A 144,179-nucleotide genomic window follows, 5' to 3' on the forward strand; every position below is an offset into this window, starting at 1 on the left:
TGCTGCTCTAACAGAAACACCACAGGTGGATGGTTTTAACAAAGAGAAGTTTATTTTCTCAGAGTCCAGTAGGCTGCAAGTCCCAATTCAGGGCACCATCTCCAGGGGAAGGCCCTATCTCAGCTCTGAAGGAAGGTCCGTGTCATCAATCGTCCCATGGTACAGGAGCTTCTCTGCGCGGGAACCTCAGGTCCAAAGGACACGCTCTGCTCCCGGCACTGCTTTCTTGGTGGTATGAGGTTCCCATGTGTCTCTGTTAGCTTCTCTCTTTTATATCTCAAAAGAGATTGGATTAAGATACTAATCTTGTAAACCTCATCAGTATAACCTCATCATAGTGATAGAGTTTACAACACATAAGGAAATCGCATCAGATTTACAAAATGGTACACAATCATATAATACTGGGAATCATGACCCAGCCAAGTTGACAGATATTTTAGGGGGACACAATTCAATCCATGACACTAGCTGTGCCTCAAATATGGGGTTTACAACCTCAGCTGGGCCCTAACCTTCAGAATTTTCAGATATAGCCCTCAATGTATACTGAGTACCTATAATATGCCATGTTGTATGCTCCGGATTTTACATTCAGTATCTAGTTCAATGGTTTTGAAACCCTCTGAGATAAAAATTTGGCTGAGGAAACTGAGACTAAAACAAGAAGGTGAGTGAATTGCCTAATTTCACAGAACTAGCAAATGGAAACTGAGATTCAACCTTCGGTCTCTCTGGCACTCAAACCCATGCCTTTAACCAAGCCCTCCATTACTTCCTTCTTCTCTTTGGTGATAAAACACTTGGCAAAGTATGGAGGGTGGAGGGGCTGGAAAGGTTTTTTAAAGTATGTGTTGAAGAATTATGTAATTATTTTAAAACACATAGTTTAATGGAGAAAAATACATAATTTAACATTTATTTTTGTCTACTTTAAAAAATAATGCATAATCGTAGAGAATTTTGAAAATGCATAAATATAAAGAAGAAAATTAAAATCATTCATAATCTCACTACTCAACTGGGACCACTGTTAACATCTGTTATTTGCATGCGCTTTTATATACATTGTTGTTGTTGTTGGGTTTTGTTGAGTTGATTCTGACTCATAGTGACTCCATATGACAGAGTAGAGCTGCCTCAAAGGGTTTTCTAGGCTGTAATCTTTACAGAAGCAGACTGTCAGGTCTTTCTCCTGTGGAGCCACTGAGTGGGTTTGAACCACCAACCTTTAGGTTAGCACTCAAGGGCTTAACCACTGCATCACAAGGGCTTGATATACACATATATATATAATTATAGTTGATGTATTGTATATAAAAGTATCATACATAAAAATTATAACATCAGCATTTTCAAATGTTTTTAACTTTTATCATAAATATTTTTAATCATGACAATCATATATAATATATATATAGTTAACTCAGAAGTTTTTCTATTGTTATAATTTAATTTTCTTTATTCTATTATAATGAAATGTTGATCAATAAACAATCTGACTTCATTTCTATTTATTTCCTTGGGGTAGAATATGAATCAATGGTGAATTGTGATAATTAAAATTTAGTTTTAAATTTACGTTTAATGAATATTGGTTTCCTTATTTCTATTTCCGTTTTGCTTAGGATATCATCTGTTCAATTAATTGAAGACAATTGTTACTTGTGTTTATCACAATTTAACAGCATTACCATCATTAAGCTGCACTGTTCTACAGCTATTAGTGAATAATTTAATGGTTTGCTGAATTATATACAGTTGAAAAAGGATACTGAGAGATCATTTTTTCAGTTGGTATTTTAAAAAATGCCACCAATTTTATGTAATGATTTTTATGCATGTAATGTATTAAATTAATGTAACTCCAATATATACCTCTTACTTTATTGCCCAAGCTAGTCTTCAAGAAATCTAGAATACATTTCTCCTTTGAAGTAGTTCATTTACTATTCTAGTAGAGCTACTAAAACCCAAACTTAACCCATTGCCATTAAGTTGATTCTGACTCAAAGCGACCCTAGAGGACAGAGCAGAACTGCCCCATAGGGTTTCCAAGGAGCAGCTGGTGCATTCGAACTGTGGACCTAGCCACTAACAAAACCTAGCCACTAACAAGTCCTTCTTCAGAAGTTTCCTCAATGAAGATCTTGTTATGTACCATGGGCAAATACCTTACTACCTAGACTCACTAACAACCTCGTATTGCAATGACTTGATAGTAAAATGCCACTTGTGTAAAATTTTAAATCACATAAAACAGCAACATACATTGTCCAAGGACAAAAATATCTCAATAAACATATACAGGTTGGACTGAGAAGATACACATTAGATACTGCAGATGAATGACTTACGGTGGAGAAAAATGGATTGAAAAATAATGAGGTGAGGTAATAGAAATAAAATAAATAAAACGTGGTTCTACACAAAATGATGATAGTTGGCCATGAACTGAATAGCACTGTTAACTCAACTTTTTACAACAAGATCAAAAACAAGAACAACAAAAATAACATCTCCCCCACACCCGTCAAAGATATAACCTGTAACTAACCATCTTGAAGAAAGAATTCTCGCTTCTCTGCCATGGTAACAACTGTATGCTGGCTGAGCTAGCTGTAGAAAATAGGCAACGCTTCATTCCAGCCTTACCTCTAATCAGCCCCAGGGATTCTCACCCTGTTCCATGGGACTCTCCACAACAAGAAAGGGTGAGCGACAATGCCTACAGAGCTTGTAAAGCCTCACAGAATCCCCGAAAGGACAAGAACCCTCATAATAAACCTTTCCAAAAAGCCAAACAATCTAACACTGTGGCATAAAATGTGCTCCACTCATTACTAAATCTGTCTGTGCTTTCATTCTACCTCTCTGTGATCTTCTTTTTGGTGGAAAAAGAAGTATGTATTTCACAATTCAGCTAGTCTGAAAATTTTGTGAATCAAAAGTCTAATTTTGTGGTTAAGTTCAGCTTATGTCAAGGTCATTTTATTTTACATTTTCTATTCCCTAGGCAAAGTTGAATATTTTCCTTAACTAAACAGTGAAGCAATGCAAACTGTAATCTCTTTCTTGCAAACCTTCATTAGCATAGTCTTACTTTGTACCTTCTTCAAAATGGAGAAACGACATTAAAATGTTATTTTGTGGGACTCCCAGAATCTCCCTTTGGGTGGGGACTCCATCACTCCAGTTCCCCAACACACCTACAGCTCTCTCTGACCTCTTCTACTTAATTAACTTGGGAATTCCTCACTCCTCCCACGAATCCAGGAGTTGGGTGTCTTTCTGGAGATAAGTACCTGCAGAAATCTTTCTGAATCCATTTGCTAGAAACATCCTCTCCTGAAGGGATTGATTCCTAGAGGAAAAAGGAAAACTAATGATGGGTTTAGAGCCTCAGTTAATTTTAGGCCTCGTTTTCTTTCAGACTTCCTTCTCTATGGCACAGATTCGAAGTTCCATCTTTTTTTATAACTATTGCTATGAGTCGGAACCAAATGGACAGCAACAGATTAGCGGTGTATCTGAAAGAGCAAGGGCCATCTTCCTTCTCAAAAAGACCTTATCTTTTACATGTGGAATCCATAGAGTGGGTAGTTTAAAAGTGCAGACAGGGAGAGGGCCCCTCAGACTGAGACTGATGAATATGAGATATCCCCAAATTGGCACTTGGGTTTGTGGAAAGTTCTGGAAGGAAGTGAAACAAAGTTTCTAAATCCTGAGCCCCGACCTCAATTCCTCACAGACATGCTTATTTTAAAATTAAATATACAACTTCATCTTGGTATAGGGCCAGACAAAAATGATCTAAAGAAAGAAAGAAAAAAAAATTGTTGTAAACATTCTCCAGGACTTTAATTCCATGATGTATGTTTTGGTCTAATTCTCATGTAAAAGTTTTCTGTTTCCTCAGTTTGACCCATTCTGCGGTGGGGACTGGAAACTCTGGTGGCGTAATGGTTAAGTGCTACCGCTGCTAACCAAAAGGTCCGCAGTTCAAATCCACCAGGTGCTCCTTGGAAACTCTATGGGGCAGTTCTACTCTGTCCTATAGGGTTGCTATGAGTAGGCATTGACTCGCCAGCAACGGTGAGGACGAAATTTCCCTAGGTGTCACCTTTGGGCTCCTTTCCCTAGGAATCTGGCCTTCTCCTGTCCTAAATCTCAATCCTATCCTTCTGCTTCTAACACCAATCCCAAGAAGCAGGCTCCGTGTTCCTTGGTACCTATCCTTGTAAGATGTTTATACTGCCTTATCCTTATCCCCATTATTCAGAATTCCAAAAACTATTCCCTCTTATGTTGCTTCGGGTTCTAAATAAATTGAAACCAAATGCTTTAAGAAAATCAAGACACACCATGTGTTAAAAGAAAAATCATATTAAGCCAATAATAGAAATCGATTGAAGCTTATTTAATACATGATTTGTAAACCAGGGTAACATTTCAACTAGAGAGTCAAAAATGTTCCAAAGATAAAGAACTTGCAAAGATTCTTATACCCTATCTTATCATCATTGCCATGGAAATGGGGCCAGAACAAGTGTGCTTGCATAGTATCAATTTACCCTAAAACACAGCTTCTAGTCTGACCTTGGAGTTTCTGTTTCTGGAAACTGACTAACTAAACCCAAACCAAACCCACTGCCATCGAGTCAATTTTGACTGACTCATAGCAATCCTACAGGACAGAGTAGAACTGTCCCATAGGGTTTCCAAGGAGCAGCTGGTGGATTCAAACTGCTGACCTTTTGGTTAGTAGCTGAGCTTTTAACTACCCTGCCACCAGGGCTCCCAAAACTTACTTCATATAGGTAATTCTTCAAAAGACCCCAATGCCTAAGGCGAAACAGTCTTAGTAAGCTACTTGCCAGACTATTGTGTGACTTAAAGGTGACTTTAGGAAAAGTTTCCTCAAGGCTCAAGATTCAAAAGAACATCTCAGGGCAATGGCCTGGGTGGGTCACCCCAACTTCATGGAGCCCAGAAATCTGCATCCCACAAGAAATAAAACCATTTCTCACATGCATCACCTGATCTGCATCATAGTAACTTGGATATACCTGTGCTTCTTTATCAACAGCACGCAGTCTCAATATTTTTTTAAAAACAAACTCTCTAAATTTCCATATTCCTCTTTATACGTCAAGTGTTGCATTCAGTTCTTTGCTAGTCCTAATTACAGAGCCCTGGTGGCACAGTGTTTAAGAGCTCCACCGCTAACCAAAAGGTCAGCAGTTTGAATCCACCAGCCGCTCCTCGGAAACCCTATGGGAGAGTTCTACTCTGTACTACAGGGTCGCTGTGAGTCGGAATCTACTCAACAGCAACCTTCTTGGTTTGTTTATTTTTAGTGCTAATTACTATGAGGCACCCTGGTGACACAGTGGTAAAAGCACCTGCCTGCTAACCATAAGGTAGGCTGTTCCAACCCAACAGCCGCGAGGAAAGATGTGGCAGTCTGCTTGTGTTTACAGCCTTGGAAACTCCATGCGGCAGGGTTTTTTTTAAATTACTATATAGTTATTTATTCATTATATTGTTTTATAATTAATTTGAAGAGTAAATTTCAGATTCAATGAATCGTTATGGTCTTCAAATACTAAGGGAATCATTTTATTTTAAAGTTTAAAGCCATTGCAATAAAATTCCCTCTTTAAAATCCTCAAATTTGTCATTAATTTTCTGTAGGAGTCAGAAAAAGGAGCCCTGGTGGCTCAGTGGTCAAGTGCTTGGCTGCTAACCCTAAGGTTGGTGGTTCAACCCATCAGCAGCTCAGGAGAAAAGACGTGACAGTCCTCTTCCTTAAAGATTACAGCCTTAGAAGCCCTCTGTCCTAAACGAAAAAAACCAAATCCATTGCCCTCGAGTCAATTCCGAGTCATAGCGACCCTACAGGGTCACTAAAAGTTCGGAATCCACTCCAAGGCACACCACCACAACAAAAACAGCAACAATAACAACGGGTTAGAAAACACTGTTTACAAACATATAAATGTCATCCCAAGACAGGGAATGAGTTCTGTGCTTGTCACCGAGGGGATACAGATTCTGTCACAGATTAACCCCGGAAACTGACGAGTTGAGAACTATTAGTCAAAAGTAAACTTCCTGCAAACCGCGCCTCTGATTCTCCACTCCACCTTACCACTCGGCCGCCTCCTCCCTCTCCGCTCCTGCCCTAGGCGCGCTCGCAGAGGACGGCGGGCTGCGAGCAGGGCTGAGCGCACATCTTCCTTCCAGGCGCTGGGTTGACAGTCCCCTTCCGGGGCCACGGGAGGCGACAGCAGCGGCGACTCTCTCCGCCTCCGGACGAAGGGCGCCCTCGCGGGCCATGTTTTCCAGTCTGTGGAGGTGGAGCAGAAGCGTCTCCTACGAGCGGGTCTCTGGGGGACTCAAGGCGCAGGTAAAGCTCTTTGGCTCTGGAGGGAGAGAAGGGGCTGGTTTTCTGGCCCCTGGTCGGGGGAGACAGGGGCGGGGGTCTCTGACTCTTCAGACCCGGAAAGGCGGACCTTTGTCTTAAGGGGCTTGTTTTCGTAGTAACAACACACACATTGGCACACAGACACGCACACGAGAGCTAAGATAGTCCCTTGTATGGTGTGAAACCTGAGCCGCCACCATCTCAGTCTTGGTGGCAGCAGAGAAGACAAGGAGGCATCCTGGTAAACAGAAGCATTCCTTCCTGGAGGAGAATGAATCAACCTGACATCGCCGAAGGGGTAGAATTTAGCGTAGAATTATACAACCAGCGGGTGAGCCATTAGAACCGCAGGTGCCGTTCTGAATAAATAATATTCTGGGTGTGAACTGACACGGTGCTGGGATACTGAGGTCTGGGGCAGATTGAGAAACTGCGCACACTCCACCGTGCCTTGCGCCTCCCGTGGATAACACGTGCTTCTTCCACAATAGGAGTCATGTGCTAAGGCAGAAATACGGGAAAACGTCCTTGGGGTTGCCCGTTGGGAGCGATTTTCCTAACAAAAGTTCCTTTTGTTTCACTTTTCATCACTGTTCAGGACATGACACGGCTTAGAAGTAGCCCTTAATAAAAGTACTTGTGTAGCTTTAATAAGGAAAACAAGTAAAAAACAAAAACACCGATTTCACACTCCAGGGAACTTGTTCTAATACTGGCTTTTGTTAGTAACTCAAACTGTGAAATGAATTTTACAGCTATTCTTCTGATCACATATAAAATAAAACTGTAAATTTCTTTAAAAAGTAAAACATTGTACGTAAAGGCCTCCTTTAAAAGGCTATAAAATATGAGCTGAATAAGCCTCTTGAAAATGTAAAGCTCCCCACCAGGACCATATGCCTTTTTTCTTTACATTAAAGATGACGGTTTCGGCAAACTGCAAACGTGCCTAAAGGCAGTAAATTACAAACATGTTAGGGTGAAAATTTACAAAACTCTTAAACAGTTTTCTCAGCGAAAATTCTGTCTGCTTTTCCTCTCGGATTTGCCCAACATTTATTTCCTTCATAACTACTATTCAACCTACTTCTTCCCATCCCATCCTTACTCATTACTATCTTCTGGAATGTTTAATACTTTATGCACTGGTTTCTGGTGACTTTGTATATAAGTATTTATTTGTAATCACTGATCTTCTCTATCAAATTTTACTTTTCAGGAGGTGCTGTATTCATATGCACCATGCAGATATTGTAAAATCAACCCCAAGTTATCCACGCTAAAGAATACAGTATTCCAAAGGGTGAAATATCTTGTAATTAATTTGTTTTAAAAATGAATTATGTAATGCTTTTAATACTGATTTGTCATCCTATTTACCTTGACTAATATTTAAGTTAATGGGGCAATTATGGTTCAGTGGTAGAATGCTTGTCTTCCATGCAGGAGACCCGAGTTCCATTCCTGGCCAATACACCTCGTGTGCAGCCACCGCCATCTGTCCGCGGAGGCTTGTGTGTTGCTATAAGGCTCAGCAAGTTTCAGCAAAGCTTCCAAGGACTGACTAGGAAGAAAAACCTGGTGATCTAATTCTTATAACCAGCCAGTGAAAACCCAATGGATCACAACAGTTCAATCCACAACAAATCATAGGGACGGCCAGTACCAGATAGCATTTTGCTCAATTGTGTATGGTATCACCGTGAGTCAGGAAGCAATCGGCAGTAGCTAACGACAACATTATTTAAGTTAGCTGAAATTGTATGAGTATATGATACGTTATACATGGGGTTGCCAACAACAACAACAAGGCTCAGATGGAAAGCAGGTAACCAAGGAGAAAGTTGGATAATTGAGAGTAAATAACTTTAACAATTTACTGAGGTAATCTACAAAACAATGGTCTGAATGCCAAAGAGTAAGCATTGAATTAACTCCCCCAGTCAAAGACTACTTGTACTTGTGTTGCCAGGTAAAAACCCCAGGTTTTGCTCGACGTGACTCGTTAGAGCCAATAAACAAGAGGTCAAGGTGGCAGATCAGAAAGATGCTTTTATTTCGTTGTACAAGGAAAGGGGCAACTGGGCTACTGCCTCCAAGAGTGCTTGCAGGCAGCTTGGTGAGGTGGGCTTTTACAGAGAGCAGACAAGGAAATGCAAATTCGTCATGATTATTCAGGATTGACCTTCAGGCAGGCCCTCAGGGCTTGGGGATGACTCTGCTCAGCTCTTAACCAAAAGGTCAGCAGTTCAAATCTACCAGTCGCTGTTTGGGTACCCTATGGGGCAGTACTACTGTGTCCTATAGGGTTGCGGTGAGTTGGAATCGACTTAACGGCAACGGGTTTTTTTTTGGTTTTAAGTTGGTTTCATGATCTAAGATTGGTCTAACTGAAAATTGAAGGCAGTCTTTGACTTGAATTAAAGGTCGAATTAAAGTCAGTTATAAGCTAAAATGTAGTATTAGTATATTCACTGAATGCCCTGTATATGATCTTGATAGATTCATAGACTAGGACTCCATTTAGAAAGGATTGAAAATAGTGAGTTTTAAATGCATTTTTTATCTGTTGTTTCTATGATGCCAAAAAAAAAAAAAAGTTGAGGACTTCAATTCATGTTGAAAACTTTGTGAATTATATTTCATGGTGGGGACTTTGTATTTTTGATACCATAAAGCTCAGATAAAAATCCCTATCCTGTAAGATAAGAATATGACTTTCTGATTGAATTTTAGGGTTGTCAAGGTGACCTATGGATAGAATGTTTCTAAAAATTTTTGTTGTTGTTGTTGGCAAGGATTAGCATCCATCCCTCCATTAATTTATTTGTGGAAAGCATGTTTATTATGAGGTAGAGCCTCTGTCAGGAGCCCTCGTGGCACAATGGTTAAGTGCTTGGGTGCTAACCAAAAGTTTAACTGTTCAGACCCACCCAGTGGCTCCATGAAAGAAAGACCTAGTAATCTGCTCCTGTAAAGATTACAGCCTAGGAAACCTTGTGGGGCAGTTCTGCTCGGTCCCATGGGGTTAGTATGAGTTGAAAATCAACTCAGTGGCACCTGACAGCAATAACAACAGGGCCTGGGTTAAATCCGCAGATGCAAAGATAAATCAAATCTAGTTTCTGCCCTCTGGAGGCACTGAGTCTAGGAGGAGAGAAGCACCTGTCAGCAAATCATTAGACAGTTGGGTTAAGAGTGAGGATAAATTCCGTGGCTGCAGATCTGAATCAGTCTACCCAGGGGAATATGTTGAGATTGTTATGGTTATACAAAACTGGTAACCCAATCCTTGGGACCTGGGACAGAGGAAGAGGAATCACCAAAAGCTGTAAATCCTACACAGGCTTGAAGCACAAGTAGGAGTTAATCAGATATGATGGAGAAGGACCTGAACAAAAGGAAGTGTCCCCTAAGTAGCAGAAAACAGTATGTAACAAGTACAGATTTATAAGTCTGGAGTTATGTTGGAAACTAAAGAGAGCTAACTGGGTTAGAATCCAGTCTCTTACACTTTTAGTTGGAGGATCTTAGACAAGTTTCTTCAACTGTGCACCTTAGTTTTCTCATCTCTAAAATGAGGATGACAAAAATGGTTCACCGCAAAGGGTATGTTATATTTAGCAAGATAATACACTTAGTACAGAATCTTATGCTTAGTACATCATGCTTGGTAAAGTAGAGGGCCAACGAGAAAGAGGACGACCCTCAACGAGATGGAGTTACCTAGTGGCTGCAACAGTGGACTCAAACCTAGCAGTAATCCTCTGATCAATTCAGTGTAAGATTCCTGGCGTGCATTTAAGGAAGCTATCTATAAGAGAACTCAAAGTTTTCAAAGGGAAAAACAGACCTAGAAGAAGGGTTAAATATTGAGTTTTTCGTGTGCTGAAGCACTTGTATCTAGTGACTTTTGCTATTTAACGATCCATCCCAAAATGTAGGCACTTAAAACAACCATTTTATATAGCTCATAATTACTTGGATTGCCTAGGTCATTTTCCAGTTTAGGTCAGTTTAGCTGTTCTCTGCTAGTCTCTCTTAAACCAGAAAACAATACCCACTGCTGTGGAGTCAATTCTGACTCATAACAACTCTTAAACAAACAAACAAAAAAACCCATTGCCATCAAGTCAATTCCAACCCACAGTGACCCTAGAGGATAGAGTAGAACTGCCCCATAGGGTTTCTAAGGAATAGCTGGTGGATTTGAACTGCCAACCTTTTGGTTAGCAGCCATATTACTTAACCACTCCACCACCAGGGCTCTTAGTGACCCTTATACATCTACAGTTAGCTGGCAGAGGAAGGCAGGAGGCTGGATAATTTAGGACCACCTCATTCCTATGGCTGGTGGTTTTCAAGCTGTTGGCCAAGGTGACAGGCTGTCAGATGAAGCTCCTTGGTTCTCCTCCACGTAGCCTCTTTTCCTCCAGCAGGCTAGCTTGGGTTTACTCACATGATGCAGAGTTCTAATGAATGAGAAGTGAGAGCAGAAGTAGCAAGAAGAGCAGAATTGGTAAGGTCCCTTGAGGCTTAGTATTGTAATGCCTGCTGCATTTTCATGATCAAAGTAATATACCAGGCCAGCCCAGATTCAAGGGGTGGAAAATAGATTCTACTTCTTGATGGGAAGAGCTACAAAGAATTTGTGGACATTTTCAGTCTACCACAGAAATATGTGCTTTGAGCTTGATTAAGATTCTTTGATCGGTAACAAGTTAAAATCTTCTATGTTACCCAGTTGGCAACTCCCTGTGAAATTTGAAGTGATGTTAGAAAATACGTTCTCCAAGTTAGAGATTTTCAGAACATTTTCCAAAATAATTTGTACACGTATTTTCCAAATAACAGGTTTAGTAATGATAGTGATATCATAGCTACTGTCCTTGGGTGCTTGTTTTGTGTCAGTGGTTTGATAAATATTTTACATTTATGATTGTATTTAGTTCTTGCAACAATCTTATGAGGATAGATACTATTTCGGTAAATTATGTATATCTTAAATAATGTATTATCTGCTATAACTCAAAGAACAGATTTGGACTCCAGTGTCATGCTTTCTTTTCCATACTCAAGACTTCTTGCTGTATAGGGTACAATTTTGTTCCACTCTTTTTTTAATTAAGTTTAGAATAAAAAATGTAAAAATTTGAATACGGAATTTGAACAGGGTTTGAGAGGATCATTGAAAAAAGTTGTTATATCTAAGACAATTTGTAAGAATCAAATGTAACTTGGTGCTCAGTTTTACTTTTAAAAATACAGAGAAGTTGATGCTGATTCTAAAAATATAAAATGATTATTTTTCAAGGCCTTTCCTTTCTAAACTCATTTTTTTTCGGTTTAAATCAGCAAGTCAATCAGAAGAGCGTTATGGAAATTCTGTAACCCCCAGAAAATAAAAAGTAATTGTAATGAGTGCGTAATTGTGTATGTAATTGTATACTTGTACAGAAAATATATATTTAAACACATATACAGAAATGAAATATATACCTATTATATTATCTTTTTTCTCAATTTTTTTAAAAAAGACAAAATATTTTCAATTTAGTAATTAAACATACTAAATTATCTATGCATACATACTGTATTTTTATGCAAATAACATGTGCCTTCTACATTTGTTTGTCAACCACTGAAAATATCTCCCCCCTGAGATAGTTTATGCTAATTTTTTTTACAGCAACATGTAAAAAAAATTGGCATAGCGGCACTTCTGAAAATGCCTCGCAGGGGGAGAGAATGGTTGACAAATGTAGAAGGTGCACGTTATTTGCATAAAAATACAGTACACACACTGTCACATAATTGTATTAATTCAGTAAATAATCACTGTGTGCTAGTAAGTTCAAGGAACTGTATTAAGATATATATTTCTTGTTGTTGTTAGTTGCTGCCGAATCTATTACAATGCATGGCGACTCCATATGTGCAGAGTAGAACTGCTCCATAGGGTTTTGAAGGCTGTGACTTTTCAGAAGCAGATCACCAGGCTTGTATTCCAAGGTGCCTCTGGGTGGGTTCAGACTGCCAACTTTTCAGCTAGAAGTTGAGCATATAACCATTTGGGCCACCCAGGGAGTGACTCTCTCTTTTTTGATATGTGTATCTCCTTGATATATATATATATATATATATATATCATATTTTTCCTCAAATAACGCATGTGTTATACGTTTTTTGCCAGTGGCACAATACCCCTCACTATTTTTGTAAGCGAGCTATGCCGTGCATTCTATGTGTGGGTGCGTTATTTGTTGAGAAAAGATGTATATACACACACATACATGTGTATTTATAAATAAACACACACATACACGTATACATATATATGGGAGAAAGATGTGGCAGTCTGCTTCCACAGAGATTTACAGTCTTGGAAACCCTATGAGGTTGCTATGAGCTGGAATCAACTGAATGGCATTGCGTTTGGTTTTTGAGGTTTATATGCATATGTATATATATATAGATATAGGGAGAGACAGAGAACAAGAGAAAGAGTGAAATAGCAGTTTTAGAAATGATTTTCTTCCCAACATAATTCAATACTGTGTAACCCATTGCTGTTGAGTTGATTCAGACCCATAGCAACCCTATAGGACAGAGTAGAACTGCCCCATAGGGTTTCCAAGGCTGTAAATCTTTACAGCAGCAGACTGCCACATCTTTCTCTCTGAGTAGCTGGTGGGTTCAAATTGCCAACCTTTTGGTTAGCGGCCAAGTATTTAACCACTCTGCCACCAGGGCTCCTTAATACTATGTAAACAGAGTCATAATGTTAAAGAAATTGTAAAACTTTTCCAGTCCAACAAGCATGCAAGAATATCTCTACTTGACTGTATTCCTTAAGGATTATGATGTCAACATAATTGTAATTGTTAGTAGAATAAATTGTTTCATGTCTGCTTTCCAGCTGATTGACAGAAATAGTTCAAATGTAAACTAAAGGCATTTCCATCATAAACTGATTGTTATATTTTTCTTTTTAGAAATGCAATCCGGAGAAGAGTGCTTCATTCTTCAGTAAGGTGACATATTCCTGGTTTAGCAGGTAGGAGTTTTATAAATTTGTTCGTAGCACACCAAGCTAAGGAGGATTACAAGGCAAGCAACACCTAAGTGTCATTATTTAATCTAAGTATGGATGTTTTTACCAAGTGACTCTGTCAGAATTTTTTTCTTATATTGTTTATTACAGAGAAATCGCAGTTAATACATGATAAACAGTCCCACAGATAGGAGATGATTAGTACCCCTTTACCATGGCTGCCCCTTTTTGGGATTTTACTCCCAGAAGCTCTACAGAATTGCAGAAAAATGAACACTTTTTTGAGCATCAAGTATGTGTTACCCACTTTGTATATATGTTACCTGGTTTAATTCTCACCGAAGCCCTCTGAAATAGGCAGTAATATCTGCATTTACAGGTAAGAAAATTGAGGCTTGGGGAGAGGAAGTAACTTGTTCATTGATACCCACGTAGGAACACACTGAGTTGGTGTTAGAAGCCTGCTTTTTTCACTGTAGTTCTACCTTTTATTAGGTATATTCTCATATATACCTGTATATTCTGCAAGGGGAGAGGGGGAAGGAAACAGAAGTAGAATACTAATAGCACAATTAACAATTTTTATAAAATATATATTCTGCGTTATCCCTCAGAAGAATAATTCATCCATAATATATGATGAGGTCTCAGAGATACATTAGGGAACATCCAGGGTAACCTCCAGCTTTAACAAAGGAATTAAATCATGTTAAACAAGAAGAGTTGATGTTTCCTAGTTTTATAAATTCAGAAGCTTTCTTTAAAAACGTATTTCTTTTTTTCCCCATAATAGAACATTTTTGATAAAATGAAAGTAAATTTATCTTCTTCAGTTTATGCCTCTTACTCTGTACTTGGTAGAAACTAAGTTGCTCAGTTTAATGTACACCTGTTTTCAAGTGTAGATGAAACCATTAAAAAAAAAAAGGTTGATTGTGTACTAGATGTCCTGCACTAAGATAACTTAAAAATGCAGAGATAAAGGATCAAGTCTATGCCTTCCAGAAATTCATAGGAGAATTAGGAAGACTAAAAAGTAGACTATTAATTACCAAAAATGGTAGATGACATTAGTACAATAGAGATTTAAACACAGATTTTCAAAAGTGTCATATACTCAAGTTTTCACAATTAGGGAATATTTCACAAGTAATTTGCGGAACATTTAAAGATGCAAGGATTGAGTCAGGTGGCCTTCCAAGCTGAGTCACTGTCACATGCAAGCCAGAGGAAAGGAAGAAAAATGATCTCTTCACACATTGTGGAGTGTTGGAAATGCTGGAGATTTAGCCCAAGGGAGAGATCTTGAAGAGTTCTCTATGACATCCTGAAGGCAATGAGAAGCCACTGAAATTTTTAAATAGAGAATTTTAAATAGAATTTTTAATATTTACATTTTAGAAAATTACTTTTGCAGTTGTGGGGCTTTGGTATGTAAGAGGTGAAAATAGAGGCTGGCAGAATGGTTAGGATGCTCTTCCTGTAACCTGGAAGAGATGGTCATAGTCTGAACAATGCAAATGGTAAAAGAGATGAAGAGGAAAGAACAGATTGAAGAAGTACTTAGGAGGTAGAGTTGATTGGATAAGAATATTGATGAAATGGGAAAAAGTCTAGGATAACTCAGTTTCTAGCTCCAGTAACTGTGGGGTTCAAGTCTGGTGTCAGATTATGGGTTCAGTTTGGTGCAGATTGAATTTTCAATGCCTGTGAAGCATCCAGATGAATGATATCTAACAGATGTTTGGATATGTGGCTCTCAGGCTTAGGATAAACCTTTGGCCTTTAGCCTGTGGATTTAGGAGTTATTGAATATAGGTCATCAGTTGAAGCGATAAGTGTAAATTGACATCACCCAGAAAGAGGGCACACTGAGTAGGGTGAACAAATGAAACATTGGGAATACCCGGTTTTTAAAGAACAAGGGGAGGAGGAATCTACAAAGGAAGCGAAGAACAGGCATTAAGAATGTAAGAGGAAAACAAGGAAAGAAAAGGTTGAAACCCAGGGAAAGAGAAGCATTCAAGAAGGGAGACAAAGTGGTCAGTAGAACCAAATACTGAAAAGGGGTGAATTAAGATAAGAACTGATTGTTTTCCGTTAAAGTTGGCCACTTTGAGGGTCATTGGTGATTTTTATGAATGCAGTTTAGGTAGAGAGCTTATATACTTGGGGAGTGTTATTAAATTGTAAAAATATAGGAATTCACTTGAAGATGACAAAAGTTTTATATCAATATGCAACATTGTTACTACGAAAAAGAGATGGTTCGATAGAAATCATGTAAATGTGGGCTATTTACAAATAGTAATTTTGATTAAAAAAATACTTATATGTATATTTGTATTTGATTTTCCATAGCTCGATTCCATTTCACCCACTAGTTGAGAGAAAGTGATGTCAACTCTGGTTTTAAAAAAAAATTCGGAATATCATTTTTAAGGCTCTGGATATCATAGAATTTAAATGATGCAAATAAAATTAATTTTAAATAAATGTCATTTAAATCTATGGTAATAAACTATAGAAGTATATACACATATGTTAGATATTGTAAACACCATGCTAGGAGGCTTCAAGTTAGAAGCAGAAATTAAATTTAATAAGCGAGGTAAAACCGAACCAAACACGTTGCCGTCGAGTCATAGAGATCCTATAGGACAGGGTGGAACTTGCCCTATAGGGTTTCCAAGTGCGGCTGATAGATTTGAATTGCCGACCTTTTGATTAGCAGCTAAGCTCTTAACCATAGCACCGCATAAGGCATAACAAATTTAAACATATGGGAACTCAGTATCTTAAAATCCATATCTTACAGCAAACAAACAAACCCACAAATCATAATTGCTAAATACCACATTTATTTTGTTTTTAAATTTAATGTCTTAGAAGTAGATAGAAAATATTTTCATAGTATGCTGTTACCTGGAACTGTTATTGCTTTTCTGGTGATTGAACAACTGCAGTTGAAACAACTATTGTTTAAGAGATGTCCTTTTGAAGACAGTGGATAATTGTGCCCTCAGATCTGTTCTTCCAGCTTCAGAATAAAGTCAGAAATTATTTCTGAGGCCTAATTCAAGTGTCCATATTCATATAAATAATTCAACTACAGTGTGCTCATATGGTACAGATAATTAGGAAAATAAACTCGTACGAACCTTAATTTCTAAGGCAATAACTGTCTAGATCTTTATGATTATCAAATAATTATCCAGCCTTTATTAGTGTATATAATCACTCATCAGTGTACAATAATCATGGTCATAGAATAATCCCTGTGGCGTACATGAAAAAATCTAGGTAAATTCTTTTATAGGTCACAGTTGAGTCATTATCTTAACCAGGGATACATTTTTTAATAGGTCCTACCTTTTCCTCATACATTCATAAAACTTAACTTAATTTTTTAATTTTATTTATTTTTATTTTTTTATTGTACTTCAGATGAAGGTTTACAGAACAGGTAGTTTCTCATCAAACAGCTTGTGCACACATTGTTTTATGACATTGGTCAACAACCCCACAATATGTCAACACTCTCCCTTCTCGACCCTGGGTTCCCTACTACCAGCTGTCCTGTCACCTCCTACATTCTAGTCCCTGTCCCTGGGCTGTTGTGCCCCATTAGTCTCATTTTGTTTTATGGGGCTGTCTAATCTTTGGCTGAACGGTGAACCTCGGGAGTGACTTCACTACTGAGCTAAAAGGGTGTCCAGGGGCCATACTTTTGGAGTTTCTCCCGTCTCTGTCAGGCCAGCAAGTCTGGTCATTTGTTGTGAGTTAGAATTTTGTTCTACATTTTTCTCCAGCTCTGTCCAAGACCCTCTGTTGTGATTCCTGTCAGAGTAGTCGGTGGTGGTAGCCGGGCACCATCTAGTTGTACTGGACTCAGTCTGGTGGAGGCTGTGGTAGTTGTGGTTTAATTTAATTTTAACCGAATGTGTCCCATCCTGTGATTTTGGGGTAGACAGACTTCATTCATTTTCCGATATCATAATCACTCCCTTCTGGAAATGTTTACAAAGGTGATTAATAATAACAAAATTGACAATGCTGGTATATATCCATAGTTGCCAAGTGTTCAAGAATTTCTTATCTACAAAATTTACATTTGATCCATAATATTTGTATTGCCTTTTCAAGGGCCAGCAGCTTGTCCTCCTAGCCAACTGCCACTTTTTTGCTACTCTCACCACTTCAGTTGGATGATATATTTATGTATTCTTACTACTGTTAAATATACCCGAATTTCTCTCTAAGATAACAAAATTAAAAACAGAGTAGAAGTATTTGATTTAAAGGCCTTTAGTTAAGTTACTACTGGTTTATGTCACATTTTAAAAATGTGACCAGCTACCACCACTGACTGCTCTGACCATGATCACAACAGAGGGTTCTGGACAGAGCTGGAGAAGGATGTAGAACAAAATTATAACACACACAAAAAAGACCAGATTTACTGGCCTAAAAGAGACTGGAGAAACCCCGAGAGTATGGCCCGCAGACACCCTTTTAGCTCAGTGGTGAAGTCACTTCCGAGGTTCATCGTTCAGCCAGGGATTGGACAGCCCCATAAAACAAAACGGGACTAATGAGGCACAGCAGTCCAGGGACAAGGACTAGAAGGCAGAAGGGGACAGAAAAGCTGGTGATAGGGAACCCAAGGTTGACTATGGACAGTGTTGACATGTAGTGGGGTTGTTAACCATTGTCATAGGGCAACGTGTACTAACTGTTCAATGAGAAACTATTTTGTTCTGTAAACCTTCATCTAAAGAGAGAATAGCAGCACAACTGGAAGAGAGTAATTGATGTCACTGAACTGTGCATGTAGAAATTTTTGAAATGGTTTATCTTTGGCTATGTATATTTTCACCAAAAAAAAAAAGGTCGAGAAGGGAGAGGGTTGACATGTCGTGGGGTTGTTAACCAATGTCATAAAACAATATGTGTACTACTGTTTAGTGAGAAACTATTTGTTCTGTAAACCTTCATGTGAAGTACAATAAAAAAAAAAAAAAAAGACCAGTTTCTGGAGTGACTGGCATTTAACCACCTATAAAAACGGGACCCACAATATCCAGAGCAATGGACTCAAACATACCAATGATCATGAAGATGTCTGCGGACCAGGCACTGTTTTGTTCTTTCGTTCATAAGGTCACTATAAGTCACAGCCGACTTGATGGCAACTAACAACAAACAAAAATGGGAAATTGACACCTGCTCTACCTGCCTTGGAGCCCTGGTGGTGCAGTAGTTAAGAGCTCTTGCTGCTAACCAAAAGATCTGCAGTTCAGATCCACCAGCCGCTCCTTGGAAACCTTATGGGGCAGTTCTACTCTGTCCTGTAGGGTTGCTATGAGTTGGAATCAACTCGACGACAATGGGTTTGGTTTTAGTTTTTCTACCTGCCCTAGAGAATTGTGAGGATCAATTTAATATAAGTGAATGTCTTTTGAAAAGAAATATCATTTGAAAAATACAAGATATATTGCTTTAGGAAGAAAGTCCAGAAGTTTATGGGACCTGGTGCATTGCATGCTACACTTCACTCACCGGGAGGGTGAACAATTGCTCCAAGTTGCTTCCCTCAAAAGATTTCTCAACATTTTGTTTAAAGAGGCACCACTTTCTCTTTTTCCAGACTCTTATGTAAAATGGTCTAAGACCAGTCAGTGTGATGGGGAATTTATATTGGCCGGAGAGAGAAAAGATGAGGAGGGAGCACACACCTGGGAAAAGAGAAATCACAGTAGTTGAATACTGAAGCCATGTGAATCACAATCAATTCAGCTTAAGTGTCACTTTCAGACGCGGCATTATTTGGAGACTCAGCATGAAAGCCAGGGGTCACTTCTCTCCGTGAACCAAAACCCCCGAGTTTTGCACAGTTCTAACTTGAAATGCTGAGGTGGTCAATGTTATTAAAAATGCTTTTGTGAAAATCAATGCAATCTTATTTTGGAAATGAATATTTATTTTATGGAATGGATTGGAGAGATTTAATATGACATGAAAGGAGATTATTACTTAATATGTTTTTAAAAGTGCACTGTAGGAAGATGTGCAGCATGATGGAGCCAACAGAAATGTGATTACTGAAGTTCCATCCTTAGTACATTTAAGCCTTTTTGTTCAATATGAATTGAGGTATGGTATGATATAATAAAAGTAAATTGAATCCAGTGGAGACTGGTTATCACAGGGCTTAAATCTATTCCAGAGTCAGCCAGTTGAGATTATTGAGGACCAATGGCAATGACCGGGAAAAAACCAAACCCATTGCCATTGAGTCGGTTATGACTCTTTACAGAAACGGATTGGCATATCTTTCTACCAAGGAGCGAATGAATGGCGGATTTGAACTGCTGACCCTTTGAATAGCAGCCAAGCACTTAACCACTGCACCACCAGCGCTCCTAATGGCAATTAAAGCAGTTCCAATATGGAGCAGTGTAATGCTATGATTTGGTCTCTTGGACTAATACACTTGGTAGTTGTAAGAACTGAGGTTCTAGAGTCGGTAGACCTGGGTTTAAATATGGATTTAATTTCCTACTGAACAAGTCATGTAACCAAGCTCATAAACGAGTATATCTGAACTGTGTCACTTAGTATTGTGTTTGGCTTCATGTAACAGAATAGCCAAATAATAGCGTGAATAAATATGCATTTATTTTCTTATGTATTGGGAAGAAGACTGGAAATAGGTTGGTGAACTGCCTCAAAAATGTGATGAAGGACCCAGGCTTTTTCTGTCTTCCAGTTCCCCATCCTTATTATTTGGCTCCTCACCCACTGAGGCAAAGATGACTTCCATATCTTGAGGTATCATGTCCTCAGTTGACAGCAAGGAGGAAGGGGAAGGAGAAGGGAGGCAAAATGTTTTCTCTTCTTGGAGTTGTATACCTTCATTTGTAAAGGAGTATTCTCCTTAGCAGATATATGTTTAGGTACCATTAGCCAGAACTTAGTTATATTATTAATTCCAAGGAAAGGGAAATGTGATTACCAGGACTGGTTTAGATCAATCAAAATTCATAACTCTGGCTAGGGTAAGGGCTTACCTGCGTGCAGGAGATTTTCAATTGAATAAATCAGATTTCTGTTAGCAGGAAGGGGTGAGGCAGAGGGATGACTGTGGGGTAAGCACAATCCGTTATTTGTTACATTAATTTATCTGGATGAATATGGATGATCATACCTCTTTGTTTGCCTGCACAGTCCCAGTTTAGACCCGTTTCTCTTGCATTCATAGTGTCCCTTGGGGCAAGCTCTTTGAATGGAGGAAAGTGGAAGCTCTGAGAGCTAGCAGAAACTTGCCCCACTGCTTAAGTCATCAGCTTGGAAAAGGCACTGTTACATTGGCTAACATTCTATTGATCACTGTAAGTCATATGGCCAAGGCCAGAGTTTATGGGGCAAGGACAAGTATTCCACATTCAGTGGACAATCTATAAAGTCAAGTGGCAAAGGATATATAAGTCTCATGAAACTGGGGAAAGTTGCAGATGTAGAATGTGGATCATTTCTCTTTTGATACTAGCCTAAAAGCAAACATGTGTTCTTAGGCGGCTGGTGAATACCTTACTGTGAAAGTTAGCTATTTAAATTTCAGTGAGGGAGATAGGGAAGGTGGGTAGTACATACCCCAAATATGATGTGACTAAATGAAGTTAATGTTTCAATAAATGATTGGATGTCTGAATAGCCCTTCTAAGAACTGCAAATGATTATTGGACATTATTGAACTCCAGAGTAAAGTTGGATAATATTTCAAACTCAGAATCTAGTCGTTGTATCCTGATCAAATAATTTATAAATCAAGGAATGAAATAAATGCACGCAAAATTTCTTTGTAATTGGATTATTGGTTTTGCTAAATTGTTTACCTTACTCTTTTATTTTTAGAGTAATTATCTTAGGCTATAATAAACCTTTGGAAACGGAGGATCTTTGTGGACTAAATGAAAGTGATTCCTCCTACATTGTGTGTCCCATTTTTGAAAAACAATGGAGGAAGGAAGTTTTAAGGAATCAAGAGAGGCAAAAGGTAAAGGAATTGATTATTAAAACCCAAGTAGTTAATTACTACCTAATGTTAGATAAAGCTTTTCCAAATATGAGATGTTATTAATATAGAAAATCCCTAAAATATGTGAAATAACAAGCCATTTTTGTAAGCACAATTGGTTGTTAATGCAGCTAATTTCTGAAGTTGAGTTATCCAGCTTCCCTTTCATGTTATATATTGCATCTATATCTATATCTATCTGTCTACCCTTTAGATGTCCCAAAAGGAAAATATAATTTCAAAATATAAACTGTATTTCATCTCGTTTTTATAATAACGAAACAGTTTCAAAACTTATAAAAGTGATAAAATACAGCTATGTCTCTTGCTCTGTTTATGCCATGTGGTATCAATAACACTAAGTAGCCTCGAGATATACCACACCGATAAGGGTATATTTTCAAGTTTAAATGAATTTATTCCTTTGTTGTTACCTTGTATTATGGAGTACATTACTAATTTTATGGTTAGTTTATGTATAAGTTCTTTCATTTTTACTCATCTTATTTCTGTGCACTTTTCTCACTGTTTTTCTTTTCTTTATCATATAGGCTTCCTCTTGGAAAGAGGCACACACCAGGAAACCATCACTACTCTCGGCATTATGGAACAACTTTAAGTTTGTCCTGATTCAAGTTGCTTTATTCAAAGTATTTGCTGATATTTTGTCCTTCACTAGTCCACTCATAATGAAGTAAGCTGAAGTCTTGTATTTTTTGTTTTTCTCCCCATAGGTAAATGAGAAGCAAATGTTCCACTATAAAATTTCTACTAAAAAAGAGTAGGTGATTTTTATTTAGGATATGGACATTTTATCAAGTTTACCTGTGATATAAATGCAAATGATGATAAATGTAGTCAGTATTTACTGAAGCCAACTATGTTCTAAGCACTGTTCTAAAATCTTTATATCTTTGAATGAATATAATGAATATCTTTATATTCATTATCTTATTTAATCTTTACAACAATCCTATAAAGTAGGAAGTATTGTTAAGCTCATTATTACAGTGTAGAAACAGAGAGAGATGAAGTAATTTCAGTAAACAAATGAGTAAGTATAGACCATATTAAGAGATAATAAGTACTAGGGTAAAAAAAAAAAAGCAAGGTAAGAGGATAGGGAATGGCAGTGTGAAGCATGGGGCATTGCTCTTTATGTAAGGTGTTTAGGGAAGACATCAGTGGTAAGGTGACATTTGAGCAAAGTCCTGAAGGAAGTTAGAGAGGAAGCCACAATGATACCTTGCAATTACAGGAGCCAGGAATGGCAAAGGCCATGAATCAGGAATGTGCTTGGTATTTTTGAGGACTCATAAGGAGGCAAGTTGAAGCTGGAGTACAGAGACTGAGAAGGAGAGTGATAAGATTGAGGTCAATGATAAGACTGAGGAGGTGACAAAGATCTTGAAGACCTTATAGAATATGATGAGAACATTGGCTTTTATTCTGGGCCAGAAGGGAAACCTTAGAATTTTGAGCAGAGAATTTTATGATTGGACTTAAGATTTGTAAGGATCACTGTGGCTACTGTATAGAGAATAAAGAGGAATAAGAGTGGAAGAAGAATCACCATTTAGAAGACTATTATGATAATCCAGGCAAAAGTCAGTGGTGGCTTCAACTAGTGGGTAGTGATGAAGGTGATAAAAAGTAGTTAGCTTCTGGGCTATTTTCAAGGTAGAGTTAACAGAGTATACTGATGGATTGAATGTAGATTGAGAAAGGAAGAGAGTAGTCAAGGGTGCCTTCAGAGTTTTTTGCTTCAGTGATAAGGAATAGACTCAAAGACAACTGGTTTGGTTTAACAAGATTACCATTTACTGAGATAGAGAAGGGCTAGAAAGGGTAGAATAGGAAGTGGGGTTTGCTTTTGGACTTGCTAAATTTGAAAGGAGACCTGGTAGTGTAGTAATTGAGAGCTTGACTGCTAACCAAGAGGTCTGCAGTTCGAATCCACCAGCCCCTCCTTGAAACCCTATGGGGCAGTAGTACTCTGTCCTTTAGGGTTGCTATGAGTTGGCTGACTCAATGGCATATAACAACAACGGTGACAAATTTGAAGTATCTATTATCCATTGTGTAGGAAAGAGTTACCTTACCAAGTTGACTGATATCCTCTGAAAGGTCTGCTTACGAGATTGGCTCTTGGCTGGTATCTGGATTTCAGGAGAGTTCCCATCACCCTAACTGATAAGAGTGGCTCACCGTACAAACTGTTGTTAAACTGTTTGCACTGTTCTGGGTATCTATGGCAGTAAAATAAACCACCTCAAAATTTAGTGGCATAAAACAGCCATTTTATCATGCTTACGATTCTGTGGGTCAGAACTTGAGGCAGGACACAGAGAATGTTATTTCTCTGCCTCACAGTGACAGCGGCCTCAGCTGGTGACTTGAACAGCTAGAGATGGGTGCAGCAGCTCAAATGGAGCCGTACGTCTGAGGCCTTGATTGTGGCTGAGTTTCCTTGGCTCTTTTCCACGTGTGCTGAGGTTGGAATGTCCAAGATGTAATGTTATTGACAATGGATGCCAGGAAGTCTGAATTTTAGCCAGTGCTTATAGTTGAGGGACAAGCAGAAGTCAAGGTGGTTATGATTATAACCATCCTCATTGTCTTCCTGTACTCCAGCCTTGACCCTGATCATCATGACCATGCCATCACCAAACTTAAGAGGAAATAAGGAAAGAATGTGGAGAGAGATAGCAGATATGGATAAAAGTAGCAATAAAAAGTGAGGTATAATTTCAGCCTTTAAAAGCACTATATTTGTGTGCCATCCTAAGGTCTCCTACTTAAGTTCTGATTGACATGTTTCCCTATATTTGACAAAATGCATGATTTTGAAAATAAAATATTTTTTAAGTGTCTTTGATTTCAACTTTTCTGATGAAGTTAGACCAGAACAGAGTAAATTATTTGATGAGATTGCCATATGAAAGCTAGAAAATAACCTCTTACCTGCAAGCCTGTGAACATGATTATTGGTTTTATTCACTTTATGATCTAATGCTTGAGTGAAAAAAAGGGAAGGATGCCAATTAGGCAAGTCGAGAAAATGAACAGCTAGGGTTGTGTATGTATGTGTGTGTGTGTGTGTGTGTGTGTGTGAGTGTGTGTGTGTGTGTGTGTATACACACTTTGACACGTAACTCATAAGCATTTAACTGCGTTTGATGTTTAATATTTCTTCCCCTTTCTCATTGTTTTATATGACAATCAGGCAGATGATCATTTTCTGTGAACACCACTCTGATTTTGACTGGAGTGGCTATGGTTATGCAGTGGCACTTCTTCTTGTAGTCTTTTTGCAAACCCTGATACTTCAGCAATATCAACGTTTTAACTTGCTCACCTCAGCAAAAATTAAGACAGCTGTAATTGGACTGATCTACAAAAAGGTAAAAAAATTAAAGAATTCCCAATTTCTAAAATACCTTTTTTTCCTTAGATGCTTTAAAAGTAAGGGGACTAGAAAAATAGGAGAGTATATCAAAACTTTCTTAGAGTGCCCTTTGTATTTTTCTTTAAAAGAACTCTGACTCATCATTGTTGGTTGTCAGCTGGAATATTATTTTTCTATAAGACCCTGTCCCTGTAGTCCCTACAACTTCTGGTTGACCCTAATCCGTAAAATTAAGTGATGATCTCTACCTACAGTTATATCACTTAACTCCTCCTCAGAAAGCGAATGGAATTGTTTTTCTGGATATCTACATTTATGCACCAATAAGATGTCTTCTTTTTACAGTCATTTTCATTTTGCCTGCTACCTTCTTTGTCCTCCTCTGCTCATTCGACTTCATTTTTTCATGTAACAAAGCCATTCTTCTTTATGCCTTTGTCTGCTTCTCTTTCATTCTAAGTCCCAGCCCAAAACTTGGCTGATCCTTATATGTGGAATAACCCTAAAGCTTAATTTACTTTTTCTGGTTTTGAAAATACAATTTTAAATTCTACCTTTTTTCCATCTAGAACCAAATTGTGACCTTTTATTATATCATACTTATAAACAATTAAAGAATTTTCTTCCTCCCATAATTATTAATCAGTTATTCAGTAAACAGGTATATTTTGAGTTCTTACTTTGTGCTCCCCTATGAATTATTGACTTGTCAAGACTTGGACTAGAAGCTTATTTATCTGTTACATCATCATCTAAGACAGTGACATTTACTTATTTGTATGAAAATCGAATGACTGAGTGAATAAATGAATGAATAAATGTACCCCTACCTTCAAGAAGTTGGGAGGAATAATTAACATACATAATGAATGTATGGAACTGAATGCAAATTTTATAACAGATCAGATGAACAGGAAATCCACAAAGGTTATATGCAGTCAAGGAAGGTTTTGCAAAATAAAAGAAGCCTTAAAATGGACTTTGAAAGAACAGTAGAATTTATATCAGTAAAAGCAATTAGTATAATTTGGGCTGACACGGGGCATGAAGCATTACAGGCCATTTGACCATTGGGCCTGTCTTAGTTATCTAGTGCTGCTATAACAGAAATACCACAAGTGGGTGGCTTTAATGAACAGAAATTTATTTCCTCGAAGTTTAGTAGGCTAGAAGTCCAAATTTAGGGTGCTGGCTCTAAGAGAAGGCTCTCTGACTCTCTGTCCACTCTGGGGGGAAGGTTTTTGGCTCTTTTTCAGCTTCTGTTCCTCAGTTCCTTGGTGACCTTCATCTGGCATGACATCTGTCTTCCCCATCTCTGTTTGCTTAATCTACTCTTTTATATCTCAAGAGAGATTGATTTAAGACACAGTCTACATTAATACTGCCTCAGTAACATGACAAAGAAAACCCATTCCCAAATGGGATTATAACCACAGGTATAGGAGTTAGGATTTAAAACACATATTTGGGGGGGACACAATTCAATCCATAACAGGGCCAAAATGGCAGGAAGTGGTTTTAGGGATCCTGGAATGACCCAGGACCAACTGAACAGGGAAATGGTAGCTGAACTTGCAGCAGATCCTGGCTCTGTAGAGCACAGTCCAAATACAGAGTCAGAGAGGCTATCCTAATTCTAATTCTTTTTACCAGTTGCCATCAAGTCGACTCTGACTCATGGCGACCCCATGTGTGTCAGAATATAATTGCTCCACAGGTTTTTCAATGACAATTTTTCAGAATTAGATTGCCAAGCCTTTCTTCCAAGTCGCCTCGAGGTGGAGACTTGAACCTCCAACCTTTTGGTTAGCAGCTGAGCGTGTTAACCGTTTGCATCACACAGGGACTCCAATCCTAACTCTAGAGGCAATAAATTTGGAGTAATCCAAGTATGCAGGGAAAAAAAAAAGTACATATAATCCATAAGGAGCCCTGGTGGCCCAGCGGTTAAGCGCTTGGCTGCTAACCAAAAGATGGATGATTTGAGCCCACCATCTACTCCAAAGGAGAAAGATGTTGCAGTCTGCTTCCAGAAAGATTTACAGCCTTGGAAACCCTATGGGGCAGTTCTACTCTGTCCTGTAGTGTCGCTATGAATTGCAATCGATTTGACAGCAATGGGCAATGAGTTATATGTATATGGTCCATAAGGAGCAGGATTCACTCATGATTAAAGCACTGGGGTAGGGGATTTGGGTGGATTTACAAGCATAAAGGAGTGAACTGTAGTTGAAAGTAGAACAAGCTGTGAGAAATAAGAAGGAAAATCAAATATTGCAGGTGAGTCCATTGCAGGGGCAAAGAGAGCCTGGAGATAATGTAAGACAACAGTGACTACAGGAATGGAACTCTACGATCACTTGGTCACTTGGACATTGTTTAACAACACAGGACACTCAGGGTTAAAGGAGTACAGCCATTAAGCTGACTCAGTGGATCCTGTGGTAGGGGTTATGACTTAATTCCAGGATCCATCAAACAAGCTGCAGAAGACATTAGATCTTGTAGTGTTAGAGTTGACTCATGCACTAGGATAAGTCCTCTAGGCGGGTGCTGATGGAAGGCAGGCCTGTCCTCTGAATCCTTTATCCTAAATCTGCCTTCCAGAGGGAGCCTCACTCTGTGGGGCTAAGAGGGGTTGTTAAATTTCCTTTGTTTTGTCTGCATAGGTTTCAGCATTCATATTTTTATCTATCTAGATACGTTCAAGATCCCAAGGGGTTCTCACAGTGGGTACCGAATTTCCCATGTTAATCCAAAATTGGTCCTACTTCATCAAGGGTTTGTTTATATTAGAGAGGATAGAGCTGGTCTCAAATGGACAATTAGACCTTTTGCGGGGGAAGAGCAGAGGTGTCAGGACTTGTTTGTTCTATATCCATCCACATGACTGTTGATAGTTTGGAACAAGGTTCACAGGTTGTGAATATAATTTTTATGGTTTAGGGGAAGGAAGAGAGGCCTCCCTCCAATGATCATTTTAAGAGTCTGTGGCTGTCAAAACTCAGGTTTTGTTACTCCTTGGCTCATAGTTACAGGCTCCATGAGGATTCTTGAGGACTAAGAAACAGTACATGGTTCAAAAACTGCTTCATTTAATCCCATGCTTAACGTGGGAGGCCTGGGGACATTCTACATGTCAGTCACTGTCTAGTAGAACTTTTTGCGATTTAAAAAATTTTCGGTATCTGCACTGTCAAGTGTAGTAGCCACTAGTCACAGATGACTGTGAAGGCTTTGAAATGTGGTTAGTACATCTGAGGAACTGGAGTTTTAATTTTCTTTAATGAAATTTCACTTCAAATAGCCATATATGGATACTGGCTACCATATTGGACACTCTAGACTGTCTTCATTTATAGTTTAAAGGTAGGATAAACTGCAATAATTATAAAACATAAGGAAAACTTATAAAATTTAGTTAAAATCTTTAAAATAGAGTTACTTAAGGGTAGTGGAGGAGGGAAAGCAGAATCCAAAATCTGTACTTAGAGTCAGAAGGATAAAGCCTGGCATACTTTTCGGCACACAAGGGAACTGAAGAAGAATGAATTCTTGTAGATGTTATGAAGTCCCACCTTGAGAGTTACTGTGTCTCAGGAGAAATATGGTAGACTCTGGTTGAGAATCACTGGGATAGGAATTATTAGGGCACTTCCCACTCTAGGAGTCCCTGAGTGGTATAAAGAGTTAAAACACTCGGCTGTTAACCGAAAGGTTGGAGGTTGGAGTCTCCCCAGAGGTGCCTCAGAAGAAAGGCCTCACATTCTATTTCCAAAGAATCAGCCACTGAAACCCTGTGGAACACCACTGTACTCGGACACACATGGGGTCATTATGAGTCGGAACTGGCTCAACAGCAACTGGCTTCCTGCTCTGTCTTAGTCATCTAGTGCTGCTATAACAGAAATACCACAAGTGGATGGCTTTAACACAAAAGTTTATTCTGTCACAGTCTAGTAGGCAAGAAGTCCAAATTCAAGGCATCAGCTCCAGGGGAAGGCTTTCTCTGTCAGCTCTGGAGGAAGGTCCTTGTCGTCAATCTTCCCTTGGACTAGGAGCTTCTCCGCGTAGGAACCCTGGGTCCAAAGGACACACACTGCTCCCGGGGCTGCTTTCTTGGTGGGATGAGATCCCCATGTCTCTCTACTCCCTTCTTTTATATCTCAAAAGAGATTGGCTTAAGACAGTATCTAATCTTGTAGATCTCATCAATATAACTGCTGCTAATCCATCTCATTAGCATCGCAGTGATAAGATTTACAACACATAGGGAAATCACATCAGATGACAAAATGGTAGACAATCATATAATACTGGGAATCATGACCTAGCCAAGTTGACAGATATTTTGGGGGGGCACAGTTCAATCCGTGACAGCTTCTAAATTATATGGTGTCTATAACTTTCAGCTAGGATGGTCAGGAAAAGCTTCATGGTTCATACCGGATGATGTGGGTCTGATGAATAGCATGGAGCAAAGGCTCTGCTGTTAGAATAACATGAGAAAAAAATACAGAAACGAGTGCAGCTCCTGCTCAGAAACTGGTTTGTAGATAAATTTGGCTAGAGACAATGCTCCATACACTGGATGGTGGGGACAGGTAGCAAAACAGAAGAGTTTGCTTTAAAAAAAAAAAAAAGAACTTTAAAAGATGCATTATAAAATGTATTTTTGTTCTGTCGACAGTTGGGGCTCATTTGAGCCAAAGGGTGGGATACTAGGAGAAAAGGATCGAAGATGAATGGGACTAGAAACAAGGACGACCTTAAACCAAACCAAACCAGTTGACCCACTGCTGTTGAGTCAATTCCAACTCATAGCAAACCTGTAGGACAGAGTAGAACTGCCCCATAGGGTTTCAAGGCTGTAAATGTTTACTGAAGCAGACATGTTTCTCCCTTGGAGCCGCTGGTGGGTTTGAACCACAGACCTTTAGGTTAGCAGCCGAGTGCTTTAACCACTGCACCACCAGGGTTCCTTAGAGCCATTGAAATAGTTCAGGAAATAAAGGTATGAATTAGGACCATGGCAATGAGTCTAGAAAAGAGCAAATGTACAAGAGGGACGGTGTGAAATTGCAAAACAAGTTACATCATTAGATGATAAAATGAAATGTTAGTAAATTGAACTCCATGATTATCAAGACATTTGCAGTCATTCCGAGGGGTTTTTGAGGCTGAGAACTGTATCTGGTTTACCTAGGTCTTCTTAGAGCATAATTCAAAAAATGAGATGGATTGACAAAAAGAGATCAGTTTCACGGTTTTGCTTTTCTTTTTTTGTGGTGTAGGATCCATATTAAGTGGAAATATTGTAGAAAAGAAATCTAAAACTCAGATATAATTTAAAAATAACAGATTTTCTTAGAAAAATGATTTTGATAGTATACCTGGCCAATCTTTATTTTTACTGAAGAGTATTTATGAACCCCCAACTGTTTTACATTTTAGAGATGGAATTCTTTCTTTGTAACCTCAGTCTTACTTTCTCTTTTATAAGTTTAAATATTTCTACCAGACAGTTCTAGAATATGTTGCATTATCCACTGTAATTGTGATGTCATTTTGCAATATTCTTTCAAATCATTTCATGTAATGAAGAGGCAAGTAAGATTGTATAATTTGCAGTAAACAGTAACTAAATTGCCCTTTATAGCTTGTGAATTTTACCCCTTACAGCAATGCAAAGGTTGATTTGGCAGGAAAAAAATACAGAAAGAAAAATCAGTTTTCCTAATGTTAAAAATGCCATGCAGAACAACATCCAACCACACAGTGCCTTTTAGACTTTTAATATTCTGAAAGCAGTTAATTTTTAAAGATGATTTTCTTCTATTTAATGAAGAAAATGTTTCCAATGCATAAAATATGGAAGAGAAAATAACAACCATCCACAGTTCTAGAATCCAAAGATAAACACTGGTGTATTTTATTCCAGTATTTATTTTTCCATGCATGTATACATATTTGGATATATTGTTTTGTACTCTGTTATTTACTTAATGATATGTCGTAAGTAAAAGTATTGAAAAAATACTTTGTAAATATTACTTATTTGCAGTTCATTTTTTGTATTTAATCTCTTTTAGATTTTATTTTTAAGTGTATTTACTCTTAAATACAAATGTAAGTTCACATAAATGCATAGAAGAGATTATTTCATATATTCTGTACTTTTTTCCTTCCCTTGTCATGTTTTCCCTTCCTTCTCCTTACTTACCATCTTGACTCATAGTATATATGGTTTAATTTTTTTAATTTTGTGAAGAGATTCTTTTCTAGAATTTGGACCCTATTGTGAATTTTTTTTTCTATTTTGCCTTGCTTATTCAAAAATTCCACTTGGACATCTCACTGGTACAGCTAACTCTATTCATATTCTTTAATAACTGTATAATATCTTATCTTCTGTCTGTTGTTATTGTTAGGTGCCTTCCAGTTGGCTCTGACTCTTAGCGACCCTATTTATAACAGAACGAAATGCTGCCCGGTCCTGTGCCATCCTCTCAGTGCTTGCTATATTTGAGCCCATTGTTGCAGCCACTGTGTCAATCCATCTTATTGAAGTCTCCCTCTTTTTTGTGGGCCCTCTACCAAGCATGATGTCTTTCTCCAGTGATTGGTCCCTCCTGATGACATATCCAAAGTAAGTGAGACGAAGTCTCCCATTTTTGCTTCTAAGGAGCATCTAGCTGTACTTCTTTCAAGACAGATTTGTTCATTCTTCTGGCAACCCACGGTATATTCAGTGTTCTTCAGCAACAACACAATTTGAATCAATTCTTCTTTGGTCTTTCTTTTTCATTGTCCAGCTTTTGCATGCATATGAGGCAATTGAAAATACCATGGCTCAGGTCAGGCACACCTTAGTCATCAAAGTGACATTTTTGCTTTTTTATACTGTAAAGATGTCTTTTGCAGCAGATTTGCCCAATGCATTGCACAGTTTCTAATACAGCTGCTGCTTCCATGGGCGTTAATTGTTGATCCAAGAAAAATTAAATCCTTGACGACTTCAGTTTCTTCTCCATGTATCATGGTGTTGTTTATTAGTCCAGTTGTAAGGATTTTCGTTTTCTTTATGTTCAGGTGTAATCTGTACTGAAGGATGCACTCTTTTACCTTCATCAGTAAGTGCTTCAACTTGTCTTCGCTTTCGGCAAGCGAGTTTGTGTCATCTGCGTATCGCAGGTTGTTAACGAAACTTCCTCCAACCCTGATGCCGTATTCTTCTTCATATAGCCCAGCTTCTCGGATTATTTGTTCAGCATATAGGTTGAATAAATATGGTGAAGGGATACAACCCTGAAACACACCTTTTCCAATTTTAAACCATGCAGTATTCCCTTGTTCTGTTCAAACAGGTTCCGCATGAGCACAATTAAGTGTTCTGGAATTTCCATTCTTTGGAATATTAACCATAATTTGTTATGATCCACACAGTTGAATGCCTTTATATAGTCAATAAAACACAGGTAAACATGTTTTTGGTATTCTCTGCTTTCTGCTAAGGTTCATCTGACATCTGCAGTCCCTTGTTCCACATCTTCTTCTGAATCCGGCTTGAACTTCTGGCAGTTCCCTGTCAACATACTGCTGCAGCTGTTTTTGAATTGTCTTCAGCAAAATTTTGCTAGCATGTGATATTAATGATATTGTTCTATAATTTCTACATTCTGTTTGTTTGCCTTTTTTTGAAATGGACGTGAATATGGATCTCTTCTATTTGGTTGGCCAGGTAGCTGCCTTCCAAATTTTTTGACATAGATGAAAGAATGTTTCCAGTGTTGTTGAAGCATATCAATTGGTATTCCATCAGTTCCTGGAGACATGTGTTTCACCAATGCCTTCAGTGTGGTTTGTACCTCTTCCTTTAGTACCAGCAGTTTTTAATCATATCCTACCTCTTGAAATGGTTTTCGGTACAGTGACTCTATGTATTCCTTCCATCTTCTTTTGATGCTTTCTTTGTCATTCAGCTTTTTGCCCATAGAATCTTTCAATATTGTGACTTAAAGCTTGAGTTTTCTTTGTAATCCTTAGCATTTACAAATTTCATCAGGATAAGAAGAGGTACTGTTTTCTAATTAATTTGGCTAGTATTTTTGGCTGCTTTTGGTTTGAAATCTTTCACTCAGAGAAATTGTCTTCTGCTTTTTTCTTTAACTGCTTCCTTTTGTTCTTGTAAAACAATAGCTCCCACACAAACAGAGGCACACACACATACACACAGCGCTTTTCTGCCCTGTTTTAAGAACTTTTATTCATATGTTGCTGGGTTGCACAAACAGTTAAGCGCTCAACTATTGCCTGTTAGAACTCTCTCAGAGGCTCCTCAGAAGACAGGCCTGGAAATCTGCTTCTGAAAGGTCACAGCCTTGAAAACCCTCTGGAGCTGTTCTACTCTGCACACGTGGTGTTGGCATGAGTCAAAATCGACTTAACAGCACCTAACAATGACAACAACATGCATATGTATGTGTATACAGATGCTAGGTAAATAGACAATTGTAAGTATAGATAAAATGTAAATATAATACTCATAATATTAAATGAAGAAACTGAAACTCAGAGCAATTGAGTACCTTACCCATAGTCAAAAAGTTATTAAATGGAGGAACTAGGATTGGAACTCCAGCATTCTTCTCTAGAGACTGGGTTTCTTATTACTCTAAATATATAAAGAAATATGTATGTAAATGTATATACATATCTCATATGTATATGTGTGTGATTTTCTGTACCTGTTCTCCATGCCTTAAATCTTATCTTTCATTATTTCATTGTTTTAGGATTGTTTTCTCTAAATTACAGGTAAAGATTTTGAAATTATCCACTGGTTTACAAAATTCATTTTATTATAGTATCCCATTTTGGAATTTTGGTGCCTACATTGTATTTTGAAAATGTTTGACAATTGTGTTTTCAGTTTCAAATAGCTTTCCTATATATGATATCCTTTGTTGATGGATATCGTATTCTCTTAATACAAAGATGAAAAAGAGATATTAAAATATTTCCTCATGTTTTGTTTAATACCTTTTTCCTGTAGGAGGAAAGTCTCCTTGGATAATTCAGTTATTTTAGTATCATCATAAATATTAAATACTGTTTATCTTTTCCTTATCGAAAGGTGGAAAGGTGGGAGGAAAGAGTCCACATCTGTTTATAATTATAGTTTGAATGGAAATTCTATTAGACACCAATGGTTCTCTGTTAAAAATATTAGAGATTAGTGAAATGACAATTGCCTGGATTTTTATTGTTTTACTTTGCCACACTAGATGGTTATTAACTTCTTGGGAGGAGGTGAAGGAGCTACATCTGAAGGAGATAGGGCTGGAAGCTTGCACTGGATAGCACTGTTTCTTTTTTTTTTTTTCTCTGGAGAGGATAATCATCTTGTTTCATCACCACTGCAGCTGTCCCACTCATTAGTCAGTAGAAAAGCGTCTCCAATTTATGCTGCAGAAATGTAAACTAAGACTGGACACTGCAGCACCCATAGAGCCCCATGCGAGGGGTTACTGGCATGCCGTGAACTTCTCAACATTGTGTACTCCTTCCCGCCAGCCTCATGGCTCTCCCAAGCTTTGAAGCCCTCTTGCTGTAAGCTGGCCAACGTTAGAGCTGAGGTCCACTGAGAGCCCTGCCTACTTATTTGCAGATGGCTTTTTCCTTTGCCTGCGCATTACTCGTTTATTGAATAGGTAGGTTTTTGAGTGCCTCCCTTATCCCATTTACTCTTTTTTTAGCCCAACTCTCAATCTCTCTTTAAATTAATTTAGTGGCAGTTCCATAAAATGTTGGCATATGAATGGAACTGATGCCTGGATTCCAGTACAGATACAAATTTCTTCCTCTTTTATAGTTATTTATGCATTTCAGCAGGGATGATACATCAGTGGGGAATTAAATAAATGGATTTCTATCAGCATTCTTAGTAAGAAGTTATTGATTATTATGCTTTGTGGCATATTAGATTCAGTATACAAATATTAAATAATATGTGCAGGTGGAAAGTAAAATTGAACCATGTTGGAAAAGATGCATTCCCATTTGTTCCATAAAGCTTTTCCAATAATCTTAACTTTCTAAATTCCCATGGCCCTTATTAGCTGTTTTTGCACTTATAGTTGGCCTATATGTGAGAGAGTGTGCATGCATGTGTGTGTGTGTGTGTTAAAATGGGAGAACTTTTTGGACACCAACTCAAAGGACAGCCCTGACACCAGCCATCCCCTCCACGGCACTCCTTCTCTATTGGGTTCGATAATTCATTGGAATGGTCACAGAGAACTCATGGAAACAATACAACTGCAATAACAACTTTAGTAACAGAGAAGAATATAAACAGGAATGAAGATAAGCAAAGGGTGAGGTTTGAGAGTGGTCGCAGCATGGGACCTCAGTGTCTACAAAGAGACCCACTTACTTCTCAAATGGGACCTGTTTACCCTTCCCAGAAACCAATGTTCGTTCTCACCCATCAGGAAAATTTCAAACAGGAGACCCAATGACTTCGCTTGGCATGCTCAGCTGTTGGTCGCTTCTCACAGAGGTTCGGTCTTTACATTCTGCTACCAGTGTCTAGGTCTGCTCATTGTCTCCACTTCTTCTGGTGCCATCACAGTTGCCAGCTTACTTGGTCTGAAAGGGTCATAGCACAGGGCCCCTGGTATCCAAGTACATGCTGCTCTCCTGATCTTTGTCTCTTGGTCAGTCAGGAAGCCCCATCTGAGCCTCCCGAGTTCTAGGGTTTTTATCAATCACTGGTGGGTCGCCCAGCCAATCTGTGTAAAGGTCAACTACTGGGTGGGGTTTGGGACCAGGACCAAAAGGCCAAATTGCTTTTCTTAATAATAAAATGATTCTGCATCGTGCAGTGTGTGTGCGTGCGTGTGTGTGTGTGTGTGTGTGTGTGTGTGTGTGTGTGTGTGTGTTTAGCCTGGCTCCACAAATAGATTGTAATCTTGAAAATTGGGATTCTGTCCTTTTTTTAATCTTCCACAGTTTCTAACATAGATACAATGAATTAATCAGTATCCATTAGATATTCATTTATTCATGAACTATGTATTGATAACATTTAGATTGTTTAGCATTGCAGAGGTACCAACAAATGGAGGGGCGCCTCATAGCATCTAGAGTAGATTTCTTCTACAATTAACAAGTTGTAGGGTGTTGTTGGTGAACATATTTGCTTGGAAACCCAAATGTTATTCTCTACTAATACACACTGAAATGTAAAACTATGTACTTTGATCAATAATTGTGTTTTCCTCATCTAAAAATTATGTCCTTTGATATTATATTAATGATACAAATACAAAAATAGCCTTGTAAATTTTCCTAAATATATTAGATGTTAAAAAGTTATCATTGTTTGAATATAAAGATTCCCCATAATCTGCAGAACTCTTTTCAAAATTTTTTTTGCTTCTTTTTGTTCAGGCTTTACTTTTATCTAGTGTTTCTCGAAAAAAGTTTTCCACTGGGGAAATTATTAACTTGATGTCAGCAGATGCCCAGCAGCTCATGGACTTGACAGCAAGCCTCAATCTCCTCTGGTCGGCGCCTTTTCAAATCCTGATGGTCGTATCATTACTTTGGCAAGAACTGGGGCCAGCGGTGTTAGCAGGGGTTGCAGTCCTTGTATTTGTCATACCGATGAATGCTTTAGTTGCTAATAGAGTAAAAAAACTGAAGGTGAGTAAGAAAATGATTTCTTCATGTTGCATGTATCAAACAGAAGTTGAGTTTCCTGACTTGAGTTGACAAGAACCATCTAGCTAATGCTCTATATAGGGAAAATAGAGATTATAAAGGGAAACAACCCAAATTTATTATTAATTTACTTTTTCAACCAGTATTAATTGGACAGCGTTCTGGGCCAGTCACTGTGCCAGGCACACAGAGTACAGCTGTGAGGAGAACTGACATGTTCCTGATCTTATGGGGCTAGTGGGAGAGACAGACACCTAGAAAGTAAATAAATAGATACATAATGTAATGCCTGGTGGTAATACATTTATGAATATGTGTAGGAAAATAAATTAGGATAAGGGAATAGCATAAGAGAAGGTACATTTTACATACAGAAACAGGAAAGTCCTCTCTAAGGATGTGATATATAAGTGAACATGATAAGGGAACAATCCATGTGGATGCCTGAGGGCGAGTTTCTCAAGCAAAGGGGATAGTATGTGCACAGCCTGAAAGTGAGGATGTGCTTGGTTGTTGGAAGAGCGACGAGGAGGCTGGTGGGTTGCTGTGAGCAAGGAGTGACTGCATGCTGCAAGTGGACAGGAAATGCTTAATTGAATTAATTATCTTCTTGTCATTCAGTGAATCATTCATCTTACTATCAAAATATAGTAAGTGGCATCCCACCATGCATTAGACAGTGTATTAGAGGGAAAAGAAAATACATGCATAACTATCAAACCAATTACATCAACCATGTTGTACAACCATCACCAATATCTGCTGCCAGATTTTCCATCTCCATAAACAAAAACTCCCTGCTAGCTTGTGAAAATATGTGAAATCAGCAAATGTCACATTATATACATACAACCAGTAACCAGTTACCATCAAGCTGATTCTGACTCATGGTGACCCCATGTGTTTCAGAGTAGAACTGCTCTCTATAGGGTTTTCAATAGCTGTGATCTTTCAGAAGTATAATGCCAGGTCTTTCTTCTGAGGCACTTCTGGGTGGATTTGAACTGCCAGCCATTCATTTGTAGCCAAGCACTTAGCCATTTGCGCCATACAGGGACATATGTCTGTGTGTTTGTGTACCTACAGACAGACAGACACACACACATACGTACAGAAAATCATGAGTCCAATTTAAAAATGTTAATATACCTATGAACATGTGTATGATAAAGAGATAGATAAAGATACATAGATATAAATGTATTTGTATAAGCATGGAGAGAAAGCACCAGTCTTTTAAGAATAGTTACCTGTAGAAGTGGAAATAGATGAATGGAAGGCGTATTTTTCACTTATTATTTTAATACATCTTAAGTAATAAGAATTTATACCTTCTCTCATATGTTTCTGAATTATTCACTTAATTACCCAAAAGATGACTAGTGTTGAGTGATGAAAACTGGAATACAGCATATAATTATGAAGTAGAAGTATTAAAAATGCCGGTATTTAGAATAACAAGTTTGTGTATAATCATAAAGATTGCATCTTAGCAAATTAAAAAGAATACTTTGGATTTTCAATAAAGCCATTTAAAATTAAGCTATTAGGAATGGAATTTTTTAGAACCTTATTCTGGAGTCCTCAGCCTTCACAGAGACTGCAGTGTTACATGCCAGTATACTAAACACAAAGTATGCCAGTAAAGATTACAAACAGTATCGTGTGTATTAATTTATTACACATAACATAAAAATAGCAAAGTTATCATAGGAAACCTTTAAGAAGCAATATTCAAACAATGATAAATATATCATAATTACTAAACATTTAAATAAATATGCAGTGTTGTTGTTAGCTGCTGTTGAGTCAATCCCTACTCACGGTGACCCCGTGTGCGCGGAGTAGAACTGCACCATGGGGCTTATAAGGCTGTGACCTTTCAGAAGCAGCCCACCAGGCCTGTCTTCTGAGACAAGAATGCAACAATTACATAGTATTTGTAAAAATAAAAAACATCCAGTGTTGAAAAATATACATTTTAATTACTCCAGTTCCCAATGTACTAGTGATGGTCAAGATAATGTGCTTACAATTTAGAGAAATTAACTTTTTTTCTGTGATATCTCTGTTGTAAAAATAAATGTAAATTAGTTCATGTAATTCTTAGAATTCTTAGAAACATATCCCATTTTAATAGAATGTGGATGTATATTATTTATTCAGTTTTAAACAAGTCTTAAATATATTTTCTATTATTTTGGCAAGTATACATTCTGCTTTTATTCTACTGCTGGTTATATTTAAGTTTTTTAAATATCTGTTTATAACTATTTTCTAAAATTATCAACAGAATAATATTCTATGAATACTGAAAGAAGGTGTTCCTCAACGAAACATTATATTAAAATATAGGAAATAGACTTGTTTAAAAAAAGAATGGTTGTGCCCATATAAGTAAAAGTATTACCAACTTTTCTTAAATATGCTTTTATTTTCTTTCCGTTAAATAGAAAAGTCAAACGAAGAGCAAAGATAAACAGATAAAACTACTCAATGAAATCGTACATGGAATTAAGGTACTATAAAAGGGATATGCCTTGGATTTAATTATTTAGAGTGTGGCAAAAAATTAATCAACAAATGAATTTTTTACTGATCTCGGTACCTCAAAATAATTGTGTGTGTGTGTGTGTGTGTGTGTGTGTATTAATCTCAAAAGTGTAATTGTTGGGGAGGGATTTCAGATGCATAGGAATTCTTATTGTTAAAATAGCATTTATATGCAAAACCAAATACAGGGCAGGTATTTTTGTTTTTGTTTTTCAACCAACAACTAAATACAAATATCCCAAAAGCCACACAGACTATTATTGTAAGGATGTCAGATGGCAGGAGTAGGAATATCACCGTCACAACGTGTCTAGCTTCATGGGGGTTAATGAGAGTCACCATCAGCACAAAGCTGATTCCCATAAGGTGGAGGGCAGACAGACCTCTGCTCTTCAATCCTTTTACCAATTCTAATACCAGCCGCCTCTCCCACGGCCCTGTCTCCTTCTCTTCTGGGTTCGATAATCCATTGCAGTGGTCACACAGAACTCACAGACTGTATTTACAGTTAAGTGGTTTATTAAGGAACAGGGTACAACTCGGGATCAGGATCTACAGACTACAACTCAGGATCAGGATCAGGAAGCGTGTAGGCAAAGTCTCCTTTAGTGCAGGACAGCTGTCTCTCAGCTCCTCTTAGCCGTGCAGGCCTCCTCTCAGCCTCCACCCCAGGACAGGCTCCTCTTTCCTCCCCCCCACCCCAGGACAGGCTCCTCTCAGCCCCCTCAGGACAGACTCTTCTTGGCACCCCCCAGAACTGTCTTCTCTTGCCCCCCTCAAGACAGGCTCTTCTGGGCCTCCTCAGGACAGGCTCCTCTTGGCCCTGCCATCTGTCACTGCCAGCGCTGCTGCTGGGATCCTTCTATACTTTTCGCCCCCAGCTCTGCCACTGGGCCCCTTTTGAGTCTCTCACTGTCTTCAGTGTTGCAGGCCTCGAACCATGTTACAGCTCTTTTAGGAGGTTTCTTGCTTCCTCTCTCTGCTGCTTCTCTCTTCTCTTCTTTCTTCCTTCTGCTTCTTGCTGCTGCTTCTCTTCCTGCTTCTTCTGTCTCTAAAACCTCTGTGGGGTTGGCTGCTTATACATACAACTCCTTGTCAATTTCAAGGCATGGCCTCTCCCAGCAGGGACCACAAACTGACCAATCCCTTCTTGGTAGGCCACAGACACTTCATTTGCATAGTAGGCTATGCATTGTCCATAGTCAATTCAATCACATGGTTTATTGATCCAATCCCTGCGAGGTGCATACTAACCACAGGGCAGGCTGCAGCCCAGGGCCAGACAAAAATTATCAAACCACAAGTTATTTATAGCTTACCTAGGAAGTGTCAATCAACCTGGGCAAAATAACAGTCTGAGGTAGAAAACTAGGGCAAAGGTAACTAACTCCTCAGGGCTTAGGGGAAACATCTCTCAAGCTGTTTTTCCAAGGAACCAAGGCAAAAGGCCACATAAGGGAACTCATTTCACCACGAAGAGTTTATGTGGAAGAGATGGGATGATACAGGCAACAGTGGCAGTAACATTGTCAGTATGAAACCAGATTTATATGGGGGAAGCGATCAGATGTCATTCAGGTTGTTTTTTGTGGCATAGAAATGATCATACAGATGCTGTTTTACAAAAGGAGTATGTTGCAAATTATGTGTTCCTTTGAAAAGCTACCCCATTCACACCACTAATATATTTTCTGTAAAAGAGAGTGAAACCTCATGAACTTTTATATACACATACACCTACTCCTCACTTATCAACTATCTCATTATCTGATATTTCACATTTATGACAATAATAAAAAATCTACTGTCCGACTATTTTGCACATTAACGATGTACATCTGGCAGTAACCAACGCCGAGGTGTGAGGCAAGAGTAATGTTGGCTGTGATGGTTAAGGTTATGTGCCAGCTTGGCTGGGCCATGATTCTCAGTGGTTTGGCAGTTATGTAGTGATGTAATTTGGCAGTTGCATAATGATGTAATTGGCAGTTATATAATGATCATTATGGAATGATTCACTCTGTGATCTGATGTGGTCATCCTCCATTTTCTCATAAAGTCAGTTTTCGCATGATGACCTGGTCTTTGGAACCTAACCATGTCATAAGTGAGGAGTGGATGTATATACAATTTTAAATCCTATTGCACTTTTATTATGCCTCATCAGATTTTTCTTAGGGACAAAATTTGCACATGAAATTTTCTTCTGGCACTGATGGTGGTGTAGGAAATTTCCCCTATGTGATGCCTCTATTATTATATACATAGAATTTACCAATTGTATGTACACATTGATTCACCTTAGAATCAATAAATGCTTAGCATTTCACTGCATAGAACTTTTACAATGTTGTAAAGTACTATCTTAGTCTAGGTTCTCTAGAGGAGCAAAACCAGTGAGTGATATATGTGTGTGTGTGTGTGTACATATATATGTGTATATATACGTGTATTTTATGTACACGTATATATAAAAATAGATTCATTTTGTGGGGGCTGGCAAGTTCCAAATCTGTAGGTTAGGTGGCAGCCTGGAGACCTCTGCTGGCTTTGAAGGTGCTTTGGCGGAACATCCATTTATATTCTGGAGGCAGGCCACATCCCCAAAGAAACTCTCTTTTCAACTGATTGGCTTATCACATCAGATGACGTCATGGAAAATGATTACATTGTATTACATTACGGAAGAGCAACCAGTCCAACATCTGCCAAACCACTGATAGTCATCGTATAGCCAAGTTGACACATAACATTAACCATCACAGTACTAAAGTGAAACAAATAGTTACATTAAAGATGCTTTGAAAAGGGACAGATACACACTTATTTATCTGAAATTAAGAATGATCTTAAGTAAAATGTAGAGTGTACTTTTACAATCTTTTAGAATTTAACTCAGATTATTTACTAAGATCACATACACCAAAGTAATATGATCTGAATGCATTTTGCAGCTTTTAGTGGATTAACTGATGATCCCTCCATTCAAAAAAATGTAGTAATGTATGTTTATAGGTTTTAAATATTGATATTCTCAAAAGAAAATGTGTGTTGTCAGTAGAACTAGGACGGTGTAGGTGAAACAGAGGAAAATTTGCTCAAGACCTGAGCAAAGTGCATGATTTGAAATAGCAATCCCAGCAGAGTGGGCTAGAATCCTGGTAGAGGTCCACATAACAATCAATTGGGATAGTTTAAAGGAGTGGGCAGTTAGCTTCCTTGGGGTCTGATAACATGTACCATAAAACCTCTCTCTAATAATAATGATAATTTATTCAGCATCTTCTATGTCACATACTGTGCTAACAGCTTAATAGCTCTTTCTTCATATAATGCTTATAAATCCCAAGAAGAAGATTTCTCACTCCCATTTTTCAAAAAAGGAAGCGAAGGGTCTGAGCAGTTAAGTGTCATGTCTGAGTTCAGACAGCCAGTCAGAAACAGAGCTGGAATTTGAATGTTGGTATATCTCCCTCCAAAATATGTACGGTGAACAAGTATATGATTCTGCTTCTCATCCTTGTCATTCTAGAAAATAGTTTGCAATCTCAAAACAGAGGATGGCTTGAAATCCCACGACATCAATCTTGAAGAAATTGGGATCAGGGAGAGGCGATTCCTATCCCATTACCATCAAGTCAATTCTGACTCCTAGTGACCCTATAGGGCAGGATAGAACTGCCCCATAGGGTTTCCAATGCTATAGATCTTTATGGAAGCAGAGTACCATACCTTTCTCCTGCAGAGCAGCTGGTGGATTCAAACTCCCTACCGTCTGGTTAGCAGCTGAGCACTTTAACCATTGCATCACTAGGGCTCCTGGAGAGGAGCTAAGCTACTAAGTAATGGGAAGTCAATAGAAGTGAGAGTTGGACCAGAGGAAGAGTGACTGGATTGAGTTAGACAGAAACTGGCATGGAGCTCGTAGCTAGAGCAGGGATGTTTCCAAAGTCTGGCTCAGGAATAAGCTACTGGTAAGTAAGAGGGATGTAAGACTAAGTGATCCCCCCCTTCCAAACAAAACAAAACAAAACAAAACAATGTAAGAAACACAACTCCAGGAAATATTTTGACTTTGTTGAAAACATGAATAATTTACTTTTGTTTATGAGCACACCAATTTTTCTACCTCCATAATATATATACACACACACACGTTTGTGAGTGTGTGTGTGTGTGTGTGTGTGTATGTGTATGTATGAATATTTTCATTTCTTTTATTATTTGATTGCCAGATAGTCATTGTCTTGACTCCTTTACAGATCCTCAAACTTTATGCCTGGGAACCCTCCTATAAAAAGAAGATTAATGAAATTCGGGAGCAGGAATTAGAAGTTCATAAATCTGCTGGGTATCTTGCTGTATTTTCTATGCTGACACTAACTTGCATTCCATTCTTGGTGAGTTTGTATAATATTTCCTATTTTGATGTTCAAATTTGATTCACAGACTGACCTTCCAACTACCTGGAATTAAAGTGTCCACAGTGAAATCTTCTATATCTGAATTAAAATTTTTAAGAAATACAGTCATTCATTTATATAGATTAGGGGGCACAAGTTTTAAAGAAAAGAAAAATATTGTCTGTGTTTTCGTTGGTCGGTTTTTTTTAGTATATAGTATTTTGCTTTATAAATTTCTCACAAATGGAACATATGCCTCCCTAATTCTTAAAAAATATAACCTACATTGCAAAGTTTCATCATCTCTAAAATTTCTTGCTTTATGGGATTAATCCCTTTTAACATGAAACCAAAGGCACACTATGTGGAGGAGAGAAAGGAAGAAACATTTATTGTTTCCATTGTGTACCAAGCAAGTTAATACATTGCTTTCATTTATTCTCATAATCATAAGGTATTATTTTTCTCATTTCACAAAGTTAAGTATTTGGAAGCAAAGTGATATGAACTGAGGTAATGCTCCTTCTATTCCCCCATGTAAGCACTGGAAATCCCACGTTGTTTAAACTAGAGTATAAATTCCCTTGAAGGTACAAAGCAATGGGTGAAAACCAAGGGATAAACAAACCACATATAACTGGAGTATCGGTTTTAGTCAAAGTTACCACTCCAGTTGGTTGAGGGGAAGAGGAGAAGTTCTATATTTCTCCCCTTTCGATAATTTAAAATAGTATTTTTTATTTAAACAAACCTGCTGGTATTATGGAAGTGAAAGAAGTACTTAAATTTAGAACACTTTGGCAGAAGGGTCCAAGAAGCATTTGCTTAAGTCAATACTATATACATGATAAGTAGTCAATACCTTCTCATGCATAAATTAACTCTTCCACCTTTTCCAAATAAAATTCATAAAAACAAGTATAAATTTTGCTAGCCATGGTTTATTTACACTTTATTCAGTTAATTTTATGAAACAGTTATTACAGTTTTATGTAAAAACTTCTCCATTTTGCAAAAAGAATAATTGTATTCATTTTAAATGGAAATTGTCACTCTAGTAAGAGTATGGGATGTCTTAAAGAAGGGAGCTGCACCCTTGTTTCCAAGATGTCATTGTCTAAGATGTATGATTGTATAATTGGTACTGAACATATGTTTTATATTCTTCAGCAGTAGTACTGAATTTCAGTAAAACAAAAAAGGGGGGATATTAAAATTCTCTACCCTAGGTTTTGGGTCTCTGCCTCATAATGTTGTTAGTGGTGAATATTTGAAGAAAATGATATATCTCTATTTTTCAGGTGTCTCTGGCCACCTTTGGAGTCTATTTCTTATTGGATGAAGGAAATATTTTAACAGCTGCTAAAGTGTTCACATCTATGTCTTTGTTCAATATTTTGAGGCTTCCTTTGTTTGATTTACCAGTGGTGATTTCAGCTGTGATCCAGGTATGTCCAGAATACCCTTAAACTAAGAATCATTCCTTTACTGAAATCTATGGTTTTGTGGACATTTTATTTCTGTCTTGTTTTCTTTATGTTACTTAAATTTTTTTGGTTGCTTAACACCACTTTTGAGATTAGTTTCCATGAACTAGTAAATAATAGAGGAAATTAGACAGTAGAAGGAATCATGTCTTCCTTACCTATATTTTTTTCTATCAAAATGACTTTCAAGCATTTGAAGACAATTAACCACTGGGCCACCAGGGCTCCACTGTTTTCTTAAGTGTTAGTTTATTTTACTTAGCTTTTAAAAGCTGGTGCTGGACGCTGTGGAGCGTTGGTGGAGCAGTGGTTAAGAGCTTACCTGCTAACCAAAAGGTCAAAAGGTCAGCAGTTTGAACCCACCAGCAGCTCTTTGGAAACCCTAGGGGGCAGTTCTACTCTGCCCTATAGGGTCACTATGAGCCAGAATTGACCCCACAGCAACGAGTTTGGTTTTTTGGTTTTGGTTGGATACTACACTATGACATCAAAGGACTCATTTTATGTTTTTAAATTGAAAATTTATAATTATGGGCTTGGTATAAAACTGTATCCGAAAGTCTACCCAGGAAATAAATAAGGAGGGAGAAGGCACATTGATGATACTAGGCTGCCATCAAACCAGATATCTGGTTCACCCTGCCTTTAATTGTAATTACTTGCTCCTGGAGGCTATTTAGATACCGCAAAGAGTAGAAGGCTGCTAAAACTGCAAGGGAGTCCAAAGAAGTGAGTTCTTAGTTCCCTTTGCCCAGAGATTTACTCATATATTTTGGACGACAGGTTTGGGTTCTGGTCATCCCTATCGGATCCTTTCCTTCAAGTGTTGGTTCATAACCAAAAGTGAATCTTTGCTTATTGAAACCAGTTGTTTGATCTAAGAACTTTGGCTTTTATTTATTTATTTTTTTCATTGTCTGAATAAAGAGAAACAGATAAATAGCAAATACGATTAAACCATTTGTGTTACATAATACCTTTTTCATTTTATTTTACATATACTCACCAACAGAGGGCATAGAAGTACCATTGATGTGATGCTTTAACACTTGTTTTCATACACACTTCTCTGAGATATTGTCAGTACTAGAGTAACAGTTTTGTTCTGCTTTTGATATAAGAATCTAGCCAAAAGTATGGTATCTTAAAGTTTTCTCCAGCAACTAGCGGTGTGCTGCTGCGTTCACTAAATAAATAAGGGGAACAATAGTCCAAAACAAAAGAAGAAAAAGAACCAGTCCTTGAACTGATATGACGCACCTGGTAAACAAAACCTCAGTCCAATGCCATCTTACTGATTAACAATAGAAATCTCCTAGCACAAAGTAAATAAAAATGTCCTAGAAATATTGTGTAGGTTAGTTTCAGAAAAAAACAAATGTGATTTTTGTCATCCTATTTGTAGCTAAACATTTGTATAGTTATTTTACTAAAATTAAATAGTATTATTGCCAAAACTGTGATTTTGCTTATTATCAGAGGCAAAATTCATTCAATAATTTTGAGATTACTTTTAAAATTACTATTTTTATAATTATTTATTGGTCAGTTATGCTCTTTCTAGAATGATGAGGAGGAATTTTTGTTCCTTCTGATGCCTTCCTGTATAGATGATATTTCTTTTAATCTTTTTGAAACTGTTCTTTGTGTTTAGGAAGGAATTTATTTATTTATAGCATTAAAAGAATTCAAAGTAGTCTTACAGAGTATTTATATTAACATCTTCAATTTGCATCAAAAATTTTAATCATGTTGTAAATCACAATAAACACTTTAAGTTGTTTGTCCATATGAGTTAAATTCCATCTGTGTTTATTTTGATAGACAAGAATATCATTGAGTCGTTTGGAAAACTTTCTCAACACTGAGGAGCTGCTTCAAAGTATTGAAACAAACTACAGAGGAGGTCAGCAGTTCCTCTTTGCACCCAATATTTATTTGACTCCTGTGGAGTTGGTTCTAAGATGCATGGCTGTATTTGTTTTTCTTCCTAGATCATGCCATTGGGTTTACAAATGCTTCCTTCTCCTGGGATAAAACAGGGATTCCAGTACTAAAAGAGTAAGTCATAGTTTGGGAACATTTTAAGTACTTTTTTTTTTTTTGCATTGGATTCCATAAAGCTCCATATATTTTAGAAGATGAATATGTCGAAATTAACAAGATTTTTTTTTTTAACTTCTCACTGTACCCTTCATTTTTCATGGTTGTTTTACTCTCCTTCTATTTATTCATTTTCTCTTTTCCATGCAGCCTGAACATAAAGATTCCAGAAGGAGCTTTAGTGGCTATTGTAGGGCAAGTTGGGTCTGGAAAATCATCTATGCTTTCTGCCATTCTGGGGGAAATGGAGAAACTTACAGGAGTAGTCCAAAGAAAGGTAAAGTCAACACTAAATTCTTCCCACATCTTCTAGTGTAATAGACTGCAGCCAGAACATCATGAACGTCATTAAGAATTTATCAACTTGAATTGAAAATGCTAGTTTTTAATGGGCATTTCTGGTTTGTAACAAACAATTTGATTTCCACAGAAAGTGATTAAGTATGGATGGATTAGTAATCGCATTTTGTTCTCCAAATACTTCAGCAAATCATTTATGAATGCTTATGGTAATTGTTTGATGATATTAGCTGAATTGTAATCGATTATACAGAAACAAATGTGATTTATAGTGTAATTTGATTAGGTTTCTTAATTATCATTCACTGCAAGATTCCTTCAGTAATTATGGTCATTCTATCTCTAAGAAGTCATGTAGCCGCTCACGAGTAGGATATTTGACTTAAAAGAAACCTCAAAATAATAATATTAATAGCTTATATTTCACATTCAGCCTTTGGACATTAGGGAAGTCTACTCCCAACCATTTGTCCTATTTTTAAAGATCTATAGGAATAAGAATTCAACAAGTTTTAAACCAGCTGTTTCTTTTTTGAAACTTTAGACTATCCAATAAGTTTTTCCATAGACCTAGCTAACCCTGGGTGGTGCAAACTGTTACTCCCTCAGCTGCCAACCGAAAGCTTAGAGGTTCAAGTAGGCCTGGCGATCTACTTCTGAAAAATCAGCCATTGAAAACCCTGTGGAGCATAGTTCTACTCTGACACACACGGGGTCACCATGAGTCAGAGTCGACTTGATGGCAGCTAGTTTAGCTAACCCTTAGGTAAACACCAACCCAAGCCCTGCTTCTTACCTCTGATAAGGCAGAGAAGATCGAAGTAACTGAAACCAGTTTCTTCACGTTTAGTTTTTCTTTTTTTCTTCTGTAAGAAAATCAACTTGAACTCGTTTTTTTCCCCTCACAATAATGGTTTCCTCGTATCCTTGTCTCTCTCCTGATTCCAGGCCTTTAATGATTTATTTTTATTATTCCTGTCTTTCTCAGCATTACTATTATGCACTTTAGGATCAAGTGTGATTGCTAGAGCTTTTTTTGGATAAAATTATACTTAATGGACATCACAACTTTTTAGCCTTAATTACACTATCTTTATATCCTGATGTTCTTCATAATAATTGCAATCAGCCAGTTCTCTATAGTTCAAGATGACTTTAGCTGTTCTTAGACCAGGGAGTGTCCTTTACAAAAATAAAAAAATGTCGTATTAGTTGTATTTACATTTAGCCTATTCATCTATTTTTGCTAAGCAATTACTGAGTACATACTATGTGTCTAACACTTAGTTACCAAGGAAACAAATATGAATAAGATGTGCCCCTACTTTTATGGTGTACATGTGTAGTGAGGGAGATACTAAGAACAATTTTGACAAATGTTTAAATCAGGTATTTAAAAAAAATGAAGGAAAATATAAAAACAAATTCTGCTTAAGAAAGTTGAGAAAAGAATCAGAGAGGAGGTAGCCTTTTACTTGATCTTGAAAGATAATTAGAGTTGATAAAGATAAAAACTATCAATTCTGGGTTTCATCTACTGCATTAATAATAGTGATGCACTCAGAAGCCTGGGTTGTGGATTGAGGAAGCTAATGTACAAAGACCTAGCCTAGTTCCTGGAAGAGAGCACGCTCCCTATGTATGTTTATGGTTATCGGTCTCTTCTTTATGATTGTTGAGGCTCTCATGTAAGATTTAAAGATTATTTCTGATACCTTTGAGTGATTGTAATTAAGAAAGTGCTCATGGTGATGCAAGAAATCGTAACAATGCCACTGCTAATGGTAAAGCAGAGAGAACACTCTTTGCTTATATTAAGCTATAGGCGTAGAAGACAGAGCAGCTATCATCTTTCTGTGTAATTGGCCACTTTGGCCTTCAGGAAGGTCATTTGTCTGGATCAGTGGCAGAATTTGAGGTAGCACACTCTGGATGATTGCCCAAACCATTTTTATCCTGAATTTATAATTGTCATCCTAATTATTTCTAGCTAAAGGAATAATAACCATAATAATGACATGACCAATTTAACATTTAGAGTTTACACAGTGCTTTTGTGTATGTCTTTCCATTTCTTCATGGTTCAGATGAACACTCTTTTGAAGTATATATCACAATGGTCAAACTCTAAGACACTCTCCCCCTCCCCATTCTCTGTAAGCATTCTTTCTAAGACCTTCTATTCTCTCTAAGTGCTCTTTCCATGTCCCCTATTCTTCTGAGTATCAAAGGCTCACACCAGGAAGGCCCATGCAGAGGATTCAGTATTCAGTGTTCTTTGATGGCACATCAGAAATTTGGAGGCCGTTTTTCAATTAGCAAAATTTCTATTATAGTTTCATTATGGAAAATGAAACAAACAAAAACATGTTTTCATTTGTATGTTAAAGGCAACTAAGAATAATTACAAAAGAAGGACAAATTTACATCTCTGAAAAACTAATCAATTGTTGCCTTACCTCTATACCAATAAATTGAGTCCATACCTCCCAACATAGTATGTAGTTTCTGCCTTATATTTTATGACATTTTTTCATGTTCTTTTCTCCTGTGTTCTTTATCCTCTGTTCCCTTTAACTCACCTAATATGCAGCAGGTATTCAAAATATCTCTCACCCATGGACTGATTTAATACATTATTCTAATCAAAGGTTATTCACTTCACAAGGCAGTTCAAGAGCGATTACTTTGTGTTCAAGATCAGGTCAGATCAGAATTATATTGTTTTTGTTCAAAAGCCATTATATGTCTTACGTACTCAACAAAGAAGAATTAAAATTTAATCTTTGATCTTTAAAGTGGTTGGTAAAAATCAAAAGGCTTTTGGTTACATACATGTCTATGGCAGACAGTACTTTAAAGGCCTGGTATTCTTACAGAGTGTGCAGTCAAAGTACATCAAAATCGATGTTTGGGTAGAGTCCACGGAGCAGTTTGAAAGATAGGTGTCTAGTTCAAATACTCATCATACATAGGTTTCTTTTCAAGAAAAGAAGAGTCAGTTGAGGGGATATTTTATGCAGCAGACTGTCAGATTTTTAAGAATCATTTTAAGCCATAAAATCATCAAAAATGAAATTAAGAGCCCCGATTATGTGGAAGACATGGATATGTGCCACCCTTATCCCCTTCCTGGAAAGGGCTTTTATTCTATTCCCTGGCTGCAGGGAATACATCAGCTTCCTCAGATTTGGCCTCAGCTGCAGAGAGCTGCTCGGCCCTTAAAGGTCAGGCTGGTTCAGCCAGGAAAACTCTGAAACTCTAATGGACAGTAGTCCTTTACAGCTTTCTGGAGGGTTGGCCAAAGCTTTGTTGGGTCTGCATCGCAGTGTGACTTCTTCCTCTACCCAATCATCCTTACTCCTTTTCTTCCACAGGGGTTGGTCCCAACTAAACATCTTGTACCCTGTCATGGTTTGAATTATGTCCCCCCAAAAATGTGTGTATCAATTTGGCTGGGCCATGATTCCCAGAATTCTGTGGTTGGCCTCCATTTTGTGATTGTAATTTTATGTTAAAGAGGATTAGGGTGGGATTGTAACACTGTAACACCACCCTTACCCACGTCATATCTCGGATCCAGTGTAAAGGGAGTTTCCCTAGGGTGTGGCCTGCACCGCCTTTTACCTTACAAGAGATAAGAGGAAAGGGAAGCAAGCAGAGAGTTGGGGACCTCATACCACCAAGAAAGAAGTGCCAGGAGTAGAGCGTGTCCTTTGGACCCGGGGTCCCTGCGTGGAGAAGCTCCTTGTCCGGGGGAACACTGCTGAGAAGAAGGCCGACAGAGAAAGCCTTCCCCTGGAGCTGATGCCCTGAGTTTGGACTTTTAACCTACTTTACTGTGAGGAAATAAACTTCTCTTTGTTAAAGCCATCCACTTGTGGTATTTCTGTTGGAGCAGCACTAGGTGACTAAGACACACCCCAAACCCTGTCTAACATCTGCTTCTCCAGAATCCACCTGAGAGAGATACTTTTGATAGAAACTATGGGGAAATAAATAAGAAATACAAAGTAACTCATTTAAGGAGAACTGTAAATAAAAATATGTAAGATCATATTAAAACAAGATATCACGTGCTATATTATTTACACTTAAGAAATAACCTAGTTTTTAAAAATTTTTATTTTAAAGTTAAAAGAGGTAAAACCATGGACTAAATGTCTTCCTTTAATGTGGTGCATGCGACCACTCCTTTTCCCTGGTTATAGTATTTCTTTTGCTTTCTTTTTTAGGGCTCTGTGGCTTATGTTTCCCAGCAGGCCTGGATTCAGAATTGCATTTTGCAAGAAAACATTCTCTTTGGCTCCATCATGCAGAAGCCATTTTATGAGCGAGTATTGGAAGCCTGTGCTCTCCTTCCAGATTTGGAGCAGTTACCAAACGGAGATCAAACCGAGATTGGAGAAAGAGTGAGGAAAAGATACTCTGTCACATACAGAAATGAAATTCCACTCACTGTGCTGATAAAATGTTTATAGCCTTTTTGCTGATAACTTCAAGATGTGAGCAACTATAATTTTAGAAAAAAAAATCATTGTAGACTTCTTATGACAGAAATAGCATAATATTAAGGACAAATAATTTTCTATAACTAACTATCTGGAAAATGGATGAAAAATTAGTAGGAAATTTTGTTGTTAGTATTCACATGGGTGAATAAAAGCCCACCAATTCGATTACATCACACTTTATTCTAGTTGCTGGCACAATGCTTTTCCCTTTCTAATAAGTGGATCATAGTTTTGCTTTTTCCTGCATCTTTTGTGCACCAAGCTAAGCCTAGGAGAGTAGCAAGTGGGCGTGAGTATCAGTCTCCAGGGTGGCACCGAAGGTGAGGTTCTAAAGAGGCTCTTCGACCACGCCGTCGTTCATGCTTACTTCATGTTTGCTTATTCCTGCTTGAGGAGAATATGTTTCCCAAACATCTTATTCTTTATTCTATATTCTCATTTTTGTAATGAATAGTCATTACTTTGAGCAGTGGTTTGGAGGAAAAAGAAAATTGTGAGCCAAAGTGTGATCCCTGAGAGATTATCTACAACCCGTGACAAAAATCTCCATTAATTAAATATGAATACAAAAGCAGGCTCTGCCTACCATTCATGTGTTATGAAGATGACTAAATAATCTTTATTGAGTGCTTTGAATTTCTTAAAAGAGAGTTAGCATACCATTGTGAGGCATTTTAAACTTAGCCTCTTTTTGTCTAATACTTGTTATATAAAATGAGAAATAAGATATATTATTTAACAAAATTATAAACGAGAAAACAAACCCTTTTCTGTAGAGTCAATTCCAACTCGTAGCAACCCTATAAGACAGAGTAGAACTGCCCCACGGAGTTTCCAAGGAGCGGCTGGTAGATTCGAACTGCCAACCTTTTGGTTAGCAGGCAAGCTCTTAACCACTGGGCCACCGGGGCTTCATTATATAAAATGAGAAATAAAATATATAACAAAATTATAGGAGGTGGAAATATTTAAAGACTAGGATGCATCATAATTTATCCTTTAAGTAGAATTACATCAGCTTTATTCATAGCTTGTTATTTTACAGACACATTTTCTCAAAAATATTAAATAGAATGAATGTCTTTCCAACCCGTTTTGTCTAACCGCCCCCCACCCCGGGATATTTGATCGCCTTTACAAAATAGTGCCACAGTTAAAATCAGGCAGAAAGTGACTTCTTAAAAGTTGTCAAGACATATAGAGCATTATGCTGATAAAACACAATCTTTAATAATACAAAATATCTAGTTGTATGTAACTATAAAGAATTTAAAAAGGAAAAAAAAAATCCAAAATAGGAAGTACAGATTTAATATAGGCTTCATATTGGCATGAAATACTATTGCCATTTATAATTTCTGCTTTTTATAATTAAATTTCCCCCATTCTGATGATGACCTTTAAAATAAACATGTAACTGAATATCTCAAAAAGAATCCTCTTATTTATGAGACAACCAAGATAACAAATGTAGCATTTCCCTTACTTTTATTTTACTTTTCCTTTGATGTTCTTCAGTTGACCACATACATTTATTTATTATGTGCCCATATTCTGCTATGGAGTACACAATAGTGAGCCTTCGTGGGATTTACATTCTTGTGGACCTCTGTTGATGATTGCTAATTGTCTTTACTTAATATTTATTACCGTATTTTTATGCAAATAACCCACACCTTCTACATTTGTTTGCCCACCTCACCCTCGCCCCATGAGGTGCCAGGAATACAAGGATGAACTAGGAGCTCCTAGTCTAGAGAGAAAGATTGACACCAGTATTGCCAATCCTAGCAATGAGACCAGTAAACAAAGTACTGCAGGATGGAAAGGGCATGATTCATGCCACTTGGGATGCTGCGGGGAAGGCTGATTTTAAAGAGGACTTTTTAGAGTGGGTAGCTTTTGAGTAAGAGACCTGGTGGTGCAATGGTTAAGCAATTGGCTGCTAATGAAAAGGTTAGCAGTTCAAACCCGCCAGCACTCCATAGGAGAAGGATGTGGCAGTCGGCTACCATAAAGATTACAGCCTAGCAAACCCTATGGGGCAGTTTTACTCTGTCACATGGGGTTGCTATGAGTTGGAATCAATTCAACAGCGCCTACCAACAACAACCTTTGATTTGAAAGGGAGAATATGCGTTCCCAGGCAGAGCAAACAGCTTCTGCCCAGTTATGAGAGGGCAAGTTAGTCTGGTTGGCAGGGCCACAGTCACTTGAGGGCAGCATTGGGAGAATGGCTGAAAAGGTGAGTCAATACCAGAATATAAGTGTCTGAGATTTATACTAAGGAATTTGTCATTGCCTGTGGGTGATTGGGAGTCCTGGTGGTGCAGTGGTTAAGAGCGTGGCTGCTAACCAAAAAGTCTGCAGTTAGAATACACCAGCTGCTCCTTGGAAACCCTAGAAGGCAGTTCTACTTTGTACTATAGGGTCACTATGAGTCAGAATCGACTCGACAGCAGTGGGTTTGGATTTGGTTTTGAATGGGTGGTTGGAGATGGAAGATGTAGACTTCTGAGGTTTTTAAGCAAGATGAATAGGATAAGTGACGACAAGGCAGAATATGGATCAGAGATAGGAGGAATTGGGTGATAATAACTGATTGTGTTTGTACTCAGTGGTGAATTTTTCCTAAATGTTTTACACTGATTGTTTAATGTTCCCAATAAATCCGTGAGTTTGAGGACATTATAATCCTTTTTCTCAGGTTAGGAAACAGAGTGTTCAAGAAGTAAAGTAACTCTTACAAGGACACGCAGTGACTAAGTGCTGAAAAATGGGATTTAAATAACCACTCTTGCCGTGGTGAACCCCTTCCTGAGCTCTTAACCACATCCACTTGCTTTATACAGCAGGCTTGGTGAAGGATGGAAGGAGGGGAATGAGGAAGCCTGAGGGGTGAAAGATGACTTGGTAGTTAGAGAACAAAAGAGAAACAGTTTGGGGAAGAAAATTGCCTTAAACTTCAGGAGTTTGAGGTGTTTAAGAGAGAGAGGTTTAGAGGGCTAAAAACAAAGAGACTATACAAATATGGTCCTATGGCACTACTTAAACCCTTGATGGCTAAGCCACCTGTAAGATGGGAATGATAATGATACCTATTTTATTGCCTTCTTGTGAGGGTTAGAAGAGTTAATGCATGTAAAGCATTTAAAACCATTCCTGGCACATAGTTAGCTCTCAATATATATTAACCTGTACATTACTATCTAAAGATGGGTGACACTGGATTCGTAGGAATTGATTATGTCCCTCCGAGAGAATGAGAAGAAAACAATTCAGGGTGGAGACTTAGTTGATGTTAACATTTAAGGAACTAAAGAAGAAGTATCAGAGAAGACAACTGAGAAAGAACATGGTTTTGGGAATCTTCAAACCACAGTAAAAGTGTAAGGAGATGTTTCAGTGAGTCAGCAAATGAAGAAAAGAACCAAGAAAAATGTTGTTACAGAATCAAGTGACAAAAGCTTGATTGAGGGCCGTGGCCAGTAGCCCAGAGAAGAACACCCTTTTCCATCTTACCCCGTTCCCTTGGTAAACCTGCTAGTCTTTCAGATGTGTATCATGCCTTTCATGTCATATTATCCACTATTTCCTCTGCCCCTTCTAAGAACTAATTGATTCCTTTCTGAGTTTTTATGCACACTCATACATGCACATGCATATGTGTGTGTATCCCTGGATGGTACAAATGGTTAAGCACTCGGCAGCTAACCAAAATGCTGGCAGTTTGAGTCCACCCAGAATCACCTTGAAAGAAAGACCTGAAAATCTGCTTCTGAAAAAGGCAACCCTTGGAAACCCTACGTAATACAATTCTACTGTGACACACATGGGGTCACCATGAGTCAAAACTGACTCGATGGCGACTGGTTTTTTCTACACACACACACACACACACACACACACACACACACACACACACGCCTTATTTTTATGCAAATAACACACACCTTCTACGTTTGTTTTCCATCTGTGCCCTCCCCCCCACAAGGTATTTTTGTAAATGCGATGTGCTAATTTTTTTACAGCAACGGATCTTCCGGGGGGGAAGATGTGGTGAACAAACAAATGTAGAAGATGTGTGCTATTTGCATAAAATATGTTTATTTATATGTATTCACACACACACGTATGTATATATATACACACATTACATTATGTATATTTTATATATATCACATTGCATTACATATATGTACACATAGATATTATGTATATATAGTGTGCCTATCTCTCCTGCTAAACTATGACCTCCTCATGGCAGATGGTCTGTTTCATTTCTCTTTGAATCCCATGTGCTAGCACAGCACCGAGAATATAGTCATACTCGGGAGATGTTTGTTGAGTAGGAGAGGAAGAGAAATGCAAAGACACAATGGCATTTTACAATTATAGGTCATTGGCTAAGTTCTCTGCTACACTGAGAGCTTTTAAAACAGATCTGTAAACACTAAATATAAAATAAATCAAGTAAATTGGGTCTGACCTCATAATTCTCCATACATGGCTGTACATGTCAACTTTAATTTTCACATGGCATGATGTATGTTCCTTATTCTTTCTTCTTAGAGCTGTACTTTTGCCAACAAGACTTGTACTAATCTTTCTACAGAAGAAAATAGGACATGTTGATTACTGCTTTGATAATTCAGCTATTATTCTCAATTTCCTATGTGTCAATGTAAAAGTAATCACTAGTGTCAGTGTGTGGTTGGCAGCCAAAAGTTTTGTTTAATATTCCACAGGTGCAACTTTCCAGCGTAAGGAAATCGGAAATCCTTTTCTCTTTAATTGTTGGCATCTTTTGCGGATAAGAGAAAATAGATGTAGCTGTTAACTTGTATAAATTAGTAGCCCTGGGAAATAGGGTCTTCGGAAATCTTGGATGAAATAAAGTTTGAGTGTTAATCTTGGATTGTTGTCTATCCATGCTGCAATAGAGTATTTGGATATAACAATATGTGCTTTGAGATTTATGCATTTTTCCTCTGCTTTTGGTTTTCTCTCTTGCTCCATTTGCAGGGCGTGAATATAAGTGGAGGGCAGAAGCATCGAGTAAGTCTGGCCAGAGCTGTCTATAGTGGAGCTGACATCTACCTGTTGGATGATCCTTTGTCTGCAGTTGATGTTCATGTTGGAAAGCAGCTTTTCGAAAAAGTGATAGGGTCCTCAGGCATTTTGAAAAACAAGGTAACCGTAGTTTATCACTTAGGATTTTTGAGGTGTAAGGGTAATCTGTATAGCTGTTGTTGCCAGCTGCCTTTGAGTCAGCTCCAACTCTTGGCGACCTTATGTATAACGGAATGAAAGTTTGCCCCTTCTGTGTCATCTCTGTGCTCCTGGATACGGTTGAGGCCATTGCGTCAATCCATCTCACGGAGGGTTTTTCTTGTTTTTGCTGACCCTTTGCTTTTGGTGGCAGAGTGGTTAAGCATTTGGCTGCTAAGCAAAAGGTCAGCAGTTTGAATCCACCAGCTGCTCCTTGGAAGCCCTATAGGGCAGTTCTACTCTGTCGTATAGGGTCGCTATGAGTAGGAATCGACGCATCGGCAATGGGTTTTTTTTTCTACTTTACCAAACATGATACACTTTTCTAGCAATTGGTCTTTCCTAATGACATACCCTAAGTAAGTGAGCCAAAGTCTCACCATCCTTTCCTCTAAGGAGCGCATTTTTGTTGTCTTTCTTCTAAGACTAATTTGTTCATTCTTCTGGCAATCCATAGAATATTCAGTATTCTTTGCCAACATCACAATGCAAATGCATCAATTCTTCTTCAGTCTTCTTTTTTCATTGTCCAACTTTCACATGCATATGAAGTGATTGAAAAGATCATAGCTTGGGTCAGGCTCACCTTAGTCATCAAAGTAACATCTGCATAGAACTATGCTTAAAATCCAGTTATTTTGTATTTGTTTAAGTAAAACGTTCAAAGTTTTACATGAAAAATGGTGGTTTATATTGCTTTTTGACAGACAAATTGTAATGAATCATTTTTAAAGTTTTACTTGCAAGTTTACTCTGGTGACAATTTATGTGATTGTTTCCCCATAACTAGCACAGTTTTTTTAAGGGATTAAATATTTCAAAATGAGTACCTTTTGGGTTAGTAGATTATTTTAAATAAAATGGTATTGTAATACATAGTAATTTTATAAATATGATTATTTTATGGCTTATGTATTTCTTAAAATTTGGAATTATTAACGTGGTTAATTTTTAATAGCAACCATAACATTTCAACTGTTTTATGAAGAGACCGAGGAGAAAGGAATTACTATTTTTCAAGTGCATCCATATTCGACACTTTATATTTAAATCAGTTCATTTAGGTCTGATAACAAGTCTCTGAGATAAGTATTGTCATTATTCCCATTTTGCATATTAAGGAACTCGAGGCTCAAAGTGACTTGATAAAGGTTGTTCAGCTTAAGAACAACAGCAAAGATTTTAAACCCAGTCTGTCTGACCACAAAACTGTACTGTTTTCTCTGTAATATGGTGTTTATAGATTTATTAATATACAGCATTCCTAAAGAAGCAAATCACATGTATAAAAATTATAAAATGCATGTCTAAGTAAATAAAATACAAACATCTTTACTTGTCGAGATGAACCCAATATAAAAACATTGTTTAAATGTAAGTACATATATCAACATGGAAAGATTTTTACATAAAGACAATGAATTGTTACTTGAATCCAACATTTTTTTTTTTTAATGCCATAGTACATTTTTTAAAAAATAAGCAGGGGTAACAGATATGTCTTTCTTATGAAATTGATTCAATTCTAGTGAATGAAGAATACATAAACCAAAGAGTTAAAATCGCATTTGCAAACTATTTTTTCATCCAGCAGCATATCACCATTCATTATGAAATATATAGGTGCTGCCTACCAAGAATTACACTCTGAAATAGTAAAGACAAAAAAAAAAAGTCACTTTCTTTAAAATAAATCGTGTATGCCATTTTCTGTAACCTAAGGTATAAAACGCTGTTTTTCAGACTCGTATTTTAGTGACACACAACCTCACACTTCTGCCACAGGTGGATCTTATTGTTGTAATGGAAAGTGGCAGAGTAGCACAAATGGGAACCTACCAGGAACTGCTGGCTAAAACCAAAAATTTCACGAATCTGCTTCAAGGCTCCAGTGAACAAGAAACAGGTAAGAACACAAGGAAAAATAAACTAAATATATGGTACGCCTATCCATTTTGAAACATATTAACTGTTTTCTTACTATGAATTTTTCTTCCTTCATCCTGCTTAAGTCAGGGGCTGGGCACCTTCCTTTCTATGAGAATCATTGGAACACAGAAACAAATACACTGGAACACATCAGTTTGAATTGGAATCATTTGGAATCAACCTCATTTATGATTTTTAAGCAAAAATGTAAATGCCCCAGGGTTTGTTCGTCATCTATTTAATAAGAGATTAAATGGTTTACAAGCTCTGTCCCAGGTCTGAGGAGCCCTGGTGGTGCAGTGGTTAAAGTATTTGATTGCTAACCGAGAGGTCTGCAGTTAGAACCCCCCAGCCACTCTAAGGGAGAAAGATGTGGCAGTCGGCTTCCATAAAGATTTACAGCCTTGGAAACCCTGCAGGGCTTCTACTCTGTTCCGTAGGGTTGCTCTTGAGTCCGAATCTATTCAACGACAGTGGGTTTGGCTTACTCCAGGTCTAGAATATAACGTGTCTAAATATTCTACTTATTTTTAAATTAAGAACTAGGGCACAAATCCATGTCTAATAAGTAATAAGTTAAAGATCTGATTATAATATGACATGTTGATGAAGAGAAACAAAAAGAAAATGAACCTGGGGAAAGGAAAAGGGGAGAGAGATTTGTCTAACTTGTAAGAATTAGCAATTGGTTTTATTTATTTTTTTGTGTTATAGTCTTATATTTTAAATTAAAATTCAGAGATATCTATGAATATGAAATGGTGTGACCCTGCCCTAAGGTTTTGAACACAGGAATGTTTGAAATTTAGCATTTTCTTTGCATTTCACAAAGATCAGTCCTGACCCTGCTCTGAAAGTGGGATGTGGCATCATCTCATTTTACAGCCATTGATAGTTTTTCGTACAGATGATCATCATGGTCCTTGCCTTGTACTTTTCCAGAACACCATTGATAATAATTGTAAAACCAGTTATCACTTTTCTAATTTCAGTCTAAAGGAAGAAATGTAGCGTTGTGTATCAGTATTTTTCGTATGAACTCGTATCCATTAACTCACTTTCCCTGATATAAGGGTCATAAAAACATAAAATTAGTTTGTAACAGGATCAGAGAAATTTATTATTTAATGCCTTGAAATAAAAAACAAACAAACAAACGTAATTGTGTTGAAGTGTTTCTATTTTGGACCTGGGCTAAAATGTGATGCATTATTTAGGTACTATCTTTTAAATTTTTTAATGTTTTTTACTCCCTCGTATTACATACATTTTATGTAGAGGCATCCAAAAATATTTGAGTGTCAAATTGCTGTATTCATTCTAAATAAAAGAATTACCTTTTCTTTTTTAATGACTAGCAACTTTGGAGATAATTCCTTTCCTACTCAATCAAGCTAAATAATAATTTGTGCTTTGTGCGAAGGAAAGAGATTGAGTTCGTGAGTAACTCCGAGGCCTAGACTGAAGATAATGGCTGTATTAGTTTCCTAGAGCTGCTGTAACAAAGTACCACTAACTGGGTGGCTTAAAACAACAGAAATGTATTGTTTCATTGTTTTGGAGGCTATCAGTCTGAAATCAAGATGTTTGCAGCGCCATGCTCTCTCTGAAGGCTTTAGGGAAAGATTTTTCCTTGCCTCATCCAGCTTCTTGTGGTTTCTGGATATCTTTGGTGTTCTTCTCTTATAGATGCACCAGTCCATTCGCTGCCTTCATCTTCACATAGATGTCTTTCCTCTGTGTTTCTGTTTCTTCTCTTCTTGTAAGGACATCATTCATATGAATTAGGACCCACCCTACTCCAGTCAGAGCCCTGGTGGTGCAGTGGTTAAGAACTCAGGCTGCTAATCAAAAGGTCAGCAGTTCGAATCCATCAACTGCTTCTTGGAAACCCTATGGGGCAGTTCTGCTGTGTCCTGTAGGGTTGCTATGAGTTGGAATTGACTTGATGGCAATGGGTTTTTTGGTCTACTCCAGAATGGCCTCATGCTAACTTACTGATAGCATCTCTCAAGACCCTATTTCCAGTCAAGTTCACTAGACATTAGGACAGGAGCCCTGGTGATGCAGTGGATAACTGCTTAGCTGCTAACTGGAAGTTGGTGGTTTGAACTCACTGGCTGCTTGGTGGGAGAAGGATGTGGCAGTCTGCTTCCATAAAGATTTACAGTCTTGGAAACCCTATGAGGGCAGTTCTGTTCTGTCCTATAGAGTTGCTATTAGTTGGAATTCACTTGACAGCAGTGAGCTTGGTTTTAGCTCTGATGTTGCTGTGGTTAAGCACTCACCTGCTAACTGAAAGGTCAGCAGTTCCAACCTTCCAGCCACTTCATGGAAAACACATCTTTTTGGAGAACACAATTCTATCTATAATAGGGTCTTTCATTTCTCTATTCCTGGTGCCTAGGTAGCCTCATGCTAGGCAGATAGGAGGTGTTCAGTAGATATTTATTAAACGTGGGAATCTGACTCCATTGTTTCTAGCGGAGTTATGTCTCCTTAGGACAATGGGATCATTTGAAATTCTCTGAGCCAATGGCTTTTTTTGGCCATTTGTTTTAAAGGCCACATGAAACATAGGTTGTATTACTTTATAAAATATAGCTCTAAACACATGCTGTGTAAGTTTATATTTAGTATTTTATATACCTTAAAATTTGAACAACGTCTTTTGAGAGTTATGAAATTTGCTATTGTTTAAATTACAAGTTTTGGGAAAAAACATCCTGCCTTACCTGCATTTTTATACTTTCTTATGTACACAGGTCCTCTACTGTAACATGTTGAAAACAGTATTATTCTTGATGTTGTTGTTGTTGTTGGTAGGTGCCGTCGATTCAGTTCGGACTCATAGTGACCCTACGTACCTCAGAACAAAACACTGCCTGGTCCTGCGCCATGCTCGCAATCGTTGTTATGCTCAGGAATGGTTGTTCTTCACATTGGGCTAACATTAATAGATCTTGACACCTCACCATCAGAAGTATTATGAGAGAGTTAGGAAAAACGTAAACTGAACTTTTTTTCCTAATTATCTCAATATCTGCTGTATACAGTGTGACTTCATTAGCGATCATAGAGACCAAGGCAAAAATAGTTTTAAACCCAATTATAGAATTGATTCAGTGTTTATGAATGAACAATACCTGAACCAAACTGTTAAAATCAAATTTGCAAACTGTTTTTCGTCTAGCAGTATTTCACCCTTCACTGTGATGTTCTGTGGTACTGCCTAGAGACCTGGGCCAAAGTGATCCGTCCTGTACTCCATGGTTTAGAGAGTCTCCTGTTCTGGCTCTCTTCTGGCTGACCCACTGGCCAAGAGGCCAAGAGATTGTGCCCACCATGGTTCCCCTGCCCTCCCGTCACTTCTTTATGATATTCTGGGCACTTGGGATCCCAGAATCCTTTGCCCAAATGACATAAGCCTGCTTCTAGGACCTGGGCTATCACTCTTCAGGTCTGCCCTCCCAAGTACAGGGTGCTCTTCTGGTGTACACCACCCCTAGGCCTGAGGAGTGGCTAAGGGGGCATGTACAGAGCCTGGACATGTGGGCTGGGGTGTCCACAGATGTGCAAGGCCTCTCGTGGTTCAGAATGGATCTTGAGAAGGAGAGAAGAGGGTAAGGGACTCGACTGGGGACTACCTTGTCCAATACTGCCACGTTCCCCAGAGGTACTCTCGGGAGTCCAGAAATTCTCACCTGGACCTGGCCTTCTAGGTGATTGGAAAGGTAATAGTTGTCAGGGTAGGTGATAGAACTTATTTAAGAGTCTGTTGCTTCAATCTATAACTTTTAAATAATTAGACATATGGCATGCAGACCGCCATTTGCAGTCTTGCCCACAGATCCCCACAGATGCTGCAAGCAGGCCTGCCTTGGTTTGGATTTTCTTTTTCTTATTTGCATAAGTGGAAAGAAAATATCAAATTCCATCGTAGGACATTTTTTTTGCTAAGTGTAGTGGAAATGGATTGCCTGGAAGAAGAGTGCAGTTTCAGAGATGTGGTCCATGACTAGGTCCCCGGTTCTAAAATCATGCAGTGATCTATCATTCATTTATTATAGTTCATCCTGTCTGATCTTGTGTCTGTTTAAGAAGTACACCATCCTTCCATTGTTTAAATTCTTGTTAACTTAGGTGACACTACAATGAAAGTAAAATAAAAACAGCATTGTGGAAAAAACAGTGGACCAAATGTCAGGAGCCATGGATTCTAGTCTTGACACTCAATGATTATGTGAATCTTCATAAAGATAATTTAACTCTTCTGGTTCTTCCCATTTAGGATGTATAGGATTTGGGCAAAATCTGTTTTTCCTAGTGGCTGATATGGAACCGAAAAGTGCACATTTTTATCTCCTTCTTTCTCCAAAACTGCTTATGACCTACCCAGTCTTTCTTCTCCTCTATCATTGTCACTCTCACTACTGGGGTTGATAACAGATAATTCAGAAAGTAAACCATAAAAAGTACAGTTTACAGTATAATTTGGATTTGGACACATTGACTCTCTAAGATTCCAGCTAGCTCTGAAAAATCTACAAGTCTCACCTTATGGAATGTTATATAAGATAATCAATAGGAAGTGGGAAGTGGGTTTACGAAGAAAGATGTTAGATCACTAATGACAAATTTTACTTATTTACAGGTTTACTCTGGTCTGACTTGTGTGCATACTAATAATATCGATGACATGTTAGGTATTGAGTAGGTCGATACAGTCATGAGCTTTATGTTTATTGAATTCTCCCTTAAGCCTTCTGAGGCTACATGGTACAGTTTGGTATTTTACTCAAGTTAAGACAGATTATAAGTGGCAAGTGGCAGAATTTGAATCCAATCTGCCTTTATTTCAGGCCAGAGGCCAACCAAACTCTTAAATATTACATTAAATGTAATGTGGAAGGCCAGGAGTTTATGGCCTAGTTGTCTCTTGCTCGCTCGCTCTCACTTACTTGCCCTCTCTTTCCATCTCTCTCTCTCTCTGACAACTCAGGATTTTAGACAAGTCATTTATCCTTTCTGAGTTTTATTTTTTCCCCTGCAAAATATGGGTGAATTTACTTATTCTTATTAGCTCATTTTGGGATTCAAATGATAGACTGCATGTGAAAGCACTCTGTAAATTGTAAATAAGTACATAAAAGTGAATACTGTGATTACAAGCTATAAAGGTGAGAATGTGCCTTAGATCAGAGAGGTCAAAACGTCTTCAAATTGCATTTTCGTTCTGTGAGCCTTGGAGTCCTCATGTTTCATAGAGGTAGTTAAGGTAAGCCAGAATCTGCCATTAGAGATTAGATGGTTGCTTCTAGGAAAAAGGGACCATACAATTCTTAGAAGAAATCTTAGGAATCTTCAAGTCCAGTTATTTCCTTTCAGATGTGAGAAGTCTCAAATTCAAAGAGTTTAAGTATCAGTACTAGTAAATGCCAAAAATATGCCTAGCTTTGAAGTGTTTATCATCAAAATATTTCAGCGTTTGCACCAACACTGAACTTGAACCTTAGTCTCTTGTAGTTTTAGATATGACTTTGGTTCGTGTGACTTACCTAAACTCTCTATGCCTCAGTTTACTTATGTATAAAATAAGGATAACTATAGTATCTTTCATATGTGGGTAGTTTCGAGGGCTAAAAGGGTTATTATATTATTTCTTGCCTCATAAGAAGCCATTATTATTATTGGTGACATTAGAAAGAGCGTGGCAGAGATTTGGGAAAATTTACCATTGTTCGTTTGTTTTTTAAATTAGTTTTCATAATAATCAAATTTGTCTACAAGGCTTGGTGAAATCACTTTTTTTTTTTTTTTTAAAGGCTAGACTCAAGTTCCTCTTGGCCAGATGATTAACCCTTCCATAGAAGGTCCAGAGCAAGTTAGTGCCCCTCTCTGATCTTCACATAATTTCTCTGTATGCTTTTCATTATGGATCTCGGTTTTTAAGACATTTCAAAACATTGTGGGTGAAGGGGAGATAGTAAGCAAAAGGAAAGGGCTCCCCAGTATACATGTGGATCCAGCACACAGAACTCTCTCCAACTTGAATAACTCTTCATTATGTTTCTCTCTAGTTTGTTAATTGTTTGCTTATGTGGCTATAAAAGTGCTCACCATCTTCCTTTACAGCTCATGTTTTAGAGGGATTCAATGTACTCAACTCCAGAAGTATACCGAAAGACCAATTCCAGGAACAAAAAGATAGGTGAGTATTAGGATACTATGAGGCTCAAAGAGTTTATGGACTGATAAATTGCTTTTTTTTTTTTTTTAGCATTTAAAATTCATAATATAAAAAGAATCTATATGTTATAAAACAAACAAAAAAAATGGTTGCTGTTGAGTTCATCCCACCTCTTGGTGACCCCCTGTACATCGGATTAGAATTGTACTCCAGAGGGTTTTCAATGCCTGATTTTTTGGAAGTAGATCACCAGGACTTTCTTCTGAGGCACCTGTAGGTGGACTTGAACCTCTAACCTTTTGATTACCAGTCAAACACCTTAACCATTTATACCACCCACCTGTGTATAAAGTGTACTCAGTGGTCTCTAGTTTTAAACTAAGTTAGGTGGATGTGTCTGAATTTTTAAGTGAGATGGATATGACTTACTTATAGAAACGTGTACTCATTAGACGGTCAACAATTTGTAGTCAAATTTTAGTAGCAGAGATCCACTTTGATTTTTTTGTACCAAAAATATTCCCATCCCATTGTGTTCACATACTCTATAGATATGAATGTGCAAATAGGCTTTAGACTTGAAAATTCTGCAGTGGACTAGGATGATCATCAGGCCAAGATATGTGACCAGAAATATGGATTTAGTGTAGGAGCTGAATAACCTGCTTAGAAAAACAAGAGGGCGGGAGGGAGTGAAGGAGGGAGAGAGAATGAATGAAGGAGAGAAAGAGAGAAATGAAATTTTGAGAAAAATTATGAAAGCTTTGACTCTGATTGGGTTTTGTTGTATTATGCTTCATTTTCTTTTTTTTTTTTTGTAGGTGACTAAAATGAGCAGTGATTGAAGCAAATTAGCCAATCAGTTATTTCCCCCCAATACTTTGCCAGCAGTTGCTCAAATAGGAGGCTTAAAGAGGAAACTAATAGAAATGAGAGGATTGAAAAATAAGAAGCTAGAGATATAGGGAGCAGCCACTGGTCAAAATTACTTGAAGAATTTCAAGTGAAGAATCGGGATAGATTACAGAGAAGCAAGTACTTCAGGGTCCAATAGTTGGGAATTTTCTAGTTTGGGCCTTGAATAAAAAAAAAAAAAGATCATGAATTTATTTTTGAAAGGATTGGTTATTCCAAAGGATGTGTACATGATGTGGATATTGCAATTTGGTGTAGATACCACAGTTGGCTGACTCCATAGGTCAACTAAATTGTTCCTTGTTTATCATAAAGACCTTGGACTGCTTCTCTTCTCTATCTGTACCTAGTGTTATCCAGTCTCATGGCTTAAAATAACATCTATATATTAATTTCTTTCAAGTTTGTATCTTTGCCCCAGACCTCTCCTCTGAACTTCAAACTTCTCTTTAATGTCTAAATGACACTTAGAGATTTTGTGTCCAAAACAGAACTCCTGATTTTCTCAAACCACACATATGCCTGTCCCCCATTCCCTGCAGTCTTCCTCATCTCAGCTAATGGCAACTCCATCCTGTCAGTTGCTCAGGCAAAAGTATCTTGCAGTCATCTGTAACACTCTCATACTCCACATCCAATCTATTATTAAATCCCATTGGCTCTACCTTCAAAATATATCCAGAAATCCAGAATTCAGTCACCACTCATCATCTTATCAGCTTCACAGTTGCCACCTTTGTCCAGATTGCTGTCATTTCTCACTTGGATTATTGTTATTGCCTTCGTACAGGTCTTCCTGCTGCCATCCTTGCCCCCAGGCTCTTCACAACACAGCATCCAGAGTGATTCGTTTTGAATTATAAGTCAGACCGTGTCACTTTTCTGCTCAAAACCTCTAAAGGAGTCACATCTCTGAGTAAAATCCCAATTTCTTACAGTGACCTGCAAAGCCTTGTTGTTGTTTGGTGCCGTTGAGTCGGTCCCAACTCCTAGTGACACTATGTGTAATGAAACCTACTCTGTCCTGTACCATCCTCATAATCATTGTTATGCTTGAGCCCATTGTTGCAGCTACCTTGTCAGTCCGTTTTGTTGAAGGTCTTCCTCTTTTTTGCTGATCTTCCACTTTACCAAGCCTGATGTCCTTCTCCAGGGAGTGGTCCCTCCCGAAGACATGTCCTAAGTATGTGAGACTTAGTCTCACCATCCTCGATTCTAAGGAGCACTCTGGCTGTACTTCTTCCAAGACAGACTTGTTCATTCTTCTGGCAGTCCATGGTATATTCAGTATTCTTCACCAATACCATAATTTAAAGGCATCAATTTTTTTTCGGTCTTTCTTATTCACTGTCCAGCTTTCCCATGCATATGAGGCAGTTGAAAATACCATGGCTTGTGTCAGGCGCACCTTAGTCCTCAAGGTGACATCTTTGCTTTTCAACACTTTAAAGAGGTCTTATGCAGCAGATTTGGAATACGTCCTTTGAATTCTTGACTGCTGCTTTCATGGGTGTGGATTTTGGATCCGACTAAAGTGAAATGCTTAACAACTTCAATATTTTCTCCATTTTTCATGGTGTTACTTATTGGTCTAGTTGTGAGAATTTTTGTTTTCTTTATATATGATGTAATCCATACTGAAGGCTCTAGTCTTTGATCTTCATTAGTAAATGCTTGAAGTCCTCTTCACTCTCAGCAAGCCAGGTTGTGTCATCTGCATATCACAGGTTGTTAATGAGTCTTCCTCCAATCCTGATGCCACATTCTTCTTCATATAGTCCAGCTTCTGGGATTATTTGCTCAGCATTCAAGCTGAATAAGTATGGTGAAAGGATACAACCCTGACACATACCTTTTAGTGGTTTAGTGTTCAATAAATATTTGTTGAATGGATGAATAGATCTCTAGAGACGGGAAGAGCCCTCAGGGTTTTCTAATCCATCATTTATTTATTTTTGGCTATCATAACTTAATAAGTTCCATTTAAAAGAATATCATTTTTTAAAACCCTTCAAGAAAGGCATATCCAAAAGCATTTAAATAGATGCTTTGGCAGTCATGTGCTCTATAGTCTCCCAGTTGCTGTTGAGTCGATTCTGATTCATGGCTACTGCATGTATGTCAGAGTAGAGCTGTGCTTCATTGGGTTTTCAATGGCTGATTTTTCAGAAGTAGACCTCCAGGCCTTTCTTCTGAGGCACCTCTGGGTATACGTGGACCTCCAGCCTTTCAGTTAGCAGATGAGTGCTTTAACTATTTGTACCACCCATGTCTTTGCTCAGGGGTCTGCACATCTCTAAATCATAGAGAGAGGCTTTGTCTTTGTATTATCTCAGTAAGGACTCAATAAGTAGCTTGCTTAAAAGTGTAAAAATTATAGACCAAGAAATAGTAAAACTTAGTCATATACTTCCCTCTACACTACATCCATTTTCCTGATTTATAACATCATTGTATCTAAATTGAACCTCTTCCTTCTTTCCTTTTTTAGCAAAAGAATCTCAATCTCTATAAAAATCTTTATAAATATGTTGTAAATATTTCTCAGGTTGCAAAAACTCAAACTGGAACCAACATTCTGGAATTTCCTTCTTCAATGAAGAGTACGTTAGAAAGATCACCTTAGAATTCCAATATGTACTATTCTTGTTTATACAACCCAACATCAAGCTTACTTTTTAACCATTGTGATAAAAACTAATTGATTCTAACCTTATTGTAGGTCCATGAACCACCCCATTCCCCATTTATTTTCTAACCACAGTAATTAAATAAATTTTTATATAATGTTTGAGAAACCTTATTTATTTTCTCAAAATACATGCATGTTTGGCTACTCTAGTTTGCTACTTTCTAAGCTATATGTTATTGTAGCTTTCATTATTTATCTGCTCTACTGTTTGGTAAGATAATATTACATGAAGATATTTTTCCTGGTTTTTCAACCTAATTTTCTCTCTCTTAGATTTATCCAATTATTTCCAGCTAGTATGGAGTCCCTGGGTAGCACAACGGTTAAGCACTCCACTGCTAGCCAAAAGGTTGGTGGTTTGAACCCACCCAGAGCTGCTTCAGAAGACAGACCTGGTGGCCTTTCACAGCCTTGAAAACCCTGTGGAGCAGTTCTACTCTGCGCACATGGGGTCGCCATGAGTCAGAATTAACTTGATGGCAACTAATAACAAGTAACTGTAGAATTAAGATAGACTGGAAATTAGAAGATACAAGCAGGCTGAAACACCTCAACAGTTAAAGCCTTTCTACAGTTGGGTGTTTTGAACTAGAATATGATAAATCCTCCTCATGGAAGGGTTCCTGGGAAAACTGGCTACTTGCCAGTCAGGAATAAAGTGGAAAGGAAGGAGATCAGACCAAATAATGGCTGAGAGTCTCTCCTTCTGAAAATTAGTGTTACTTTAATGGCATTAGTTCACTTTTCTTATAAGGACTAAAATATTTTGAACTGTTTCCATATTTTCCATTTTTGTCTGAATGTGTATAGAACATTTTAATTATTTTATTTCTTTAAATACCTATTATTGTCTTCCCTGAATAAGATAGAGTGGCAGCACTGTTCTGGTATCTAGAGTGCCCTCTTCTGGTATTCACGTCAGCCACTCTTAATGACTTTAATCCTTCCATGCATACTGTATAGCATCCTTGGTGGTGCAATGGTTAAGTGCTCTGCTGCTAAGATAAAGGTCAGCAATTTGAACCTGTCCAGCACTCCACAGGAGAAAAGAGCTGACAATCTGCTTCTGTAAATATTAAAACCTAGGAAACCCTATGGGGCAGTTCTACTCTGTCCAATAGGGTCATTATGAGTCAGAATCTACTGAATGGCACACAACAACAGGAAGATAGACATACTGTGTGCCTAACTATTTTGAAACTGTGTGCTCAGTTCAGGGATAATGGTTTCAATATATTAATTTTATGCCTTTTTTTACAAAAGTATGCAGATAGATGTTGTGCCAATTTTCTTGAGGGTTTCTGAAAGACAGCAAGGCTCACTTTGGAAACTTCTCTCCCAGCATGAAATAATTTGCTCTTTCAAGGGATTCAAATAAAACCTTCTTTTCATAAAAAAAAAAAAAAAAAAAAAAAAAGTACCCAGAACCACATGCAGTATTTTTGTGGAAAAATAATACAAAACATTTTAGTTTGGAAAAGCCATGTAATGTGTCCAATAAATTATTGGTCTATGTTAGTTATGTCTTATTTAGAAAGCTTTAATTCCCTTTTAACAGTTAGACTTCATAGCATTTTATGTTCAGCTACAGTAAGAATTATTTTTTTTGGCTTGATACCAATGCTAAATTTGCTTATCCAAACAGAAAGCGTGCCAAGGGCTTAAAGGATGATGACAGTAATTAACCTAAATCATATAGCAGGATCTATTCCAATGAAAGTGTCTGTTAAATAGTGTATCTTTCCCTGATGGTGAAGTTGATCCTACAAAGGGCATGTACTGTAACCTCCCAGAGAATGTTCTTTGACGCTGGTACCTGACACTAGAAAGTAAGAACTACTAGACTGATCAAATAAGGCACTTCTTTTTCTGATAAATAAAATGGGAAATGTCGAGAACTGGGGGATTCTCACAGTCTCCTGAGGAGAGTACACACCTATTCGGTATTTTTAGAGGTCAGTTTCACAGTAGATATATCAAAAAACTTAGAATTTAGCATGTCCCATGCACCTGTATATGGGAATTTATTACAAGAGACGAGAGATATGTAAAAAAAAGTTCATCAAGTAATAATTAAAACAAACCTGCTACCAGCATAACTACTATTGTTAAATTATAGCAAAATGATAACCTATTGTGTTGCTATATGACAAAATATCATGTTGTCATAGAAGAATATTTGATTATTTGATGTTCATTAGATATTGAGTTAGGAGCCTTGGTGGCACAATGGTTAAGCACTCAGCTGCTAACTGAAGGGTCAGCAGTTCAAACCCACCAGTGGTTCCGTGGGAGAAAAAACCTGGCGATCTGCTTCTGTAAAGATTTCAGCCTAGGAAACCCTGTTGGGCAGTTCTACTCTGTCATATAGGGTTGCTATGAGTCGGAATCGTCTTGATGGCACACAACAACAACGACAACATATACTGAGTTATAAAGTCCATATATGCAATTTTTAAAAAATTAAAGATTAGTTATAGAGCAGCATTTATATTAATATATCACACACACATATACAGAAAAGACTACAGCAATATTAACAAGCATGTTAGGTTAGTAATCGGTAGGAGTCATAGGAGCCCTGGTGGCGCAATGGTTAAGCGCTTAGCTGCTAACCAAAAGATTAGCAGTTCAAACCCGCCCAGCAGCTCCACAGGAGAACGACCTGGCAATCTGCTTCCATAAAGATTACAGCCAAGAAAACCCTATGGGGCCGTTTTACTCTATCACATGGGGTTGTTATGTGTAAAAAATAGACTCAAGGTCACCTAACAATAACATCAACAACATGGAAGTTGATGCCCAAAGTGAGTGTAGGTAAAGGACCCTGGACATATGAAGGTCATGAAATTGAAAAGATTTTTAGTTTTATAGAGTTGTCTGTGTAAGCTATGACATCTCTCAGGATAGTGGCAGAAGAATATCAGAAGAGAGAGCCAGGTGCTCTGTCTCCTGATACACCAGGAGCCCAGTAGATGAAAATGGCTGGAATATAATATGGCCAGATGGCATTAGTCTTAAAGCATCCAGGGATTTTGCCCAAGTTGGAAAGGTAATTATCTACAAGTAGCAGTGAAAAATCAGACATCATGCCCTGGCCCTAAAATATGTGGGGTATGGAAAAAGAAACAATTTCTCTTTGAGAAGACTAAAGGAACAAGGTTATTGCCAGAGCAAAGACAGGTGATTGTTAAGGTGAGCAGAGCATATGACAAAGGAGAGGATACTTTGTGACAAAGTGGTTGAGAATGTCTAACTTTTTTTTAATATTGGTTGATCTAAAACTTAAAAAAACAAACATTGTGTTTCTTTATCAGGCCCTCTTTGGATCGAGGAAAACAGTTCTCAATGAGAAAAGAAAAGATCCCCGTTGATGGGGTAAGCACCAGAAGAACTAGTATTATTTGTTGTTAACCACTGAAATATAAAATATTATGTTGAATTATTAATAAATACTATAAATCTCTTATTGAATTTGAGGAGGGTTGCCATGTAATAGCTTAAAGAAATGAAATAAAATGGAACTGTTGTGTATTATAGTGGTGTTTAGTTAGGATTACATGTTATTGAGCTACGTGTGTTCTTGTGTACTAATGACTATAGCTAGTGTTTATTGAGTACTTTTTAAATGCTTAGGACTGTACTGGGCATTTTACATGTATTTATGAGATAGATAGGAGTCCCTATTAAATGTTTGACTACTAACTGAAAGGTTCATGGTTCAAGCCCACAGAGGTACCTCAGAAGAAAGGCCTGGTGATCTGCTTCTGAAAGATCAGAAAGGCTTGAAAACCCTATCGAGTGCAGTTCTGCTCTGCAATACATGGGGTTGCCATGAGTCAGAATCAACAGCAACTGATATGAGGTGGCTGCTATTATTATTCCAGTTTACAGGTGAATAACCTGAAGATTAAAGGAGTTAGTAACTTGACCAAGATCACAAAGTGTAGGAAATGTCAGAGTAGGTCTTAAACCTAGTTTGTCTGACTTTAAAGCACAGCTTTGAAGTCGTATATCATGCTGTTTATCTAACTGATGCTAATTCAGAAAGTATCGCTAACGGGACAATCAAAATTGGCGTGTCACTGTTTTTCAATAACCTAATCTTATGTCAATTTTGCCTTTAGTTGAAGTTCTCAATAATCGTAAAGTACCTCCAAGCCTTCGGCTGGCCCTGGGTGTGGCTGACTTTGGCCACTTACATAGGACAGAATTTGGTGGGCATTGGACAGACTCTGTGGCTAAGTGCCTGGACAAAAGAAGCAAAGCACATGGATGAGTTTAAAGAATGGAAGCAATTAAGAAGCTATAAACTTAATATCTATGGATTATTGGGATTAATTCAAGGTAAAAAAAATCCAAATGCTCTTTCTTTTCTTTCCGACCTAGTTGATTCAAAATGCAAAATATGACATCATACTATTTCAAATAAAATCTATGCCTTAGTTATCAGATATTTTGGAATATTTCATATGTATACACCTGCAATACACCATAATTGAGAAAGTAACTCAAAACTTATACACCTCAGCTACAAGTCACATTAAACAATTTGCATTTTTGTCTCAATTAATCTTTTTTTTTAAATTTTTATTGTGTTTTTAGGATTACATGTTATTGAGCTACATTATGTTCTTGTGTACTACTGACTATAGCTAACACTTAAATTGAGTACTCTTTAAATGCTTTGGACTGTACTGGGCATTTCACATGTATTTATGAGGTAGCTAGGAAGTCCCTGGGTGGTGCAAACAGTTAACCATTTGACTACTAACTGAAAGGTTGGTGTTCAAACCCACCCAGAGGTGCCTTATAAGAAAGGCCTGGTGATCTGCTTCTGAAAGATTAGAAAGGCTTGAAAACTCTATGGAGTACAGTTCTACTCTGCAATACTTGGGGTTGCCATAAGTCAAAATTGACTTCATGGCAACTGATAAGATGTGGCTGCTATTATTATTCCAGTTTACAGATGAATAATCTGAAGATTAAAGGAGTTAGTAGCTTGTGAAAGTTTACAGTATAAATTAGTTTTTCATTCAAAAATTTATGTTTTGTGACATTGGTTGCAATCCCTGCAATGTGTCAGCAGTCTCCCCCTTTCCCTTTCCCCCTTGGGTTCACCATGTCCATTTGTCCAGTTTTCCTGCCCCTTCCTGACTTCTTGTCTTTGCTTTTGGGCAGGTGTTGCTCATTTGGTCTTGTATATTTGAGTGAACTAAGAAGCATGTTCTTCACGTGTGTTTGTGTTTGTTTTATAGGCCTGTCTAATTTTTGGCTTAAAGGTGGACTTCAGAAGTGGCATTAATTCTGAATTAGTAGGGTATCTGGGGACCATGGTCTCGGGGATTCCTCTAGTCTCTGTCAGACCAGTGAGTCTGGTCTTTTTTTTGTGAATTTGAATTTTGTTCTACATTTTTTTCCCACTCTGTCTGGGACCCTCTATTTTTACCCCTGTCAGATAGTAGCCAGGCACCATCTAATTCTTCTGGGCTCAGGCTGGTGGAGGCTGTGGTTCATGTGGTCCGTTAGTCCTTTGGGCTAATATTTTCCTTGTGTCTTTGGTTTTCTTCATTCTCTTTTGCTCCAAACATGATGGGACCAATAGATGTATCTTCGATGGCCACTCACAAGCTTTTAAGACCCTAGACGCTACTCACCAAAGTGATATGTAGAAAATTTTCTTTATGAACTGTGTTATGCCAATTGACCGAGATGTCTCCCAGCCCTCAGCCTCAGCAACTCAGTCCCTTAAGCTGTATGAATATGTCTTGGAATCTTCTGTGACTTTGCCTTGGTCAAGTTGTGCTGCCTTCCCTGTCTCATTTAATCTTGACTATAATTCTTCGGAAAGGTGGTATTATCCCCATTTTACAGTTGGGGAAACTGAGATTCATATGTGAACTCACATAGGATTCACAAGTCTTGACTACATGGCCACTCACTGTATATGCAAGGGTTCTGAGTGATGTGAAGATGGGTGAATGAATCTCTTAATAAGTTTAAAGCCTGATAATGCCTAGGTCAGGTACATAATAAACTACAAGGTAAACAATGAGTGCTATAAAAGAAGTAAAAGAAAGCACTGTGAGGATTCAGAGCAAGGGAAGACCATATTTGGTTTAGAGATTAAGATGGTTTCTAAGAAATTGTTGGCATTTGACATGGAACTAAAGGGATGGATAGAATTTCATCAAATTAAGATCATGGAGAAGGAGGGAAAACTGATAGAGAAATAGTGTGAATAAAGATGGGGTAGGGAAGTGTGGTGAAATGAGTTCCTTTATGTGGCCTTTTGCCTTAGTTCTTTGAAAAACAGCTTGAGAGACTTTTCCCCTAAGCCCTGAGAAGTTACTCTTGCCTTAGTTTTCTATCCTAGAGGGTTTGTTAACTTTTGTCCAGGTTGATTGACATTTTCTGGGTAAGCTGTAAACAACTTGTGGTTTGATACTTTCTGTCTGGTCCTGGGCTGCAGCCTGCCCTGTGATTGATATGCACCTTGCAGGGATTGGTCAATAAACCATGCAAATGAAGTGTCTGTAGACTACTATGCAAATGTAGTGTCTGTGGCAAACAGAGAAGGAATTGCCGGTTTGTGTCCCTGGTGGGAGGGCTGTGCCTTGAAATTGATGAGGAGCTTGTGCATATATGCAGCCAACCCCACAGAAGTTTTTCAGACAGAAAGAAGCAGGAAGACAGGAAGCAGGAAGAAGCAGAAAGGAAAAAAGCTAAGAGAGAAGAGAGAAGAAGCAGGGAGAAAGGAGGCAAGGAACCTCTTAAGAGCTGTAATCTGGGTCAAGTGCTATAACACTGAAGACAGTGACAGGCCCAAAAGGGGCCCAGTGGCAGAGCCAGTGATGACAGACAGCAGAGCCAATAGGAGCCTGTCCTGAGGGGGCCATGGGGAGCCTGTCCTCAGGGTTCCAAGAGGAGGCCTGTCCTGATGAGGGTCTGAGAGGAGGCCTGCATGGCTGAGAGGAGCTGAGAGAGCTGTCCTGCACTGAAGAAGGGAGACTTTGCCTATGTGCTTCCTGATCCTTATCTTGAGTTGTAGCCTGTTGATCCTTATCCCAAGTTGTACCCTATTACTTCCTTAATAAGCCCCTTAATGTAAGTATGGTCTGTGAGTTCTGTGTGGCCACTGAAATGGAGTATTGAACCCAGAGGAGAGGTGAAGAGTGCCCTGGGAGGGATGGCTGGTGTCAGATTTGGTAAAAAGTTTGGAGAGTGGAGGTATGTCTGACCTCCACCTCATGGGAATCAGCTTTGTGCTGATCCTGGTCATCATTACCCCTCTGAAGTTAGACAGGTTTTGATGCCAATCTATGGCCATTTAGAGAAGGTCAGGAGGGATTTAAGCAAGAATGAGGGTGACAGTTTGAGTGGTCCTAGGCTATTAGTAGGGTAATTGGGGAACTAGAGGTGGAAAGATAATTTGAAGACATGTTGGAGATGATATTTGAAAAGGCAATTGGAATACACTGGGAATTTAAGAAAATAAGTGACATAGTTGGGAGTTATATTTCATAGTAAGAGTAATTTGGCAATGTAAAGAAGATGCATATTTATTGGATAGACTAAAGTCAAGGAAACTAGGGAGAAGTTGAGGTTGTAGGGAAGGAAGGAATAATCAAGTGTTTCAGGAGTCTAGATGGAAGGTGAACTAGTATATAAAGATCTGTTATATGACCCATCTTTGTGTCATCCACGTTGTCTAGTCCACTGCTAACCAGTGGGTTAGAAACAGAATAGGATTGAATAAATAAATGATAAACATGCATGAAACATGGTCAAATAGCTATAATGGGGATGGAGAAAAAGATTGATGGAAAAGACATTCTAGTGAAAACTCATTAGAATATTGGGAATTTGAGGGTGAGTTGGAGGAGATATCAGTCATGATTTTGAGGTTCAGGTTGGGTGACTGGGAGAACAATGGCAACAGCAATTAGAAAAGTAGGAGGGAGCCTTAATTGGTGGAGCAGACAGATGGTGAATTCAATTTTGGACACATTTAATGAAAGTGTTAATGTACTTTGCAGCTGTTTTTCTCCCCAGTAGGTGGGTTAAATGCATGTGTGGAAAGGAAAGCAAGTTTCTTTATATTTTAAATGAGGGGATTGACTAGATAATACCTAAATTTCCTCCAAAATCTAACATTCTGTAGCTCTGTGGTTCTACTTAGACTTGGAATAATTGTCTAGAGGTAATAAACGAAGCCATAAGAGCATATCTGATCATCATGAATGAGGATTAAGAACCATGAGGGTGAAGGACAGATTCCTGGGGAATGTCCACATGAAGACGATTAGGGAATGGACTTCAGAGAGAATGAGCAGAGATAAATTTTTGCTCAAAGATATACAAACAAATAAAACAACAACCACTATAATGTAAGTGCTTGCCTGGAAACCCAAAGCATTTTGTAGAGGCTGAACCAAAGGAAATTGCCTATATTTGACCTTTTCTGAACCACAGAATGGCAACTTCATGTGATTTAAGCTAATACATTAATTCACTTAACATACATCCTAATGAGGAACTCTTTAAATTTGGACATATTACTCAGACTTTCAATTTTATGACTTATAAAATGTAGATAATACCTACGCAAATATTGTTCTAGTGATTAGATAATATGTGGTGAGCACCTAGAAAATTTCTGAGCACATAACAACAGTGTTAACTATTATTTAACAGTGGTAAAGATAAGTAATATGCCTAAAGTCCTACAGCTAGTAAGTTTCACAGCCAGGATTTGAATCCATATCTACCTGACTCTGGAGCCTATGTTCTTGACCACTAAATTAACATTCCTAAAAGGGTTTTACATGAAACAGTAATGAAATGCACCACAAAAACAGGGCTTTCTATATTCCAGCAGGTTTGAGAAACTGAGAACGATATTCTTCTATGAGTGCGAAATCTTCTTTCTTTCCTTCATTAAAAGTTTTTTTTAAATTTTTTTAGATTGTAATTTAGATGAAAGTGTACAGAACAAATAGTTTCTCATTGAACAGTCAGTACACATATTGTTTTATGACATTGCTTAACAACCCCACAACATGTGAACCCTCTAACTTCTCAACCTTTTTTTTGGTGAAAATACACATAGCCAAAGATACACCATTTCAAAAATTTCTATATGCACAGTTCAGTGACATTACTTACGTTCTTCCAGTTGTGCTGCTATTCTCACTTTAGATGAAGGTTTACAGAACAAAATATGTTTTTCATTAAACAGGTAGTACACATGTTGCCCTCATTAAAGGTTTTGAGATATAACTGATCTGTTTAGCTCTGCTTAACCCAGTCTTTCTCAAATCCATTTGACCACACTTTTTCTTCTTGTATTGTCCATTAACATCTTGAGTAATTTGTGTTCCACAGAATGTGCTTTGGGAAATTCCATACTGTGGTACGCTGCCGTCCAAGTGAGCCATAAAAGTATGATGTAACAAAACCCAAAAAAGGTAGTGTTTCAAGAAAAGTCTCAAGGGTTCTGAAATGCTGCAAAAATGTAAGGAAGAAGAAAATTGAGAAAAGACCCTTGATTAGAGACAAGGCAACATCTTTAGGAGAGAGGTGGGAAAAGAATACAGATACTAGGTAGTTAAATAATACTTTGAGAATTAACGAGTACAAACATTATATATGTCCTTTGAAGAAGTTATGTGATTTGAAAGAGTAAGAAAAAGGATACACAAAAGCATCCATTTTATAAATGAAAACAATTTATTGTGTTTATAAGAAGAAAGGAAGGCAACTTAAGAGAAGGCAATGACGAGTTCAAATAAAAAATAAATAATAGAGGCATCTACATGGATGTTGTGATAGCCAAGGATATTTATAAGGGAAAACAGAGAAAGATATAGAATGAAGAGTAATAGAAAATGAAGCTAAAATTAAAATATGCAACTTAGGGCTTTGCTTGTCCTTTCTCCTTCCTATCTTATTTTTATTGTGTGGTCATAGTACTACTTATAAGATTTTCCTTCAGAAAATAAGGAGACATTGTGAGACAGATTCATGTTTGTTCTATCATTCCGTTAACAGCATCCACTGGGGAAAGAGAAGCTATGTCAGTAAATAAAATAACATCTAAGGATAATCTGTAGTACAAAAGAACAGGGCTTCTCAATGTGTCTGGGTTTGAATAAGCTAGAGTCAAGTTTATTGGCTTGCAATTTGCAAGACAAGGAGGAAAAAAATAGATGTAAAGATCTGGACTTCTGAGAAGCAGGAGAAATATCTATAAATATATAGATTTTTATATCTAAGTCTACCACACATTCATATGAAGGACTAAATTCAAACCAATGTTGTGGATTGAATTGTGTCCCCCCAAAATGTGTCAACTTGGCTAGGCCATGATTCCCAGTATTGTGTGGTTATCCACCATTTTGTGATCTGATGTGATTATCCTGTGTGTTGTAAATCCTAATGTCTGCCTGTGGTTAATGAGGCAAGATTAGCTTATGTTAAAGAGGATTAGAGTGGGATGCAACACCCTTGCTCAGGTCACAGCCCTGATCTTATATAAGGAGATTTTCCCTGAGGTGTGGCCTGCATCACCTTGTATCTTACAAGAGATAAAAGGAGAGAGAAGCAAGCAGAGAGAAAGGGACTTCATACCACAAGAATGCAGAACTAGGAGGGGAGCATGTCCTTTGGACCTGGGGCCCTTGTGCTGAGAAACTCCTAGACCAGGGGAAGATGACAAGGACCTTCCCCCAGAGCCAAGAGAGAAAGCCTTCCCCTGGAGCTGGCACCCTGAATTTGGTCTTCTAGCTTCCTAGACTGTGAGAGAATAAATTTCTCTTTGTTAAAGCCATCCACTTGTGGTATTTCTATTATAGCAGCACTAGATAACTAAGATAAAATTTGATACTGGAAGAATGGGGTGCTGATCTAACATACCTAAAATGTGGAAGCTGTTTTGAAACTGTGAATGGGTAGAGGCTGGAAGAATTTTAAGGTGACTAACAGTAAAAGCCTAGATTGCCTTGAAGAGACTTGGTGAAATTATAGACATCAAAGACAATTCTGGTGGTGACTCAGGAGGAAGTGAGGAGAGCTATAACACTGGAGACGAGAAGCAGCAGCAGAGGACAAGCAGCAGCAGAGGACCACCAGCAGCAGAGAAACAGCAACAGCAGAGAAACAGCAGCAACAGAGAAATGGCAGCCGTAGAACCAGGAGACCAGCACGAGACGGCACTGGAGCCAGCCCACAGAGCGAGAGAGCTGAGTGCCTTTGCACAGGAGGCTTCCTGGAGGAGTGGGCTGCCTCCAGGCACTTACCAGTGAAGCTAGGCTTGCTGACCCATGGAGCAAGAGAGCTGAGTGCCTTCCAGCCAAAGTTTACTGTCAGAGTAGAGTGCCTCCAGGCACTTCTAGGTAGAATTAAAGAGCTTTGGAACACTTCCCCAAGCAGGGCAGATGCCAGCCCAAGATGCCCAAGGGGTTGAGAGGTCAAGGAACCAGGAAGCAGAAACTGAAGAGACAGGGAACACAAGAGGCAGAGCTGCCTCAGTCTCAAAGGGTAGGGCCACAACCTTTGGAATCTCAAAGGGTGGAGCTATGGCCTATAGGGTTTCAAAGGGTGGATGTTATGGATTGAATTATGTCCTGCAAAAAATGTGTGTATCAGTTTGGCTGGGCCGTGATTCCCAGTATTGTGTGATTTTCCTCCATGTTGTAAACCCTGCCTCTGTGATGTTAATGAGGGAGGATGGGTGGCTGTTATGTTAGTAAGGCAGGACTCAATCTACAAGATTGGATTGTGTCCTGAGGCAATCTCTTGAAATATAAAAGAGAGAAGGGAGCAGAGAGACAGGAGGACCTCATACCATCAACAAAGCAGTGCTGGGAGCAGAGCAAGTCTTTTGGACCCAGGGTCCCTGCGTGGAGAAGCTCCTAGTCCAAGGGAACACTGATGAGAAGGCCAACAGAGAGAAAAAAGCCTTCCCCTGGAGTTGACACCCTGAATTTAGACTTTTAGCCTACTTTACTGTGAAGAAAGAAACTTCTCTTTGTTAAAGCCATCCACTTGTGGTATTTCTGTTAAAGCAGCACTAGATAACTAAGACAGTGGGGCTACAGCCTCCTAGGTTTAAAAGAGTCAGATGTTCACCAACTTGGTTCTGGAGTGTGGGGCTGCCTTTTACAAGTGCCAGCCGGATGGGGCCAGATCCACTTCCTAAAGCTGAGGGGGCAGGGCTGCCATGACCAAGGGTAGAAAAATGGGGCCTGCCAGGGCCAAGGGGGTAGGGTCACCACTCAGATGGTCTAAATCCAAATGCAAGGGAGCAGAGTTGCCGTTCTAGTGACCCTAGAAGTTGGAGCTGAAGCCCAGGGCCCATGGGCCTCCACCCAGAATCTGGAGAGTGTGGCCAACACCCAGAGTCTGGAGGGCAGGGCCATTACATAAATGGTCTCAGAGAACAGAGGATTATTTTCAAGCCTTGAGAGCTAATGTAATGTATTTGTGCCTGTTACCCCTTCTTTCCCTCCAATTTCTCCCATTTGTAATGGAAATGTCTAGCTTGTGCCTGTTCCACCATTGTACTTCGGAAGCATATAACTTGTATTCTAGATTTCAGAGGTGAGGAATTTTTGGATTTTGGACTTGGAATTGATTTAAGATTTTTGTTAAGATGTGATGGGGTGAATATGTTTAACTTGTGGCAAGGACATGAATTTTGGGGGGACCAAAGGGTGAAATGTTATGGATTGAATTGTGTCCTCCAAAAATATGTGTGTCAACCTGGCTAGGCAATGATTCTTAGTGTTGTGTGGTTGTCCACCATTTTGTGATCTGATGTGATTATCCTATGTGTTGTAAACCCTAATCTCTGCCTGTGGTTAATGAGGCAAGATTAGGTTATGTTAAAGAGGATTAGGGTGGGATGCAACACCCTTGCTCAGGTCACAGCCCTGATCTGATGTAAGGGGAGTTTCCCTGGGGTGTGGCCTGCATCACCTTTTATCTTACAAGAGATAAAGGGAGAGAGAAGTGAGCAGAAAGACAGGGATCCCATGCCACCAAGAATGCAGAAACAGTAGCGGAGCGTATCCTTTGGACCCAGGGTCCTTGCATTAAGAAGCTCCTAGACTGGGGAAGATTGATGACAAGGACCTTCCCCAGAGCTGACGGAGAGAGAAATCCTTCCCCTGGAGCTGGCCCCCTGAATTTGGTCTTCTAGCCTCCTAGAGTGTGAGAGAATAAATTTCTCTTTGTTAAAGCCATCCACTTGTGGTATTTCTGTTATAGCAGCACTAGATGACTAAGTCACCAATCCAGTGAAGTAATGTTACAGCTTTAGAGTAGAATCAAGATCCTTGAAGAATATTTTAAAACTTCCAATGAACAAATACCATTTCCTAAAATAGATAATGTATGCAAATTTAATGTTTACAGTATTACTTGTATAAAATCACATTTTAATTAACTATCAGTAAATTTCAAACATATTTGTCACTAAGACAACAGATTTTGCAGTTTAATCATAAAAATTTTTCCTTCTTAGATTTGGTGGATAGTGGTCTATTGTCGCTAGATTATAAATCTTGTCTAAATCTTCCTTCTTCCTTATTAGATTTTTCGCATTAAAAAAAATAAAATGTAAAGCTTATTATTAAATGCAATTGTAAATTACCTTTTCAGAAGTAAGATTAGTCTAAAAATTCAGAAATCTATGACTTCTGATTTTTTTCAGTAGCCCACAGCTATGTCTCCTGGAACCTGGTGCAATCAAGAGCTGCCTGTGTTGGCTGACATCATCGCATCATCGTGACTCACATTTTTTTAGAGCTTTAAAGCATAAAAAGCACTTTCACATGTTAATACTATAGACCTGCTATGAGTAATATAGAAGGCTAACATTCAAACAAAACTGGAATATAGAAGAAACTATGCATCTGTTACATCTGTTTTTTAATAACAATATTAGAGTTCTTACCTCCTTTTCTAAAAAAGAAATAGCCTTGAACATCTTTATATTGGGTCCCAGCTATTTGCTTTAAAATATCTCTAAGACACTTTGCCTGTCTCTAATCTATTGTGTTTTATGCCTCATTGTTAGAACTTCCTTTCTCTAAGCCAGTGTATAAAATACAGGCAACTTATTTTCAAAGTATTATGTTTGAAGAGTACGCTGTGGCTTCCAGTTTAAGATGACTGAGTGGATCATTTCTTTTCCTTCTCAAAATTCCATTAAGATGACAGTGAATAAATACAAGAGGAAAGGCTTCAGGGGATTTCAGGGTGATAAATTTCTACATAAGTTATTATACTGATAGATAATCAAGGGTAGAATAACCTGTAGCCAGGAGCAGATACTGGAGAAGCTCTAACAGAAGAAGGAGAGGTTCTAAGCTGAACCTTGGAGAAACCTTAAATTTAGGATCACGGATACAGAGAGTAGGATTGAGTTGCATGCAGGTAATCAAAGTGATTCAGTAGAGCATTGTTCTGCTGGCCTGGAAGCCTCTCCTACATCATTTCCCCTCTTCTCCGCCCCCCATGTACCACCACCACCAATATGTACAGCAAGTGGCATAGTAACAGTACAATGAAAACTAGAAAGCTGATCCTAAAGAGTAAATTAAAGTTTCTAGGCTGCTAACCAAAAGGTTGGTAGTTCAAATCCACCAGCTGTTCCTTGGAAACCCTGTGGGGCAGTTCTGCTCTATCTTACAGGGTCGCTATGAGTCGAAATCAACTTGATGGCAATGGGTCTGGTTTGGAGCCCTGGAATACAGAAGAAACTATGCACCTGTTACAGTGGCGCAGTGGTTGACAGCTATGGCTGCTAACCAAAAGGTCAGCAGTTCAAATCTACCATCCACTCCTTGGAAACCCTATGGGGCAGTCCTGTTCTGTCCTATAGGGGTGCTGTGAATTGGAATCGACTCCTCGGCAATGAGTATGGTATGGTATTTGGTAGTTCAGGTTTCTAGTGTGAAAGTAGGGAGCCCTGGTGGCCGAATGGTTAAGTGCTCGGCTGGTAACTGAAAGGTCCGTCCTTTGAACACTCCAGTTGCTCTGCAGGAGAAAACAACTGATGATCTGTTCCCATAAAGAATACAGACTAGGAAATGCTATGGGACAATTTTACTCTGTCCTAAAGGGTCACTATGAGTTGGAATTGACTAGACACACAACAACAACAGTGTGGACGTCCCTGGCACAAATCATTACACGCTTGACTACTAGCTGAAAGATTGGCTATTCGAACCCATTCAGAGATGCCTCGGAAGACAGGACTGGCAATCTGCTTCCAGAAGGTCATAACCTTGAAAACTCTATGGAGCAGTTTTACTCTACACACCTGGGGTGGTCATGAGTTGGAATTTACTTGACAGCAACAGTATGAGTGACATACATAGAAAGAAGTCCTCCTCATTGTGATTTTAGAGAAGCCCAGCCTACGTGTCTGGATCCCAGCGTGAAGACTTCCAGTGTCATACTTATTAACTTAAGCAGAACTTGAAGCAAGCCCTTGCACTCAGGGAAGAACAATACTGGGGAAGTGCAGGCAGTGGCAGAAGACAGCCAAACCAGGTCCCTATATGAAAATAACCATGTCTGTCCCTCATATGTTTCAGCTCATAATGGTGGATGGTCTTGCATTGTAATCAAACCAACAGTAAAAATACGAGTCAACAAATAGAGAAGTTAAGCCTAGAGGTAAAACAATCAGAATAGAAGAGAAACTTAAAAATGTCTAATGAGTATCTTAAGAGATTCCACAAAGTAAGTGAAGAGTGCTCTGAAATAAGTTCAGTCTGAGAACAAAAAGGTTCTTGAAAAATTTAAAGAATTTAAAAAGATTTTGCTAGTATGAGAAGATAAATTAGGAGAAATTATCCCAAATGTGCAACATTGAAAAAGAAATGGAAAAGGACATTAAAAAAAAAAATTAGAAGAACAGTCCAGGAAGTTCAGCATTCATATAAGAAGAGATTCAGGAAAGGAAGGGAGAAATTTTCAAATAAACAAAAAACCCCAAACTTGTTGCTATCAAGTTGATTCTGACTCATAGACATAATATTTAAAAACATTTCCCACAACTGAAGAGCACAAATGTCTATTTCTGCAGCCATTCCAGTTGAGAGCAGAAAGAGAGAAGGGTTTTTAAAGCGAAGTTTTTGTTGCAGTGGAGGGGAAATATAGGGTGAGTGAAACTATAGAGTACCTGATGAGTTTGAATATGTTGAGCAGAGATTTGTTGACTGTTGTGTTCGGGAATAAGTTAGTGCTAGTTGCGCAGAAAACTAAGCATATGGAAAAATAGTGATATGAGTATTACAAATTTAGTGAACTTCATAAATAATATTTGTTTTCTAATAATGTAAACACTGAATATTTGAGAATAAAAGGGTAACCTAGTTTTGGAAGGGGAAAAGAGAAGTATGCAGGAGGGAGACAGCAAAATAATAGAAAATATTTAAGACTGATAATAGCAGTATAAAATATTATTTAAAAATATAGAGGAACTAGCTAAAAGAATTTAAGGTGGTAAGGATCAACTTTTTTTTCATATAAACATTATAATAAATAAAATAGGTATAATGTATAAATTTGTAGGTATAATATATAAAGTGGCAACATACTTTTATTATTGCTTTTGTATATTTTAGAGTGCAGTGGAATAGTTGTGTGTAAGTTAAGACTCAGGAGCAAACTGACAAAAAAAAAAAAATACCCATTGCCATCCGGTCAATTCTGACTCACAACGACCCTATAGAATAGAGTAGAACTGCCCCATAGGGTTTCCAAGGAGCGGCTGGTGGATTCGAACTGCCGACCTTTTGGTAGCAGCTGGAGCCCTTAACCACTGCGTCACCAGGGCTCCTAAAATGACTGAAGTAATAGGGAAATTTTACTGTCACAAAACCGAAAAGTCCAGACGTAATTCTTTAAAAACATCTTGTTCCAGGGGCTCAAATGAGATATCCAAGATTCTCTTAACAGCCCTTCTCTTTTTCCTCCTTAACTTCATTCTCAGGCCTTACAGGGTGATGAAAATGTAATGTTTCTTTCCAAAAGCTTCCATAGATGCCGTGTAGTTACCATACTTGAAACAATTTAAGTCACATATCTATCCTTGAACCAGTATTGTAACAAAGCATTTCTTCTTCCAATCCTACAGGTTCCAAAATTTCTAGATGCTGTTTTTTTGCTTTGTTTTCATTCTTTCTTACAGTGGATAATTCTTTTCTGAGCTTGTCTCTTGCTTGTCATACTTTGTCAAATGCAGCTAGTAACAGTCAAGATATGCTAATAACAACAGTTTTCCACCATCTTCCACTAAAGCTACAAGTTTATTAAGCATTATCTGCCACCTTAGTTATTGCAGGAAACCCTGGTGGCATAGTGATTAAGAGCTACAGCTGCTAACCAAAAGGTTGGCAGTTCGAATCCACCAGACGCTCCTTGAAAACTCCATGGGGCAGTTCTACTCTGTCCTATAGGGTCACTATGAGTCAGAATCGACTTGACAGCAACAGGTTTGATTTTGTTTTTTTTTTTTTTAGTTATTGCAAGTACAACTTCCCCCTCCCCCCATCAAGTCTCATTATCTTTAAACAAAAAATGTTTATTTCTCACTTATACCGTGTGTCCATTGTGGGTCAGGAAGGAGGCTCTGTGCCTCCTAGTCACTTAGGAACCCAAGTTGAATGAACAATCCAACCTCCATTTTAAATGTTGAAAGGTGCTGTGCGAAGGGAGAGGAGAGCCGTGGCAGGTCGGACACCAGCAACTGGCTGCTCTGACCTGGAGGTGGCATGTGTCATTTCTTTCACCACTCACTGTCCACAACTATTTATTTGTGCTCTCCAACCACAAAGGGGCCAGAAAGTGCAACTCTACCAAGTACCTAGAAGCTGGGAGAACTAGAACTGTTTGGCTAACACCACTAGTGACTACTACAGTGTCCCACAGGACATCATAGTTTCTGTGAACCAGACCAATCACTTATCTTTTGTGCATTTCTGTAGAACCTATGGCCAAGAATATGGAGAGCCCTGTTCTGGTAGCATGGCACCCGTCAGAAGTTTTTGTATTTATTTCCAGTGCATCGTAAACATTTATATTTAGTTTGGCCCACAACTGTTGTTGGTTTAGTTAGGTCGATTCCAACTCATAGTGACCCCATGTAACAGAGCAGAACTACCCCATAGGGTTTTCTAGGTTTTAGTCTTTTATGGAAGCAGATCGCCAGGTCTTTCTCTTGCAGAGCTGCTGGGTGGGTTCAAACTGACAACTTTTTGGTTAGCAGCCAAGTGCTTAACCATTGTGCCACCAGGGCTCCTTTTTTGATCCACAGCTACATATCTTAAATATAAAATTTGGGTTTTTAATAAAAAACATAAATGCTATTATAAGCGAGCTTTTGAGAGTTAAAACACAGAATCCCTTTAAGATGATACCATGACCCTGATAACAATTTGTATTTAGGTCTCTTTGTCTGCTCTGGGGCTTACGTGCTCACCAGAGGATCCTTGGCTGCCTCCCGAACCTTGTACTCTCAGCTGTTGAACAATGTACTGCACCTCCCACTCCAGTTTTTTGAAACTAATCCCGTAGGCCAGATGATTAATCGGTTCACCAAGGTAAGTCATGGCATATCTTATTAAATAGCATACCTAAGAGTGATGATACATACATATTTAGTGCCTTATCATTCCTTATAAATATTTTATTTTAAAAAAATCCTCCTAAAAAGAAGGGATTGCACTTAGTATAAATTTAATTGTTAAATTTATTTCCAGTTCTTGGGATATTTATAAATTGATGTATAAATAGCATCACATCTTAAACATAGATGATCAAAATAGCACTTGAATTTCACTTAAAGAATCTAGGACGTACATGTGCTTTGGTGTGTACACCTGTATTTCTTAAACACATTGAGTTTGAGAATCACAGGTTTAGTCTGAGCAAAGGAAGAAAATTAAAATCTATATGGAGATATATCTGGGCTTTGAAAACATTTATGCCTTTAAGAAAACTATCAAATCACTTACGGTGAATAGAGGATGAGTGGAGATCTCTAGAGTGTCTCAGCTTAGCTAGAGGGTTTTCTCTGTTTTTCGTTTACTATTAAGCATTTATAATCGCACTGCCCAATAAAAATATAATGCAAGCCACATATATTTTTTTTAATTTTTTAGTAGCCACAATAAAAAAGTAAAACAGAAGCAGTTAAAGTTAATTATAGCATTTTATTTAACACAGTATATCCAAAACATTATTTCAAACTGTAATCGTAAAAAATTACAGTGAAATATTTTGCATTCTTTTTCATCCAAAGTCTTTGAAATCTGTTTTGTTTTTTATGCTTATAGTACATCTCAACTTGCAATAGCCTCATTTCATGTGCTGAGTAACCACATGTTGCTAATGGTTCTTTTAACTATTGACAATTTATTCCTGATATACTTTTTAAAAAAATTTTATTGTGAATTAGGTGAAAGTTTACAGAGCAAATTAGTTTCCCACTAACAGTTTTTATATTAAACAGTGCAAGCCCTTAACCTTAAAATATGTTAATATGTTTATATGTGTATACAAAAATTCATTTGTGTGTGTGTGAAGGGGTGGTTGATAATGATGCATGAAAATATAAATGAAAGTACATAGCATATTAAATGTTTCATGGATTTCTCTGAAAAATTATGGAAGAACTTGGTCACTGACGTTCTCTTTCCCAGTGGGCATCTCCAATTACTTCCTACTGAATAGCTATCATTTTCATACCGTTAAATTTTAAATGATTGGGACTTGAGCAGATGGGGGTGTTGGGAGGTGAGTTACAAGGAGAGCCAGGAAGCTCCATATGAATATGATGCTTTTTCACTGTTTGGTATATGAGGTTATCAGGGAAGTCCTAAAGCAGAACCGAGAAATAATGAAATTCCATCTCTACTCTTCGTATCAGTTTTTTTCTGAATTGAGAAGTCCCATCGCTTCAAGGTTCAATGTTTTCCTGTTCTTAGTGATCTCTGTGTCATACCTAGGACCACAAATTGAGACTTAAGTTATTTACAGCAAGGTGCGAATTAGTGCATAACCATTCCCTTGTCCCTCTCTCTCTTTTCCATTGTCCACCTCCACCTGTCCATTTTTAATTTTATAAATAATTATTTTGCTTTTCTGCCTCTTCTAATATGGGTAGGATCCCACCACCCAAGAAGGCTGTGTTCTCAGTGAACACCAATGCCACAGTTGTGTTTTATAATTTATGAGTAATGAATAGAGATGAGCTAATGCCCCTAAAAACCCAACTACCAGCTTGGCATTCTGGGGATTTTTTGAATAGGATTTGACTTTGGTTGTATAAATTAAGTGCCCGGTAGTTGTCATTACCGAAACCAAAACCTGTTGCCGGCGAGTTGATTCCAACTCATAGTGACCTTATAGAACAGAGGAGAACTGCCCCATAGAATTTCCAAGGTGCACCTGGTGGGTTTGAACTGCTGACCTTTTGGTTAGCAGCCGTAGCACTTAACCACTACACCACCAGGGTTTCTGTAGTTGTCACTAGGAAATATAAATTGCTTGATTATAGACAGCTTCTTCCTAGAAGACTCTTAATTGGGACAGTTGGCCATGAGGTGGGGTGAGTTGGGCAAAAACTATGTAGACTTATTTGATCATCAGAATGTTACATCTGGATAAGCTTTTTTCTTTTTTTCGTTGAGTGATCTGTTTCTCTTTCCCCTCATTCTAAACCATGAAAAGTTAAAAATAAAGTGATCTAGTATTAAATTTTTCAGGACATGTCTGTGGTTGATGTACGTTTCCATTACTACTTACGATCCTGGCTGAACTGTACATTGGATGTTATTGGAACAGTTTTGGTCATTGTGGCAGCTTTACCACTATTCATTCTGGGAGTGGTTCCCTTGATTTTCCTCTATTTCACTATACAAGTAAGTACATGGATTTTTATTTGTATTAATAACTTATAAGTCTAGTCAAATATAATTTCAGACCCACGTAAACCTCCTATTGTCCAGGTTCTCCAAGAAGCAGACTCCAAGAAGTGATTAGATATGCCAGAGATTTATAAGAGGAAATGCCTGTGGAAGATAAAGGGAAAAAGCAGAAGAAGACAGGGAGAGCCCTCAGCAATGCATATCTGATCTCTGTGAAGGGGAGGAGGAAGGAAGGAGGACTGGGCAGAAATGGTGTTGGACGGCAGAGAAGTTCCAACAAAATTTCAGCCAATTTAATGGGAAATCCTCCACCAAAATCACCCATTGGTCCCGCATGTTCCTGGGATGGGTCTGCTTTAGTGCTCACTGCCATGCACAGTGATTGGCTGAGAACAACCTGTGGGAAAAGTGGCCTCCATGCTAATACACTGGTGTACTAGTGGATCTAGAGCAGCTAAGGCTGTCAGTCAGTTATGGTCCCTGCAGCAGAAGAGCTGAATCATGCATTTTTATGGCCACCATAAGCCCTATATATTGTGTACATTATAGCAGAAAATTAATTTGCTAGAATTTTGAGGAGAAAAACAGATACTGCCTTTGGTACTATTACCAATCCTAGTCAGGAAATGATTGCTGGAAGAACTAGAAATGTTTTTTATGAGACTTATATGATATCTTTAGATTACAGTTAAAATGTGGTTAACCAGTTTGAACTCCAGATTTGTGTCACCATGAAGCTACAGTGTAAAATGAAATTACCTTGTTTTAAATTAATTATCAGAGTATTCTGAGGCTTTTTTTTTTAACAAGAGGATACATTTCTTGCAGTTTCACGCTTTCCAAAAACGTAAGTTTTAAAATTCATATTAGAGTTTAGTGTGCTCAAGCCAGAGTGTTAATCATTTTCTCACTTCTGCACCTGAGCTATCACTATTCCTCCAACTTCGTGTGTAAGATCTTTCTAGGTCTTACTCCACCTTTGTGGCCTAGCTCACATTGAGTTTTCTGTGTGAAGCATTCTCTACCAAAATAGTGCACAGAGATCTGACTCACCCGTATATTTTGGGTTTGTTATGCTGCTACTACTATATGATTTTTTTTTTTTTAGGAGACCACAGATTGTCTCCTCACTGAGACTGGAGGCAGAGATTAAAGATCAATGGATGGTAGTGAAGATCAGTTAGATCTACTTAAAAACAAATAACATAAAACTCATGTCACAAATGAAATTATATGTGATAGTCTAGTGGTCGATAAGCTATAATTGAGTGACCAGGGCTGGAAAGGGGGCTAAAAACTATGGTTTCGTTATGGGAAACTTAGGGTATGAGCCCTGAATTTGGATTTGGGAGCCTGGAGTTCTAGCTACCTTTCTGACTTCTGTGCTTGGCGCATCATTTTCCATTCCCAGGCATCATTTCCTTCCCCTGTAAGATAAAAGGTTTGATGTAGATCATTGCTATTCAAAGAATGGCCCACAGACACATGAACCGTACCAAACATCAACCAGATCAGAATCTCTCAGGGTGGCGCCCGGAAATCTGTGTTTTAAGAAACTCTCCAGATGTTCTTGCTGAAGTGGAGAAGCACTGATCTAAATCAAAGATTCTTAAACTGGATTTTCTGGACAGTTTCATGGAAAGACTCCATAGCTTTTACAAATCACTGAAATTTTATGAAGAGTTCTTAGTGTGTATGCATATGTACATTTGTGAAGAGTTCTTAGTGTGTATGCATATGTACATTTGTCTAGGGGTAAGTATCTTACCTTAATCACCAACTCAGAGGGATCTGTGACCCCTCTAAGGATCTAAACAATCTCAAAGTCTCCTTTCAGCCCTAACATGCCATGAGCCTTTGTATTCTCCAAAGCATTTGGGAATTTGGCATAGAGCAGAACTTATAAAAAGCAAGCTATAAGGCCATATATGTCCTGAGATATGTTTATGTTTAGCTTGCTCAGTGTTTTTACAAAAATAAACACATTTTAAAGTAAAGGATTTTACATAAAATTCCAGATTTAAAGATTTCCTGGGGGGTGAGGGGTCAGAGGGATCAAGAGCTAACAACTTCTTATTTTCATTCTTAGTTTGTAGCAATTATCTAGGTCTGATGCGTGATGGCCCAGTTAACTCAAGACATACTCCTTCCAGCTTTCCACAGTCCCCACCAATCCCTATTGTCCTCAACCTGAGACCATGGGTAAAAAGTTGCTTGTAATTGTGGCTGCACTGGAGGTTTTCTCAGGAAAAAAAGAAATTTTTTTTCTGTAGTTATATTTAAGTATAAAGTAGGTTGTGTAAGTGACCTGCTTCCCACAGATCTGTCTGGTCACGTTTTTAACATGTGGCATAGAGCTTTTTCCATAGTAAGTACTCAGTAATGGTTGTATGAGAGCATTATCAAAGTGATAGTTTGCCCAGTTATATTCTAGTTGTACTGTCCAGAATATTGTACTGTTACAATACTTTGTATTAGTTTCCACAGGGTTTCCAAGGAGCTGCTGGTGGATTCGAACTGCCAGCTTTTTGGTTAGCAGTCATAGGTCTTAACCACTGCACCACCAGGGCTCCATTGTTCTGTTACAAAACTTTGTATTTGTTTCCTGGGGCTGCCATAACAAAGTACCACAAACTTCGTGGCTTAAAGCAACAGAAATTTATTCTCCTAGTTTTAGAGGCCGCCAAAAGTTTGAAAATCAAGGTGCGTACTGGGTTGGTTCTTTCTGAAAACTCTGAGGGAGAATCTGCTGCATCTCTCTCTCCTAGCTTCTGGTGGTCATTGGCAATTCTTGATGTTCTTGGCTTGTAGAGTCCAGTCTCTGCCTCTGCCGTCACGTGGCCTTTCCCTGTGTCTGTGTGTTCTCCTTTTCCGTTTCATAAGGACACTCATGATTGGATTTAGGATCCACTCTAAATCCAGGATGACATCATCTTGAGATCCTTAACTTAATTATATCTGGAAAGAACCTATTCCTAAATAAAGTAAAGTTCACAAGTACTAGGGATTAGGATTTGGACATGTCTTTCTGAGGCTACTATAACCCTAAAAGGCAGTGGTGATTCTGTGGTAGAATTCTCACCTTCCGTACGGGAGACCCGGGTTCAATTCCCAGCCAGTGCACCTCAAGTGCAGCCATGACTTGTCTGTCATTGAAGGCTTGTGTGTTGCTGTGATGCTGAACAGGTTTCAGTGGCGCTTCCAGACTAAGATGGACTAGGAAGAAAGGCCTGGCAATCTACTTCTGAAAAAATCAGCCATTGAAAACCATATGGATCACAATGGTCCGATCCCATTGTGCATGGACCCTCCATGAGTCAGGGGCTGACTTGAGAGCAGCTAACAACAACTAACACTCAACCCTACACAAGGGCCTTGCAGTTTCCAAGTCACTGAAGCAATTTCTGCTACTCCTTTCAGTCTGCCTCTTTCTTTCTTCCCATTAGAGATACTATGTGGCAAGCTCTCGGCAGATTCGGCGGTTAGCAGCAGCATCACGCTCTCCTATCATTTCCCACTTTAGTGAGACTTTATCAGGAGTATCCACAATCAGAGCATTTGGGCATGAACAGAGGTTCATCCAGCAAAACAAAGATGTGGTGAATGAGAACTTAGTCTGTTTCTACAATAGTGTAATTTCAAACAGGTAAGACGGGTAGTCACTTTAATACACTTCTATCAGGACCAGTCTCTTCTTAGATATATTGTTCCCTGACTCCTAAAACAGGAAGAATGTTTTGAAATAGCAATTCATAAAAAAAAAAAAAAAAAATTAAAGCCTTAAGTCAAATTTTAATGATTTATACTCATATAAAACATATGTACTATTTTATAGGAAAAAAGGCCCCAGGTTTGGTGAAGATTAAATAAAATGCTATTAAAATTACAAATGATTAAAAAAAATTCATAGAATGTATTTTATTTGCAATTAATACTTTATAATATTTTGAATTAGAAGTGATAATTTCATGTAAAGGAGAAAAATTGACTATTAGATGTAATAGTAACTGAGCAGGTTTTACTTTTTAGAGACCAATTTAATCATATTAAACAAGTGTATGTAATTGGAGAGTAACTGATCTTCCAATAGGGTTTTTAAATTTCAATGCATAATTTTAGCTGATGTTCTGTTCTTCTGCTTTTTAATTCTGATTAAGTTTTAAGGCAAAATTCTGTAAAAGTAAAATGCATTTTTATGCAGAGGAATCCTTTAAGCCATCCTCCTTGAGACAACTCTGCATTTGGTTGAGTTTCCAAGTAAGGGAGACAAAAAAGAAAGCTGCTGTCAGTGTATGCTTGGGGATTCCCTGGAGGAGCGTTTACTAAGTGCACCAAAAGGTCTGCATCTTAGTTACTCAGAAATGTATTCCATTTCTTACAGGTGGCTGTCTGTTAGACTTGAATTTCTTGGCAACCTAATGGTATTCTTTGCTGCGTTGCTGGCTGTACTGGCTGGCAGTTCTGTAGATTCAGCAACAGTGGGTTTATCCATATCCTATGCCTTAAATGTAAGTAATAATTCGTGGTACGTGGTATGTTTATACTCCAGTTAATTAACACTCTTCTCCTTTGCCTGTTTGAATTACAGATTATATTCACTAAGTAAGGAGCGAGAAATCTGGATTACTCTAGAGGCTCGTTTCTTCCACTCTTTTGGTGGTAGCAGGAAACTGTCTCAGCAGTTCTGAATTAGCACACAGAAAAAACAGGCTGAGCAATGATGACCAGGAAATTTCTGCTGTTACATAGTTAACCAGAAATTCCCTGGTCCCCTATCCTTATAGATATATAGAGTGTGAAAGGGGTAGAGGCCCTCTCCACTGTGGCACGGCCATCCAGCTCTGCCCAGCCTAAACACAGAGATGATGGGCACGCTGAGGAGAGTATAAGCTCTGCGGCTTCTCTGCTTAGAAGTGTTTCCCTTATAACTTCTGCTTTATATTTACACCACATGGCACTAGGCGTATATGGGTTTTCATGTGCCTTTTGTACAATAACAAGTTCCTTAAACTGCTTAATGCAATTCCACATGACCTAACAATTGTTTTAGAAAGACAAGTCGAGATGATTTTGATACCTTCCCTTAGCCCTTTATCCAATACCCTTGAGGCCAGTTGCATTTCAGACTTCAGAACTTGGGTTTCTAGAAAGGAAATATGATGCATATATGTCTGAAGGGCCTAGGGTAGTACCCCATAATAAAACATTACTAGTTCTGCAATGGAACATGTGAATACGCACCCTAAGTGAGTTAAATAAACACTTTAAAGAGCGTCATGCCATTTAAAGTCAGGTTGGCCACCAAATGAGTCGGCACCAAACGTATAGAGAACTTGGAACTATCAGAGTTTTTTGGTTTTCAGAATTAGGTTTGAAGTTACAATGTTGAAGTACCTACATTAGGAGGTAGGGTGAGAAGAACGTAGAATTTAAAAAGAAAGATACAGAGTAGTCAGGAGAATCTTCCTTCTGATGGATGACTGCAGGACATCAAAGGTAATGTTTGTGTGCTATTTTGTTTTTCATTACGATGTACGTTTCTTTAGGAGTATCCCATCTATCTTGGTATTCACCATTTCTTACACCAAGTATGGACTACTTTAATATATGTTTGAATTATACTTATTCTGTCTACTTTCAAGTAATTCCATTATTTATGATATTAATGAGTTCAGTATGCTTAAATACTTATGTGTGTGTATGTATTAAGATACTTACTTCTAAGTTTGTGAAGTAGTTAAAAGAGAGAAATAACCCTAAAAAATGAACACCTATTAAAATTAAATATTATTAATATTATGTAAAAAGGCTGAAGAATATGCATTAAGTACTTGTTTTTTTGTTTGTTTGTTTCACCAGATTACTCAATCTCTGAATTTTTGGGTAAGGAAAGCGTGTGAAATTGAAACCAATGCAGTTTCCATTGAAAGAGTTTGTGAATATGAAAATATGGATAAAGAGGTAAGCATTCCTAAACAACCGATAAATGGATATAGGATTAAAATATTTGAGTGCACCTTGAATTGACATTTAAAAACATAAATTTTAAACAGAAGTTGCATTTCCAAATATATGCTATCATATTCAGCATTTCAATTAAAATTAAAACCTAATTTCTTATAAAAGGCATTATTATTTTCTATATCACTAAAATAGAGGGCAGAAAAAGACACTGCCAATTAAATTAGGACACTCCATAGATTGTAAGATACATCCCTATTTCAGTGATGTTATACAAACAAAATATACTAACCTATCTTTAAAAGGCACAGGGATTTGTCCTCTATGGATGTAGGATAAAATACACAACCTACAGTTATAACTTGGTGGGAATTGTATATTGAGGAGAGTGTCTTTATAGACATCTCATAATTATTTAGAATGTGATGGCACAATTTTTGAATTAACTACATGCTTAATGTGTTTATCTTCAATTCCATTTACTCATCATTTGCCTGTCTGTGGATGGGAAGGAGGAGGAGAATAAATCAGTCAGTTTTGTCTCCTTTAATTAACTGTAATTTGAGAGGTAGAAGAATTAGACTATTGATAGAGTGTAATGTTTGAGTTATCTAAACACTACTCATCTGAATTGCTTCTGCTTCCCAGTTCCATGGATTAACAGGGCAGGTGGTAAAGGTGACTTGAAATATTTCACTTTCTGTATCTTCTTCAACCCATCTATGAAGGTATCTAAATCTTCATGAAACTTCCCTGTTGTATATCTCTCAGGAAGAAATGTCCCTCTTCCAAATAAAAAGTTAACATTTCTAATTGTATTCTTGGTAATACCTCTTCATGTCTTCTCTAAGACTTTGCTCCGTTTACCCCTTCCTCTAATTCCTACATCTTAACCCTCAACCCCTTGCTTCTCTGGGGCTATTAATATGCCCAATTATTTGCTACATCCTCAAAATAATCCCTGGACTTTGAATACTTCTCTAGATTTTGCTCTAGATCTTGCCTTACCTTTACATAAAAATGTCATGAAAGATTAGTCAACCTTTACAGTCTCCAGTTCCCAGTATTCAATTTGCTCAGCCTGTCGTGATCTGAAAGGAGCCCTGGTGGTGCAGTGGTTAAGTGCTCAGCTGCTAACCAAAAGGTCAAAAGGTTGGTTCAAACCCACCAGCTGCTCCCCAGGAGTAAGATGTGGCAGTCTGCTTCCATAAAGACTACAGCCTTGGGAACCCTATGGAGCAGTTCTACTCTGTCCTATAGGGTCACAGTGAGTCGGAATCAACTTGATGGCAATGGGTTTGGGTTTTTTTTTTTTTTTTATTATTATTATTACCATCTGGTGACTATTGTAGTCAAATAAAAATACCAGAAGAAACCAGTTGCTGTCAAGTCGGTTCCAATTCATGGTGACCCCCTCTGTTTCAGAGTAGAACTACACTCCGTAGGGTTTTCAGTGGATGTCATCTTTCAGAAATAGATCTCCAGGCCTTTCTTCCAGTTAGTGGCCAAGTATTTAACTCTTTGCACCACCCAGGGACACCAGTACTGTTGCAAAAAATCTTGATGTGAAAGAGGTAAATTTGTCCAGATAACTCTATTCACCTCTCTGTAACCCTGTTTCTCTCCTTTCCTCTATAGCGGAATTCCTCAGAGTTGCCTGTACTTGCTGTTGGTAATTCTTCTCCTCTCATTGTTTTCTGGACCTCTCCAAACAGGCTTTCCATCCTACCACTCTGCTGAAACTGCCCTTGTCATAATCACCAATTGTGCGTCCTCGGTCCTCACTTTACCTAGTGATCTCTCTCACTTCCCTGAAAGCGCTTCACCTCACTGCCCAGGCACCACACTCCCTTAGTTTTAGTCTACCTCCTGCTGTTTCTCACGTATACCCAGCAAGCCCCCTGCCTTTGATTCCCTTCGCCTGGAATCCATTTCAGCTGTTATCCACAGGGCTTGTTCCCTCACCACGCCACATCAGGCCTTCCTCAATCACCCTTATTAAAATTACACCAGCCCACCAACCACAGCCCTGCCTATTGTTCTCCAAAACTTTACCACCATCTCACATTTTACGTAGGTTATGTGTGTGTTTCTGTCTCTCCCCACCAGCACACACGCTCAATAAGGGCATTTGCTCATTGCTGAATCTGCAGCAAGTCAAATTTGCGGCGTAGTAAACCCAGTGTTTGGAGAATGAATAAACAAAGTGTCCTCATCTCAGCTAAAATTTCAGGTTACCTTCAGCCCCTGTATAGGGTTTTAGAAGCTTTTTCTTAATAACTTGATAGAATATGGGAAGCCTTGTCACTTCTAAAAATTTATTTCTAAGGTTGCCTTATAACTATGTGAGAAATTTTATATTGGCAATATTTAAAACTGTTTTCAGAAATCATAATCTACCAATACTATCTTTCATCATTTAGCCTCACTTTTGTTTAGATGCATGAAAATTCATTTTGCGGGGGAAAGATGCTTTTTATTGTAATTAATAGTTTAAAAAATTTTGTTTTGTTTTAAGGCACCCTGGATAATGTCTAGAAGGCCTCCATCACAATGGCCCAATAAAGGCATAGTGGAGTTTATTAATTTTCAGGCTCGATATAGAAATGATATTGGTTTAGCCTTACAAGATATCACTTTCCAGACTCATGAGGAAGAGAAGGTACCATATATATTATATATTTCACTTTTCCTTTACTCTGAATAAATTCACTGTTAAGATCAAAGTATGATACAGCATTGAATATAAGATGGCCTTTTGTATCAGATTTCATATAAAAGTAATAAAGACGTGGTTGTTGTGTGAAGAGTAAGGTTTCCTTCTATGAAGAAGAAGTATTTGTTTTTTTTTAATTGTTCATACATTTTTGTGAGAAATGGTTCTAGTATATTTTTTTGTTTCCTCTATCAAGTAAATTGCAACGATAAGATTATGCTACCTATAATATGGTGAATCCATGGACTGGCATATTTGTATCATCAATAACATAATTTTTCCATGACTATTTAATGCAGTGGGGAATGCTTGAGATGTAATTTAGTAAATAAAAGCTACATACAAAACTGTTGATGGTATGATATCCGTTTTGGGTTTTGAAAAAGCAAGCAGATATGCACATTAGCAAAAACACTAGAATAATAGCTATAAGGCAAATGGTTCTCTTCACATGCTGGAATTTCAGATGATTTTTGCTTTATACTTTCCTACATTTTTCAAAATGTTTCATAACATTATTTTTCTAATGAGAAAAAATATTCTAAAGATAAAAGTAATAAAAAAATAACTGCAATATCCTATTTTCCCTTTTTCAGAGCTCTTTTGTAGCCCCAAATGTCTGTTTTTCTAACCCTCTAAACCAGGTCCAAGGAGTCCTGGTGGCGCAGTGGTTAAACACTTGGCTGCTAACCGAAAGGTCTGCGGTTCCAACCCACCAGTCGCTCTTCAGGAGAAAGATGTGGCAGTCTGCTTCGTAAAGATTACAGCCTTGGAACCCCTATGGTACAGTTCTACTGTATCCTATAGGGGCACTATGAGTCAGAATCAAGTCAATAGCAATGGGTTTTTTGGAAACCAGGTCCACACCAGTAATGTAAAGGACAAAAATCTTGTCAGAGCAAATGAAATTATTCTGGAATTTTGATTACCCCAATTCATTCAACACCCTCAATAATTTTAATGCAATAGTTGTTTTTATATGCCAGGGATATTTGAAGGCATTCGTTTGGATTTTCTAGCCTCTCTGGCAAAGGGTTCTGGTCCTCTTTGCTTGCTTGCTTGCTTGCTTGTTTTTTGTTGAAAAAAGGTGGAGAAAGCTCCCTTGTTAAAGTCCCAGAACATCAGCTTATTCCCAGCGCCTCCTCTGCCTCCACACTTCGTGGCTAGTCCAGAGATCGTTCAGGTATCTTTCTAGGCTACTGGGTTTCTCTTACATGGCAACCGAATTACCCAAACCTAGAGGAAAAACAGATACAAGCCAAAGCCCTTCCAGTGCATAAGGAGTGTCTGAGTAGAAGGCTGATCCTTAGAAGTCACATTACGTCTTCCATGACAGTCAAGGTTATTCTAGTTGAAAATATTAAATCTTACTGACCCAACACCTAACGTATTTATTGTCAGTTGCCAAGGTCCCATTCTCTTACAGAAATTACAGTGGAAACTGTTCATAATCATTTCGTTACAGATTGGAATTGTGGGAAGGACTGGAGCAGGCAAATCAACACTATCAAATTGCTTGTTTAGAATTGTAGAGAGATCAGGAGGCAAAATTATTATTGATGGGATTGACATATCAACTATAGGACTGCATGACCTTCGTGGCAAACTTAATATTATTCCACAGGTAAAGCCTATTTGCCGTAGTCTTTCTTAACTCACTCCAGGTGATCTTCTTTTTCTTTTTTAATGTGTGCCTTCTAAGCATATAAATCCACTTTTGGAAGCCAGATCATTTTAAATATATTATGAAAAATCACTGTGTAATTGAAACCTATTAAAGACTTACTTTAAAGCATTCTTCCTAAGGGCATTTATCTATTTGACAAATCAGTACATCTCTTTGAAAGTTTCCTTCATAACAGTAAGTGCAAATAAAATTGGAATGAAGAGATCAGACTAAAACACACTAATTTTTTGGGGAAAAAATTACTGAGGACTTTGCTTAGTTAGGAGGAGCCCTGGTGGCACAGTGATTAAGCACTGGGCTACTAACCAAAAGGTTAGTGGTTTGAATCCACCAGCTGCTTTGCAGGAGAAAGATGTGGCAGTCTGCTTCCGTAAAAGTTACAGCGTTGGCAACCCTGAGACCGCTCTATTCTGTCCTATAGGATTGCTATGAGTCAAAATTGAATTGACTTGACAGCAGTGGGTTTGAGGGACACAAAGGGAAAAGGACAAAGGACATTAATTCAGTTAGGTTGATTTTCTCAAGTCTTTTGATTTGTTTATCTGTGGAATCAAAGGAAATTGATCATTAAGAAGTACGGAAATTGTTCTACCCAAAGCAGTTTACAAATACAATGCAATCCCAATCCAAATACCAACAACATTCTTTTAAGAGGTGGAAAAACTAATCATTATACGGAAAGGGAAGAAGCCCCAGATGAGTAAAGCACTATTGAAGAAAAAGAATAAAGTAGGAGGACTAACACTACATGACCTCAGAACCTACTATACAGCTACGGTAGTCAAAACAGCCTGGTACTGGTACAACAACAGATACATTGATCAATGACACAGAAATGAGAACCCAGATGTAAGTCCATCCACCTTTGGTCACCTGATCTTCGACAAGGGCCCAAAGTCCATCAAAGGGGGAAAAGACAGTCTTTTTAACAAATGGTGCTGGCAAAACTGGATGTCTATCTGCAAAAAAATGAAACAGGACCCATACCTCACACCATACACAAAAACTAATTCAAAGTGGATCAAAGACCTAAATATAAAGCTAAAAACTATAAAGTTCATAGAAGAAAAGATAGGATCAACACTAGAGGCCCTGATACACGGCATCAACAGGATACAAACCATAATCAACAACACAAACTCCAGAAGATAAGCTAGATAACTGAGATCTTCTAAAAATTAAACACTTACGCTCATCAAAAGACTTCACCAAAAGAGTAGAAGGAGAACCTACAGACTGGGAAAAAATTTTTCGACAGTACAAGTCAGACAAAGGTCTAATCTCCATAATCTACAAGAAAATCCAACACCTCTACAACAAAAAGACAAAGAATCCTATTAAAAAATGGGCAAAGGAAAGGAACAGACACTTCACCAAAGAAGACATTCAAACGGCCAACAGACACATGAGGAAATGCTCGCGATCACTAGCCATTAGAGAAATGCAAATTAAAACCACAATGAAATACCATCTCATCCCGGCATTACTGGCACGAATCAAAAACACTGGAAATAACAAATGTTGGAGAGGCTGTGGGGAGATGGGAACTCTTATGAACTGCTTGTGGGAATGCAAAATGATACAACCATTTTGGAGAACGATATGGCACTTCCTTAGAAAGCTAGAAATAGAAATACCATACGATCTAGCAATCCCACTCCTAGGAATATATCGTAAAGAAATAAGAGCTATGGCATGAATAGACATATGCACACCCATGTTCATTGCAGCATTGTTCACGATAGCAAAAAGATGGAAACAACCTAGATGCCCATCAACAGATCAGTGGATAAACAAACTATGGTACATACACACAGTGGAGTATTACACAACGATAAAGAACAATGATGAATCTGTGAAGCATTTCATAACATGGATGAATCTGGAGGACATTATGCTGAGTGAAATAAGTCAATCACAAAAGGACAAATATTGTACGAGACTACTACTGTAAAAACTCATAACAAGGTTTACACACAAAAAGAAACAATCTTTGACGGTTACAAGGGATGAGAGGGGTTGGGGGTGGAAATACTAAATAGACAATAGATAAGTGGTAACTTTGGTGAAGGGTAAGACAGTACACAATACTGGGGAAGCCAGCACAACTTGTACAAGGCAAGATCATGGAAGCTCCATGTGTCAATAGACACATCCAAACTCCCTGAGGGACCAAATTGCTGGGCAGAGGGCTGTAGGGTCCATGGTCTCGGGGAACATCTAGCGCAATTGGCATCACACAGTTGATAAAGAAAATGTACTACATTCTACATTGGTGAGTAGCATCTGGGATTTTAAAAGCCTATGAGCAGCCATCTAATTTACTCCACTCGTCTCACCCCTTCGGGAGCAAGAAGAATGAAGAAAACAAGATACAAGGGAAAGATTAGTCCAAAGGACTAATGGACCACAACTACCACAGCATCCACCAGATTGATTCCAATACGCTAGATGGTGCCCAGCTACCACCACTGAGTGCGCTGACAGGGATCACAATAGAGGGTCCCGGACAGAACTGTAGAAAAACATAGAACAAAATTCTAACTCACAACAAATGACCAGACTTACTAGCCTGACAGAGACTGGAAAAACCCAGAGAGTATAGCCCCTGGACAACCTTTTAGCTCAGTAATGAAGTCACTCCTGAGGTTCACCCTTCAGCCAAAGATTAGACAGCCCCATAAAACAAAACGAGACTAATGGGGCACGACAGCCCAGGGACAAAGACTAGAAGACAGGAGGGGACAGGAAAGCTGGTAATAGGGAAACCAAGATCGAGAAGGGAGAGTGTTGACATGTTGTGGGGTTGTTAACCATTGTCATAAAACAATATGTGTACTAACTGTTTAATGAGAAACTATTCTGTAAACCTTCATCTGAAGTACAGTAAAAAATATTTAAAAAAAAAAGTATGGAAATTGGCTCAAGAATATGCCACTGGAGTAAAAAATGGCTTATTCAATTGAGTTTGAGAGACTTAAGCTATGTTCTGAGCATTTATAAAATACCTTTATATTATCTTCTTCTAAAAATACTAAGATACTAAAATCTCTTGGTCATGTTGCTTAGGTATATACTTGTATTAATGAATTTACTTCAAAACAAATTTGAGTATAATCTGGAATTCTGGCAGGGTAAATTTTTAGTGGAGAAAAGAGACATTAGTTACTCCTCTTTTATAAATAAATACAAGTGTAGTAAAATATAGTTTTATCAGGCATCTTGCTATAGTGGAAAGAACATGGGTTTAGCCTTTTTTGAATTCTAGTTACTTACCTTCTGTGTGGCCTGAGGTAAGAGCTCTTTGGAACCTCCTGCTTAATGTCTGTAAAATGGAGATAATATCTACCTTTCTGGGTCAGTATGCTTATTAATAATATTCTATATATACTATATATTATAATCATACTGCATTATATAGTAGCCTTGACTAAATGGGCAGCTGTCATCACCATTATTCTTGTGGTTGTTGTTGATATTAGTAATAATAGGAGACAAAAAGAATCAAGAACCTTATAACAGTTTAATCCAAGTTATAGTTTATTCTGGTTCTTTCCTGCTTTTGTTTTAAATATAAAATGAATTTGATAACCATGTTCAGTTTGATTACTTTGCTTTTTCCTTATTTTCTGAGTCTGATTTAAAAAAAAAAAACAAAAAACTCTTAACCATGTGACAGTAGGATTCCATTATTCTCTAGGACCCCATTTTATTTTCTGGAACCCTTCAAATGAACCTGGATCCTCTGGACAAGTATTCTGACGCTGAGCTGTGGGAAGTGCTGGAATTGTGTCACTTAAAAGAGTTTGTGCAATCCCTTCCCAAGAAGCTGCTGCATGAGGTCTCTGAGGGCGGTGAAAACCTCAGGTAAGCTTCTAAGAACAGAGCTTGCTGAGGTTATTCTTTCCAAACTCCTTAGAAACTTGAATTGGCCTCAAAGGGAAACTGCTTCTGAGCCACAAGGAGCGTGTTTGGTCTGTTCGAAGTGCACTATTGCTGATTCCCTCTAGGGAAAAGGGATAAGAATAAAATGGTAGCCGCAGGCTGGGAAACTGCTGGTAAAGGGGAAGAATAAAGAACAATGCAGTATGAAAGGTCACTATTTTAACTGAATCTTGTAAACATTCCTATGATATTAAAAAAAAAAAAAAATTGCTGTCCAGTCAATTCTGACTCATAGCAACCCTATAGGGCAGAGTAGAACTGCCCCATAGGGGCAGTTTCCAGGGAGAGGCTGGTGGATTCAAACTGCCAACCTTAATTGAATCTTGTAAAGATTCCTACCATAATAGCCTTTAAACTTATTTACAACAAATGTAAGGGGCTACTTTTTCTTCATCACTGTTTGATGTCTTATGACAGTCACCTTCATGTGATCAGAGACATTTATGACAGTCACCTTCATGTGATCAGAGACATTAGGAAAGTGTGACCTAGACCCCTCAAGACCCTGCACGACGTAATTCCATGTTTTTCTCTTATTCCTTTCTCCCTTCCTGTCTCTGTATCTGTCACGTTGGCTTTACTGCTTCATGACCATGTCAGGCCAACTCCTGTCTGCCTCAGGGAGTTTGCATCTGCTGTTCCCCTTACCTGGAACAAATGTCCCCCGGAAATCTGCATGGTTCCCTTTCCATTTCCTTCAGTTCTTGACTCAAAAGGCAACTTTTCAGTCAGGATTTGTTTGGCAAGCCCATCTAAAATGCCAGTCCCCAGACCCACACTTTATATTCCCCTTTCCTGGGTACTTAAATTCTTCTTATTATACACTTAAAAAAGAAAAAAATCAAACCCATTGCCATCAAGTCGATTCCTACTCATAGCGACTCTATAGGACAGGGTAGAACTGCCCCATAGGGTTTCCAAGGAGCGACTGGTGGATTCGAACTGCTGATCTTTTGGTTAGCAGCTGAGCTCTTAACTGCTTTGCCAGTAGGGCTCCATTATACACTTAGTGTATTAAAAAATACTGTTGTATTCATAGGAGTCCCTGGGTAGTGCAAATGGTTAAACACTTGGCTACTAATCGAAAGGTTGGCAGTTAGAATCCACCCAGAGGCACCTCAGAATGAAGGCGTGGCAATCTACTCCTGAAAATTCAGCCATTGAAAACCCTATGGAGCATAATTCTGCTCTGACACACATCGGCTTGCCATGAGTGAGAATCGACTCAATGGTAAATGGCTATTATATCCTGTGCTATATACTCTTATACTCTTGTAACGATACATTTTACTCAGTTATCCTGTTTACGTTTTCCCTCTCCCCATAAGAACATAAGCTCCATGCAGAAAGAGATTTTTTTCTGTTTTGTTCATTGCTCTATCCCTGGAACCTGGACAAATGCCTGGCACATAGTAATCGCTCAATAAATATTTGTTGCATGAATGAATGTTTGTGGGGCGAGGTAGAAAGAGAATGAGTAACAGTATAATCAGAATTTTATTATTTTTATTTTATTGTGGTTTAGGTGAAAGTTTACGGCTCAAGTTAATTTCCCATTCAGAAATTTATACACATATTGTTTTGTGACATTGGTTGCAATTCCCACAATGTGACAACATGCTCCCCCTTTTCACCCCAAGGTTTCCTGTGTCCATATGTCCAATTCCTGTCCCTTCCTGCCTTCTCGTCCTGCTTTTGGACAGGAGCTGCCCATTTGGTCTTATATATTTGATTGAACTAAGAAGCACGTTCCTCACATGTATTATTTTTTGTTTTATAGGTGTGTCTACGCTTTGTCTGAAAAGCAGGCTTTGGGAATGGTTTCAGTACTGAGTTAGCAGAGCATATGGGGGCCATAGTTTTGGGGGTTTAATCAGAATTTTAGAACAGTAAAAGTGTAACCATAAAGTACATGGTTGAAATTAGTTTACTGCTCTTTTTTTTAACAGCGTTGGACAACGGCAGCTTGTCTGTCTTGCTCGTGCTTTGCTTCGAAAAACGAAAATTCTTATCTTGGATGAGGCAACAGCCTCCATCGATTTTGAGACTGATAACTTGGTGCAGACCACTATCAGGAAGGAGTTTTCTGATTGTACCATCCTGACCATTGCTCACAGACTGCATTCTATCATTGATTCCAACAGGTATGCTTTATTTCTTTTCAAAAAGGAAACATTTCCCGCTTAGATAGCTATTGGGCATAGAAAACATGCTTAACTCCTTGCCACTGTTAAAGAGTTTTATCTACACTGAGAAATAAACATTTTTTCTGATGGCATAGAAGATATTTTCTAATTAGAGGAAAATGTTAATGCTAAAAGAATAACATTAGAAAACTTGATTTCTTTCCTAAGTTAACTAGTCCCTATATTTTATACTGAAATTAACTAGTTCACACAGTGATTTAAAACTTACATTAGCAAGACCAAAAACGGTGAGATGAAATATTGATTATAGGTTGTCTGACTGGCTTCCCTTCATGCTGCAGAGTGCTTGTTCTCGACTCTGGGAGGATTGTAGAATTCGAAGCGCCTCAGAACTTGATACACCAGAAAGGACGTTTCTTTGAAATGATAACAGAAGCTGGAATAACTCAAGACTTAGAGGCAAAAAAATAAGTAATGTTAGCTGTATGTTGATTATACAGGATAAGAAAAAAAACCGTAGTGTATAAAAAGAATAATGATGGGGCATAAATGCACAAGGGCAGGCCCCTGGCTACGAGTTGGCACAAATGCCTATAGGCCCCATGGCTTCTAATCAGCCTGGGTTGCACCTTACCTTCTCTCTTCCATTCATGCCGTCTGAAGTGCCCACCTTCTCCACTGTCTAAAGTGCTAAGAACCACTTATCCTTTAAGCCACTGACTTCATTCAGTATTCATGTCCTCCACAAAGCCTCTCCTCATCCCCCTCCCTGCACCCCAGTCTGGTTTAGATGCCCCCTTTCTGTGCTTTCATTAGTCCCATGTGCATACTTTTAACATGGCAGGTACCATATTCTATTTTAATTCTTTTACTTGACTGTCTCCTCTACTAGATAAACATACTTGCAGGTCAGAGTCCAGTTTTAATCATCCTTGTATATTACTTTCCTAGCATAGTGCCTTTCACGTAGTTGATACCCAACAATTGTTTGTAGAAGGAACAACTATTTTTGTTCAAGTAATGTGATAAATGTGCTTATATGCATATAGAATATGTGCTAAGCTACTGTATGGTTGATGAAATGATAGAGAAATCATGGAAATAATATTATGAGCTATTCAGCTGCCCTTTGGAAAAGATAATTATATATTAACTGTATTTGATGATCTGCTTTATTTAAAAATGTTTTATAATATGTTTAGTATTTACCTGTGAGTAAAAAAAAAAAACACTATTTTCTACGTAATATCATATTTTGTCTGGATCAGTCTGAGTGGGTTATGCATTATATGGTATCCATTCAGGAGAAGATGATTGATTTGTTGTACTAATCATATTTGAAGGGCTTTTTCATTTAGTAGTTTTATGTAATAGAAGCAATATTATTTTTCTGAATTGCGCTTCCAATTTGAAGTGTTCAAACTTCAGTGGTATTTTCCTTTCAAGATAATTTTAATAAAATATTTTAACATGTCCTTTAAGGGTTGTTAGCCGTTTCTTTTATCCTTCCTTTGTACATACACAACTCTTGGCTCATCCCCTGAGTATTTGTGAAAAGTTTCCTTAAATTATTGAATCATGTACTATCTACTGTCTCAACCCATTAGAATCTTCTAACGTAACTTCAAGTAAGCTACTTGAAGTTTTGTCCTGTCTTTGCAATCCCTAAAGTGCCTGCCACTGTGTTTTATACTCAGTAAACATTGAATTGAATAAACATCTATGGAATTCCGTTTAAAAAAGGATCTAGATATCTCATTAACATCAGTTAACAGATGCTTTAGTCTCTTTACTCCTATAGTTTTAGTGAATCAATCAGAGCAGTTGCATAATTTAAACATCTAATGGTAAATCAACAGTAGAATTGATAAACTGTAGTATATTCACACAGTGGAATGCTATACAGTTATCAGAATGAACGTATAGCAGCTACATGCCGCAACGTGGATGCATCTCACAAACACAATGTTGAATGAAAGAAGCTAGCACAAAAGAATACTATTATATGATTCCATTTATATAAAAGTAAAAATTAAAATTTAAAAAGGAAAAACTAATCTGCAATTGTAAGTCAGGATACTGGTTACCCTTGGCGAGGAGAGGAAATTATTGAAAGAGTATACAAGATGAGCTTCAGGGATAATGGTTACGTTCTGTTTCTTGATCTAGGTATTAGTTTAGTTAGTGAAAATTCATTGAGCTCTATACTTAGGATGTGTGCGATTTTCTACATATATAGTAGTTAAAGGATAAAAATAAGGCAATGATAAAATAACTATGAAAATTACTAACTGCCAAAGGTACTCAAAGATAATTTTATTGTGTTTTGAGAAATTAATGTTTCATTCAAATTTCAATTGCGTACATCAGGCTTGTTCAATCACTGAAGTACACTAGAGGCTAAGGGTAGGGTACTCAAAATGACTGGATTATAGAGACGTAGTATATTTGATTTGAATAAAAATCATGTTTATTCAATGTCTGATTTGTGTAAAGATTGTAACTTCAAAACAGATTAAGAAAATAAATAATGATTATAATTTCAGTATGCAGAAATGTTTGTCTTAGCTGATAGAAGGAAAATTCTAGGTAACATTAAGTTGACTTCTTTCAGGATAAGGAGAATATTTATTATTGAAAGCCCACCATGTGCTGGGTAACGTGCAAGGCACTAGAATCATTTGTCATTTTCAGTTCTCACTGAAGATTATAACAAAGGTATTATTATTAACTATATTTTACCAAAAATGATGCTTTGATTCCAAGAGGATCTTTGCCAGTAAGATGTTGAGCCCGGGTCCACGTGACTACAGAACTATTGATGCTGTTTCCAGTTCTCCTCATTCTTAGCAGAGTCTCTTAAAGAGAGCTTGTAGTTTACAAATGAGGAAGAAAGATTTTAAACCAATACCTTCGTAAAATAGTAAATGGAACTAAAGCTTCAAATATATTATTAGTAAATTTAACCCATAAGAAATACCCATTTTTGTAGGTCAAAAAATCGTTGAATATACTTCTGAACATAGCTTTGATATCAGACTTAGTGTTAAGGAGATTTAATATTGTATTTTAATATGCATACAAATAATAAATAGTTCTGCCTGTTATAGAGGGCTTTTCTTTTAGGAAAAATAATCAAGAATAAGAAAGTAATTTAAAATTATGGTACATACCCATAATGGAATACTACGCAACGATAAAGAACAATGATAAATCCATGAAACATCTCACAACATGGATGAATCTGGAGGGCATTTTGCTGAGTGAAATAAGTCAGTCACAAAAGGACAAATATTGTATGAGACCACTATTATAAGAACTCAAAAAAAGCTTTACTCACAGAAAAAAACATTCTTTGATGGTAGGAAGGGAGCGGAGGGGAAATCACTGACTAGATAGTAGACAAATGTCAACTTTGGTGAAGGGAAAGACAACACACAATATAGGAGAAGTCAGCATGACTTGACCAAAAAACAAAGGCATAGAAGATTCCTAGACACAGCCAAACATCTGGAGGAACCAAGTTGCTGGGGCTGGGGGCTGAGGACCATAGTCTTGAGGGACATCCAGATCAATTAGCATAACATCGTTCCTAAAGAATATGTTCTACATCCTGCTTTGGTAAGTAGCATCTGGGGTCTTAAAAGCTTGCTAGTGGCCATCTAAGATACATCTATTATTCCCATTGCATTCAGAGCAAAAGATAATGAAGAAAACAAAAGACACAAGGAAAATATTAGCCCTAAGAGCTAAAGGACCACATAAACCAGAGCCTCTACCAGCCTGAGCCCAGAACAACCAGATGGTCCCTGGCTACCACCTCCAGCCACTCTGTCAAGGATCACAACAGAGAGTCCCAGACAGAGCAGGAAAAAAATGTAGAACAAAATTCAAATTCATGAAAAAAAATCAGATTTACTAGTCTGACGGAGATTGGAGGAACCCCCCAGACTACGGCCCCCAGGCACTCTGTTAACTCAGAACTGAAACAACTCCTGAAAACCACTTTTCAGATAAAATTAGATAGGCCTATAAAACAAACAATAAAACACATGAGGAATGTGTTTCTTAGTTCAATCAAGTGTACAAGACCAAATGGGCAACTCTTGCCCAAAAGTAAGATGCCAAGCAAGAAAGGACAGAAATTGGACAAATGGACACAGGGAATCCAGGGTGGAAAGGGGGAGAGTGCTGTTGCATTGTGGGGATTGCAATCAATGTCAGAAAACAATATGTGTGAAAATTTTTAAATTAGAAACTAACTTGAGCTGTAAACTTTCTCCTAAAGCATAATAAAATTAAAAAAGAAAAAGAAAAGAAAATGTCTTAGTTATCCAGTGCTCCTATAACAGAAATACCACAAGTGGATGGCTTTAACAAACAGAAATTTATTCTCTTACAGTCTAGGAGGCTAGAAGTAGAGATTCAGGGTGCCAGCTCCTGGGGAAGGCTCACTCTCTCTATTGGTTCTAGGGGAAGGTCCTTGTCATCAATCTTCCCTGGTCTAGGAGCTTCTCAGCACAGGGACCCCAGATCCAAAGGACACACTCCCTTCCCAGCGTTTCTTTCTTGGTGGCGTGAAGTCCCTCTCTGCTTTGCTTGATACTCTGTTTTATATTTGAAAAAGAGACTGACTCAAGATACAACCAAATCCTGTAGATTGAGTCCTGCCTCATTAATATAACTGCCTCTAATCCTACCTCATTAGGATAGGATAATCACATCAGATCACAAAATGGTAGACAACCACACAATACTGGGAATCATGACCTAGGCCAGTTGACACACATTTTTAGGGGACACAATTCAATCTATAACAGAAAGTAATATAGTAGTTAAGAGTTTAGGTTCTGGAGATAGGGTGCCTTGTTAAATCCCAGCTCAACCACTACTTACTATCTGTGTAAACCTGGGGAAGTTAACTTGTCTGTGCATATTTGGTAGTAATAATTGCACCTACCTCCTAGATGAGTTTGGAAAAGTAAACATATTGTTGTTGTTGTTATTGTTGTTAGGTGCCAAACAATTGGTTCTGACTCATAGCGACCCTAGGTACAGCAGAACAAAACACTACCCAGTCCTGCTCCATCCTCACAACCATTGCTATATTTGAGCCCATTGTTGCAGCCACTGTGTCAATCCACCTCATCAAGTGTCTTCCTTTTATTTGTTGATCCTATACCTTTCCAAACTTGATGTCCTTCAGGGACTGGTCCCTCCTGATAACACGTCCAAAGTACATGAAATGAAGTCCCAACGTCCTTGATTTCAAGGAGCTCTCTAGCTGTATTTTTTCCAAGACAGACTTATTTGTTCTTCTGGAAGTCCGTGGTATATTCATTATTCTTCTCCAACACCATAATTCAAAGGCATTAATTCTTCTTGTGTCTTCGTTATTCATTGTTCAGCTTTTGCATGCATATGAGGTAATTGAAAATATCATGGCTTAGGTCAGCCACACCTTAGTCCTCAAAGTGACATCTTTGCTTTTCAACACTTTAAAGAGGTCTTTTGCAGAAAATTCGCCCAATGCAATACGCCGTTTGAATTCTTAACTCCTGCTTCCAAGGGCGTTGATTGTGAATCCAAGTAAAATGAAATCCTTGACAACTTCAATATTTTCTCTATTGATTATGATATTGCTTATTGGTCCAGTTGTGAGGTTTTTTGTTTTCTTTATGTTGAGGTATAATCCATATTGAAGGCTCTAGTCTTTGATCTTCATTAGTAAGTGCTTCAAGTCCTCTTTCAGCAAGCAAGGTTGTGTCATGTGCATATTACAGGTTGTTAATGAGTCTTCCTCCAATCCTGATGCCGAATTCTTTTTCATATAGCACAGCCTCTGGGATTATTTGCTCAGCATATAGATTGAATAAGTGGTGAAAGGATACAACCCTGATGCACACCTTTCCTAATTTTAAACCACGCAGCATCCCCTTGTTCTGTTTGAACGACTGCCTCTTGGTCTATGTACACATTCCGCATGAGCACAATTAAGTCTTCTGGAATTCCCACTCTTCAGAATGTTTTTCATAATTCGTTATGATCCACACAGTCGAATGCATTTGCATACTCAATAAAACACGGGTAAACATCTTTCTGGTATTCTCTGCTTTCAGCCAGGATCCCTCTGACATTGGCAATGATATCCTTCTTTCCAAGTCCTCTTCTGAATCTAGCTTGAATTTCTGTAAGTTCCCTGTCAATGTACTGCTGCAGCCATATTTGAATTATCTTTAGCAAAATGTTAATTGTGTGTGCCATTAATGATATTGTTTGATAATTGCCACATTCTGTTGGATCACCTTTCTTTAGAATGGGCACAAATATGGATCTCTTTCAGTTGGTTGGCCAGGTAGCTGTCTTCCAAATTTCTTGGCATAGATGAATGAGCACCTCCAGTGCTGCATCCGTTTGTTGATACATCTCAGTTGGAATCTCAGACAATTCCTGGAGCCTTCTTTTTCACCAACACCTTTATTGCAGCTTGGACCTCTTCCTTCAATACCATGGATTCTTGATTATATGTGCCTTCTGAAATAGTTGAATGTTGACCAGTTCTTTTTAGTACAGTGACTTTGTGTATTCCTTCCATCTACTTTTCACGCTTCCTGTGTCGTTCAATATTTTACCCACAGAATCCTTCAAAATTGCAACACAAGGCTTGAATTTTTTCTTCCGTTCTTTCAGCTAGAGAAATGCTGAGCATATTCTTCCCTTTTGATTTTCTAAATCCAGGTCTTTGCACATTTTATTATAATACTTTGTCTTCTCGAGCCACCCTTTGAAATCTTCTGTTCAGCTCTTTTACTTCATCATTTCTTCCATTTGCTTTAGCTACTCTCAGTTCAAGAGCAAGTTTCAGAGTCTCTTCTGACATCCATTTTGGTCTTTTCTTTCTTTCCTGTCTTTTTAATGACATTTTGCTTTCTTCATGTATGATGTTGTTGATATCATTCCACGACTCACCTGGTCGTCTGTCATTAGTGTTCAACGCATAAAATCTATTCTTGAGATGGTCTCTAAATTCAGGTAGGATATACTCATGGTCATACTTTGGCTATCGTGGACTTGTTCTAATTTTCTTTAGCTTCAGCTTGAACTTGCATATGAGCAATTGATCTCTTCCGCAGTTGTTCTGATTGGCCTTTTTCTGACTGATGATGTTGAGCTTTTCCATTTGTCTCTTTCCACAGATGTAGTTGGTTTGATTCCTGTGTATTCCATCCAGTGAGGTCCACCTGTATAGTCGCCGTTCATGTTGTTGAAAAAAGGTATTTGCAATGGAGAATTCTATCACTGGTTTTGCAAAATTTTATCATGTGATCTCCCACATCGTTTATATTACTAAGGCCATATTTCCCAACCACTGATCTTTTTTCTTTGTTTCCAACTTTCACATTCCAATCACCAGTAATTATCAGTGCATCTTGATCACGTGTTTGATCAATTTCAGACTGCAGAAGTTGGTAAAAGTCTTCAACTTCCTCATCTTTGGCCTTAGTGGTTGGTGTGTAAATTTGAATAATAGTCATATTAATTGTTTTTCCTTGTAGGCATATGGATATTATCCTATAACTGACAGCATTGTTCTTCAGGATAGATCTTGAAATGTTCTTTTTGCTGATGAATGTGACACCATTCCTCTTCAACTTGTCATTCCAGGCATAGTAGATGATACGATTGTCTGATTCAAAATGTCCAGTACCAGTCCATTTCAGCTCATTAATGCCCAGAATATCAATCTTCATGAGTTCCATTTCATTTTTGATGACTTCCAATTTTCCTAGATTCATACTTTGTACATTTCGTGTTCTGGTTATTAATGGATGTTTGCAGCTATTTCTTCTCATTTTGAGTCATGTCATATCAACAAATGAAGGTCCTGAAAGCTTAACTCCATCCACGTCATTAAGGTCGACTCTAATTTGAGGAGGCATCTCTTCCCCAGACATATTTTGAGTGCCTTCCAACCTGAGGGTCTCATCTTTGGCACTGTGTCAGACAATGTTCTGCTGCTATTCATAAGGTTTTTACTGGCCAGTTTTTTCAGAAGTAGATTGCCAGGTCCTTCCTAGTCTGTCTTAGTCTGGAAGCTCTGCTGAAACCTGGCCATCATGGGTGACCCTGCTAGTATTTGTAATACTGGTGGCAGAGCTTCCAGTATCACGCAACACACAAGCCACCACAGTTAGAAAAACTGACAGACCTGTTCTTTTCTGTGCTTATTTGGTAGTAATAAATGCACCTCCCTGCTACAGGGGTTTTGAGAAGTAAATCATATAATACCTGTAATCACTTAGAACAGTGTCTGGCATATAGAAAACGTTCAATAATACGTTATTTAAATGGAGCCCTGGTGATGCAGTGGTTAAGAGCCTAGACTGCTAACCAAAATGTTGGCCATTCAAATCCACCAGCCACTTGGAAACCCTATGGGGTAGTTCTACTCTGCCCTATAGGGATGCTGTGTGTTGGGATCGACTCCACAGCAACTTTTTTTTTTTTTCAATTTAAATACCAACGATCGTAGCTCCTTGTAATTACATTCTTTGTGTTTACAAAATCATATCATGGGGCACATATTAAGTAAATAAAAAGGAAAAACCTAAGCCAATATTTCTGAAAGTCTAGTCTAGTCACAGCAACATTTGGAAAACTGCAGGTTAAAAATAAAACATGGCACTGAACGGTGCACAATATTATCTCACTGAGATGAAGCAAAGGTGAGAAGGCAGCTTCTAGGGTCCTAGGGCAGCTCTCCTAGTTCCTTCCTAGTTCTCCTTCTAGTGCCCACTTTTCTAGCTGTCATTTTGTGTGCAAGTGGACCATCAGTAGAAACCGGGAAGTTAGAACTTCTGGCTATACTACGAGCCACATTTTTCTAAACGTAATGAAAAGGAAGACAAAGTCTGTAGTTTATGTTGCTGCTATGCTGCTGAGATAATGAGGTGAAGGTGATGGGTGTAAACCCTATAAAGGCTAATTTACTGCTCTTGTTGATGATTGCTAACTAGGATACTCACTTGTTATTTATAGAATGACCAGTCTGAGCACGTACATAGTTATCGTAGCAGCCCAAACATAATAAAGTTTCATCTGTTTCAAGAGTGAAGCAGAAAGAGCAAATTAAAGATGAACAAATGTACTGGGTTAAATAGTATCCCCTCAAAATTCACATATACCCAGAACCTGTGAATGTGACCTTATTTGGAAATAGGGTCTTTGCAGATGTAACTGAGTTACGATGAGGATATATATACTTGGGTCTAAAGCCAATGCCTGGTGTCCTTATAAAGGGAGGGAAATTTGGACATACGCAGTCACAGAGACACAGAGGGAAGATGGCCATGTGAAATTAGAAGCAGAAATTGGAGTGATGCAGCTATGAGCCAATGAATGCTAAGAATTGTTGGCAACCACCAGAAGCTAGGAAGAGGCAGGAAGTTTTCTTCCCTACAGACTTCAGAGGGAGCATGACCTTGCTCACACCTTTATTTCAGACTTCTAGCCTCCAAAACTGTGAGAGAATAAACTTCTGTTGTTTTAAGCTACCTAGTTTGTGGTACTTTGTTACGACAGCTTTATGAAACTAATACAATAGGCACATAAAGTTTAAAAACAGATCATAAATTGAAAAATATTTGTGATTGTAAATTTGCTCTAAAACATTTAGATGGAAAATGACATATATATTGGCTTATGTGCCAAGGCAAGTAAGAAAGGATCAGTTTTTTGAATTCGTGTTTCTAAAGCTCAGGTCATTATGAATGCATTTGCGAATATTTTATTGTCATTTTTCAACTCTGATACACCTAGTAAGTAGAAAATGTATGGTGATCAGAGAGGAAGATTAAACTGAATGATTTGAGATGACGTGAGAGTGGAGTGCAACGGGAACTAGGAACGTATATTAATGCCATTTACGCCTCCACTAATTCCCTCTGAACATCTGCTTCTGTTCTCAGCATTTGTGCAATGGTTTCCAGGCGTTACAGAAGAGCCTACTGCTTTACCGTATTTTTACACAACAATGTGTGCCTTCTGTGTTTGTTTGCTAACTGCGCCCTCCCCCACCCCAAAGGTATTTTCATAAGAGTGCTATGCTAATTTTTTTTTTTACAACATGTTAAAAAAAAAAATGGTATAGTGGTACTTATGAAAATACCCCATGGGGAAGGGAAGTGGTTGGCAAACAAATGTAGAAGGTGTGCTTTATTTGCATAAAAATATGGCACTTATATTGCCATATCTGTCTATGATTTTACAGAAAGAATTAATGTCGGCTATGATACCTTATGTCTTGAAAACCGTTGTTTCATATTTTTGTTGTTGTTGTTGTTGTTTTTAGTTGATACAGGCAGGAGGGTAAATCTGTTCTTTATTCCATCTTGGCTAGAAGCATGAAGACAACTAGTGACAATCTGCCCAACTATTTACCCATATAATCAGCATCATATGTTAAACCATAAGGAAGAAAAGAAAAGAAACAAAGAAAAAAGTGTCAACAACTAAAGGGGCTTATTAAGAAAATGTGGACCAGAATTTCAAATTCTTATGGTATTTAAACTTTCTGGAGCCATAGAGGCTATTGCCCTGAGATAATCTTTAAACCTTAAACCAAAAATATTCGCTGAAGTCTTCTTAAAACCAAACAATAGGCTAGTTTAATTAGTAAAGAATGTCTGCCTTGAGCATTGTGCTCTTTTAAAGAACTAAGTATGTGGGAACAAATTGACAACAGCAACTAGAAAGATCAGATCGACTCCACGGCAATGGGTTTGTTTGTCTGTCTGTTAGTTTTGGTTTAAGTACGTGTTAATATGGAAGGAACAATTTGGAAAAAGAAGGTGAGAATTGTCACAAAACTTCAAGAATGAAATCAATGTCGCTGAATTGTACACGTAGAAATTGTTGAATTGGTGTATGTTTTGCTATGTATGTTTTCAACAATAAAAAAATACAGAAATCCCAAATCCCAAGGTAGAGTACAAGGTTGGTTAGAATGGTTCCACAACACCACTGTGCTGCTTCTTTTATTCAACCATCCAAGTATGTCTGCTGCTTGGTGGTTGCAAACCCCCTGCTTTATCTCCAGCATCATATCTTCATTCAAAGGAGAAAGGAAAGGTAAGGAGCAAGACATTTGTATAATCCACATGTGTAAGCTTAAGAAAAAAAAAAAAAAAAGCCTATAGTTTTTACCTGGTGATTTTGTTTATATCTCTTTGGTCAGGATTATATCATACAGCTGTTCCTAGCTGCAAAAGAAGCTGGGAAATAATAGTTTTTATAGTAGATGTTGTTGCTGATCCAAATAAAACTGGGTTCTGGAAGTGAGAATGAATGACACAATAGATATTGGAAAAGCATTTAGCAGGGTCCGTCACAACTACTCAAAGTATTTCTCAACAATGTCAAAAATCATCTTAGTTTAGTAACTTTGGGAGACAGAGCAAGAGCAATGATTACAACTAATAACTGAGATCCAATTTCCAATACTATATAGGCCATGTTAGACAATTTAAGGTGAATGAATGAACAGGAGAAATGTGTATGTATATGTATAATATATACATTATCAAAAATAGTTACAGGGTCATATCATTTGAAATATTTTAGGAAGTCCTTTAAAAGCTGTGCTGTTATGCTGATTGCGACTCGTAGTGACCCTATAGGACAGAGTAGAACCGCTGTATAGGGTTTCCAAGGCTGTAAATCTTTACAGAAGCAGACTGCCACATCTTTCTCCAGCAGAGCCAGCTGGCAGGTTCAAACAGACAACCTTTTGGTTAGCAGTCGAGTGCTTAACTACTGCGCAACTAGGGCTCCTTAGGAGGTCCTTTGGGCAGGTTAAATAATAGTTGATAAGGTTTAGAACAAACTGTATTTGTTCCTGCTTAAACATCCAAATAAATTTATGTGAGGCAAATTATCTATTCTTTCCAAAACTAAGCAAAATTTTTTTAAATTATATTCATATTTCATCAGAATTCTCAGTAATTTGCAAAACATTTAGGCTCATAGGATTAGGCTCTTGAGGATATGAGGGAAAATAATGACCTATTTTGTTGTGGCATTTTCTTATAACCCCATATAATTGGACAGGTCACTGAACATATTTGCTCATTTCCTTATCTTTCTACTATGTCCCCTCACAATAGCAAATATTTATTTAGCACTTTCTGTGTCCCATGCACTCACAAAGACTCAAAGTAGATACTATTATCTCCATTTTATACTTAAGAAGTTTGTAAATTCTAAACCTGCTTGTCAGAATGGAAAGGGTTAAGTAGCACTGTTTAAATCTTTAATTTTAACTTTATCTAGCAAACAAAAGGTATTTATTTCATGGACACTATCTAGCAGTTTAGTAACTGAACAAAAAATGTGCTATGTGTTTGTGCTTTGTGACAGATAAGGCAGCACAGCATGGGGTTAAGAACACTTAATTCACTAATTTGAATCCTGACCGCCACTTCATAATTGTATAATCCTGAGGATATTACCTAACATCTCTGTGTCTTAATTTCTCTATCAGAAAATGAGGGTAATGGTACCCATTCAGAAGTTTGTTACAACAACTAAATCGGTTAGTACTGGTAAAACATTTAGAACAGTGCATGGTACATAGAAAATACTCTATTAATTGTCTATTGTTGCATAACAAATTAATCCAATTGGCTGAAAACAAGAAAAATGTATCATGTTTCTGTGTGTCAGGGATCTGGAAGCTGCTTAGCTGGATGATTCTGGGTCAGATCTATCATGAGGTTGCTTTCAAGTTGTTAACTGTGACTGAAACAAAACATCTGAAGCCTTGACTATGGCTGCAGGGTCTGCTTTCTAGAATGCTCCTCACATGGAGGGACCTTGGTGCTGGCCATAGGTTGGGGTTCCTCTTCACCTCCATGGTGCCTCTTGCCTTTCAGGGCATCTCTTCTCCACCTATATTTGCCAGCAAAATAGCCTGGCCTTCTTTACATAGCAGACAGGCCCCAAAAGAGAGTGAGCCAGTAAGCAAGAGATTGTGCGCCCAAAACAAAAGCCAGTCTTTTTATAACTTAATCTTGGAAGTGACATCCCAACATTTCTGCAGTATTTTATTCATTAGCAATAAATCACTACATCTAGCTCAAACGCAAGGAGAGAGGATACACAAGGTGAATACCAGGAGGTAGGGATTGAGTGTCATATTAGAGACATATGTACATATCGAGACACTGTGTATTTGCTTGTTAAATAAAATATGGAATTGCCACTGTATTTTCTCATGTATTTGAGCTAGTCAGTGATGGTAGTTAAATTAACCATGAAGAAGTCACATGAACTAGTACTGTAGAGGATCAAGTCTACCATCTTTATCTAAGGGCTCATTTTTATTTTTTCCTCTTTTTTTTGTTTATTGACCTCTAGTAGAAGGTTTATAGAACTAGCTTCTCATTAAACAATTGGTTCATACATTGTTTTGTGACATTGGTTACCAACCCCACAACATGTCAACACTCTCCCTTCTTGACCTCGGGTTCCCTATTACCAGCTTTCCTGTCCTCTCCTGCCTTCTTGTCCTTGCCCCTGGGCTGGTGTGCCCCTTTGGTCTTTTGTTTTATGGACCTACCTAATCTTTGGCTGAAGGGTGACCCTCAGGAGTGACTTCATCAATGAGCTGAAAGGGTGTCCAGGAGCCATACTCTGGGGGTTTCTACAGTCTGTCAGGCCAGTAATTCTGGTCTCTTTTTTTTTGTGTGAGTTAGAATTTTTTTCTGCATTTTTCTCCAGCTCTGTCCGGGACCCTCTATTGTGATCCCTGTCAGAGCAGTCGGTGGTGGTAGCCGGACACCATCTAGTTGTGCTGGACTCAGTCTGGTGGAGGCTGTGATAGTTGTGGTCCATTAGTAAGGGCTCATTTTAAAAGATTATATTAACCAAATGACTTTCTTAAAAATATTACTAATTATATTGATTTTTTTTATCCAAAGAATAATACAAACTTTATTAGAAAATCATGAACTATTAACCAAAAGATCAGAGTTTTAAGCAGGATTATTTATTAACTCTCTAGATTAGTTTAGCTCTTGGATCTATTATTTTCAGAATTCTGGGGAGATACTTTTTGTATGTTAAAGGAACTGTCTCTTCTAAGTTAGAGAAATAAGAAGTATATACGCAATCTCAGTCAGGATGCAGGGAAATGTATATTTTTGCAACCAGCAGTAGCTACTGAGGTCTGTTGTGATGAGCAGATTACCTCTATCCCCACTTTACTACTTATATACCTGAAAAATGTACTCCAGCTTATCGTGAATGGAAAATAAAATACAGTTTTAAAAACAAACTGCAAAATGGTATTTATTTACATTAAAATGTGAATTACTCTTATACACACAAATTTAAGAGGCACAATCTGTTATACACAATAACTGTAATATTCAGTACATGTTACACAGAGTAGTATCTGTTGGTAAGTCAGTGATTTAAGTGAAAACACAGTACCAAAACATTCCTGATACAAAATAAATTACCCATTTACATTTTCTAATCATACAAGACATTTAATATTTTGTTATAGACTTCAAAAAACACTAGCTAGATGTACAATGAAAGTACATGAAGTTTGCTTTATGAAAAATGTCTTCAGACTGTTATGTATAAATGATCCTTTTCAGGATGTTATTATCTTTTAAATAAATAAACTACATTGATTTCAAGACTATTTATATATAGTTTCTAAAATATAACTGGAGACATTCTTTCATTTTTTAAAGGTATAAGTATACTAGAGAATATGCTAAACTATTGCCCCGAAATTCCAACACTGCCATTCCATATTTCAGACAAATTAAATTCCAGTTTTAGTATGAGATTAGCTACAGTTTTTCAAACTGTTTCCTCCAAAAAGTGTTAACAGATTGTCTTGAACTATCTCAAATTTTTGAGAAATCAAGTTTTTTTTTAACCTTAAAATATTATAGATTAAAACTGATACTATACGAGGAAATTCTGAGATAAATAGAATACTTTTCTCTTAAACAAAGACCTTTACAAAAAGACCTTTATGAAAAGTCTAAGAGAACACTTGAATATTTTCATAATGTAGTGAAGGATTCATCTTTGGCATTTCTCCGTTAGTTCTAAAATAAAACACACCAACATTTTATATTTTTCTATCTACCCATGACAGATATTCTGTACACAAAAGTATTCAATTGACATTGTGTTTCAACAGCAATTTCATTGCTAAGAAACTTTTTTTTTATATCTGCAAAATATTAAGAACAACATTCAGCTTTTTACTATGAAAAGCTGCAATGTTTTGATGTTACTGAAATGAATGATTAGTTCTCTTTTTCAGTGATTGGAAATTCAACATCCTTTCAAATTCAACAATGGATAAAGCAGACATACTTAACATTAACAAAGATGTTGACCAGGATATAATTTTTCAATGTTAACATGAAGCATGCTTCTATTAAGGAAAAAATATATATATCTTCAAATGATATGGGCATCACAGAAATAGAACTATGTATTTTTTTCTTGGTCCCTGTGTCTTTTTCTAAAAATAAAGAAACAAAAAAACTGTTACAAATGTTTAGATTTCAGATGATTTCCACATTGCTTCCAGTATTCGCACATTTTTTACTCTAATTACACACTAACTTTAAGGCTGAAAGTAATCCAAATATGATTATTTTCAAATTACAACAGGAAACAATAACAGGGCTTTTAAAACTGAGTACCTTTTCCCCATTCAAAAATAAACATGGGGGGACATCTCAGTAAAGGTGAACCAAGTACCATTCGATAGCTCAAATGCAAGATGAAATCTCCACTGCTTACTGAAAATAAACAAAGAAACTAAAGCAAAAAAGAAAAACAAATACAGTAGCTAATTACCAATATCTTAAATAACAAAACTACAGACAGTAATGATGGCTTTTATTGTGACATTAACACACTGGAAAAATGCATTTAATAATTCCTGATTGTATTCTAACAAGGCAGAATCATGGAAATCCAAATAGAGAATGAAGCTCAGCAGACAGCCAAACTAGAATATAAATTGGGCATTTCTACTATCTGGTATTGAAACATTTGAATAAACCTGTGGCTACTTTAGAAAGAAAATAAATTGCCTGATCTCTTAAATGAATCAAGAAATCTGGAAAATAAAGATTACTTGAGTAGGACAAATAGGATACTGAATTTGGAAAAGTAAATTGGTTATACAATATGGCAGTTAATGAATATTAGATATGCAGCTTATATTGATAATACTGTTACCTCCCAGCCAATGCAAATACTTGACATCAACACTGTCTTTCCAGTATAGTTCAAATTAATAGTTACATGTAATAACCAGATAAATAAATTACTAGCTCTTGCTAATACAATTTAGTAAGAACTGAGAATCTTATAATTGGCACTATTTAATTTTACAGAATATAATTTTAAGTTTTTATGGTTATCTACTTCCAGAATCCAGAAAATATAGCCATCCATGCTCCTGTAAGACAGTTCTACATCAATTTTATCTATCATTTTAGAAAGTGCTTGTTAGAATGGGACCTCTCCAAAATCAAATAAGGATTAATCTGGTCACATCCGATCCTAAACAAAATAAGAAAAATTTTCATGATATCTAAACGTTGCCTTCTATGTAAATTTTTAAGATTATTTTAGACAGAGACTTTCTCTTCTGGAAGAAGTGATCTGATAAAAGGGAAGAGGTCATCAAATATGATCACAAATGATAACTAACCTCCATAATTTAGTTGAAGTTGGTTTTCTGTAAATGCTTATTGGGAATTTCTAAAGCACTGACTTGGAGAGGCCAAGAGCCTCCATCAATTCCTGCTTGGATAGCCACTCCTGTCACCACTGCTAGGTCAGGGTCTACAGATGTGTTGGGATCCTTTCCAAAGAACTCTTGAATGACTTGGCGGATTCGAGGAATACGAGTAGAGCCCCCAACCAAAACCACCTCATCAATGTCAGTCTTTTCCAGGTGGCCTTCTTTTAATACTTGTTGAATGGGCACTAGTATTTTCTGGAACAGGTCTTCATTAAGGGTGTCAAAGAGCTTCCGTGATATTTCTGTTTCAAATAAAACCTGATTTTCTCCACTCTTCTTTTCAGAAAGGTCAGCTCCAAACACACTGTTCACATGGTGACCATCTGCTGCAGAAAGTGTGTCTTTTGGCAGTTCATTGTCACTACTTTGAGGTTCCTTCCTGTTCTTTTCCTCCACCGTGAGTAATACTGACATCTGTGCCGAGTGATGAAGAGTCAGGTTTAATTTGACCATTTCCACAGCTTGTCTTAATCTGTGGATCTCCTCTTTCCTAGAGGGGAGGAAGCCATACGTTTGATAGATCTGTGTATATAAGTACTGAAGCAATCTCTGATTGAAGTCCTGTCCTCCAAGTTTATTGTTTCCTAGGTTAAAAATAAACATTTATATTATATTTATGCATACACGTGTGTGCGTAGAAAAATGATGTTCTGGGAGTAATGAATCCCTTCTTAATACATACTATTAAAAAATAGTGTCCATATACATTAGAATTTTTTAAATTATGTAAAAAAAACTATCTTTTATCAAATAATTTTTCAGAAAATACAGACTAAGAACACAATTGGCTTTTAAGTAGCAATTCAAAAACACTAAAAGTCATTATTCTCAACAGAAGAAAGTTCATATAATTAAAAATTACAAGTAGGCATTTTAACATTATGTTGTTATTCTTCGCTTGTATGATTAACAGCTGAGAAGTAGAAAAAATAACTTTAAAGAGTAATGCGGTGTACATCTCCAGCACCGAACTTGGTTCCGAAGAGTCCAGTTAAGAAAAATGAAAATTGCAGAGGTTAGACCACCTATAACTTACAGTTCAACTTTTCAGATAAGCTTAACTTCTTTACCAAAAAAAAAAAAAAAAACTATACAAAAGATCTAGAATGCAAAATCCTATCATTTTCTAGAGAACACTATTATTAGATTTTTAAAAGATATCCATTTTCAATTGTGTAAGACAGATTATCAAATGAAATAAACTGAGCATCTTTCACTTTAAAGGGATTTTTCTTTCCTTCTGCTCTCTTTGCCATATGCATGAACAGATCTTTTGGCTCAACTGCTACACCTGGTAGAACATTTAATTTACAGGATGCCCAGTCATTTTCGAAACTTAACTTTTTGCTGTAAATATATATAAATGGTGGCATAAAATTGGATATACAGAATATTACCAAAATGAAGTCGAAGAATTCTGGGAGGAAAAAAATGAACATGGTACACACATTAGACATGTTAAAGAAAGCATTGCTGAACCCTTTCAACTTTCCTTATAGTTTTCTTACCAGACATTGCTCGGGTTAGAAACATTCCTCCTTGTTTATTCAGTAATGACACATCTAGAGTTCCTCCGCCCAAATCTATGACCAAGACATGAAAGACGTCAACTTTGTGGAGACCATAGGCCATAGCAGCCGCTGTGGGTTCATTTATTACTCTCAAGATCTTCAGTCCTGTAAGATTGGTTGAAAGGAAGAGCAACTCATAAGAAGACACTATGAAAAAATTCCTTTCCACTCAACCCTACAGCATGCTAATATCTTCCATGGCATGAACTCTACTTAGTAATAATGGGGACAGTCACAAACCCAATAAAAATAATGAAAAGGGAAGGATAAATATAGGTTCTTTTAAAGGATATCACTAAAATTATTCTAACAGAAGATTACAATATAAAGAAATACAGGCCAAAGTTCACTGAAACATGCCACTCTATTCTTTATTAATACTTAATTTTAAAAATCTCTCAGCTTTTTCTAATTTTCATATTCTACTTGGGACTAAATAAGCAATAAAACTTTAATCACTCTGTACTATAATTAATTGCCATGGAAGTGGAATAAGCTTACCATATTTTTAAACAAATAATGCACACCTTCTAAGTTTGTTTGCCAATTGCTCCCTCCCCCATGCAAGGTATTTTTGTAAACGCACTAGGTTAATTTTTTTACAGCAATATGTTAAAAAAAGAAAAAAAAATTGGCATAGTGGCGCTTATGAAGATACCTCCCAGGTGGAAGAAGCAGCAGGCAAACAAACACAGAAGATGCATGTTATTTGCATAAAAATTTGGTATTATGCTTTTAAAAACATCTTTTGGATAAAAATAAGAAATGGATGAATACACAGAAATGCTTATAAAAAGAAAAATCTAGGTGAGACGCTCCAATAGGCACAATGATACTCTTAAAAAGTACTTAAAATACAAGATGCTCAAATGCAAATGTGAAATGTACAGCAAATCTGATTTTGAAGATAATGTTAAATGGTAAATGTGTAAGCAAAGGTCAGTTTTTGGGGTTTGTTTGTTTTTCCAAACACATCTCTGAAAGCATTCACTGGAGAATGTCAACTAAAAGAGCAAAACAGATTTATAAAGAACCACAGCTTTTTGGATCATTCGATTTAAATAAATATTTAAATACATAATAGATGATACTTCACACTACTTTATATACTAGAATTACAAGAGTCCTCAATCAATCAAACAGAATTAAAACAGAGGATGAGAAACATGCCAACCTAGTGGAAAACTACTACATTCAGTGAAAAAAATCACAACTAATACTATCACCTGCAATTTACCACTGAAGAATTTTTTAACAGCATTGAAACATCACAACGTCCTGTTATATGCTCTATGTCTAATAACCTATTTTCCCTAGAAATTGTTCTCCATTGTATACAGTGCTATCTACCGATGATTTCTGGAAGCGTGAGTTCTTTGACTGGTTCCTTGAGCAAAATCCCTGCATTAAACTCACTGCCACACTTAATGAGTGGTCTGGAAAGCAATAAGGCATTATGTTTGGATAAATTCAGGGGGAATTTATCCAAAGACCGTAATACTCCTCCCCTTAGCACTCTGACATCATTATTCACTCTGCATCAGCCACACTGGCCTCCTTTCTATCCTTGTAGCTACCAGCATATTCTCTTTTTATGGCTGTTGCACTTCTTCCATATAGCTGCATGGTTAGCTCCCTCACTTGCTTCAAATCTGCTTAAATGTCATTCTCTCAGTAAGTCCTACCTGGACATCCTATTTAAAACTTGCAAACCTCTAATTACCACAAGCAATCCTGCCTCTTTACTCTTTTTCTTCTCACAGCATGTTACTTTCTCACATGCACTATATCACTGGTTCTTAACAAGGGGTGCTTATGGCCTCTAGGGGACATTTTGCAATGTGTGGAGACATTTTTGATTGTTACCACTTGGGGACAAGGTGCTACTGGGAGAGGCCAGTAATGCTGCTGAACATTCTGTAGTACACAGGACAGTCCCCCACAACAAAAAATTACCCAGCCCAAAATATCAATAATGCTGAGGGTGAGAAATCTTGCAATACACTTGTCTTCTATGTTTATTTCCTGTTTCCCACGAGCAGAAATTTTATATATCCGTTAAACGATGTTAAATGAGTTCTCCCCACTTCAGATTTTTTTAAACATTATATTCATCTTAAAAGTAAAGAAAGTTAAGAAGAAAGAAATGTCCTATCACTAACACATGACCATGTTCTCTCAGCCTTTATCCACATGCCTACTTAATATGTGATTGGTGGTTGTTGCAATATACACATTTTCCATTGTGTTACAGTGCCTTCAAAATCATCATTTGCAAGCCTGTATCAAAATCCATCTAATTTACTTCCCATACAGTTTATTTGCCTATAGTTAGGTGACACGCAATGTGATATCCCTTACTAGATTTTCAACCGAATAAAATTTTGAGAAAAATGCAACACGGGCAAGGGTGTTACTACCTGCAAGGTTAGCGGCTTCAATTGTTGAATTTCTCTGTTTTAGATCAAATTCTGCTGGTACAGAAATGACAGCATTGGCAACTGCCATGCCAAGATATTCCTCTGCCATTTGCTTTAACTTCAACAACAGTCGAGAGCCAACATACTCTGGGGAGACGGTGATGGTCTCATTACTTGTCACAGAAAACTCAACCATTCCATTTTTGTTTAAAACCTGTGAACAGAAGTGGCAAAACAAACAAACAAACAAAAAAATATAAAAGTGTGTGTGTATACACACACATAAACATATACAAATACACACAACGCATACATAAACAGATACACACACGTACTTACACACATACATCCATACAGAATGGACGTATTCAATTAAAATTTACCCTTATCTTTACAAGGTCATAAAATTCGTTTGTAATCCATCCAGTACATTTACCAAGATCAGAACTTAATAAATGTTATACTTTAAAGTGCATAACATCAACCCACATTATAGTTTTCAACAAGAGCAGAACAGTAAAATTTATCACCAAGCTTATGACTGGAACACAGAAGATTCTCATATAATGAATGAATGAATGAATGATGAAATATAAGAAATAAGCTGCTAAGTCATGTGTCTATCTCAAGATCTGCTCATTTTCTTTTTTATTAGCTTCTTTCCAAAAGTAATAGAAACCTGAGAAAATTTTTTTTTTCATTATGTTCTTATCTATCAAATACCACTTACTTCCATTCTTGTTTCTGTGGAAATATGTATTGTGTATTAGCCCTTTATCCCTACTAGAATGGGTGCATGTTTAAAGAGATGGATTAATTCTAAAACATGCTACCCTAGTTTCACCAAAAGATTGTAATAATATCGATAGTAAACAGGATTAGTTGGTTTTAAGAAATTACAAGAATTTTCATCTAGTCATTCTAGACCTCATAAATAGGTTTCAATCAAGAAAACCAGACTTTACAAAAATTATTTCACCTATCTGGGGAAAACAAAAACAAGCTGCAGACACTAAAATAAGGCCCACAGGCATTAGTACCGCTGAAGTCCACGTGAAACAGAAACAACGGAAAATTATATATTTAGAAACTTAAAAAAAAACAATAAAACTTAATATACCTCTAGGCTCAGTAAGTAATTGAAAACACAATTACATACTATTTAGAAAACAACAAAAACAACACTATAAAATCAAAGCTTAAGTGATGTAACCAAAGCTATAATTAGAGAAAATTTACAGCTTTAGATGATTTTATCATTAAGCAAGAAAGATTATAAATCAGTAAAGAATTCTAATAAGGAAGTTAACAAAGGAATAAACTAAGAAATGTAGCAATTTTTTATTCTTTGAAAAACAGATATAATTGTTGAGAATTTTAGTGGGTAGATTACTCAATAAGCAGACTAATAAAACTATTTTAAGACCAATTATTTAGAACCTTCATAGATTAAAGATTTAAATGTTTTAAAAGAAAGCAAACAAACAAAAAACCAGGAAAACCCAAATCAACAAATACTCACATAAAAGTATTTAGAGAGAAAAAAAAAACACAAGCAGATAGGATGGCAAAGGTGATCATAAGCTTAGTAAAAAAATCCAAAGTCATTTAAAAAAGTTTTGAGAGATGATTTCATCACACAAAAATTTAAAACTCTGAGAGCTCAAAAACAAAATCACATATTATCAGTAAAACAAACGAACAAAAAAGCTAAGGAAAAATACTGAAAACATGACAAAGGTATTTTATAGCCGTCAGAGATGTTGTTGTGTGCTGTCAAGTCGACTCTGACTCATAGAGACCCCATGTGACACAGTAGAACTGCTCCATTGGGTTTTCTTGGCTGTAATCTTTACAGAAGAAGGAGCTCACTAGGTCTTTCTCCTGGAGATTGGCTCGGTGGGTTCTAACGGCCCACCTTTTAGTTAGCTGACAAGTGCTTAACCATAGTACCACTAGGGCTCCTTACAGAAGAGAAAATACGCCAAAAGAAAATAGGGAGAAGGACAAGAAATGGATCACCAAAGAAAATTAAAAGGTTAATATACAAATTAATAATAACTAGCAGACATACCAAACCAAAAAACCAAACCCGTTGTTGTCGAATTGATTTGGACTCACGGTAACCCCATGTGTTACAACTGCGCTCTATAGGGTTTTCTTGACTATAATCTTTATGGAAGCAGATTGCCAGGCCTTTCTTCCATGGCACCATTAGGTGGGTTTGAACCACCAACCTTTCGGTTACTAGCCAAGTGCAAACCATTTGCGCCACCCAGGGATCTAGTAGAGATATACACACTCTAAAAAGCAGTGGTTAAGAGTGCGTAACTTTTCCAGAACACAATTTGGCAAAAAAAAAGCATACCTTTGACCTATCTATTCAACTTCTAGAATTCAAGTTTAGAAAATTATCACAGAACTGTACAAAGATATGTGAGTCAGGACATTTGCTAAAGCTTCAACATTAGTGGAAAACCAGAAAAAATGAAATGTACATAAAAAGAACTAGTCAATTAAATGATGGAATAGTTGTTCAAAATAGCCATTAAAAATGATGATGTGAATCTACCATTGTCCATGACATACTGTTGAGTTTCAAAGCAGTATATCAGGGCTGGATGTAGATATATATGTATATACATATACATCCAGCAGCCCTGGAGGCACAGTGGTTAAATGCTCAGTGGTTAAGTGCTCAGCTGCTAATTGAAAGGTCAGTGGTTTGAACTCACCAGCCACTCCGTTCTGTGGGAGAAAGATGTGGCAATCTGCTTCTGTCAAGATCTGCGGTCTTGGAAACCCTATGGGGCAGTTCTACTCTGTCGTGTAGGGTCGCTGTGAGTCGGAATCCACTCGATGACAGTGGCTTTGGTTTGGTTTCTTCGGAGATTTTATACATATATATATATTTGTATACACACACACACATACACACATCAAACCAAGCCAAACTCATTGCCATCAGTTTTCCAAGCCCCACAGGGTTTCCAAGGCTGTATCTTTCTCCCATAGAGTGGCTTTAACAGCCAGCCTGCTGCCATTTTAAAGAGCTAAGAAGACATGCTGGGGATAGTACAGCAAGAATATGGTAAGGACCTAAATCCTTGAGAGCACTGTGGAACCACTGATTTAATTCACTCTGGAAGTGTGGGATTTCTTATTATTTGTGAAAATACAAAAAACCCATTGCTGTCGAGTTGATTCCGACTCATAGTGACCCTATAGGACAGAGTAGAATTGTCCCATAGCGTTTCCAAAGCTGTAAATCTTTACAGAAGCAGACTGCCACATCTTTCTGCCACGGAGCGGCTGGTGAGTTCGAACTGCCAACCTTTCAGTTAGTAACCGAGTGCTTAACCACTGCGCCATCAATGCTCCTGTGAAAATATAACTGCTATGTAAATTAAGTCAGTTGAAGTAGAAGCATCATCTGAAACAGTATGCTGGACTAAAATTAAAATCAATTTTAGATTAATCACTTACCTTAAATGGGTATCTGCCAATTTCAGCCTCCAGCTCTTCTGGGGTAAAAATCTTGCCAATGAATCTTTTGGCATCATATATTGTGTTCTGAGGATTTGAATCTGCCAGCTCTAAGCTTTCATACCCCACATATACATCGTTGTCAGTAAAGGATACCATGCTGGGTATGCTGATATGCCCATTTTCATCTGGAATGACCTTCACTTTTCCTGTGCCAGGAAAAAACACTCCCACAGAACAGTAGGTTGTACCAAGATCAATGCCAATCACCTTAGGAGTAGGCAAGGGCAAATACTGTTGTGCCAAATAGCCAGCCAACAGGAGAGTCAAAACAGCTGATCCTGAAATATAGGCAAATGAGAAGATATATTTTATCAACCTAATACAATGTTAAATTACTATAGCAAAGTCCTTTTAATACCAGTCTTTGAAAAAAGATTAAAGATACAAACTCCAAATCATGTTCTTCTGTAGGACTAATGACAGCACTTCTCTCACAAATCAAGTTTTTCATAATGTAAACTGGTTATAATACAATTAAAACAAAGCAACAACAATAACAACAAAAAATCCAATGGCTGTGTATTTATGTAGTTCACTTATGGGTGAATAAGGAAATACAAAGTGAAAACATCAATAATAACTCTGCTGATGAAGTTCTTGATCAATTGATACATAGATTTTACAGTTTCATAAGTAACTATAAATAGCTTTAGTTTCACTATTTAAAAAAAAACTCCAATAATTACCTCCACGAACAACTGCCTCCAGTGCCATGAGAGCTGGATGGTGCCTGGCTACCATTACTGAACATTTAGATCAAAGATTCTATAGAAGAATATATATATATTCTTATATATATAGAATATATATAATAGATAGATAATAATATATAGAATTCTTCTATAGAATCTTTGATCAAAAGGGAGAAAATACAGAACAGAACTTCAAATTGTCACGGAACCCAGGCTTTCTGGAGCCCTAGAGGTTGGATGAATTCCCAAAATGATCACCTTGAGACAATCTTTAAACCTTAAACCAAAAATATCCCCTGAAGTCTTCTTTAAACCAAACAATAGGTTAGCTTCATAAGTAAAGAATGTCTGCCTTGAGAATTTGTTCTTTTAATGAACTATCTATAGGGGCTCAAATTGACAACAGCAACTTGAAAGAGCAGAGAAAAAACTTAGGGGACAGTGAGTTCATGTTCATGGTGGAGGAATAATTCTGACAAGGAGGGTGAGAATGGCTACATAACTTCAATATAATCAATGTCACTGAATTGTACATTTAGAAATTGTTGAATTAGTGTATGTTTTGCTGTGTACATTTTCAACAATGAAAATAAAAAAATAAAAAAAAAGAAACTTCAGGACAAATACTATATGATCCCACTTATATGACATAGGCAAATGTATAGAGACCAAATTTTATTAGTGGTTATCAGGGATAGGAGGGAGGGGAAAAGGGGAAGTCATTGCTTAAAGGACACTGAATTTCTCTTAATGGTGGCAGAATGATTTGGAAAAGGACAGTGGTAATGGTTGCACAGCATGATGAACATATTGTCACTGAATTTTACTTGTAAAAATTGTTGAATTGACAAATGTTTTGTTATACACAGGCATGTCTTGTTTTATTGCATTTCGCTTTACTGCGCTTCATAGGTACTGCATTTTTTTTTCACAAACTGAAGGTTTGTGGCAACCAAGCATCAAGTAAGTCTATTGGTGACATTTTTCTAACAGCATATGCTCACTTCATGCCTGTGTCACATTTTGGTAATTCTCGCAATACTTCAAACTTTTTCATTATTATATCCGTTATGGTGATCTGTGATCTTTGATGTTACTATTGTAATCATTTGGGGGCACCATGAACCACACCCACATAAGATGTCAAACTCAACTGATAAATGTTGCATGTGTTCTGACTGCTCCGTCAGCTGGCCAGTCCTCTGTCTCTCTCCCTCTCCTCACAACTTCCTATTCCCTGAGATGTGACAATATTGAAATTAGGCCAATTAACAACCCTATAATGGCCTATAAGTGTTCAAGGGAAAAGATGAGTCGCACATCACTCATTTTAAATCAAAAGCTAGAAATGATTAAGCTTAGTGAGGAAGGCGTGTCGAAAGCTGAGATAGGCCGAAAGCTAGGCCTCTTGTGCCAGTTAGCCAAGTTGTGAATGCAAAGAAAAAGTTCTTGAAGGAAATTAAAAGTGATACTCCCGTGACCACACGAATGGTAAGAAAACAAAACGGCCTTATTGCTGATATGGAGAAAACTTTTAGTGGTCTGGATGGAAGGTCAAACCATGCACAACATTCCCGTAAGCCAAAGCCTAATCCAGAGCAAGGCCCTAATTCTCTTCAATTCTGTGAAGGCTGAGAGAGGTGAGGAAGGTATAGAAGAAAAGTTTGAAGCTAGCAGAGGTTGGTTCACGAGATTTAAGAAATAAAGCTGCCTCCATAACATAAAAGTGCAAGGTGAAGCAGCAAGTGCTGATGTAGAAGCTGCAGCAAGTTATCCAGATCTAGCTAACTGATGAAGGTGGCTACACTAAACACCAGAGTTTCAATGTCGATGAAACAGTCTTAAATTGGAAGAAGATGCCATCTAGGACTTTCATAGCTAGAGAGAATCAATGCCTTGCTTCAAAGCTTCAAAGGACAGGCTGACTCTCATGTTACGGGTTACTGCAGCTGGTGACTTTAAGATGAAGCCAGTGTTCATCTATCATTGGAACATCCTAGAGCCCTTAAGAATTATGCTAAATCTGCTCTGCCTATGCTCTATAAATGGAACAACAAAGCCTGGATGACAGCACATCTGTTTACAACATGGTGTACTAAATATTTGAAGCCCACTGTTGAGACCTACTGCTCAGAAAAAGATTCCTTTCAAAATATTACTGCTCACTGACAATGCACCTGGTCACCCAAGAGCTCTGATGGAGATGTACAAAGAGATTAATGTTGTTTTCATGCCAGTTGACACAACATTCTGCAGCCCATAGATCAAGGAGTAATTTTAACTTTCAGATCTTATTATTTAGAAATATATTTTGTAAGGCTATAGCTGCCATAGATAATAATTCTTCTGATGGATCTGGGCAAAGTAAATTAAGAAGCTTATGGAAAGGATCCACCATTCTAGATGCCATTAAGAAAATCTGGAATTCATGGGAAGAGGTCAAAATATCAACATTCACAGGAGTTTGGAAGAAGTTGATTCCAACCATCAGAAATGACTTTGAGGGGTTCAAGATTTCAGTGGAGGAAGTAACTGCAGACGTGGTGGAAATAGCAAGAGAACTAGAATTACAAGCAGAGCCTGAAGATGTGACTGAATTGCTACAATCTCAGGATAAAAATTTAATGGATGAGGAGTTGCTTCTTATGGATATAAAAAGAAAGTAGTTTCTTCAGATGGAATCTACTCCTGGTGAAGATGCTGTGAACACTGATGAAATGACAACAAAGGATTTAGAATATTACATAAACTTAGTTGATAAAGCAGTGGCAAGGTTTGAGAGGATGGACTCCAACTCTGAAAGAAGTTCTACTGTGGGTAAAATGCTATCAAACAGCATTGCATGCTACAGAGAAATCTTTCGTGAAAGGAAGAATCAAACGATGTGGCAAACTTCATTGTTTTTTAGTTTTAAGAAATTGCCACAGCCACCTCAACCTTCAACAACCACCACCCTGATTAGTCAGCAGCCACCAACAATGAAGCAAGACCTTCCACCAGCAAAAAGATTATGAGTCAGTGAAGGCTCAGATGATGGTTAGCATTTTTTAGCAATAAAGTGTTTTTTAATTAAGGTACATACATTGTTTTTTAGACATGTTATTGCACACTTAACAGACTACCAAACCAAAAAACCAAACCCATTGCCATCAAGTTGATTCTAACTCATAGTGACCCTGTACGACAGAGTAGAACTGCCCCATAGGGCTTCTAAGGAGCATTTTGTAGATTCGAACTGCTGACCTTTTGGTTAGCAGCTAAGCCTTAACCGCTGCACCACCAGGGCTCCTAATAGACTATAGTGTAAACATAACTTTAATATGCACTGGGAATCCAAAAAATTTGTGTGACTCGCTTTATTGCGACATTAGCTTTATTGCAATGGTCTGGAACCAAACACGCAGTATCTCCGAGGTATGCCTGTATCTTTTTACCACAATTAAAAATAAAGAAAGAAAGAAACTCCATTATTAAAATTCTCACAGCAAAAACTTTGTTATCGTAAGGCTAAAACTTTATCCCCATATCTCCTTGTCCTTCAAAAGGATAAAATGGATATACTGATAAAATGCTTTTGAAAGTTGCTTAGGAATTATACTTTTACTTCAAAACAGAACACAGTTAACTTTTTATGTATTTAAACATGAATTAAGGGCATAGTCCTTGCAGAGGTAATATTTATGTGAGGAGAAGCATAAATGAGTAATTCAAATGACAACATGAATGCAAGCTCCTTGAAGCCAGGCTTGTACACTGGTATATCCCCTGCCCAGGAAGTGTCCCTAGCAAATAGGAGATGATCAACAAATGTTTTTAGCTGCTGTTAAGTCAACTCCGACTCATGATGACTCCATGTGTTACAGGGTAGAACTGTTCCATAGAGTTTTTGTGGCTGTAATTTTAACGGTAGTAGACTGCCAGACTTTGTCTTCTGTACTACCGATAGGAGGGTTCAAACTGCCAACCTTTAAGTTAGCAGTCCAGCGCAAACTGTTTGTGACACCTAAGGACCCAACAAATATTAGCTGAAGAAATACAATGGATATAAACAAACACCCTGCATAATGCAAACATAAAGTGATGAAGAAAAGAGGCCACTTTAACGTTCCAATTGATCTCTTATTTGGTTTCAGGGGCCTGTGCTATACACCTGTGTCCAATCATGTTACATACAACCCAAACATCAACAATTTGCATGAGTCTGTTTCCAGTTAGCAGCTCATCCTCATCAACACACCACTCAAAGAAAAGAAACCCAGTGCCAACCCCACTTTCTTATTCCTCTGCCGAGATCAAAATTTCAGAAGCATTTCTTCACCTTCTCAGCCAGGGAGGGTATTTCCCAGCCTGGTTTGGTGGAAAGATCACCGGCTATACATTAAAGGGGTCTGGATCCCTCCTAATCCAGCATTCCAAAGTCTGCAGCTCAGAGTGCTCGTACTGCTCCTACCCCCTCCTCCACAAAGGGGTCCTGGAGCTGCATGTTCTTGCAGCCTCCCAAGGCCCCAATTCAGACAGCAATTCAAAACCGATGTTCTCTGGGGAAATACGCTTCCCAAGGCCCGATGTTCCCGGGATGTACGCAGCTGGTCGCCCCCGGCCCTACTTGGGCCCGAATCAGCCCGGGCTCTCCTAGGGGCGCCCCCGCTCCCCACCTCCGTGAACAGCCAAAAACTGCCTCGAAGTCACCTTTCTGGCATCCTTCTGCTGCGCCAGCTGGATTCAGGAAGTACGACAACCACCCCCACCCACTCTGGTGGCCCCAGACCGCCCTGGTGTGCGCAATAACGACAGGGACCCCCCAAGTCACTGACCTAAGATCGTCATCTCTCCGGCCATCACAGTCCCACCGAAGAGGCTTGGGATGACTGTACCAGACGTGAGGCTCCGCCCCCACGCCGCCAGCCGCCCTGCTGGCTCGTGGGAAATGTTGTCCGCTTGCTCTGAAGCAGACGGAGAAGCTACGGCTCAGACTAGAGGACAGACTTCAACTACCGTGAGGCCGTGGGGCAGAGAGTCTCCATTCAACTGCTGCCAGTGACGACTGAGCCGCCTTCTCACGCGCCGACTACCCAACCAATCAGGCTGAGGTGGAGGAGAGCAAAAGCAAGGGCCTGGGGTTGATAACCAAGTCACAAGGGCCTGGAGCCAACCTGAGGTAAAAAAAAATGACCCCACCCCACCGCTGGGCATTGTGGGAAGTGTAGTTCCAGTCTACTCACGCACAGAGATTGAGGACCGTTAGCGTATTACCTTATCGGTTGCGCCCCTAACCAGGCCCAGGTTTGGAGCCTTCGTTCTTTCGTTCTTCCTTACTCCTTTTGAAAGCGTGTTCCTTCGTCTGGGATTTTGATTCTAGATGGTTCCTTTAAAGCGTCCCCTAGCGCCTCAAAGAGATGGAAGACCCTCAACAGGTGGATTGACAGTGACTGCAACAGTGGGCTCGAAAATAGCAACCATTGTGAGGATGGTGCAGAACAGGCAGTGTATCCTTCTCTTGTACATAGGGTCGCTATGAGTCAGAACCCTAACAATAACAACAATAAGCCTCCCTAGAAGAGCTTCTGCCTCCTGCCGCAGTGCGTTGGAGAGGGAGGAGAGGTGGCGCTGGAGTCCAACCTCTAATAAGAAGGCCTCGTCTCATCGCACTGGGAACAGCCTTGAAATCCCAGTAAGATCCTCAGACCTCTGCTTTTGTTTTGGGATAAATGCATCCAAGCACCCTTAAGTGAATATGATTTATCCAATTGGGCATGGTCGCATTTTTCTTTATGGCTAACACTAAAAACAAAAAACCCTAGCTTTCTTTTGAGTTAAGTAACAAGTGGCTGCGGTTCCCTTCCTGGACAGGTCCTATAACATGTAATGGCCGTTTGGGACATTTATGAAATGTTTTTGCGGAGCAAATGGTCAAGGTGCTCAGCTGCTAACCAGAAGGTTGGAGGTTCTACTCCACCTAGAGGTGCCTAAATAAAAGGCCTGGTAATCTACTTCCCCAAAATCAGCCACTGAGAACACTATGCAGCACAATTTTATTATGGCACTCAAGGGGTCACCATGGTACTGGTACTATGAAGTGTTTTTCAAGTTCTAGTCTATAATAAGCCCAATTTTTCTCACTTCTTGGTTACTGGTGGTACTTAATGGCTCATTCTGAGAGTGGTTTTGTCATTATTTCTGCTAGAGTTCTGAGATCCTAGGGAACTGAAATCTGCTTCACGTCAGATATAAATTATAATATCCCAGTTGACCACAGATTAACCTGGTCTGGGAAGAAACCACCACTGGTTTTCTAGCTGATTTAAAAATATATAAGTAAGTGTTGATGATTATTGAAACCAGTTTATGGTTAATGGGGATTCGTTATAATATGCTCTCTACTTTTTGTGTATTTTTTAAATCTTTTGTAATGAAAAGCATTAAAAGTGTGTGCATGTCTGTAATGACTGCTATTCAGTAAAATTGCCTTTTGAGGAATATAGAATTCAAGTACCCAATTCATGAATATTAGGTAAAATTATCATTTTAACAAACACTCAGCAGTTACTAGGTACTAAGTACAGTGGTAGCCACCGGTAACAATTAGAAAGGAGAAAGTTTAAACATATAAATGTTATTTTATATGGTATATATTATAACCGAAGCATGAACATAGGCCAGAAATGGAATTGAGTAAAAAAAACTAAAACCAAAACAGTTGCCATCGAGTCAATTCTGACTCATAGCAACCCTATAGGACAGAGTTTAGGACTGCCCTGTGGGATTTCCAAGGAGCGGCTGGTGGATTTGAATTGCCAACCTTTTGGTTGACAGCCATAGCTTTTAACCACTGCGCCATCAGGGCTCCACAGGAATTGAGTAAAGGCTGTATAATTTTATCTTGAAGAGAAAGCTTACTGAAATATGTCTGAGCAGTATTAGGAAGAGTAACAAGAAGCCATGAGGTGGGCAAATGGAATAATAGGATACAGTGAGCTGCAGGTGTTCCAGGTAGACAGAACTGAATTACCAAGCACATACAAACAGAAGACCAGCCTATAGCTTGTAACTGCTGGATCATAAAACAGTAAGTAGAAGTCTGAAAGATAAGACTAGAGGCTAAGCCCAGATCAGGAGAAACTATATTAGTCATTTGTAGCAGGCATTGGTCATTGCCATTCTCCCTGCCGCCAAATCCTTCCTCCTTGCTAATAGGGTTCTGATTTGTTCAAGAAGTAGGTGGAGATACATGATTTCAGAGTGAAAGGCCATTATACTAGGGGGAGGAATTAAGACTGAACTAAATAGGCTGTATTAGTTTTCTATTGCTGCCTTAAATTAACAATAAATTTATTGTCTTAAACCAACATAAATTTATTATTTTACAGTTCTGTATGTCAGAAATTTGCTATGGGTTTCATTGGACTAAAATGAAGGTGCCAGCAGGACTGAATTCTTTTCTGGAGGCTTTAGGGGAGAACCCATTTCCTGCTCATTTGGATTGTTGGCAGCATTCAATCCCTTGTGGTTATAGGACCAAGGTCCACATTTTCTTACTGACTTTAAAATGAGGGGCATTCCCAGCTTCTAGAGGCCAGCCACATTCCTCAGGAACTCCTTTCTTCCTCTTCAAAGCCAGCAATGGAAGGACTTAGGTCAAGTCCTTCCAGGGAACATCTTTTTTGCCTCCCTCTTTTGGCTCTGAGAGGTCATGTGATTAAATTGAACTCACCCAGACAATCTAGGATAATCTAATCTCAAACTTTAGTAACCTTAATCACATCTGCAAAAGCCCTTATGTAAGGTAATATATTCACAGATTACAGGAATTAGAATGTAGACATCTTTGGGAGGCCATTACTTTGCCTATCACAGTCTACCCTCTTGCCCTCAAACATTCACGTCAGTCCACATGCGAAATGCATTCACCTCATTCCAACATCCTCCAAAGTATCATCCCATTAGAGCATCAACTTGAAGTCCAAAAACTTATTTTACCTCACTGTTTAAAAGTCCAAAATCTCACCATTTAAATTATCTAAATTGGGTAGTAGCTGATGTCACTAATCACTTCTTGTTTGCTTACAAACCGAGGAATAATGAAATACTTAGACAAGAATGCTGGTGGGACTATTCCAATTGTTTCTGAGGGTTATAGTAATGGTATAAAAAACAAAAAACTCAAAGTACCGGGGATTGGGAAATAGGGGTGAAGGAAGATGGAAAAAATGTGGATATACTGATAGATTAATTTTTCTCAGTAGAGACTTGATGTTGCTAGGTGCCGTCCAGTTGTGTCCAACTCATTGCAACCCCATGCACAACAGAACAAAACTGCCTGGTCCTGCGCCATCTTCACAATCACTGCTATGTTTGAGCCCATTGTTGCAGTCACTGTGTCAATCCATCTCGTTGAGTGTCTTCCTCTCTTTCGCTGACCCTCTGCTTTACCAAGACTTTCTCCCTCCTGATAACATGTCCGAAGTATATGAGATGAAGTCTTGCCATCCTTGCTTCTTAGGAGCATTTTGGCTGTATTTCTTCAAAAACAGATTTGTTTGTTTTTCTGACAGCCTACGGTATATTCAGTATTCTTTGCCAACACCATAATCCAAAGGCATCAATAGTTCTTTGGTCTTCCTTATTCATTGTCCAGCTTTTGCATGCATATGTGGCAATTGAAAATACCATGGCTTGAGTCAGGTGCACCTTAGTTGTCAAGGTGACATTTTTGCTTTTTAACACTTTAAAGAGGTCTTTTGCAGCAGATTTGCCCAATGCAATGCCTTGTTTGATTTTTTGACTGCTGCTTCCATGGAAAATGAAATCCTTGACAACTTCAATATTTTTTCCATTTATCATGGTGCTGCTTATTGGTTCAGTTGTGAGGATTTTTGTTTTCTTTATGCTGAGGTGTAATCCATACTGAAGGTTCTAGTGTTTGATCTTCATCAGTAAGTGCTTCAAGTCTTCTTTGCTTTCAGCAAGTAAAGTTGTGTAATCTATATATTGCAGGTTGTTAACGAGTCTTCCTCCAATCCTGATGCCATGTTCTTCATATTGTCCAGTTTCTCAGATTATTTGCTCAGTGTACAGATTGAGTATGTATGGTGAAAGGATACAAACCCCGACACATACCTTCCCTGATTTTAACTCATGCAGTATCTCCTCGTTCTGTTTGAAGGACTGCCCCTTGGTATATGTACAAGTTCCGCATGAGCAAAATTAAGTGTTCTGAAATTCCCATTCTTTGCAGTGTTATCCGTAATTTCTTATGATCCACACAGTTGAACGCGTTTGCATAGTCAATAAAATATAGGTAAATATCTTTCTGGTGTCCTCTACAGCCAACATCCATCTTTCATGAACAATGATATTCCTCATTCTCCATCCTCTTCTGAATCTGGCTTGAGTTTCCAGCAGTTTCCTGTGGATGTACTGCTGCAACCATTTTTGAATTATCTTCAGCATAATTTTACTTGCATGTGATATTAATGATGTTATTTGCTAATTTCTGCATTCTGTTGGATGACCTTTCTTTGGAATGGGCACACATATGGAGAGTTGATAGGTAAAGTCTAAAAGAGAATTTAAGAAATAGAAACTTAGATTATTTCAGATTATGAAGACAGCATTTCAAAGGTCAAATAAAATAATAAAATTTCTAGAAAAAGAAATAGATAAAAATAGATAGGATGAAATCAAATTATGTATATTTACAATTTTTCATAGAGGAGTGTCAATATCATTTAAAGTTAAATTTTAAAATTCCCTATAGCAAAATATATCAACAAAGAAGAAGCACTAAAAAAAGAGAAAATATACTAAATGAAAGATTTAAGATCAATTTTTATTATATCCATAAATACAAATGAGATAGACTACAAAATACCAGATTGGGTAAAAAAAAAAAAAAATCAATTTCTGATTCAAGCAAAAAATAACGAAAAATTTAAAGGCACATGAGCACATAAATACTTGCTTACATGATAATAATAAATGTCCTGAGCAATAAACCAGCAACAAACTTTGAATCATTACCAGGGAAATTGGGAATGAAGTAAGAATGCCCATTTACAACTGTTATATAATTTTACTGTGGAGTTACCAGCCAGTGAAAAAGAATTAAATAGAAGGTATACATTTGGGGAAAGATTAAAAAGGAAATTTATCCTTTTCTTATTATATGATTAGCTACATAGAATTATTAATCAACCAAAATTTGAGAGGTATATAGTGAGTTACTCTCTCTACTTTTCTATATGTTTAAAATTTTTTATAATACATTTATCAAGTTTTTCTATCCAAGGATGTGTTATGCTATCTCATTTAGTTAAGTATATTGTTGTATTCTCCAGAGAGTTTGAAAGCTTTCTTCTTTTATTCTTAAATTTACTCCTGTGGATTTTATCTTTTTGTTTACTGCTGTATATGGGATCTTTCCTACCATGTTTTTTTTTTTTTTTTTTTGTCCCTCACAAAGCCTTAAGAAAAACGGTCATTTCAAAGTATTATTTTATTAACACAAAGTTATGGCCTTAAATTTTTGCCAGACATAAGGAAGAAATTCCATAGAGTCACAAAATAAAATAGCTTTCTAGCCTCAACTACATACAGGCTGGAGACAAAACAGGTAGGTAAAAATGTTTATAAGTAATTGGTTATAATCAAATGGTCTGACTCAGATATTTTAACAACAACCTATCTGAGATTTTTGTAATAAGTGTTGAAGAGTTTAGCTGAATTTTGACCAAATTTACTATACTATATCAAGAGTATATCAAGATACTCTTGGTTCAAATTGGCGTGGACTCCACTGACTTGAAACATAATGGGATCTGTTGCCTAGAAGGGAAGAAGGAATTTTGGGCCAGATATTAGAGGAGAGGAAACCTTGGTGGCCTAATAGTTCGAATCCACCAGACACTCCTTGGAAACTCTATGGGGCAGTTCTACTCTGTTTTATAGGGTTGCTATGAGTTGGAATCGACTGGATGGCAGCTGGGTTTAGGTTTTTTTTATTAGAGGAGAGTTTTGGTGCCAGTTTGGCCACGTTGATCACATGACTTGATGTTTAACAGAGGTGGCCTTGGAGATACCATTTTCTTTCAAAAATACTGTGTCCTTTCCCTCTGTTGTCCCCTCTTCCCTCCTTTTCTCCTTTCCTCTTTCTGTTCCTCCTTCCCCTTGTTCCTTTTGAAAATAGTTATTGTGTACCCATTTCCTAGGCACTGTGCATACAATAAGGAGTCAGAATAAAAGAATTCCTGAGTTCAGGGAGCTGATAACCGAGTGGAGGAGCCCAGGTATTTAAAAACTAGTTGCAGAGATAGTCATATTTTTTTCAAGTGTGATAACTGATTCAAAGAAAAGATTTACATTGGTGAAGAGGGGGACTTTTTGGCATTATTTTATGCCTTGATTTATGTATATTTCCCCATGTATTAAAGGAAAGTATTTGTGACCACTTTTTACTGTAATGACGGAAAGAGATTTAATTGGTAGTGGGCTGAATTTTCTATAAAGAAAATAATATTTGTAATGCAGTCTAGAGCTAACTTTAGGAATCTTCTTAATATATTTTTAGCAAACTTAGCTGTCCCTTTTCCTAAAAAGTTCTTTTGCAGTATTCTAGGGGATAGGTTTAAGTTTATTTCTGTGCCATCTACTTTAAGAATTTCAAATGTTGGCAATGGGTTGTTTTATTCATGAAGTTGATGAGCTCAAAGGGCTAGGTAAAATTACTGGTGCCCTAGATTTCTCCTTTTTCAAAAGTGATTTTTTCCCCTAAATTAAAGCCAGCTGAAAGAATTTTCTTTATATAGCTTTTTATAAAAATTTAAATATAGAAAGAAAATTCTTTGTCCTTCAAACAGTCCAACTTCCCAGTGTGTATGTTTTTCTTGAATTTTTTCTCCGTATTGATGTATATAACATAGCTATACATTTTTATTAACAGAAATGAGCTCATATGATATATATTGTTCTGCAACTTGCTTATCTCACTTAACGTAAGAGGATATCTTTCCACGGTATACATATTCTGTATGAATCTAATAGCTAAATAATTTTTCATAATATGAATGTACTTTATTTAAATAACCTCTCCTGTTGGATACTTGGGTTATTTCTAGCTTTTGCAATCAAAATGTTACAATGTAATTCTTCTGCACCTATCTTTGCTCTTTGTACAATAATTTCTGTGCATTACTTCTTGAATATAGGGTAGGTAAAGCTAACAAAAGAAATGATGAAATAAGAGATGAAAAGAAGATTTCGAAGGGTGGCTGGAGAAGACAAAGTAAAGTACTATAATGAAGTGGGCAAAGACCTGGAGTTAGAAAACCCAACAGGAAGAACATGCTTGGCATTTCACAAGCTGAAAGAACTGAAGAAAAAATTCGAGACTCGAGTTGCAATTTTGAAGAATTCTATGGGGAAAATATTGAACAACACAGGAAGCATCAAAAGAAGATGGAAGGAATACACAAAGTTACTGTACCAAAAAGAATTGGTCAATGTCCAGCCATTTCAGGAGGCAGCATATGAACAAGAACTGATGGTACTGAAGGAAGAAGTGCAAACTGCACTGAAGGCACTGGCAAAAGACAAGGCTCCAGGAATTGACAGAATACCAACTGAGATGTTT

The 144,179-nt window shown here is 37.8% G+C and overlaps 2 protein-coding genes across 3 annotated transcripts; one reads left to right on the forward strand and one right to left on the reverse strand.

Annotated features, from left to right (window-relative positions):
- Positions 1 to 6,253: 6,253 nt before the first annotated feature.
- Positions 6,254 to 107,672, forward strand: LOC101344692 (multidrug resistance-associated protein 1-like). Its single transcript, XM_012554133.2, has 28 exons — positions 6,254 to 6,412; positions 13,426 to 13,487; positions 21,402 to 21,543; positions 22,116 to 22,258; positions 24,791 to 24,968; positions 36,431 to 36,685; positions 39,157 to 39,222; positions 43,519 to 43,656; positions 44,961 to 45,107; positions 46,971 to 47,052; positions 47,141 to 47,207; positions 47,400 to 47,526; positions 51,785 to 51,961; positions 57,089 to 57,256; positions 59,078 to 59,240; positions 65,399 to 65,474; positions 72,378 to 72,438; positions 73,188 to 73,407; positions 87,526 to 87,680; positions 89,847 to 90,002; positions 93,455 to 93,654; positions 94,390 to 94,516; positions 95,868 to 95,969; positions 98,488 to 98,631; positions 100,151 to 100,309; positions 104,073 to 104,239; positions 106,267 to 106,461; positions 106,806 to 107,672. The coding sequence occupies exons 1-28, from the start codon at positions 6,341 to 6,343 to the stop codon at positions 106,933 to 106,935; spliced, it is 3,879 nt and encodes a 1,292-aa protein (XP_012409587.2). The 5' UTR covers positions 6,254 to 6,340; the 3' UTR covers positions 106,936 to 107,672.
- A 14,336-nt stretch (positions 107,673 to 122,008) lies between these two features.
- Positions 122,009 to 136,430, reverse strand: HSPA13 (heat shock protein family A (Hsp70) member 13). Of its 2 annotated transcripts, none has more exons than XM_023726639.1 (5): positions 136,366 to 136,430; positions 130,797 to 131,137; positions 127,311 to 127,524; positions 124,828 to 124,902; positions 122,009 to 123,903 (listed from the first exon to the last, which is right to left on the reverse strand). In XM_023726639.1, the coding sequence occupies exons 1-5, from the start codon at positions 136,388 to 136,390 to the stop codon at positions 123,236 to 123,238; spliced, it is 1,323 nt and encodes a 440-aa protein (XP_023582407.1). In that variant the 5' UTR covers positions 136,391 to 136,430; the 3' UTR covers positions 122,009 to 123,235. The 2 variants fall into 2 exon arrangements, with proteins under 2 accessions (XP_023582407.1, XP_004371400.1); XM_004371343.2 differs by having other exon boundaries at positions 124,828 to 124,995.
- Positions 136,431 to 144,179: the final 7,749 nt, after the last annotated feature.

This window comes from Trichechus manatus, unplaced genomic scaffold (genome assembly GCF_000243295.1).
Source record: "Trichechus manatus latirostris isolate Lorelei unplaced genomic scaffold, TriManLat1.0 scaffold00012, whole genome shotgun sequence".
In the NCBI taxonomy this organism is placed as follows: domain Eukaryota; kingdom Metazoa; phylum Chordata; class Mammalia; order Sirenia; family Trichechidae; genus Trichechus; species Trichechus manatus.

What these genes read in the sequence shown, in the direction of transcription:
- LOC101344692 (XM_012554133.2), top strand. Translation starts at nt 6,341, where the DNA reads ATGTTTTCCAGTCTGTGGAGGTGGAGCAGAAGCGTCTCCTACGAGCGG. An exon ending in ACTAGTCCACTCATAATGAA is followed by an intron (nt 22,259 to 24,790) that starts GTAAGCTGAAGT and finishes TATGACAATCAG; the next exon opens with GCAGATGATCATTTTCTGTG. An exon ending in ATAGAGTAAAAAAACTGAAG is followed by an intron (nt 36,686 to 39,156) that starts GTGAGTAAGAAA and finishes TCCGTTAAATAG; the next exon opens with AAAAGTCAAACGAAGAGCAA.
- HSPA13 (XM_004371343.2), bottom strand. Translation starts at nt 136,390, where the DNA reads ATGGCCGGAGAGATGACGATCTTAG. An exon ending in TTGGCAGATACCCATTTAAG is followed by an intron (nt 127,525 to 130,796) that starts GTAAGTGATTAA and finishes TTCTGTTCACAG; the next exon opens with GTTTTAAACAAAAATGGAAT. An exon ending in TCTAACCCGAGCAATGTCTG is followed by an intron (nt 123,904 to 124,827) that starts GTAAGAAAACTA and finishes TTTTTAACCTAG; the next exon opens with GAAACAATAAACTTGGAGGA.